Below are 123309 nucleotides of genomic sequence, written 5' to 3'. Positions count from 1 at the left end.
CTAATGCTGCGGCGGACGCTCTATCACGACGGGACGGTGATGCCGAGTTGTCAGCATTAAGTAAGGCGGAGTGGCTGGGCTTCGAGGGGATCGAGAGCGAGCAACGGAGTGACGAGTATCTCAAGGCCATCATCGAATCAATTCAGCGGCAGCCGGACAGTAGACCGGGTTTTCGGTTGGTGGGAACGAAATTATTCTTTCACGATCGCATCACGCTACCGGCAGCATCGCGATGGATTCCCGAACTTCTTCATGAGTTCCATGATACCCCGTCTGGGGGACACGCAGGAGTATTGCGAACATATCGACGGATCGCAACCAACGTTTATTGGAAAGGTATGTTCCGTACTGTTAAAGAATATGTTGCTAAATGTTTGATTTGTCAAAAGATGAAATACGAGGCAATGTCGCCAGCCGGGTTGCTACAGCCGTTGCCTATTCCGCAACAAATTTGGGAAGATATTTCTATGGATTTCATCACATGCTTGCCTAAGTCGAAAGGATTTTCTGTGATATTGGTGGTGGTTGATAGGTTATCTAAGTATGCTCATTTCTTACCATTAAAGCCTCCGATCACTGCTCGCTCGGTGGCGGAAATCTTCATGAAAGAAGTGGTCCACTTGCATGGAATTCCCAACTCCATTGTTAGCGATCGTGATTCCATGTTCATAAGTGTTTTTTGGAAAGAATTATTCGCGCAGTCCGGTACTCGCCTCAAGTTCTCTACAGCCTACCATCCTGAAACGGATGGTCAAACGGAGGTGACGAATCGGGTGTTGGAGACATACCTCCGTTGTTTCACTAGCGAGCAGCCCAAGCAATGGGTGAGATGGTTGGCATGGGCAGAATTTTGGTACAATACTTCATACCAAACCGCGGCGCGAATGACTCCCTTCGAGGTGGTATATGGTCGGCCGGCTCCAACTCTTCGCCGTTTTCTGCCCGGGGAGTGTAAAATGCCGGCAGTGGTTGAAACTTTGGCCAGCCGAGATGAAGTTTTGCAGCGACTTCGGGGAAATCTAATGCAAGCACAGCAGGAGATGAGCATTCAGGCCAACAAGCACCGTCGAGACGTAGAGTTTATGATTGGTGATAAGGTGTTTCTGAAGGTCCGACCGTTTCGGCGAGCCTCGTTGCGGGATGGTAAGGATCATAAGCTGTCGGCTAAGTTTTATGGGCCTTTCGAAATTCTTGCTCGGGTTGGGAGCAGAGCATACAAGCTGCGCCTTCCGGAAGGCAGCAAGGTACATCCGGTGTTTCATATCTCTCAACTAAAGAAGGTGGTGGGAAATCATGAAGTTACAACTGAATTTCCGGAATCTATAGAACTGCCGGTCTTGCCAATGCTCGAGCCAGAACAAATCTTGGCATTGCGGGTGATTCCAATGGGGGAACGTGAAGTTGAGCAACTATTGGTGAAATGGAAAGGTGAGGGTGAAGATGGGGCTACTTGGATCGACTTGCAACATTTTATGGGGCAATTTCCAGATTTTGACCTTGAGGACAAGGTCGATTCTAAGGGGGATGGAATTGATATGAAGCGAAAGGGTGACAACCAGGGAAAGCCCTTGATAGTGTATCAAAGGAGGAAGAAGCGTGAGGATCGGGATTGAGTCTACATTCGTGGGCTGTGTAATTAGTATAAATATTGTAAATAGTGTGTATTTTGTAAATAGGAGTGTGTATCTTGTAAATAGAATAAGGGGCGGTTATGATGCGCCTGTTGGGGGGGAAAGTCGGTTATTATGATTATTTCCCTATTAATAGTTTAGGAGATTATGATTGAAAAGGATATATATTGTATCAAGGAAAAGCCTGGGGCTTGGGCGGCACTGCCGATTGAATAAAGAATTTCTACAATTGTTTTCCTTTCAATTCTGTTTTTAACACATGAAGCTTTAAAACAGCTTTTGAAACTTCATGGACGTAGTGAGGAACAGTCTGATCTGACTTCTCAAAGGTGAAATCAACAAACTTACTGTTCTTGTGATAGGCTAGAAGACCTATGAACTTTGCTACTTGCTCTTCGACACTAACATATTTCATATCTGTCAAACCCCCTCTATGTTTTAGCAACTGACATAGTCTTCCAAATGTATTGCGGTCCATTGGAAGGTTTAGCATGCAGTTGATGTCAGTTACGCCTACTAATCTGTTTGCGTGCCTTACTTGATTGGGGATCCTATCTAGCATTGTGTATGGTCGCATGCATTCACTACACTTTTGCTTCTCTCTAGCAGCATAGGAACCACAAACAGGCGGCATCTTTCCAATTCCGAAACTGTTAGCTATAGACTGCACAAAAGAATACTATCCTTCAAAAGCCAACGTCTGCAATCATCAATTATATTTGCAATAGCAGACTAAAAGTCCTACAATCTAAGTTATCTAACACAATCCTGTTCCACAAAAACGAACGATATTGATGTACGAAATCATATGATTATACAATCCTGCTCAAGTGGTCAATAATTTTGCCATTTCATTGTTCATAGTGCACACTTGAAGCACATCAAAAGCTGAATCATTCACATAACGCAACCATCATTTTTACTATTAGAAATAACCTAAACATTTAACAGCTCCACAACCACATCCAAGCACTGAGTTCGTGTGAGGATAAAACTTATATGATGCCGTACCTCGAATAACTGATATTGTTAACTCAAAAAGCGCCCAAGCTGCAAAATATGAAGGTTTAAGTTACAAATTTCTGAAAAAACATTAACAATGTAATTCAAAACAAACAACACAGGCATATAAACTATTATCAGAAAACACTCTTCTACGACACAGGTTTCGTGATTAAACAATTCAAAAAATTATCTGTGTTGTGTGCAAATGAAAAGAAAATTCTAGTTGAGCTGTAATTTCAACTCACAGTAACGCAACAATTGCAACCGTGAAACTGAGTTCATTAACAAGACATTGATCTCAATTTTGGGATTATGATAGATTCATAGATGGATAAAAGTTACAAAATTAAACCCAAACTACAGCCCTAATTTCAGCCAAAAAAAGGAAATCAGCATTGTAAGTTGTTACTGACCTAATTCACGGCGAAGGATTTACAGAGCAGATATTAAAATCGAGCAAGTTTTGGTAGTGGATTCTTACCTTAGTGGAGAAGATGGTGGGGGATTTTGGAGGGAATGTTTTGCATTTATGGGGGAAAGCTTTTAGGTATATACATTTAATTATATCAGTGAAAAAGCTTTGCATTTTGGTCCATCTATTTTGGATTTCTTGGAATTAGATCACTGTAGTTTCGATATTTTCAATTTCTGGATCTAAATTTTGAAGTATAAGAATGCAAATAGATTTACTTAGTAGTATAAGAATGTAAATAAAAATGAACTTGAGATTTATAATTATCGAGATGATTTTTAATAAATAAAGTGCATAATAGACACTCCCTCCGTCCCAAGTTACTTGAGTCGTATTCCATTTTGAGTTATCCCAAGTTACTTGAGTCATTTATCTTTTTAGCTAAAACAAAACATCTAATCACACTTACTTTATTCTTTCTTTTACTTTACCATCTCTCATCTCTCTTACTTTATTCTCTCTTCTACTTTATTTAACTCACTAAACACAACTTTCTTAAATCTCGTGCCGAAAAGAAACACCTCAGGTGTCACCAAAATGAAATACTCCCTCTACAGCTCTACCCCATGAGAAAATGCTCCCTATTTACCATTGTAATTCATAGACTTTCTTTTTCGACTCGTTAAGTGATCAATATCTTCTTTTAGCAAAAAGCAAACTGTTTACTCTCTCACACTTTATTATCTCTTTATCTTTTTACTTAATTTTCTCTTTTACATTATACTATCTTCAATGAACTTAATAGATATCATTTCTTTAAATCCGTATCAAAAAGAAATTGATCATTTGAAATAAGAGGGAGTTGCATTATTTACAAAATTTTCAATAGTCACATTCATGTAAAACACCATGTTTAATTCTTCCTTTCTTTTTCTTTTTATAGAACAACATCAACAAAAGAGTTTGTCTTCTATATGGATGAGATAATTGATAAAAAAAATAAAATTAAAACTTCATAATATAATATTTTATTTTCTAAACATACTAATTTTGATCAAATTTTGTAATTTAAATAACTATTGTCCCTGAACAACTTATGGGAGTATATACATGAATTTAACAATAATAGTTGCTACACGTGGAGAAACCAATGAGGCATAGAACGGTCGTTGTGAGCTTAGGCTGTGAAACTAATGTTATCGTTGTGTGGGCTCGGGCAATTTTTATCTCTTTTTGCCTCACAAAGCACTTGTAGTTTTTGATATCTACATTCGTTTTTTTATAACAGTTATACATGTGAGCTTGTATTATATACCTAACTACTTTTGTAAAAAAAGAAAAAAATAGCTTTGCTAGTGAATAATACGAGTTTTAATAAAAAAAATGATAAATTAGGTGAAATATATATAAAAAAAAAAGATTGAAGTATAAGATGAGACACATCCCATAAGAAAAAGAAATTTACAATAAATTTATATTGACTAATTTTGGTGACAAATCAAAATGAATAAATATTAATTATTTTTCGTAGACGAAGATATTTTTTTTTCTAGAAATTAATATAGTATTATCAGAGATTAATAATTTGGATGCATGGTGATATGCACCGTAATTGTCATGTATTATTAAATTTTATGAATTCCACGTAAGGGTGTGTTATTTTGTTAACTACAGGTCAATGATAGACATTAAATCTTCAAGGGCCAAGATCATTCAGTTTCAAGTATTAGCTTCAAGTATCAATACAATGAACAAAAATGTCAATCAACAACAAATTAGTTATAACAACCTTTTAAAAAATATTTCTAAAATTTAAATACATATAACCATCTCAATTTAAGTAATTTTTCACCAAATTAAAGATAATTTTATAAGGATTATAACAAGATCACACTTGCATATGTTACGATGTCAAAATTTGAAAAATATTCTTAAATTTTCGTATTTTTCAAGAAGTAGTTTAATATCAATATAGCTATCATAGCATGTCAACATAATAAGTAAAAAAATGTCAATTCGATATTGTGTTGACATATTCAAGGCATCGTGTTAGTATAATTATTACACTATATATTGATAGTTTGATCCAAAACCCTAAATTTTGTAATTCTTCTTATCGTTTTAAATTTAAATTATAATAAAATAAAATTATAGTACATGACAAATTATAGACCACTAAATCTCTAATTAGTTGTATTTAGCAATTCAGAGAGAGTTAGTGATTGATCACACCTCTTCTACATATATTATTAATAAGTTACTACTATTTATTGTTTACTTTTTATTCTCTATTAAAACTCAAAAACATAATATGGAATAATTCTTTCATATTAATTCTAAATTTAATAGTTTGGTGGCTAATCTTCATTATAGATTAGTTTAGTTAACCTACATTTTTTATTATTTAGTAACATATTTTATTTATATGTAACACCCCGACTTTTTCTACCCTTTTTATTGTGTTATTGAAAGGACCGTCGTTTGTGCACTTTAAAAGTTTTCGACCTTGTTTCTTTTGTCGAGAGAAGAATTTTACTCTTTGAGCCAAACAATTTTTCTTTCTTAGCTAAATTTGAAACCCAGTTGTTATGAGCCCAAACCACATTTTATTTCTTTCTTTAGAGCCCAATTTTGGAGAAGCCCAATCAAAATTTTAAATACATGAGATTTTCTTCCACTCAAATCTGATACAAAGAAATTTGCCACGATCAGCACCACCTGAAAAATAGGAACAAGAACAATTAGGGTTTCATCTATATATCACACGTCTCAATCTCTCATAAAGCTGAGATAGAAATAGGGAAAGAACCGTGAGTTATAGAGTTTACATTGATGGAACAAAACGAATTGATAGAGAGATGAGTGATGGTGATCGAAAGAGGAAAGGAGGTGGAGGCATGTGACGCGTTGAGAGTTCTTTCTATGAAATCGGAGACATGAGAGTGAAGAGGGGATGACGAGAGATAGATGGAGGAGTGACAGCGGCGGTGCGATGCTGATCAGGACAGCGATGGCACTGCTCGTCTGCTCGACGAATCCCGAACAGCTGTAGCAGCGACGGATCAACGGCGACAACCGAACAGCGACGGACAGCAGTCGTGTGCCACCGTTCAGCGACGAGCTTGGAGGCAGCGGCGACAGAGAGACCGGGATGGACGGCGGTAGGTTGCAGCGCTGGCTGGACTCGGAGCAGCAACTGTTTGGTAGTTCCGGGCAGTTTCGGAACAAGGAGATGGCAGCAACGGTGTTTCTGACGCCGGTGATAGCATTGCCGACAGTCAACGAAAGAGAGAGAAGAGGAGACGGCGGCTGATGCAACCACACGAGCAGCAGCGCGTCGTAATAACAGACAACAACGACGCCTTGGGGAAGTTAGTATCAGCGGCACTGCGTTTTGACGAAGGAAGATAGACGGGGAAGTTGGGCAGCGGTGCTGTTTTTCAGGGCTGCCGAACAGAGAAAAAGGAGGAGCCCTGTGACCTTTGCGACGTTGAGAAGCCCGAGAGAGAGATGGGAACAGAGAAGCAACGACGAGCCCTCAATTTGGGGTACGAACAACAACCGCGGGAGAGAAAGATGCAGTGCTGATTTGATTATGAATTTAGAGAAAAAAGAGGATGTGAGGCAGCGACAGAACGGGATCCACTCCGTGCTGAACCGATGTGGAGCTGTGATGGAGGAAGGGTGAATCAGCGAGCAGCAGCAACAGCTCCTGCTGCGTCGTGGCATTGGCAGCGGTGGTGTTGTATTTTGCCGGCGACAACCAGCGAGAGAGAGAGAGAGAGAGAGAGATAGATAGAGAGGAAGAGGGAAAAGATGAGTGACAGTGCTGCCGCCGACGGAGGCGGCGCTGCAAAATCCGCCTGCCGGCAAGAGACAGAGGTGGCGGCGGCACAAATTGTGTGAGAGTATCCGTGTGATGGAGAAAGAAAGATAGAGGATGCCATGGAATGAGCCTATGGAAATAAAGGAGCTATTTTGGACAGACTAATCAAACAAATTATTGGGCTGATTAAAGATGCTTCACCAGACGAGGTTTTTCATATACACGTTTCGGGAATGGAACGAAAAGATGAGTTAAGGCTTTAAATAATTGAGGTGGACTTTCGAACTAAAGTGTTTTCAAGAGCTTTCAACTTAATATATCGGTTCGAGCATCATGTTATGTGTGGTTGATTTATTATATTTATTCCAATGATGAGGCGAGATATGTGATCAAAGTGAAAGTGTTGTTGCGCATGTTATGTGGTGTTATGTGTTGAATTATTGAGTGATATTATAAATTGCTTGGCTTTGTTGATGTGAGGTGAATTGATGCTCGACCTTGATAGAAAGTGATTTGTGTTTCAAATACTTTTTTGAGGAAAATAAAGTTTGCAAAAGGAATGTCATGCCATGTTTTTGTTTTGAGAAATGTTTATCTGTTTGTTTAGCAAGGGAGTTGTCCCTACTAGACCTATTGAAATCGAATTCGGGTCTGACTAAGGAGTGAGTCCTTACTCAGGCTAGTGTACACCAATGGGGATCGTGACCCGTCTTTTGGGTCGGCCGGTCTAGTGATCGAGTTTGCGGCCACATTCTCGTTTCACATTATGTTGTTGATGTTGATGATTGCTTAGTGGTGAGTGAGTCCCTACTATGAGTTTAATCGAATTCGGGTCCTAGCAAGGGTGCGTCCCTACTCGGACTAGTGTACACGATGAGGATCGTGAGTCATCGAACGGGTTGGCCGGTTTTCGTGCTCGTGGAAAGTGGCCCCTTACACGGCACCCTAAAGAACACTTATGGCTGTTTCTTAAATAACTCAAGGAAAAAAATGGTTGTGTTTTGAAACGATGAGGAAAAGGACTTGAGGATGAGATGAAAGTTTGTGTTTGAGATATTTTTAGTGTCTCGGGCATTTTCGAATTTTAAACCCCGAGGTTACTCAACGGCGGCACGACATGACTGTTTTTTAAAATGTTTTGGCATTTGTTCACTGAGTACATCAAGTACTCAACCCTGCATGTGTTTTCCTTATGCGCAGGTTGAGCGTGACGGGTGCAGTGGGTGTTGAGCAAGATCATTGAAGAAATTTAAATGTTTAGAATATGTCATGTCTTCACACGTGGCACATTCCTTCTCTCAAATGCTTCCACTGAGTAGTTGTCCTTCTTTTGAGTTCTTGTATCGCTGATATAATATTCATTTTTGAGTTGTTGATTGTTGAGATACTCTGATTTTATTCGAGAATGTCTATCAAATGTCTAGAATATGTTGTGTCTTCATACATAGCATTATTCTACTCTCGAAATGCTTCCGCTAAATATTGTTTCTTTTGAGTTCGTGTATTGTTGAGATATTTTCAGTTGGAGTTGGTGATTGTTGAAATGATACTCTGATTTTATTTGAGTTATTCCCATTTGTTTCGAGCTATGGTCGAGTTGTGTTGTTTTCCCCTTTCTTCCCCGCTTCTTTAATCATCTCCTAGTCGCGATCAACCATGTTTTTTATTTTTAGAAAATGTGGGCGTGACATTATATCCGAAGCCCGTGGACCGTGGTTAAGAGCTGGCCCGAGATAAAAACTTTGATTTTGCAGATAAATTTTTTGGTCAACATGATAAATTTTCTGCATCAATCGTGGGATATAGCTAACCTATTCCTTTTGAAACTCTATGAAACATCCGTAAAAATAAAATTGATATTTTTCTAAAATCTATCCAACATCATAGTAGATTATTTATCACATGTAATTAAGAATATTTATACAGCTAATAATTTTATTTAATATAATTTCACCAACTTACCAAATGGTACAGCTAATAATTTTATTTAATATAATTTCACCAACTTACCAAATGGTGCCTTAATGTGAAGGTGAGTCGATGTAGGGGTAGAGGAGGTGTTGAGGTGTATTTAAAAAAATAAAATCAATAAATAATAACTTTATTAAAAAAATATTCTATCTATCCCATAGATATAGGTTGAATTTCTTTTTTTGCCCATCCCTATAAAAAGTTCATATTTATTTATAGAAATCTTTTCTCCTCCTGTTTTACTTTATTATTTATGGGTCTAATCATTCAATACCCTATTTCTAACTCTTTAATCTCACACATTTTTTCATGTTGTCGAGAAGTTGTTATGATTTCATCATGATGTTATCATTCTTGCGTTGTGATTTATTTTTAAAATATCTAATTAATTATCAATTAACTGATAATCAACTTTTATTTTGCAGAATTTCACTTCAATTCTAGATAATAATTGTTTGCCATAAATTCATATAATAATAACTTCACAAACAAAATTAATTTTCAACAGACCTTCTTGCTATTTCAAATGTTGCCAAGAAGTTGTTATTCATTTCATGAGGAATAGGGATGTCAATCTAATAATCCGAAACCCAAGGATCGGTCTGAATAACCTGATAAAATTATAGGATTATGGCTATATTTTTGCAACCCGAATATAAAACGTACTTTATGGGCCAGCTTGAATGGGTTGGCGGGTTAGGCGGGGCAGCCCAACAGGTTGCACTTTCTAATTAAAATAATACTCCCTCCATTTCATAGTAGTCGAGGCATTTCTTTCCAGCACGGAAATTAAGAAAGACTATGTTCAGTGAGTTGAGTAAAAGAAGAATAAAGTAGTAAATGAAAAAGGTGGAGAGATGAAGGGAGAATAAAGTAAGAGAGATGTGAAATAAGTGAGAATATTTTACTAAAAAGGAAAATGACTCAACTACTCTGGAACGTACCGAAATTGCAAAATGACTCTACTACTAAGCACTTCATTCTTTGCAAATTTATGATTATATTTTTTAGAATACATTAGTTCTAAAATTATTCATTTCCAAAAGAGATTATATTTAAAATATTATTATTATTTAAAAAATATATTTTATTATTATTTTTTACTCTCTCCATCTCATGCTATTCACTCTTTTTTGGGATAGTTCACTATTTGCATTATTTCTATTTTAAGTCAATATTATCGTATTTAATTAAAATATTTGAGTTAATTAAGTGTCCATTATTACACTTAAATTATTAATTTAATTACACTAATTACTCAATTATTAATTTACAATTTAAAAAGAAAAATGTATGAGTAGTATGGGATGTACGAAGTACAATAATTGTGTTATTATTATAGTAATAATTACTCCATTTGTTCCAATAAAAATGAATATTTTCCTTTTTGGCTTGCCCAATTAAAAATGAAACATTTCCTAAAATATAAATATCATTATCTCTGCTTTTTTTCTCTCTCTTGCTTTATTATCTCATTATTAACTCACAAAACAACACTACATAAAATGTGCTGAAAAACAAACGCATCATATTTAATGGGACGGTTGTTTACGAAATAAAGAAAATTAAGTAATACAATTACTTTAATATGTGGGTAGTGAAAACGAATTCTAAGTTTTATTTTAAACAACAATTGAAACTAAGCATCGCTGAATTTTTTTGCCTTAATTAGCCCGAAACCCGAAGGGTTAGGGTTAGGGTTAGGGTCGGAAAATGATAACTACTGACCCAACAATCCGGGCGTGTTGGCTCGATTGACATCCCAATGAGGACTTTATCATTCTTGCTCTAGGATTTATTTTAAGAGTGTCTAATTAGTTAACAGTTAACTGATAATCGACATGTATTTCGCAAAACATGAACATTTCAAATTGAGATGATAATTGTTCGATATAACATATTGAAATTGTATTCACTTCACTTCGCTAATACTCTCTCTATAATTCTATTTTCCATGGAATATGGTAAGGATTTATACGTGTTGATTTTGGATTTATAGGAGGTTGTAATTTTTAAAAGCAACAAAATACTAATTACATTCTTAATTAGGATTCTCAGCCAATTTTCTGGTGCTTAAAATATTAGTTTTATTAATCTTTTGAAAATATATAAACTTAATCATTTCGCTGATATTTTTATTTTTGACATTCTTTTATAATTTTACACATGTATATATTTTAGTTTGAAATAAATAAATGTGGTATTTCAGACAAAATTTTAGTTTTATTTTATCATATCAAAATTTAAACTATATATATTTATATCATCTAATGTTATATATGTATAGTAGTATAATATTTAAGTTATATAAAATCTAAAACTGTATAAAAGAGTAGTAATCTTTTGGAGACTACAATTATCTCTAAAGAAGGTATAAGATTATTTTATTATATTAAGAGCTTTATGGGGGATGAGAGGGAAATGTGAATACATGGAATGGTCAAATTTATTCTCGAAGGCTGAAAGGAGTAAAATTAAAAAGAAATTATTTATAAAATGAAAAAAATATCTCAAATAAATTAAAATATTCATCCAAAATTCTCTAAAACTATAATTTATTTGATAGTATTAATAACATATACTGTAGTAGGGTCGCGTTAAAATGTTAGTATGTATTTTGATGTAAAATTAATATAATAAAAATATAAAAAAACTAAACTAAAGTATTATTAAAATTAATAATAAAATTAAAAAAAACAAAACTAAAGTATTATTAGTTGAATAACAGTAGAAAGTGATGCATACATGGTTTAATTAGCTTTGATATATTTTTCTTCTATAAATTAAGATTTCATAAATTCTTTAAATGATTTTGCTATTTATTTGTTTTTTTAATAATTAGAATAAGTAGATGGAAAGTTGTTGACGGATTTTGATATTCTTTGGTTCTACCAATTAAAGTTTTCTTTCAATTTATTTTCTTTCTAGTTTATTTTTAAAATTAAATATCTTTGATCAGCAATATTGTTTTTGAGTTTATCTCTTGAGCTCTCTTACTAATTTTCAGTCCATTGATGGAAAGTTGTGATATTGATGGAAAGTTGTGATATTTATTCGACTTAGTAAACAAACTTTTACAAGCGCTTTCAATGGCGGACGCAAGATTTTTATGATGGAGGTTCCAAACTAGTGTTCCTAGTACTGTAGTATTTTTTAGGGCTGATAATTAAGAGAATAAGTTATAAAAGTTAGAGGTATGTGTAAAGTGATTGTTGAAAGTTGATAGATGCAATGTCAGTCTAAAAAAACAACCAACTTAATATGTTGAAAAAGAAAGTTTTAAAAAAAACATAAATTATTGAAGAAAAGAAAGATTTAAACTGAATTCTTAATATTAGCAATATAACAAGTAGAATAAAAAAGTGATATATATAGAAACACATAAAATATAAAATAGAAAATCAATGTAAAATGAAAGAAAATATAGTAATTGTTCTTATAGTGAGAATCTAACTCTAAAATGTTTAATAAAAAAAAGACTTTGTAAGAATCAAACTCAAGTCCATATAAATAAGAAAAAAATAAAGATATTTAAAGATATAAGCAGAATCACTAAAAACGGAGTGAATAAAATCTTAATCAAAGAGTTTAGTGGAAAGCAAATAAAATGCCCCAGCTGGGAATCGAACTCTCACCACTCTCCGCTCGTAGGCAGAGGAAGAAGCCAACTGCACTAGATATTTGTTAAAAGGGGTAATACATACATACTACTCCCCTCCGTCTGCCATTAAGAGTCTCATTTCTCGGCGGCACGGGTTTTAAGAAATGTTAAGAAAAGTGGGTGGAAAAAAGTTAATGGAGTAGGAGGTCTGATACGATGTTGATCGTATCGAGACAAGGATCGACGGCGAGGGAGCTCGGCGATCAAATTCAGGCTGCACGCGGAGGTCTCATCCGTCGGACAGTTCGTCAGTTTTTTTGAGAGCAAATTAAAGAGAAAGCAAATTTGGGAAATATCTTATCATTCATCCATAAAATGTCTTGACAAGTTCCCTTTTATATCTAGGACCCTAGGGCGGTTCAACCTACCTATCTCTCGGGAAAGAATCACAAAGAAAACACGAGATAGAGCTTATAAGAACGCTCGACTCTTTATTCATATTACATTATATTAAAAAGCAAAAAAAACACTAAACATCTAACGAGGAACTTAGTCTTGGAAACGGCTTGGCTTCTTCCGTATGCGTCGAGCTCTTGAATCGTCTGTGTTGTGTCCTTCAACCACTTGAGTTGGGTGATCCTCTGGCAGTGTTCCTTGACAAGCTAGGTCTGTGGTGTTCTCCTCATTTGACGTATGGTGTGGCTCCTCGGCAAAGTTCTTATCAACTCCCCCCCGGTTAGATAAATCATTGTCCTCAAGGAAAAGAGAAGGAGAGCGACGAATCAAGAAGGAGATCAGCACCCAAGTTGGGGGATCATCGTCTGCTGCAGACCATTGAACCAAACCCTGCTGCACAACCTTCCCATTTTGCATGATAGTTCGACGGTCCAGCAATTTGGTGGGTGCGACGACAGGACGAGACATATAGAATTCCTCTGGAAGGGAAGCTGGTACCTGTTCGTGCGATCCCGACACAAATTGGTGAAGCAAACTAACGTGAAACACGTTATGAATACGACATTGAGGAGATAAATCGAGACGATAAGCCACCGTACCAATTCTCTCCGTAACTGCAAACGGTCCATAGAAACACCTTGCTAACTTCGCAGATTGAGGACGTGCGACAGAATGTTGGCGATACTGTTGAAGTTTGAGAAGAACCAAATCACCGACTTTGAATTGGACATCTCTGCGGTGCTTATTGGTTGTGCCCCTCATATGTTGCTGTGCACGCTCCAAGTTGGCCCTCAATGTTGCAGTGCACGCTCCAAGTTGGCCCTCAATGTCACCAGTAAGTCCCCCCTCTGCCGGATCAGATCCGCAACAACTGGGGGTGTGGACAGAGATGGTGGTGCAGCGACCAATAATGGCGGCTCACGACCGTAGAGGGTGTGGAAGGGCGAGGTCCCAAGACCGACGTGATGGAAGCAATTAAGAGCAAGCTCCGCCCACGGCAAAAAATTAGCCCACTTCGATGGTTTATCTGTTGTAAAAGCACGCAAATATTGCTCTAGGCCACGGTTTCGGACCTCTGCCTGAGCGTCTGATTGTGGATGATAGGTTGTAGTGAAATGAAGTTTCATTCCACTTAAACGCAGCATATGCTCCCATGTTTTGCTTAGAAAAATGGAGTCTCTATCTGACACGAGGGTCTTGGGAAACCCATGGTGCTTGACTACCGTATCAATGAATAGACGGGCCACCCTCAAGGCATCAAACTTGGCCGGTAACGGAGCAACATATGCATATTTTGACAGACGATCAACGGTAACCGTGATGACAGTGTAACCTCGAGAAGGAGGTAGGCCGGTGATAAAATCCATGGAAACATCCTCCCATACTTGAGTCGGGATGGGCAAAGGTTGTAAAATACTAGCCGGTTTCTGAGTGGAGTATTTAGTAGTTTGACAGTCGACACAAGAGGCAACAAATTGTTGAACTTCCTTCCGCACATTAGGCCAATAAAAGCCTGCAGCTAATCGTCTGAAGGTACGCTCCACGCCTGGATGGCCGGCTGCCGGAGTGCTGTGATGTTCAAATAACAGTCGAGCTTTTGATGGAGACGCAGGATCAACATACACACGTCTTTTAAAATAGAGCAGTCCATCACAAAAGGATATATGTGGAGGAGCTGTGTCGTCCAAGACGGACTGCTGAAGCGCGCGCAATGTGTCAGACGCGGCTGTTTCAGTGCGGAGAACAACCCATAATTCAGGCAACGGTTGTGCAACCAAGGAGAGCAGTTCGGTGACTTGATCAGCGTTGAAATCACGTCTGGAAAGAGCGTCAGCCACTCGATTAGAAGTACCCGTCTTATACTCGATTCGAAACATATAGCCCATAAGTTTTCGAACATATAAGTGTTGATCCGGTGTTTGAATGACTTGTTGCAGCAAATCCTTTAGACTTTTCTAATCGGTGCGAATTACAAATTCTCTTCCCAACAAATACTGACAGCATTTTTGCTCGGCCTCTACAATAGCGTAAAGCTCCTTGTGATATGTGGAGGCAATCCATCGACGGGGACCAAGTTTCTTGCTGAAAAAAGACAAAGGATGGCCACCTTGTAATAATACCGCACCAATACCAAAATCCGACGCATCCGTATCTACATAAAAAACTCGATCAAAATTAGGCAGATGAAGTACAGGAGCTGAAGTCATGGCTGCCTTGAGATCAAAAAAGCTGTCATCCGCTGCACTGGTCCAATGGAAGGAATCCTTCTTCAATAAATCAGTTAAAGGACCGGCAATCATAGAGTAATGTGCAACGAAACAGCGGTAATATCCTGTCAGACCCAAAAATCCCCGCAATTGTTTAATTGTGGTAGGTTTCGGCCAAGACGTCATAGCATCTATATTAGCCGAATCTACCATAAGGCATCCGTCAGTGATCAAGTGACCCAAATAATCAACTGTAGTGCTGCAGAAAACACACTTAGACAACTTGATAAAGAACTGATTATCGGCCAATGTAGACAAAACCTCGGACAAATGAGCACAATGAGTTTCCAAAGTGGGACTATACACCAAGATATCATCGAAGAACACAATTACCGATTTGCGTAACAACGGGCGAAAAATTGAGTTCATGGCGCATTCGTTAGACCAAAAGGCATCACGAGGAACTCGAAATGACCATCATGAGTTCGAAAAGCCGTCTTGAAGATGTCATCTTTATGCATGCGAATCTGATGGTAGCCTGAACGGAGGTCCAATTTTGTGAAGAATTTAGCAGATCCCAACTCATCAAATAATTCATCGGGTGTTGGGATTGGGAAGTGGTCCGGAACTGTGGACCGACTCAGAGCTGTGTAGTCGATGCAAAATCTGAAGGAGTCGTCTTTCTTCCTACCCAATAAGACCGGCGAAGAGAAATGGCTCTGGCTTGGTTGTATGATTCCTTGTTCGAGCATTACACCCACTTGCTTCTCGATTTCCTATTTCTGAAAATAAGGATATCGATATGGTCGAACATTAACTGGTTTGGAGTCCGGCAGTAAATGTATACGGTGATCAAACTGCCTACTCGGAGGCATGCCTTCCGGAAGGTGAAAGATCTCTGAAAAACTGGACAGCAGTTGCAGAATGGATGGTGGTAAATCTGGTGGAAATTCAGTTAGTTTTTGTTGCTGATCTTGGCTGGACTCGGCTGGAATCCCAATAACTTCAAAAAGATTCACTTGATCTTGGCGTTCCATGAGCGTAGTTAATGCTCCACTGGAAATCCGACGTGGGAAGGCTGATATACCACGGAGAACGACAAGTGATTCATTCTGACGAAATTCCATAGTACGAGCCAAATAATCGTGGGTGACTCGACCCAACGACTCTAACCACTCTATTCCCAAAATAATGTCCGGACCATGGAACGGCAATAGGTGTAAATCAATGGAGAATAAATTACCTTGCAGATCGAGCGACGTCTACTTGCTGACATGAGAACAAAGTAAGGCTTTACCATTACCAACATAAACACAAAAAGGATGTATATTAGTAAGAGGGAGACTTAGCTTTTCAGCGATGCGAGGATGAATAAAGTCGTGGGAACTGCCGGTGTCCACAAGAACAGTGAGTTCCATGTGGCTGATGTAACCGCACATATGAATTGATTTGGAGTGTTTTCATCCGTCGACGGTATTCAAGTGTGATAGATCAGTCGTGATGACATTTTCCTCCATCAAATCGGAGTTTGGTTCTTCTTCATCAAGGTCATCGGCATCCACGCCCATGTAAGCTAGAAAATTAGGCTTACAAACATGCCCTGGGGCCCACTTGTCTTCACAATACCAGCATAAACCATGACGGGAGCGATCAGATTTTTCTGAAGCTGACAGACGCACGACAGGCAGTTTGCCCAGCTCGTGTCGGTGTGAACGGTCCCCCGAAGTTCGTGGATTGGCGGAGGAAGTTGTCGCGGATTGAAGTGGTGTGGGTAAAGGAGTATATGGATTACGTGACTCCCTTTGGATCCATGGTTTCCTCACATAGTTGGAAGTTGATTGTGAGTGATCCGGTCGGCAGGCTGCCAATTCTTTGGCAAAGGCAAACGCAGCAGCAAGTGTAGAAGGGCGATGTAACTTGACCTCCCGTTGCAATGGTTGTTTAAGACCAGCGATATAAATGGGAAGAAGAATATAATCCGGAATGCCGGAGAGCTTGTTCTGCAATGTCTCAAACTCAAGCTGATAATCCGACACCGTGCCGGTTTGACACAATTTGGCGATTAAGCCAATGTAAATTTCATTATAGTCCGGATCGAAACGATAACGAATGTCGGATAGAAAGTCTTGCCAAGTAACAAAATCATTATTAGAGCAATAATGTTTTATCCATTCGGAGGCCGACGGGTCGAATAATGGGACGACATAGTGAAGCCTGTTTGCATCCGGCATCATCATATGATTGAAATAATATTGGATTTTGAAAATCCAATTGGCTGTGTCAGTACCATCAAAATGGGGAGGATCCAGACGAACACCTCTGTGTTGATCATGACTACCGCGAGGCTGTTGATCTGCCGAGGGGTACCAACAGGAAGTAGGTCGAGGCCTGACAATTGGAGATGAAAACGGGCAGTCGAAGGTCGGTATTGGGCCGTACTGTGAATGAACCTGATTAGGTGGTGGCATGTGTAGATGATAAGGTCGAGCATGAGCATATGGATCAGAGCCGTACATTGGTGGTACGAATCCGGTATATGGAGGTCGAGAAGATGCAGTAACTTCTTGGTAGTAGGAAAGAGGAGTTATGAACGGTTGTGGAGGAAATTGGTGCTCACTAACTGTTGTATTGAGCGGTTGCTGAATCGGTTGAGGGTGGAGAACCGTTGCGGAGAGTGGAACTGCATATGGTGGATCAGGATCGGGCTGGGGAGGAACACGGTGGTCTATTGTCCGGTGTTCAGATGCAGCCAATCGTGACTCCAATTTTGCAAACGAGGACATAATCCACTCCCACTGACCGATGGGAATGACCCCCGAGGCAGGAACGACCACCGTCAACATGTTTGGATCAGGCCGTACATCATCATTTTGCTGCAACCCGAGCTATTCCCGGCTGGGAATGATAGGTATGTCGTTGGGATTGGTAGCCATGAGAACGTCAATGAAGGCACCAGATGATACGATGTTGATCGTATCGAGACAAGGATCGGCGGCGAGGGAGCTCGGCGATCAAATTCAGGCTGCACGCGGAGATCTCCTCTGTCGGACAGTTCGTCAATTTTTTTGAGAGAAAATTAAAGAAAAAGCAAATTTGGGAAACATCTTATCATTCATCCATAAAATGTCTTGACAAGTTCCCTTTTTATATCTAGGACCCTAGGGCGTTTCAACCTACCTATCTCTCGGGAAAGAACCACAAGAAAACCCGAGATAGAGCTTATAAGAACGCTCGACTCTTTATTCATATTACATTATATTAAAGAGCAAAAGAAAACCCTAAACATCTAACGAGGAACTTAGTCTTGGAAACGGCTTGGCTTCTTCCGTATGCGTCGAGCTCTTGAATCGTCTGTGTTTTGTCCTTCAACCACTTGAGTTGGCTGATCCTCTGGCAGTGTTCCTTGACAAGCTAGGTCCGTGGTGTTCTCGTCATTCGACGTATGGTGTGGCTCCTCGGCAAAGTTCTTATCTGGGTCCCACTTGTATATATTAGTTTTAAATGAAATGTGAGTGGAATGAGTTAGTGGAAGGTGAGACCCTATTACCATTTATGGTAAAAGTGAACATGGACTCCTATTCGCGGACGGAGTAAAATGGCAAAACGAGACTTCTATTCGCGGACGGAAGGAGTAATACGTAAAATTTCTAGGGGTTCCATGGGTCCCCCATGGCTCTTAGTAGGTCCGCCACTGATCGTTGTGACGTCAATTATTTCATCCACGACTTATCAAACGGTCCATTTATCTATTTGCGGCATCAGTCATCCATCTCTCCATATCAGTCTTCCATCGCATTTGAAGTTGATCTATCGTCTAATTTCAAATCAAGAATAAGGATTATATCATTTGGCCAAATGACAAATCAACTTGAAACATGACAGAGAACTTAATATGAATAGATGAATGCACTACACCACAAACTGGATGGATGAACCGTTCGATGAGTCGTGGATGGAATAAATGACACCACAAATAAGTGTGAAAATTTGTTTTTAAGTCGGAAGTATACTATGAATTGAAAATTTGGAAAAAAACTCAAGAAAGATAAAACTCACAAAAATAGTATTGATCAAATGTACTGAATTTCATCCATCATAATGAAACCTTTACATAGTAACATAAGTACTACTACTAATGAGCTACTGCGTACCCTGATTGAACCCCCTCACATGATGTCGGGCCGGAGTGTGGGGTCCGCCAAGGCGACGAAATCGCCTTTTGCTGCAATAAGTACTACTACTAATTATTTTCTTCGTCCCACAATAGGAGTCACATTTGATGTAAACATGAGTTTTAAGAAATATAAAGAATAGTGTGTTGGAAAAGTTAGTAGAATATGATATCCACTTTTTTATATTAATTTTATAATAGAATGTGAGTTAAGTGAGTTAGTGGAATGTGAGACCTACTTACCATTTATGGTAAAAGTTAAATGTGACTCTTATTGTGGAACAAACCGAAATGAAAAAAAATGAGACTCTCTTATTATGGCACGAAGGGAGTATAAGACATAAGAAAATAAACAGGAAAAATAAATAAAAACAAATTCTAATTAGTAATGAAAAAAATATCATAGTCAATTAATATTGGTCAAAAAATTTTCATCAATTTATTATAACGTATTAAGAAAATAATTAAATATCAAAACAACTTGGAATTCTAATTTAGAAAAGAAAAATAATTCAAAATAATTAATGTGCAACCATATATGTATCAGAAAAAGAAAAAAAAGTAAGGGACAATATGAATAAAAATGATGGTCCGTTTCGTATTACCAAAAAAAAAAATAATAAAGGAAAAAAATGAACAAAATTGACGAGTAATAATAGCTTAATAATTTAGTAAAATTCCATAATTTAATAGATTTTCATAATTTTACAAATCTTACAGCTATGTCTCGGTTGTCAATATAATTCCAGAAGTTATGTCCAGAAGGATATAAATAACTGTCCATTTATGAGGAGTTTATCATTCTTGGTTCATTCTTAATTAGGCTCTCCACCAATTATTAGAGTTTGATGAGTCATTTATCTCTATCTATTATTTTTATAAACGACTCATTTATTAAGAATTATTTATATGTATATACATGAATTTTCACCATTTCAATTTTTTACTTAAATAATTTTGGGAGGGAAATCAAAATTGATATGACACCCAAAATTTTAGCTACATTTTATTCATTTTGGGATATTGAATTCATTATCAAAAAATTCTAAATTATTAATTTTCTTATCATAATAGGAAATTTTGTTAAAGCATATTTTTGGGATGTTGTACACATAATTCATACATATATGAATATAAAACTATAAAATCCACTCAAATAAGATAGACATAACTCAATTAATTAGACAGTTATCCTTTAACCAATAAGATATGGTTAAATTACCATAAAAAACTAATAATGATTATCTGATGTAATCCTCTCGACATAAGTCACTTATATCCATACACATGAGAAATAAATAAAGATACTAGAATCAAAAATTAAATTAAATAAGAACAGGTAATTCTAGGAATAAAAACAATAATGAATTAGTAAATTTAATATTTATACAGAAAAGAAAAGCGAGAGAGAGAATGAAATTTGGGAGAAAATATTCAATCCGATCTAATACCGTTTTGACGTCCGCCATAAAAACACAACACACAACTCTCTGTCTTTCTCTCTCATCTCTGTTGCATCTTTCCTTTCTCCCTCTAAAACTTCACTCAATAAAACTGTGTATTTCAATTTGATTTGAAGGAGACATTTTTGGTATACACTTAAACATATCTATCTGTGTAATTGATTCTGTGTATTCGGAAGATAATTAAATTCATTTATTTTAATTAAGTGACTCTTCAAAACAGTAAAAAATCAGTGAGAGTAGCTTAATCTGAATTCCGTGGATTTGAGTGACGCCAGCCTTGAAATCCTCCATTTTCGTATTGAAATCCTACTTCGGTAAGTATCTGCTTCATTTCCATGCTTGTTTTCTCAATTTGAATTTTTGATTGTTTTGCTTAAGTAATTAGTGATTAGTTGCCTGTTTTGCATGCTCAATCAGAGTAATGCGTTGGATCGAGTGCTTTTTTATCTTCTGAGTAGATTTTTAGGGTTTGATCAGCTATGTCCTTTCCCCTTCATTTAGTGATTTTTCGCTGTCATTTATCGTTTGCTAGATTTAATCAGTAGCAGCACCAACCTTTTTCCTATTGTTTAGTTCCTCAATATGTTCCTTTCACTGATATTTTTTATTTTTTTGAATTCATATGATATGATAATCAGATTTGTGGCTATTTTGGGGATGCGGATGAGTAACCTGACTTGAATTGACTGCAATTTTCAGGGTTTCATATGACTGGAAGAAAAGGTTATGACTTCAATAGAAGAGGAGTGTACTTAGAATGTCCGGCGACAAAGTTAGCCTTTCCTAATTTATAGATTTCTTTCAGCTTGAATTCTGCGTAAACACAATAAAAAGTCTTCATGCATGAGGCTTATCCCCATTCTTTTGTTGGTTCTTCCTTATTGTAGATCAGTGGGCTGGCTTGCTAGCGTTACTCGGTTGTATGACTAGATAGATAGCAAATTGTGTCGTTGCCATGCTTTCCTGCTGTGAAGGCTATTGATGTTATTGAGGTGGCGTAATTCTGATAGTAATATCTAGAGTCTTGTAATTTGAAGTGTGTTGATTTCAGCGAAAAATGGTGCCGCAGGGCCCTCCAGCCCCACTTGGTGGAGGCCAGCCAGTTCCGCCTTCTTTACTTAGAGCAAATTCGGGACTTTTGGGCAATCAGGGGGGTGGCAGTGGCGTGCCTTCTCAAAATGCATTTCCATCTATGGTGTCTCCCCGAAATCAGTTTAATAGCATGAACGTGATTGGGAATGCTCCCAATGTATCTTTGCACCGTCAGTCATTTGGAAATGGGGACCTGCGTTCTGCTCCTGGCAGCTCCCAGAGAGGGCTTATGGATGGTGCGGCAGAGTCTGATCCACTTTCTGGCATTGGAAATGGGATGGGATATAACCAGCCTTCCTCATCTTATATGTCTTCACCTATGACATCGAACCTAAATTCATCTGGTCAAGTTCAAGGCCAGCAGCAGTTCTCAAATAATTCAAGCGGCCAAATGCTGACAGACCAGCAACATGATGCTCAGAATTTTCAACACAATCAGCAGCAGATGCAGCAGTTTTCAGCTCAGAGCAATACCCAACAACAGCCACAGCAGCAGCAATATCAGGGAATGCGAGCTGGATTAGGAGGCGTGGGGCATCTTAAGCTGGAGCCGCAAGTAAGTAATGAGCAAGCACCACAGCAGCTGCAAGCTTTGCGTAACCTTGGTCCTGTGAGATTGGAATCTTTGCAACTACAAAATATGAGAGGCTTGGGTCCTGTCAAGATGGAACCTCAACAGTCCGACTCATCTCTGTTTATGCATCAGCAACAACAGCATCTCCTCATGTCAAGACAGTCCTATCAGGCAGCTGCGGCTGCACAGATTTTGCATCAGCAGAGGCTTTTACAAATTCAGCAACAGCAACTATTAACATCCATGCCTCAACAAAGATCCCAGCTACTATCTCAGTTTCAAAACCAGAATTTGCCTATTAGGTCTCCTTTAAAACCCAGCTATGAGCCTGGAAGGTGTGCCCAAAGGCTAACTGATTACATGTACCAGCAACAACATAGACCTGAAGTAAGACAATGCCACCGAATTAGTTTATTTGTCAAGAAAAAAGACTATCTAGTGTTTTAGGTTAATTTGACAGAAGAGACTTGCATAACTTGTTTTGTAGGATAACGGTATTGAGTTCTGGAGGAAATTCGTAGGTGAATTTTTTGTGCCTAATGCCAAGAAAAAATGGTGTGTCTCGATGTATGGAAGTGGTCGTCAAGGAGTTTTCCCCCAGGTCTGTTAGATTTCATTATGAATAATGAATTGACTTCCATCAAGATTTCTCCTTTACATTTTATTCCTTTTTGGCAGTATAATAAGTGTTGCAGATTTTCCATTTTTTTTATAACTTAATACTAGAATTTAGTTATTCATCTTACAAAATACCCCTCTGTTTGTATGTCTGGTTGACTGCACCCCAGGACCAAAAGTTCAAATCTTTTGATTTGCATTGATTTCCAGCACTCTTTTATTTTTTATGCACTGAAGTCGTAGTATTCTGTGTATCATTGATTATAAAATTTTTTGAAAAATCATCTAATGATTATATTGCTTGTGCCAAAACAGTATGTGTTCAACTCAGCTCTTAAAAGTGATAGAAGCAAAAAGTATTGTATCCTTATCTAATATTGAGATTTGTTGTTCATGTACTTCATCTTTAACCAATGTTTGCAATTTAACCATTGCGCAGGATGTTTGGCATTGTGAAATCTGCAACCGCAAGCCTGGCCGTGGATTTGGTCTGTTTTCTTTAATGTTAGAGAATATTATGTTATGGTTTCATACTGTCTCTACAGTTTTTTGCTTGGTTGCTCTTTAATCGGTCATGATGATTTCATGGATACCAGCTTAAGGCTCCTTTGACTTCTTTAGAATGTCTACTACCCCTATCCCCACCTCCCAGGCTCATGGAAAACTAGAGCAGAAATATCTGCAATTGGAAAATTGTTGTAATGTAATGTAATGTAAATAGATTAACACTATATCTGCCATTTGACATTGTTTTCTAACATCTGTTAGAGGCAACTGCTGAGGTGCTACCCAGACTCTTCAAAATAAAATATGAAAGTGGTACTTTAGAAGAACTGCTCTATGTTGACATGCCCCAGGAGTATCAGAATTCATCTGGCCAAATTGTTCTGGATTATGCAAAAGCAACACAGGAAAGCGTCTTTGAGCAACTTCGTGTTGTTCGGGACGGTCAGCTTCGAATTATTTTCTCTCCCAACCTTAAGGTTACTCTATGGAAGAATAACTACTGTCCTTGTTGTTTTACCTTGATCTTGCTATTTATTGACTCTCGCTGTTCTCTTAACTAAATGGCAGATATGCTCGTGGGAATTTTGTGCTCGACGTCATGAAGAGCTTATTCCTAGAAGATTGTTGATTCCCCAGGTTACTATATTAAAATTCATATAAGAACAAATTTTCTCCATTATGATTGCAAGTTCATACTGAACTAGTTTGGTCGAGGCTGGATTCTTCATCTATCTGTCTTTTTGATTAGCCAATGGTGCTAAAGCAGTCCCTCCATCTCTTACTGTACGCATTTACTAGGTTGATATTGGACTGCAGGTTGGTCAACTTGGTGCAGCTGCCCAAAAATGCCAGGCTGCTACCTCAACTGCATCTCCCAGTGCATCTGTTTCTGAGATACAAAATAACTGCAATATGTGAGTGTATAAAATCTCCTACATAAGTGTTGAATGATATGCATGCATGTATTAGCCGCAGCATCCCACATTTAGTCAATGTGTTCTTTTTTTATGATCGGGTGGAACTTGGAAGTAGGTGCTATTTCTATTTTTTAGTTTTTTTTTCTGCTGCATTGTATAACATAAATGGCTCTACGCTGAAAGTCTTAGTCTCAATACTGAAAATCATTTTACAAAAGCTTTCTGTTCTTTAATTTGAGGGAATAGTCCATCACATGTCAAATGCATTACAGCTAGACTGTTTAGGTCACTGGTTTGTGGTATGGCTGACATGATATTCTTATTGAGACTCATGTTAAATTGAAATAAAAATTGCATTTAACTGGTTCTGTAACTTCTGCAGATCTTCATTGCTTTTCTGATTTTAATTTTGGTTCAAGAAAAAATTCTATACTGATTCATTTAGAAGGCTTCCTGCTATTGTGTTTGTATATGTGTTGTGTTCTTTTTGCAGCTGATGTTTTTTTCACATAGAATCTTCTTCTGTTTGGCGTCCTGGAATTTTCATATGCATATGTTGCACATTGAGGAAACTGTCTGTCTAGAAAAAGCAATGCCATTATATTTGATACTGCTATTTATTTGTTTCTCCACTTTGCATTCCAGGTTTGTTGCGTCAGCTCGTCAGCTTGCTAAAGCATTGGAAGTTCCATTAGTAAACGATTTAGGATATACCAAGAGATATGTGCGGTGCCTGCAGGTAATGTCGTTTCCTCTTTCATTAATTGTATTGCTGTACCTGATTGAAAATTGTGATTGGATTTTGAAGCACTCAGTGAGATGATTATAAGGTAGATTTATGGGCAAAACAGGTTCCTACTTAGTTTGAAGTATAATGATAAGAAGCAATGGTTATCAGTGATTCAAGGTGCTAGATATAAGGCACAAGCGAAAACAATTGCCTTGCAAATGCAAACTCCTGGCTCAGAAAGTAAAATGAAAAATGTTAACAGTATTAATTTGTTAGCAAGTCTACTTATAGTATTATAGTAAATGTGCCTACTAAAAATCCATAATAAGAATGGGTACACATTAGAACTATAACTTCATTTTCTACATTAATTTGCAGTTTGGTGAAGGTAAAATAAATGTTGCGCATCTTTGATGCATGAAAGTGTATGAATTATAGCATTAATCCGTTGATTTGAAAGGAATACGGAAAATTCTGTTGATTCAACGGAATGCACGGAATGCCAGAAACATGTTTATATAAAGTGAAATTCCTTTGATTCAAGATGAATACTGAAAGAACACTATGAACACTAATTTTTTATTCCTAAAGAAGAATACGAATAGGCGAACAAGTAGAACTCATTCTCTCATACTTCATTAATATTTCCACCGTTCAAATTTGAAGTCCGAAAAGCCATATATATAGGCGGCTAATGAAACCAAAATAGAAGATCTTCTCTTAGTTGTAATAAAGTGTTATTAAAAATCTGCCATGGTGCCATTGCATGGCGGGTTTCCGAAAAAACGTCATTGCCACGAGTCGCCACGGAACAATTTATGGCTACTGCCATTTGCCGCCATGAGTGAGGCCATGGCCTTTATGGCATCCATTTTGATTGGGCTGCCCCCAAAGTCTAAACCTCAGCCCAATTAACCAAATACCCCGGCCCACTTGTTTTTAACCCTAAACCCGGCCCAATTAATAAAAAAACTCACAATTAACTCAAAACCTAGGGCTTTTTTTAGAATCAGTTTTCCCTCTAAAGAAAAACTTACCTGTGCTGCGCCACCCCACTACCCTAGTCCCGTCACTGCCCCCCGCCACCTCTGCCCAGATTTTTAATTAGGATGCATAATTTTATCATACTGATTTTTAGTTAAAGTGCAGATTTATATTTTGATTGTTGAAGTAAGACTTCTTATTGTAGGCATATTATACAATTGCTTATGGCTATGCTTTATTTATTGTTTTAATACTACTTGATATATAACATTTTTTTATTATTTTCTAATTTTTTGAATTTATATACTCCCTCCCTCCGTCCCAGGAAGACGTATTCCTTTTTGGAACGTTCCAACCTAACTGGGACGTTTCCTTTTTTTGGCAACAATCAACTCACTCATCTCTCATACTTCGTCCTCTTATCTCTCCTACTTTATCCTCTCTCTTACTGTATTCTCTCTTTCTCTTTCTTACTTTATCTTCTCTCTTTCTCTTATTGGTTTATCTCTTTCTCTTTCTTATTTTACTATTAATAATTTAATTCACTAAACACCACTAAAAATTCTTGTGCCAAAATAGAAACGTCTCGCTTAGACGGGGGGAGTACTACATACATATATTACTAATATTTTATTAATTTATTTATTAACCGCCATATCGATATGCCATATCCCTAGGGCGGTTATTGGGCTCACCGCCTTAAGCCGCCATACGCCATCCATAACATTAAGTTGGAAAATAATGCAGAAACAATAAATCCTAAATTAAACAAAACACGTGTTACACGTCTATAAAGGACAAGAATACAATGATGATAAATTAACTAATTAGTTATCTCATCACCTTTATCCCCTGATTGAGTAGGATTTTGCGATTCGCCCTCGAAAGACATAGAAGATTCAAAGTGGACTCCACTTTATGACTTCCATTGTTAGTGTGTGTGGACTAAAATAGTAGTATGTGATGATGAACATTGTCACCAGTACACTTGGGAGAGAAACAAGTGTGCCATCATAGTAGATGGGCCGTCATCAAATATTGGAGGATACATATAGTCCTCAACTTTATCAAACCGAACATTATCTTTGTCCAAAGTTACAAAATGATTCCCCATCTTGACTATGTCCTTGTCCGAATAATCCCAACAAATGTACTGAATCGTAATGCAACGTTCTAGGTTGCTGTGACAGAGGCCTAGGAGTAGCTGATGCTTTACCTGAAAAACAACAAACCATTGACTCATTGAGATAGGATTCGTAGGAAATTGACTTGATGCAGGGGATCTTTGTGAGTGATTTCCGCAGGCTGTTTTAGGGGAGCCATCGCATAGGAGGATTATAGCAAGACTTAGGATAAATATGGAATTAACTGATTAATGACCTTGACTCCTTCAATCTTCATTTAAGGGAAGTATAGATATAGAGACCAACATCCAAACTCTTTTGGCTGCTTCCTAAGTGTCCGACAATGCATTGTCTCAGCTATGGTTTATTTTCTTTACTCACATGCATGGACGGCGTTTGGTTTATATTTTGCTGATAGAATCACATTTGATTGGTGCTAAGTAACATCATTTTCTTCACTATTTGGCCCTTTAATGATCTTTTGGCTTATGCTTATGTTACTTACGAAATTGCAGATATCAGAAGTGGTGAATAGCATGAAAGATCTTATTGATTATGGCCGCCAAAATGGAACAGGTCCTATGGGTAAGCTTGAATCTTAAAAAATACTCCCTCCGTCCCTCTCAAGATGGCCACATTCTTGAGTGACACGAGATTTTAGGAAGAGTTGTTAGGTGGAATAAAGTAGAGAGGAAAAATGTAGTTGAATATTTTAATGAGGAGAGAGGATGTTATTTTCAAAATTGGAAAGTGGTCATCTTGATTGGGACAAACAAAAAAGGAAAGGTGGCCATCTTGAATGGGACGGAGGGAGTAATATGATAGTGAATCTGTAACAATCTGTATTTGAGTCAATAGACGAGGCTAGATTTCTCTCCGTGCTATTTCTGATTCTTTTTCCTCATCTTTAGTTTTTACTAGTTAACGCTATGAAGCCTTCCATCTCTTCACGATTCTTAACGTGCCTTATTATTTCATTCAGTTTTGAACTTTCGTGCAACTAATCTGTCTCAGGAGTTTTTTTCTAATATTTCTCAGTTTCACAACTAATTTTTGTGATTATTTATGAGCAATTTTTTTTATGTTCTCCAGAGAGCTTGACCAAATTTCCTCAAATAACAAAACCTGGGTTTCAAGGGCAACCTCAGCGAAATGATGGCCAGCAGCAGCAGCAGAAAACGATGGGCCAAATTGCAAGCAATCCTGCACAGGCTACTGTTATGCAACTTGCTGCTGCTAGTAATGGCATGCAGGGTGTGAGCAACACTACAAACACAGGGCCCACAACTTCATCTACTAGCAACATTGCCATGCTGCTCCACCAGAATTCTATCAACTCCCGACATCAAAACCCTATTTCAAATGCAAACAGTCCATACGGAGGAGGTAACAATGTCCAGATGCTATCCCCTGGCTCTTCAAGCGCTATGCCGCAAACTCTGTCTGCTCCTTCCCCTTTCCAATCCCCCGCGCCATCATCTTCTAATAACCCACAACCATCTCCATATGGTGGTTTATCAGGAGCTCCTGCAAACTCCTTAAATCCACCAAATGTTTCGATGCAACAACCTTCTATATCTGGCGATGCAGATGTGCATGATTCACAAAGCTCAGTACAGAAAATTATACATGACATGATGATTTCTTCACAGCTTGGAGGGGCCGGCATGATGGGCACTGGGGCAATGAGCGCTGACATAAAAAATGTTAATGGAATGCTGTCGGCAAACAACACTGCTGCTATGAATGGAATCAATAGTTTGGGAGGTCATGGAGTAGCAAATGGCAACCCATTGAATAGTGGTTTGGGATTTGGAAACCTCAGCAATGGACACAGCCAATCCACCCCAGCAAATGGGGTCCTATCAGCAGTTGGCAATAACGCCCTGTCTATGAACGGGAGAGCAGGTTTGGCAATGGCACGGGAGCAGAGCTTGAGCCAACAACAGGATTTAGGCAGCCAACTGCATGATGGTATGGGGACAGTCAATGGGTTCAACGATATTCAGTTCGACTGGAAATCATCTCCCTGATGGCTTTGTCATTCATCTGGTAATAGCTGTTTGTGCAGCTTAATATCAGAAGTTGCCGTTAGTGTTTGAGAAACAAGTAAAGATGATTGGTCGTACTGATTTAAGAGAGAGGAACACGAGCCAGTGTTTCTTTATGAGAAAGATTCAGTACTAGTATTATTTACAACATCAGCCTATCTACATGGAAGGAACACTGAGCTGAGACTCATAGCAGCTATCCTCTCAGCTCTTTGTGCTGTGCTGCGGCTTGTCGACCTACTCTTGGTTGCGAGTGTATATAGTTTGGATTTCCATTTAATCAAAGAAGGTTATTGTAGAATTTTTCATTACAGTTTTTACGGCACATTTTTCTCTACTGTTCTTTTATTTTACTAGTTGCATAAAATGGCATGTTGTAGGTTATTTGAGTTGTAAGTTGTTAGGCAACACCCACCTCCTACCCCCACCTCAAAAAGTGAGTAAAAACACGATCACTTGTATAGGGGCAAAGTTTTGGTGGGTGGTGCCTACGTTATTCTTCACTTTATTGGCTGCTCATTATTTTAACGTTTCGAATTTTGCTGGTATTTTGGTTCTTGCACTTTTGCACCTAGTTTAATTGATAGAGTATTAATTGATAGGTGGCAGAATGGTTTTCACACACACACTACACCACACGATACAAACAACACACACACACACACACACACACACAATATGCACATGACATACTCATTGAATACACACTACACACTGTGTAGACTTATACACACTCTACATATAGTGGCGGACCTACATGGGTGATGAGGGCGACTGCCCCCCAATAATTTTAACGTTTATGTATATATACTATTATATGGTACCTGCTATAAAGTTATGTAATCTAGTATCAATGCAAGTGGTCGTGGAATTGGTCTTAGAAACCTTTTATTCTATAGCGGCTTGAGTTTGAATCCTTACGCTGCAAGGCCAACGCTACATAACTGCACACAATACACACACTCAATGAATAGAGATACTATATGCACACTCACTACACATAATGTGTAGTGCACTGTGTGTCTGCACACAGTGTGTAGTGTGTGTACAATGTATGTATTTGTGTCATGCGTAGAGATACCCAATGTTTACAGACGGTTAACCGTGTAATCGTAATCGGCGGTTATGGTTCCAAACCGGAACCGTGAAATTTAAATGGAACCGAAGCTGCCACTTTTGGAACCGTGGGCTGGTTCAAGTTCCAAAATTCCAGAACCTAAATCGTGTCGGAACCGCCGGTTCCGGACGATTCCCAACCGGAACCGCAAAAAACCGCCAAAAAACTGTAAAATCGAACTGAAACCGCAAAAAATCATCTAAATCCAGCAGTTCGGAACCGAAACTCGAATAACAGCCGGTTCGGAATCGAAACCGGAGGTTTTCAAACTGGAACCACAACCGCAAAATATACTCAAGGTTCAGTTCTGATTCGAGATTTTCTGGAACCAAAACCGGTGGTTCCGAACCATAACCGACCGGAACCTTGGGCATGTCTACTCATGGGTATGTAATGTTTGAAAGGTATATAATTTTGTAAATGTTTGAAATTCTAGTAATTGTCTACTTTGGATATAAAATTCAAGTTGTAGATTGAGAGATTTGGAATAGTAAATATTTTATGTGATACCAAAACATTGAACCACACCCTCAATTCCACTACACAGCAGCCTTATACAAATCAGCAACTTCTTTTTCCATGTGTGATACAAAGTGAACAAAATCATCTACTCATGACAAACGCAGTTCAAACAACAAAATACATCCCAAGTCAGAATGAGTAGTCCTTGAGATCAGCTTTGGAGTCGATGATTTCCATGTCACCCATGCATTCTTCAGCACTAAGGGGAGGGAGCTGCCTCGTCTTTCGTCTCATGTTGTGCTTGTGCCATTCACTCTTAAAGTGCTCTCGATACTCCTTTGCATCACCAACAAAAGCATTGCAGGTGTTGCATTTTTGCTGTTTTACCTCTCCCTGGGAACTCCCCTCTTTCGAGGAAATTGTTTGCTTCTCAAGTTTTTCATTCAGTTGAACAACAGGGGCCTTAGAGACGACCTGCACACTTGATGATTCCTCCTCAAGATCATCATAGTGATCCACATGTGTATCACTATCCAAGTGCACATTCACTGCAAGAATGTCCAATCTTCCCTGCAGACTCCTCACTAAAGCATCACAATCACGGAAAAAACCTGGTTCCAGTTCACAAATCTGCCACCGACAAAAAATATAGTTAGTTGACCATGTCAAACAAAGAGCACAAAAATATTACCAATTCACATTCATGTGCTACCATAAGCTATCTAGAATTTTGAATATTCCATAATCGAGTTTTCAATTACATTCTTTTTGGCATTATGCTGAGAATCACAATTCACACATTGTTCCTAAATCCTAGTTAACACTACACATTTTCAAAGTATAAAGTATGTGCTTAGTGTATATGCATAAACATAGGTAACTAAAAATAACTTCAATTCTGAACTCTCAAGGTAGATAGAAGACAGTTTCTTAAAGAATTCTGTACTTATCGTATTCAGCAGAAAAGAACATTAAGAAATTATTTTTCAAATCCAATGAGCCATAAAAAAAGTGGTTGTAGGTTAAGATATCGAACTTACAACAGCCAGCTGACTTCCTGATTCGTCTCTTGAAACAATGGTAGCATTCCAACCATTGATCTTTTCCAAAAGTGATGGCATGTTCTTTTCTGGTACAGTTAATCGCAGTCTCATGGGTGATCGTTTGATTGGATACAGCTTTTGGAGCTCGCGTATGACTTCTAATGCCTGTAAAACAGTTGGAACTTATTACCAATATGACAACCAGGTAAAGAAAAAACGGAAGAGAGTCAAGAGACCATCACACAACAAAAAGGAAATAAAAATAAAGATAATAACTGGTCAGGGGGGAGTCAATCACACATTCTTGTGAAATACACGATCAACGGCAAAGTGAACAAAGAAAGAGATTTAAGGGGCTATTGAGTACAGTAGAATTCAAGGATATGCAAGTGTGTCACAAAATTACAATAAACTTTATAGCACCTGTTTCTTTGAGCTGCTATTTGGTTCCACGGCAAAATGTATGTCATGCATTAGACGCTCAATCATGCTTATGGTATAAGGTCGTTTAGTTTCAGGGTTATAAGTCTTCTGCATAACTATAGTTGCAATATCCCTAAATTGACTGGATAATTGGGACTCCCTCTCCTTCCCTGCAACTTGCAGCTCTCCTTTCTCTAAAATCTGCAGTAGGAAAGGATTACTCAATACTCATTCACGACATGCATCACAACTTGTGCAGCAATGTATCAATAAAAACCAAGTGTCCCTTCAACAACTAAAAGCAGAACTCAGACGGATTCCAGAATTGCAATATCTAAAAGAGTGCAACATTCCACTATTGCGTTCTCCATGACCGTTTTTATTCATGGATTCACAATGAGGTGAATACCCTTCTTTGCTATAGTTTGCAGTTTTACTTACTAGAAATTAGTAAGAGATATCTTGCTTATCAGTTTACGTCATAAACGCTAGATCAACTAATAGATGTTCACTGTCTCATCCTCACCTATGAACCTTACTCTAAACACCTAATGCCTTCCAATTCCCACATTACAACTGTGCCATAGTAGCCAAACATTTGCCAGACTTGAAGGCATGAAAGCAATTCCTATCAAAAAACGCCTATATGCACAAGCAGAACATACTAACCTCCAAACAAACTTTAGTTTGATCATCTGTCCCGAATGCTTGGACTAAATCTTTCGACTTAGCTAGAACACCTTTCGAAACATTCGAATACACGGTATGTGACTGCAACACTTCATCCAAGTCTTTCTCTCTACGTTTAACATCTCACAAGTAAGTATCAGCATTCAAACTAGAAACATCAACAAGCTATAATTCGAAATCCTTAAAACAGCATCAAAAAGTTTCTCATCACTTCCATCTCCTTGTAACTTTTCACCACTAACACCAAAAGTAGGTTACGAATTTACGATCATACACAATTCACTATTACCAGTCCAAATAGGCACAATTATAGACCAATTCCATAGCCTAAAATTCACGATCAACAAAAATTAGCATAAAAACAAACAAATATACACAAAAATTTATACGCACACGCGTGAGCGCCAAGAGAGGACTTTGTTCTTATAGCAAGCGATTTCGAAGCGGTTTCCATGTTTTTTGAGACGCACCACCGCGACGTTCGTCAGCCTCTTCTGCCCTACAGGCTGCACGAGTGTTTTCGACATCTCTACTCCTCCGATTGAAAGCGGCGCCGGTGAATTACGGTGGCTGCCTTCGGCGTTCTAGAATCCTCGATGAAGGAAATGGAAATCAATGGAAGAGCTGGGCTGAATTTAATGGGCTCCAATTTCAGCACTTTTACAATTGGGCTATATTGCAAACTTTAGGGCTATATTGCGGCCCAATTAAGGCTAAGGTGCATTGTAGGGTGATGTTTGGTTTGATAGATAAAATAGTATCAAGATATAATCTATGAATAGGATTGAGTTATGAGATTATATTAGCTGGAGGGGGTTGACTATGACTAATTATCACATGATTATTTATCTAGGATTGACTTGTACTCCCTCCGTTCTATAGTAGTGGAAGCATTTCTTTTCGGCATACAATTTAAGAAAAATTGTGTTAAGTGAGTTAAGTAAAGAAAGAATAAAGTAGAAAATGAAAAACGTAGAAAGATGAAGAGAGGATAAAGTACTCCGTCCCGCTTTAGGGACTCTTAAAGCGGGACGGAAGGAGTAGTAAGTTAGAGTAAAGTAAGTGAGAAGAAATGTTTTCACTTTTACTAAAAAAGGAAAATGACTTCACTTCTAGGAAGTGAAATGAAGGGAGAATAAAGTAAAAGAAAAAAAATAGATTATTTTTTGAAAACAAAGAAATAACTCAGTTATAAAAGAACAATCTAAAATGGAATACGACTCATCTACAAAAAGACTGAGAGAGTATTAATTACTTTGTGGTAGGCAGAAGTCGCAATACGTCGGCATAAGTGTGGTCCAAAAATGTTTATCACAAGCCTGAGTTCAAATCAAATAATATTTTTTTAGAGAACAAATCAAATAATATTGATATAACTAGACACTAGTTAATTAGTTAAACATGTTTTGGGTAGCAGTAACTTATTTAAAATAATTTGTGCAGTATATAGTTGATAAAAACGTTAATGGCGACTACTTTTGGTGATGGATTTCATTTCCAGAAACTTATTTCTTCAACATTTTATTATATACTCTCTCCGTCCCGGTTAAGATGACACATTTATTAGTCGACACGAGATTTTAGGAGTTATTGATTAATGTATTTAATTGGAGAGAGAAAAGTTGGGTGTAAGTATTAAAATAGAGAGAGAAAGAAAGATGAATATTTTAATAGGAGTGAGAAAAAGTGGTTGATTATATTAATTGGAGAGAGAGAGTTTTCAAAAAAGAAAATGTATCATCTTAGTTGGGACAAACTAAAAAAGAAAATGTGTAATCTTCAATTTTCTTAGCTACATTTAAAGTTGAATAAAAACGGAGTCTATCTTCAATTTTCTTAGCTACATTTAATCTATTCGATTTCAACCACACAATATTCAATCATTGTAATCAATAGTATTTCTCCATCTTTATAAAAATAAGAGAGCATATAAAATATCCATCCATAACTCAAAATTCCCAAGCTTAAAAAGAAGATGATGAACCCAATAATAATCACTCCTCTCCTAACACTTGCTTGCCTTGTCACCGCCGGCAAAGCGAAGTGGCTGAAAACCTTATTCCGGCCAAATAAAGCAACCACGAAGCTCCATTTCTACGTCCACGACCTCCGCGCAGGCCCAAATGCAACCTTGTTCACCGTCGCCACCGCCTCCATCACGGCCACGTCCCCCACGGCCTTCGGCCGGATCAACGTCTTCGACGACAAGGTCACGGTGGGGCCGGAATTCGGGTCCGAAGAGGTGGGAAGAGCGCAAGGAACCACCACATCCATGGACCTAAATGTCTCGGCATCCTCCATGAATCTCAACTTCTTCTTGACCTCGGGAGAGTTCAAGGGGAGCACCGTCGTCGTCGTCGGCCGGAACCAGTTTACCGACGCGGAGAAGGAGCTGGCGGTGGTCGGAGGCACCGGGGCATTTCGGAATGCTCGTGGCTATGCGATTACAAGTGCCTATTCAAGTGATCCGGTGGAGAACTCTAGTGTGATCGTGATACAAAGAGATTCTGTATCGGAACGCCGGCGACGGGAGAGACCGAGGAGGGAGGTTCGTTCGCAGAGTCTTCTCCGTCGAACAGCCGCCAACGCCTAGGGTTTTCTCACGTGGAAGATGATAACTTGTGAGGAAAGAAAGATACGATAAAATAAGGAAAAATTCTGGTATATTGATTGATAATCTTTCAATGCACAGAATCCCTATTTATAATTCTACGGACCCTAGGTTTGGTTCGACTCGATCATTCCGGGAAAGAACCAACAAGAAAACCCGAAACGGAGCTTATAATATGCTCGACCCAAAAAAGTTCTAATTTAAATAATCCAATGAAAACAATAAAAATAACAAAAAAGCCCAAAGCACTAAACTAGCGTGAAACATAATTCTTGAACCATTCTGGCCTCTTTGACTGCCTTGAACTCCTCCTTGGTTCCTCCCTCGTACTTCCTTCATCCTCGCTGCTATCATCTGACGCTTCCTCTGGCGGCTCCGGAGACGCCGCGGAGTGCTCTCGTGTGATATCCATATCAACCCCCCCGGGATAAGATGCTCCTTGCCCACAAGGAGTGATGGGAAATGGCGAGCGATAACTTCTCGCGGCTCCCATGTCGCCACCGAGCCCTCATCGTCTGACCATTTAACCAAAATCTGGTCCACCGGGCTGCCATCCTTCAAAGCCATACGGCTCTCCAGAACCTCCACTGGGCAGACCACAGATCGACCCCCCACAAACTCACGTGGCAGAGTGGCAGCCACCTCCTGCGAACTCCCTTCAACAAAAGGGCGAAGTAAACTAACATGGAACACATCATGAATCCTCGCTCCCGGGGGTAACTGCAGACGATAGGCGACCTGACCAATCCGTTCGATGACGACGAATGGCCCATAGTATCGACAACTGAGTTTAGCGGATAGAGGTTTTGCTACAGAGTGTTGTCTGTATTGCTGCAACTTAAGAAGAACCTTATCACCAATATCAAACTGCACGTCACGCCTATGTTTATTCGTTGTATCGCGCATCCGTTGATGAGCCCGCGCCAAACTCTTCCTTAAATCCACCAACAGCGCCGAACGCTGGGCAATCAGCTCTGCCACTGCCGGTTCCTCACGAATCCGTCCTGCTGATGGCTGTACCGCGACGAGAGCTGGGGGTTCACGCCCGTAGAGCGCCCGAAACGGAGAAGTGCCAATGCTCTCGTTGTGGAAACAATTAAGTGCCAATTCCGCCCAAGGGAGGAAATTCGCCCACTTCGACGGGCGATCCGCGGCAAAGGCGCGTAAATACTGCTCCAAACCCCTGTTTCTTACCTCCGTTTGACCATCGGACTGAGGATGATACGCGGTCGAAAAGTGAAGCTTCGTACCACTGAGGCGGAGCATATCCTTCCAAACGGCTCCCAAAAAAATAGGATCACGATCCGACATTAGCGTTTTAGGAAACCCATGATGTTTGACCACCGTCTCCACAAATAAACGGGCAATTCGCAGGGCATCAAATCGGGCTGGCAGCGGAGCGAAATGAGCATATTTTGAGAGGCGATCGACCACCACCATTATAGTAGTATACCCTTTCGAAAGAGGTAACCCCACTATGAAATCCATCGAGACGTCCTCCCAGACCTGTGTCGGGATAGGTAACGGCTGCAGGAGCCCGGCCGGTTTTTGCGTAGAATACTTCGTCGTCTGGCAGGTAATACAAGATGCTACAAAGGCCTTCACATCGCGCCTCATATGCGGCCAATGGAAAAAAGCGTTTAAGCGGCGAAGCGTTCTCTCGAACCCCGGATGACCAGCCTGCGGTGTACTATGATGTTCATACAGTAATGCCTCGCGCAGAGGAGAATCCTTGCTTACCACAATCCTATGTCCCCAATATATTAGGCCATCAGTCATAGAGTACTTGGGGTGCTCAGTCCCATCCTCAATCTCCTTGCGTAAGAGGCACAATTCCGACACCACTGCAGTCTCCTCTTTCAATAAATTCATAATATCCGGAATCGGTTGGGCGAAAGCAGTCAACAACGCAGCATCAACGACCACCTCCTCGTCCCTACGCGACAGCGCGTCAGCCACCCGGTTGGCCGTCCCGGGTTTGTATTCGATCGAGAACTTATATCCCATCAATTTTCGGACGTAGAGGTGTTGTTCCGGAGTTTGAATGACCTGTTGCAGTAGCTCCCGCAAGCTTTTTTGATCACTCCGGATGACGAATTCACGACCCAATAAATATTGTCGCCATTTCTGAACCGCCTCAACGATAGCATAAAGTTCCTTGTGATAAGTAGAGGCACTTCGACGTCGGGGTCCTAACTTCTTGCTAAAAAATGCCAAGGGGTGGCCATCTTGCATGAGGACGGCTCCAACACCAAAATCAGACGCATCCGTCTCCAAATAAAATGTCTTGGAAAAATCCGGCAGGCGGAGAACCGGCGCCGCAGTCATGGCATGTTTCAAGTCCTCAAAACTCTTACTCGCCGCCGTGGACCAATCAAAAGAGTCCTTCTTAGGTAGATCAGTGAGGGGTGCTGCAATTATCGCATAGTGGGCGATAAAGCGGCGGTAATAACCTGTGAGGCCCAGAAATCCTCGGAGCTGTTTCACGGTCGCCGGAGTGGGCCACGCAAGCATTGCCTCAATCTTAGCGGGGTCGGCCATTAGTCGGCCCTCGGTGATCAAGTGCCCCAAATAATCAATCGTCGTGCTGCAGAAGGAGCACTTTGATAACTTCACGAAGAAACAGTGTAACTCCAAAATCGACAAGACTTGGCCGAGATGATCTCCGTGGGATTCCAAGGTCGGGCTATAAACCAAAATATCATCAAAGAAAACAATCACCGACTTCCGCAAGAGGGGCTGGAAAATACAATTCATAGCCGATTGAAATGTTGACGGGGCATTAGTCAGACCAAACGGCATAACCAGAAACTCAAAGTGTCCATCATGTGTGCGGAATGCTGTCTTGTACGTGTCAGAATCGTGCATCCGAATTTGATGGTATCCCGAACGGAGATCTAATTTCGTGAAGAAACGAGCCTCGCCCAACTCATCAAATAGCTCGTCCGCCGTCGGAATTGGAAAATGGTCCGGAACTGTGGCTTTGTTCAATGCTCTATAGTCGATGCAAAATCGAAAAGTGTCGTCCTTCTTGCGCACCAATAAGACTGGTGAGGAAAACGGGCTCTGACTGCGTTGAATGACGCCCTGCTCAAGCATCTCCTTAACCTGTCTCTCGATCTCATTCTTCTGAAAGTATGGGTATCGATAAGGCCGCACGTTCACTGGTTTCGAGTTAGGAAGGAGGTGAATCCGATGATCAAACTGGCGGACCGGGGGAAGGCCCTTGGGCACCTGAAAGACCGCCGTGTGCTTGGCCAGGATGATACTGATGGCTGGCGGCAGGTCAGCGGGGAACTCAACAGCAGCAGTCGGCGAGTCCTCAGCCGGAGTCGGGTCCATCGCGATCAACTCATATAGCTCGAAGAGTGAGGCGTGTGATACCAAAGAAGCAAAACAAGTCAGTGAAACCTGTGAGGGTGGCCGATTAGCACCAGATAGAACAATCAGCTTATCATCACGGACAAACTCCATGGACTTCGTGATGAAATCGGTGGTAACCCGACCCAAGGATTCTAACCACTCCATCCCCAGAATGACATCGGGGCCATGCACCGGCAGGACGTGTAAGTCAATCGAGAACGGCGTGTCTTGCAACAACAGGCGGATTGCCTTACACATGTGAGAGCATACCAAAGATTCCCCATTACCAACGTAGACTCGGAACGGTCTCACGGCGGTCAGTGGGAGGCGAAGCCTCTCGGCGATCCGGGGATGTAGGAAATCGTGAGAGCTTCCTGTATCCACCAAAACTGACACGCGCTCGGATCCGATCGCACCTGAAAGCGTTAGCGACTTGGACTGACGATGACCCCCAATAGTTAACAAATGGGACAAATCTGCCGTATTTATCTCGTCTGGTGGGGGGTCCTCTGGATAATCAGTCGGGTCGTCTTCATCATCCGGCACGCCCATGTATGCAAGGAATCTGTGTTTGCAGACATGCCCCACTGCCCATTTCTCGGGACAGAAGAAACAGAGGCCCTGCCTCCGACGTTCGGCCTTATCAGCAGCCGAGAGACGTATGATAGGTGTGGTCGTGGAGTCCTGTTGACGCGGGACTGGCAGGGCTGGCTTAGGTACCGGTGCCGGCGATGCCTGGCTAATCGAACCAGTTGGGCTCGAAAAAACGGGCGGTCTACTGTCCCGTGGCTGCCACTGGCGGCGGAAATAAGTGGATTGAGGCTGTGCCCAATCTGGTCTGCAGGCCGCTAACTGAGATGCAAGAGCGAAGGCCGCGGCCAAGGAAGCCGGGCGATGAAGGAGGACCTCGTCCTGGATTGGTTGTTTCAAACCCGCGACATACAAATCGAGTAGGACTTGATCAGGGATGCCAACGACCTTAGTCTGTAATTTTTCGAAGGCTAATTGATAATCAGAGACTGAGCCCGTCTGCTGCAGCTTCTTGAGGAGGCCAACATGACTCACGTAGCATTGTGGGTCAAAACGCCGTCGCACATCATCCAAGAATTCGTACCACGTCACAAATTCGTGGCTCGCACAATAGTTCCAGATCCAATCAGCCACAATTGGCTCGAAAAGCATTACTACATAGTGTAAACGCTGTGCCTCGGGCGTACCGACGTGGTCGAAATAAAATTGCACTCCTCGAATCCAATTATTGACCTCTGTGCCGTCAAACCTCGGTGGATCCATCTTGAATTTAGGCTGCTTATGATCTGAAGGAAATACTCCCGAAGAGATAATCTGTTTAGGTGGGCCCCAGCAAGAGGATGTGTTCACAATAGGGAGTTGGGTCAATGGAACCCGGTCCAATCGGCCCTGAACTGGGATGTTCCGCTGCCATGGCTGCGCAGAAGCATGTGGGAGTCGGGTAGCCGTCGGTAATGGACCGTTCGCTTTCCCAAACCCAAAGTAAGGTAAGGAGGTCGGTTGGGTCGACCCCAAAGTCTGCAAAAATCCCGCAGAGAAAGGCGGTATAGGATGGCTCATGGTGTGGACGGTTGATAACGAACCCAGAGAGTAAGTAAACATCGGCATGGGAATCGAAGGCTGCGTCGAGTATGGAGTGGAGAAAGGAGGCGCCGGAGGTGGTCGGGCTAGGGTTTGCGCGTCGCTGTGCCGAAATTCGGCTCCGTCCATTCGCGTCGTCAACTCGCCAATCATAGCAGTGAGTTGCACCAACTGAGAAGACAGCGCTGCCATCGTAAGGTCTGGACTCGCCCCTGATGAGGGCGGAGGGAGAGTAACGCCAATCGGTTCGGTCTGTCCAACGCTGGAATTGCTTGTCGTCATAGTTGATGGAGTAACGTCGGGAGGTAGAGAACCAGTGAAAGCACCAGATGATACAAAGAGATTCTGTATCGGAACGCCGGCGACGGGAGAGACCGAGGAGGGAGGTTCGTTCGCAGAGTCTTCTCCGTCGAACAGCCGCCAACGCCTAGGGTTTTCTCACGTGGAAGATGATAACTTGTGAGGAAAGAAAGATACGATAAAATAAGGAAAAATTCTGGTATATTGATTGATAATCTTTCAATGCACAGAATCCCTATTTATAATTCTACGGACCCTAGGTTTGGTTCGACTCGATCATTCCGGGAAAGAACCAACAAGAAAATCCGAAACGGAGCTTATAATATGCTCGACCCAAAAAAGTTCTAATTTAAATAATCCAATGAAAACAATAAAAATAACAAAAAAGCCCAAAGCACTAAACTAACGTGAAACATAATTCTTGAACCATTCTGGCCTCTTTGACTGCCTTGAACTCCTCCTTGGTTCCTCCCTCGTACTTCCTTCATCCTCGCTGCTATCATCCGACGCTTCCTCTGGCGGCTCCGGAGACGCCGCGGAGTGCTCTCGTGTGATATCCGTATCAGATCGAGTATACGATTTGTGTCTCGAGTGATTAGAATATGACGGTTTGGTTTGCAAGATTATATCCAATATTAAATATATAGTGTGTTTGTTTCATGAAATAATTAGTTATAGACAACTATTTGGTGGTTTTCGGTTTACTAGATAAAATTTGGTTTTTGTTTTGGTGAGTATTTCGTGAAATTTCATAGTCATGAACTCTTGCATATTACTCCCTCTGTCCCATAATAAATGTCACATTTTCCTTTTTAGTTTGTCCTACAAAAGATGTCACATTTCTATTTTTAGAAAAAGTTCGCTCTCACATTAATATAAAAATTATATTTTCTCTCTCCATTTAACACATAAAACAAAACCTCCTAAAATCCCATGGCATCCAACAAGTGATCTTTTGTGGGACGGAGGAAGTACAATTTTTAAAAGTTGTGTTTGCACGGTTCACGAACGCAAATATATCTCCAAATTGCAATATAAGATTTGTAGTTGATTTTTGTTTGAAGTTCTTACCTACAACTGGGGGCACATTGGCCTAATGGAAAATATGGCAGGACAATAAAAGTGTTGGAGACGATGAGCAGATAAGATGAATGCTATTGGAGATAGATGGAGACGGAGGCCGTTGGACGGGGGCAAAGCTGCATGAGCATATGCGATTCTGGATTTCATTTCTTATTGAATTTTTAATTTCTTGATTACATTCTAATCGACAACTGTATTTTTTAATTTTTTAGTTGTTGCTGTTAATCGATTCTCAATGAATGAATTATTGAATATTAATTGATTAGTAATTAAAGAGATTAATGGGTTGTGTAATTAATTCAAACAGAAATATTATATTTAATTTTGAATGTTATTAAATATAATATACAAGACAATATAGGAAGCTATTTTTTATTTTTCAACATTACCAAAAATGAACATAAAGATTAACTAATGTAATTGGTTTGCATTGTGATCTATAAACTCTATATAATTTTGTTTGTGTTATAGAATATGGATGAAGAAGCGTTGCATGTACATGGAAGATTAGTGTGGAGATGCATCACACCAAAGCAAGAAGTGCAAGATCCAAAAGGTAGTTAGAAACGGCCCCTAGCCGTTAGTGGTTATTGAGCTCTCTGTTGTAACTGCTCTTCAAGAAGTGAAGTCTCGATCACTTCATTAGAAAAATACATGATGTAGAGTTGTAATCAGTGTGAATCACATCCTTGAAGCAATAAAGAAATCTCTTTTTCTCTCCAACACAATAGCTCTACATTCTCTCTAGTTCTTGTTTCTTTCTCGATCAAACTCTTTAGTTCTTCAATTGGCGCCGTCTGTGGGAACTCCGAGAGGTTGTTGATCGATCAAAGCTCGTAACAATGGCAGCAAGGCTCGAAGCAGAGAAGTTCTCGGGCAAAAATGACTATGGCCTATGGAAGCTCAAGATGCGAGCGGTTTTTGTTCAACAAGGGTTATCGGCTGCTCTGACTTCGGGTGAAGCAGATGGGAAAGCCAAGGGTCCGATGATGGATGATAAAGCCCAGGCCAAGTTTGATGAAATGCAAATGAAGGCACATAGTGCTGTTATTTTATGCTTAGGAGACAAGGTGCTTAGGGAGGTTCAAGGAGAGACAACTGCCGCTGGAATTTTAAAGAAACTGGATGAAGTGTATTTGGCGAAATCTCTCGCAAATCGCTTGTACATGAAGAGAAGGCTTTACTCTTATAGCTTCTCTGATGATAAGTCAATTGTCGAGCAGCTTGAAGATTTCTGCAAAGCTGTAGATGACTTGGAGGCAGTTGATGTGCAGATGAAGGATGAGGATAAAGCGATTCTGGTCTTGAATGCTTTGCCAACTTCCTATGATCAGTTAAGAGATGCGATTCTTTATGGTAGAGACACTGCAATCACCTATAATGAAGTCTATTCTGCTCTTATGGCCAAGGAACTGCAGAATAGTGGCTCAAGAAAGGCAGAGTCTCAGGCTGAATCTCTCAATATCAAGAAATGGAATAAGAAGAAGCTCCCAAAGAAGTTCGAGGAAGCCAAGTCTCAAGCCTCTGGATCAAAAGAAACGAGGTCTTGTCATTGGTGCAAAAAGCCTGGACACTTGAAGAAAGATTGTTTTGGCTGGAAAAGGAAAATGGCTGAAGAATCTAAGCCTAATTCGAATCTTGTCAGCAGTGAGGGTGAGGAGCCTGCTGAGGTTCTTAATGTTGATGAAAGGGTTGAGCATGGGTCATGGATAATGGACTCCGGGTGCTCATTTCATATTTGTCCAAATTTGGACTGGTTCTCTGAGATAAAAGAGTGTGATGGATCTGTACTACTGGGCAACAACAAATCTTGCAGCATCAGAGGGATTGGGAGCATAAAATTGAGGCTCAGTGATGGGTCTATTAAAGTCCTTACTGATGTCAGGCATATCCCTGAAGTCAAAAGAAATCTTGTATCACTTGGAACACTTGAAAGAAAGGGATTTAGCTTTCTTTCTGAGGGTGGAGAAATGAGAGTATGCAAGGGACAACAAATCAAGATGGTTGCTCATAGAAAAGGCAGTCTGTACTACTTGGATGCTGCTGTGGTTATTGGAGAATCCCATGCTGTAGTTAATGAGGATCTCAATGCTTGGCATCTTAAGTTGGGACATCCAGCTGAAGGCACCTTGAAGGAGATGATAAAGAAAGGATCAATAAAGGCAAGTAGTCAAGACAAAATGATGCAGTGTGAAGATTGTTTGCTTGGTAAATCAAAGAAACTTCCATATCCAGTAGGTGTTCATACATCTACCAGTCCCTTAGATTATGTGCATTCGGATCTTTGGGGCCCATCTCCTGTCAAGAGCCTTGGTGGGGGAAGGTATTACATGTCCATCATAGATGACTTCACAAGAAAAGTGTGGATATTCATCTTAAAAGAAAAATCAGATGCTTATGGAACTTTCAGAGATTGGTGCACACAGATGCAGGCTGAAAAGGGTTCATATCCCAAGGTGTTGAGGACTGACAACGGATTGGAGTTCTTGTCCAAGGATTTTGATGCTTTTTGCAGAGAAAAAGGTATAAGAAGGCACAAGACAGTGCCAGCCAACCCACAACAAAATGGGGTGGCTGAGAGACTCAACCGCACTCTTCTTGAGAGAGTAAGATGCATTCTATCTTCATCAGGTGTTGGGAAGGAATTTTGGGCTGAAGCCGTGTCTACAGCTGCATATCTTATCAACAAGTGTCCCTCTACAGCAATAAAGGGGTCTATCCCGGATGAAATGTGGTATGGATCAAAATCAGATTATTCAAGGCTAAGACCTTTTGGGTGTAAGGCATTTGCTCATTTGAAGCAAGGAAAGCTAAATGCTAGGGCCTTGAAATGTATTATGCTAGGCTATCCAAAGGGTGTGAAGGGGTATAGGCTATGGTGTATTGAGCTTCAAAACCACAAGATAGTCATTAGCAGGGATGTAGTCTTTATTGAAGATGATATGCCATTTCTAAAGAGGGAAATTCCAGACAGGCCCCAAGAGATTACAGCAGATTCTGATATTACTTCTGATGATATGAGTCTTGAAGATAAGGAAGCAGGTGGAGCTTCTGAGAATCTGAGCAGTGGAGTTGATGATCAACCAGAAGCCACACCTGAGTATCAGATTGCAAGAGATAGGCCCAGGAGAAACACTAAGGCACCAGCTAGGTTTGCTGATTATGAGATGATCTATTATGCACTGAGTATAGCAGAACAGCTGGAGAATGCAGAGCCTAATACTTATCTTGAAGCTATGAGTGGACCAGAAAAGAATCAGTGGATACAAGCAATGAAGGAGGAAGTTGAATCTCTGATCAATAACAAAACATGGGTGTTGGTTGACAAGGCTGAATATAGGAAAGTTATTGGTTGCAAGTGGGTGTTTAAGAAGAAAATTGAGGCCACTGATGCAGAGAAAGTCAGATTTAAGGCTAGGCTCGTTGCAAAGGGATTCAATCAAGAAGAGGGAGTAGATTTTAATGAGGTCTACTCACCTGTTGTGAAGCACAATTCCATTAGAGTGCTCATGGCAGTGGCTGCAAAGAAAGATTGGGATCTGGAACAATTGGATGTGAAAACGGCCTTTTTGAACGGGGAACTTGAGGAGACAATTTACATGGATCAGCCTCTGGGATTTGAGGTACCTGGATCAGAGGAGAAAGTTTGTTTGCTCAAGAAAAGCTTATATGGTCTGAAACAGAGCAGCCGACAGTGGTATCTCAAGTTTGGAGAGAGTTTGGCTGATCTTGGCTTCAGTAGATCAATGTATGACAGCTGTGTGTTCATCAAAAGGCAGAAGAACAAGACACCTATCTACCTACTTCTCTATGTAGATGATATGCTCATATCCGGAGCAGATTCAATGGAGATCAAAAAGGTTAAGAAGCAGCTGATGAAAGCATTTGAAATGAAAGATCTTGGTAATGCAAGAAGAATACTAGGCATGGATATAGTCAGAATAAGAAGTGAGAAGAAGCTGTGGCTATTCCAGTCTGAGTATGTCCAGAAAATCCTGAAGAAATTCAGGGTTGACAACATGAGGAGTACTTCAACTCCAGTACCTATGCACCTTAAGCTGTCAAATGAGCAGTCAGCAAAAACAGATGAGGAAAGAAAGGAAATGGATGCCATCCCATATTCTAATATCATTGGAAGTTTAATGTATCTCATGATATGCACAAGGCCTGATATGGCTTATGCTATAAGTGTAACAAGTCGACACATGGCAGCTTATGGCAAACAACACTGGAGTGCTCTAAAATGGTCTCTGAGATATCTGGGAGGTGCTGGCAATCTGGGGATTTTGTTTACAGATCAAGGTGGAGCTCAGGAGGAGGAGGCATTGCAAGGCTACTATGACTCAGATTATGCCGCGAGTATTGACACTAGAAGATCGCAAACCGGCTATATATTCACTTTGTTTGGAGCTGCTATATGTTGGAAGTCAAGTCTACAGAATGTAGTTGCTCTATCTACCACTGAAGCTGAGTATATAGCTATGACTTCAGCTGTAAAGGAAGGCAAATGGCTGCTTGGACTCGTTGGTGAATTCGGTTTGAAGCAAACTGGAGTTACTATACACTGTGACAATAATGGGGCATTGTGCTTAGCCAAACATCAGATGTTCCATGAGCGTAGTAAACACATCGATGTCAGGCTGCATTTTATACGTGATGAAGTGGAAAGTGGGAGAGTGAGGCTGTTGAAAATTGACACAGCTCACAATCCCGCAGACATGTTGACAAAGCCCCTAAGTAAGGAGAAGTTTAGGTACTGTTGCAGATTGGTGAATATGCATCAGATTGTGTTTTGAGCATTGCTTCACCATCCAGGTGGAGATTGTTATAGAATATGGATGAAGAAGCGTTGCATGTACATGGAAGATTAGTGTGGAGATGCATCACACCAAAGCAAGAAGTGCAAGATCCAAAAGGTAGTTAGAAACGACCCCTAGCCGTTAGTGGTTATTGAGCTCTCTGTTGTAACTGCTCTTCAAGAAGTGAAGTCTCGATCACTTTATTAGAAAAATACATGATGTAGAGTTGTAATCAGTGTGAATCACATCCTTGAAGCAATAAAGAAATCTCTTTTTCTCTCCAACACAATAGCTCTACATTCTCTCTAGTTCTGGTTTCTTTCTCGATCAAACTCTTTAGTTCTTCAGTTTGTATTTATAAATTCTATATTATCTTTTATCATTTGTTTTAATTGTTTACTTAATTGACATTTTTACTTTTGTGTAAAGAAAATTCAAGTATTGCACATGGGTGATACTAGTCTGAGTATAATATAGGAGTATACAAGATATAACATCAAATTACAATGAAATTAAGTACATCATTTACAATGGACAGACTAAGATTCCTTTTGCAATGTATTCATTCGATTCAACCACACATTCTTCAATCATTAATATCCAAAGTAATTTCTCCAACTTGATACAAATAAGTGAGCTCTACTATAGTAGTATACTATATTCTACACATGCCATCTATATAATTATAAACCATTTCATTAGTAAGTCAAAAAATTCCGATCCTTAAAAGGAAAAAAGATGATGAACCAAATTATCACTCTTTTCCTAACACTAGCTTGCCTTTCCACCGCCGCCGCCTCAACCGGAGCCGGCATATCTATGGACCTAAAGGTCTCGGCATCCTCCATGAATCTTAACTTCTTCTTGACCTCGGGAGTGTTCAAGGGGAGCACCGTCACCGTCGTTGCCCGGAACCAGTTTTTGTTGGCGGAGAGGGAGCTTTCGGTGGTCGGAGGCACCGGGGCCTTTCGAAATGCTCGTGGCTATGCGATTACAAGCAGCTATTTTAATGATCCGGTGGAGAACTATAGTGTGATCGAGTATACGATTTATGTGACAACTCCTAGGAGATGTTCCTATGTCTCGAGTGATTAATGTGTAATGTGTGTATGATGTTTTATTTTATTACTATCATGTGTTGTGTGTGGTGATTGTGTGAATAAAGAACGTGTATATATCGTTCTATAATAGTAAGATGTTTATTTTAATAGTGAAACAATAGTCCGGACCTTGACGTAGAATAGTGTACCAAAATTCCTATACTTAAAAGTGGACATTTCCAAAGAAGGAAAATGTTTTATGAATAGTCATGTACTTTGTTCATTGTTAATACTAATACTAGTATTCCCTCCATTCCAACTAAATTGAGTCAAAAACTTTTAGGCATGTAGATTGAGAAATTATGTTGAAAAGTAGAAGATATGAAAAAAAGATAAAGACATAGTAACGTATGTGATCGAATAATTGATTAGATGTTCTGTTTTTTGCCAAAAAAATGAAATGAACCAACTTAGTTAGGACATTTCAAAAAGGAATACGACTCAACTTAATTGGGACAGATGAAGTACTATTTTCAGTTATTTTGGTTTCAATACTTTTATATTTTTCTTAATATTCTTTTTCATTTTTAAAATATGACTTTAAAATCCAATTAATTTTAAAAATTCAAAATTAATATTTAACCAAGCAAATTTGATTAACACTCTTTCCGTCCATAAGAGTATGCACTTTTGGTTAGACACAAATTTTAATGCACAATTGATCAAGTAAAAGAGAGATAAAAAGAAAAAGTATTGATGTATTGCATTAATGGAGAATGAGTCTTACTTAATTAGATAGAACAATTTTTAAAATTAGAAAGTGCATACTTTTATTGGACGTACTAAAAATGAAAGATTGTGTACTCATATGGGACAAAATGGGACAAAGGAAGTAGGAACATATGTAACCATAAGTATATAAAAATGACAATAACATAATCATATATTTCAATCTAACCAGACATTTGCAATCAAAATATATGTACAAAACTGTGAAACATTCTTTAATTCTATAAGATACATAAGATTTATTTTTATGAATAAAATTACACTATTATTGATTATCATAAAGGATTAATTTTGTAACTTTGAACAAGTGGTGGTTAGTTAGTTTTGGAGTGTGTACCTCATGATAATATTAACCAATATAATGTCCCTCCTTTTAAACATATTTATAAAATTAATTTGATTCAAATTCATATTTTGGAAAGAATCTTTTGAAAAGAAAATAATAAAAATAAAAAGCAAAAAAATTGACTGAAATCTAATTAAAAAATTAGGGCAAATGTAAGGCTTACTGAAATCTAATTAAAAAATTAGGGCAAATGTAAGGCTTACTATCAATCAACATTCACTTATCTCTTCCTCGTACCGATACAACATGAATTCCACAGACGATGAACTCCAGAAGCAAAATGAGGGAAACACCGAAGCCAGTGGCATTGCGAAATCCTTCTTTGATATCTATGGCCCAGAGGTTTTACTTTTCTCAAATTCCCAGTTATTTTAGCTCAATTGAAATCGTTCAAGATTATATGTAAATCTTATTTTGCCGCCTTAGAATTTCGTTGAAATTGTTTCAAGATTGCCTTTTTTTTTGGGTATTCTATATGTTTGCATACACTTTGATTAGTGAGTGATTGGGCATCACAGGGAGCTATATTTTGGGGGAAATTTTGTTAAATATGTAAGCAAAGTAAACGAGAAGGGTTTCTAGAAAAAATTAAAGACATGGTTTCTTGAGCTAATTATAGGTTTGTTAAAAGCTGGTTCTTTTAATTTGAAAGGAAATACATTGTGAAATTCTGTTTTAATTTGTTGGGTGCGCTTGTGTTTGCATTTTGTCTATTGAATGCTCTGTTAAAATGTAGAGAGCTGCTTTGATTTTCGTTAATATTGTGTAGGTCTAAGCTCATGGTTTCCTTTTTAGTTGTGCAGGCAAGAGCAGACGTCGAATTTAAGGAGACTAAAGCTACCTCAGCCTTGAATTTCCAGGTGTGGTCTGATGTCTGAAGCTTATATAGCTTATATAGATTGTTCCCCGTAGCTCTTCTTTTAAAGTGGCGTTAGTCATTCGTTGCCGTTTCTTGTTGTAGGATGTCCAAGGACTTGCCACCTGGGTGCTTGCTGAGGGCTTCATGCCATCGTGGGTTTTTATTAAAGTAAAGATCTCAATTGCTTCTCAGTTCTGGATATGTCAGTGCAAATATCATTTCGTTGTCAGTTTACATCTTCTGATTGTTATTTGCAGAACAAGCCCTTAATTCCCAAAGTCGTCATGCTTTATATCCCCGGACTTGATGCAGCACTGTATTTGTCACAGTCCAAACTTTTAAAAAGTCTTAAAGAATGTTGTGGAATTCCTAGACCAGTTTTAGCTCTAAGGTAGTTACTAATTAGTACACATATCTTGAATTGAGATTCTTTACTTCTATTTCTAATATTTCCCTTTTGCTATGTGTTAGCTGTGTATCAGATGGAATGCAGACTATAGATGCTCTACTTACATGCAAAGTTAAAAGAAAAAGGGAGGAGAACGAACAGATTGAAAAGAAAGCTGCACGGATATCTTCTCAAGGTTTGTGTTTCTTCGGATACTTCATATTCTGGAAATTCCATCTGAACTTTTTGAAGCATGCGCTTCCTGCCATATCCATTGGGACTTAACTAATGTGTGCAAGAAAAGTAAATAAAGTAATGATATGAGAAAAGGAGAGGTTCACATCTGGTTTTAGCATTATACAACATGGTTCTAGCTGCCATGCCCCTGCTGGATTTATTATGGTTCCACCTAATTCATGCTTTTAGCAGGAAATCGGGACTCTTCAGGTGATGCATCTCCTGTTGATTTAAAAGGAAACTTGCCGTTCCCAGTTACTTACTACACACTTACACCTAAGCAATTGGAAGATAATGGATATTGTTTCAAAGATCCAGGTGATGCTATATATCCTCTAAAAGGAGCTTTATAAATATCTTACTTTGTTTAAAATACGCATTGTAATAGTTTTTTAAAACCTTTGGCTCTTGCAGACTTTCTTTCAACACTTCCTGCTCCTTCTGGAACTCCATTGCATGGGATTTTGGCACTTGACTGTGAAATGGTACGATAGCGGATGTTAGTTCTGATATTAAATTTGACCAGAGGGCTTAAATAGAAAAAAATAACTCCAATTTAGATTTGGTGCTTAAGAGCAGAAAACAATAGAACTCTTTCCATTATTTGAATTGTTCCCTTGTTCTTCCTTTAACTACCTGAAAGAGGATGTGGGGATTACAATCCCTTCGTAACAACTCATCCTCTTTGTAATAAAATTTTCTGTTTCATATCAATTGGAAACGGAAATGATATAATATCATCCCTCTGTATAGGGAAAATAGAGACCAAGTTCCGTACTTGCTTGGCAGATCGGCTTTCAGTGGTTCTACTGCTTGATTGTTTCATCTTTATCAATGATTTTTATTCTTTCCATCAGAGTATTAGAGTATTAATTAATAAAATAGTGTCGGGGCTGGGTCAAGATTGAGGTCATATTCCTGAAACCGCACTTTATATTCCTGTCTTGACTTTGAAGAAGTGCACTTTTGGAAGTCATTTAGTGTTATCTATAATTATTTTTGTTCACCAATTTGTTTTGCCAGTGCATTACAAGAAAAGGTTTTGAGCTTACAAGAATTACGCTGGTTGGTACAACTGGGCAGGTAGGATTCATTTTAGTGCACAAAAAAGGTGCATGCATTTTCTGTGATGGTTGTAAACTATAGTTTATGAATTTATACTGGTACACGATTGCCTAATTTTATTATACATGCAGATATTGTTGGATAAGCTTGTTAAACCAGCAAATCCTATTACTGATTACAACACAAGGTACATGGTTTTTTGAACTATTCTGAGAAACTGCATCTTATGTGTGTCATCTAATGAGGTTTGAACTATGGTGGTGGAATATTTTCAGAAATCATGAGTCAGAACCAAATAAATGGCTGAATCCTGATTTAACTTAATTGGGACCTGTGAACATTAAGAACTCTAGCTTTTGGCAGGGTTGAATCAAGCATATTAAGACTTTGAGGTTTTATGCAATTGCAGGTATAGTGGAATCACTCACGAGATGCTGGAAAGCGTTACTACAACACTTGAAGATGTTCAGGTCTATTTTGACCTTCTGGCTTTTCTTATTGTAATACGTTGAATTATCGCCTCATCTAAATGCATGAGATATTAGATAGTTTTTGAATATTTGAACAAGTTCAAAATCCTATCTTAGACGTGGCACCTGCTTTTGATAAAAGACTGGCATTAAATTTTGAGGCCACCATCTTTTATTTCTGCTTGCCTATCTAATACTATGCCTAAGACCACCTCATCTGGCTATTAGAGAGGGATATTATGTAGCTTTCAATGAACTCCGCTGCTTTATCCCGATGACCTCCTTTCCAGCTTCCTAGATTTATTATGTTAATTATATTTATGTGTTTTAACAGCTGCTTATTTCTTCAGGAAGATTTTCTGGGACTTGTTTACAAGGAGACTATCCTTGTTGGGCATTCACTGGAAAATGATTTGTTAGCTTTGAAGATCAAACATGATTTGGTGATTGATACCGCAATTTTGTATAGACACCCTAGAGGTCAGTCTTATAAAACAGCTTTGCGCGTGTTAACAAGAAAGTTCCTTTCCATAGTGATACAAGATTCAGGAAATGGACATGATAGCGTTGAAGATGCTAGAGCTACAATGGAGCTTGCATTATTAAAAATTAAACATGGTATGTAATTTATCCGCGTTTTAGATAGGAGTATATGCTAAATCATGCTAATGCATTTTTAATTATTTAACTTTTTTAGAAGCTCATGGTTGCATTATAGCTGTCAGCTTAACAAATTATCAGTTTTTAGGAACAATTATTTTTACAATCGAACTATATCTGGTCCGACGAGTCCTGTTTGATCATGATTTGAAGTGCGTTTATACGTAATGGCATATTGATGTCTTCGATCATTCTGAATAATATTTTTTCTTTGACGTTATTCATTTGAGTATTCTTGTTTATGTTTGAATGATATATTTACTCTTATCTTATTCTTTGGTTGTTCCACTGGTATCAGGTCCCGGTTTTGGCTTGCCCCCGGCGCTTATGCGGAAGAAACTCCTGACCGTATTAAGTGACTCTGGCAAAACATCTTCTTTGATTGATAACGTATCTATAGTGAAGCGATACGCCTCTGAATCATCTCATTCAATTCCTGTATCTAGTGACGACGAAGCTCTTATGAAAGCCAGAAAAGAGGTATTCATACTTCTTTTCTTCTTTTTGGATTAGTCTTTATTCCTCTTTATCTCATGGTTTTTTTTAAATGCTCAGGTAAAAAGCGACCGGGTGCAGTTCATCTGGACACAGTTCTCGGAGTTGTATTCTCATTTCAAGAAACAAGCAGACGACGACGAGAGCCTAAATACAAAGATAGCAGAGATGATCTCCTTGCTTACATGTAGTAAGAAGCCTTCCAGTAGAAAGAGAAGCGCGTACAAGGCCACTTCGGAGCTGGAGGATATTCTTAGTCGAATAAACAGCAGAGTGAAAAGCATATATTCCTCTCTACCTGACAACGCCATGCTCGTTATCTGTACAGGCCACGGAGACACTGCAACAGTACAGAAGTAAGATCCATTGTTGGTTTACAGTGTTTAAATGTTAGAGGCTTGTCGAGTTAGCTAACCTCATGCTTTGTTGTGAAGATTACGGAATATCCTCTCGGAGCGAAAAGAAACCGTGCATTGCCGAGAGAAGATGGTGAAAGTACTGGAGGAGTTGCAGGCTCAAGCTGAAGTAGGCTTGTGTTTTCTTGGCATCAAACACTGATAACATCTCTCTCTCTCTGTTGTAGTAATTATTGATTTTTTGTTGAGAAAAGATAGATTAATCCAAAATTTTAATATATCTTCAAATTTTGTTACAAATCTGGTTTCATGTTGTGGTCTGTGTTACACTATCTATCATTATATTGTTGTAAACTAATAATCACAATTATATGCAATCATCATTCATCCAATAACACAAAAAATGAAAAAGGAGAAAAATGGAAACGATTGATATATTTTTCTCATTTCCAACATAGCTAATGAGATTGAATTTTTTATTATATGAAAGAAAAAAAAATATATCTCCTTAACTTGATAGCTGATAGGCCATGGTTTACACAATTGGGTTTCAGCCCATAACACTTCACAGGGTCCAGTTAGATAAATGGTCTAAAGCCCACAATATTTAGGTACGTAGATATATTGGTTAAAATTGAGAGTCCAATTCAATAATAAAAATACTTGTAGCTAAATATATAAATATGAAAAAGTATATTGGTACGCTTTGAAGAATAACTTTGTTGGTAGGTAAGATTATTTAAAAGATTATTAATCAAATGACCCTTACAAGAATGGCGGCGTAATAGAATTAACCAACTTTGATTTGGTAGCCAAAATCATGATTGTTGATAAATCATATTTTCTTTTTCCATTTTGCAATTTTACTGTTAGCATAATACTAATTAAATACGTGATTCATGATGATTTTAATTTAACTAAATGTCGCGTTTATTTAAAGTTCGTGTACGTAATTCTGGGTAAGTTGTCGGTTAGTTTTTGCTGTTTGTATTTTTTTCAATATTTGGCTATCGAACCACAAATTCAGACTTAGGTGCATATGTGTTCTCTCATAAAAAAAATTATTCATAAATTTTCCCTCCATCCAGAATTCAACACGACGAGCACAAACTGTGCTCACCAAGAATCCCCGCTGTTGTATAGGGCTATGATTTATTCATTCAAGTATATTTCAATGGCAGAAGATACACGCCTAATATAGGCAGCAAGATTATATACATATGGAATTATTTTGGTATGATTTACCCTAGCTATAAATCAGGAAAGGATCATTCTACATTAATTCCACAATCTTCGTATAATCTTCGTATAATCCTCGCATGATCTTCGCTGATTTCTAACACTCCCCCTCAAGTTGAACAATAGGATCTCCTATTTTCAACTTGCCCAATACTTCTCTGAAGCTCCTTGCATCCACTGCCTTTGTAAGAATATCTGCTAGGTGATCTCTCGAGCGAACAAATGGAAGATCTATCACTTTTGCCTCTATATTCTCCTTGATGAAGTGACGGTCTACCTCAACATGTTTCGTCCGATCATGTTGTACTGGATTTTCAGATATGCTGATTGCTGCTTTGTTGTCACAGAAAAGTCTACACGACTCGTTTGGCGTCAAGCCAAGTTCTGTCATTAGCTTCTTTATCCATAGGATTTCTGTCAGCCCACTTCTGATCCCACGGAACTCTGCTTCTGCACTTGACAAGGCCACCACCTTTTGCTTCTTGCTTCGCCATGTCACAAGATTACCTCCCACAAATGTAAAGTACCCTGCGGTAAATCTCCGGTCATTTGGATTCCCTGCCCAATCTGCATCGGTGAATCCATGCACTGCTAAGTTCCCATGGTTCTCGAACAATATCCCATGTCCTGGAGTTCCCTTCAAGTAGCGCACAATCCTTAATGCCGCTTCCCAATGGTCAGCTTGAGGTTTATGCATGAATTGACTCACTATTCCCACAGCATATGCAATATCCGGCCTTGTGTGAGAAAGATAGATAAGCTTACCTACCAGACGTTGATATCTTGTTTGGTGCGTAAGCTCTGCCCCTTCAGTCAGTCGGAGACCATGGTTCTGCATCATCGGTGTTTCTGCGGGCTTGCAATCTAGCATTCCTATTTCTGTTAGGAGATCTAGAACGTACTTCCGTTGGCTTATGAATATTCCCTTCTTGGATCGCATCACCTCAATACCCAGGAAATATTTCAAGAGACCCAGATCTTTCATTTCAAACTCCGCAAATAAGTTCTTCCTTAGCTGTCTTATTTCTTCTTCATCATCTCCAGTCAGGATCATGTCATCTACGTAGATGATCAGGCATGTGATTTTCTCATCTTTCTTTTTTAGGAATAGAGTATGATCTGAGTTACTCTGTTTGTATCCGTATTTCTTCATTACTTCAGTAAATCTTCCAAACCATGCCCTTGGTGACTGCTTCAACCCATAAAGGGTCTTCTTAAGTTTACACACTTCTCCCGTCTTGAATTCTCCCTCAAAGCCTAGTGGAGCTTCCATATAGACTGGTTTAGTCAATTCACCATGTAGGAAGGCGTTGGTTACATCAAACTGGTGTAGTGGCCAGTCTTTTGTTGCAGCAATAGAAAACAGTACACGAATGGTGTTCATCTTGGCCACCGGTGAGAAGGTCTCTGCATAATCAACTCCATAGGTTTGAGTATAGCCTTTCGCCACTAGCCTTGCTTTGTAGCGTTCAATAGACCCGTCTGGTTTCCTCTTGATTGTGAACACCCATCGACATCCCACTAGTCTAGACCCTTCTGGTCTCGCGCATACTTCCCACGTTTTGCTCTTCATCAGTGCATTCATTTCTACAAGCATTGCTTCTCTCCAATGTGGAATCTGCATTGCTTCCTCGGCTGACCTGGGAATCTCTTCTTCCTTATACAGGGCCGTCATAAACGCCCCTGCCATTTCTGTCAGATTTGCTTTAGCCAGATTTGCCACAGAATATCTACTTTTCCTCGAGATCCGTTCTGGACTGTATCGCTTGGGTGGGACACCCCTTGTGCTTCGATACGGGAGTGTATACTGTCCGGTATCTCCATCGATCACAGCATTTTCTACATCTTCGGTTAGTTCTGCAGCTGAGTCATTAGGAATATTTCTACTATTGCCTTCAGTTTCAGAGATTACCTCGGATATCATTGGAGGAGGACTGTTGGGTCGCGGTAATTGAGGAGGCTCTACAGCCGACGAGACAGGCTCGGCGGTAGTGCTAGCCGTCTCGAGTGGTTCCGCAACAGAGTCACTTGGTGATGGCACAAACCAGTTTAGGGGTCCACTTGTCCTATCAACATTAGTCTTACTACTCTCCCCCTGACCACTAAGACTGGTGTAATAGTATTCTCACTCCAAAAAATTACAGTTCATGGTTGTGATTATCTTTCTAGACGAAGGATCAAAGCACCTATAACCCTTTTGGTTGATCCCATACCCCAAAAAAATACATTTTATGGCGCAAGCGGAAAACTTTGTTCTCTCGTGTTTGGGAACATGGACATACACGGAGCATCCGAAAATCTTAGGGGTACGGTAAGGGGTTCAGGCACATCGCCTAGGGAAGATAAAAGTTGTAATGGGGTCTTCATTTTCAAAATTTTTGTAGGGAGACGATTCACCAAATAAACAGACGTGGCAACTGCCTCAGGCCAAAGAAATTTTGGAACATTGGAATCAAAAAACAGTGCACGAGTTATTTCCATAATTATTCTATTTTTCCTCTCGGCTACTCCATTTTGTTCGGGGGTATATGGGCATGAGGTTTGGTGAACTAACCCGTTTTCCGTGAAAAAATTTGCCATTTCGTTATTGACGAACTCCCTCCCATTATCAGATCTAAGGACTTTAATGGTTGTCTGAAATTGAATTTGGATTAGTTTGTAAAAAAGGACAAATTTATCATAAACCTCGGATTTATTCTTTAAAAAATATACCCAAGTCATCCTTGAACAATCATCCACGAAAATAAAAAAATATCGAAAACTATGATCACCAATAACGGGCGCAGGGCCCCAAACGTCAGCATGCACTAAAGAAAACAAATTCTTGACACGAGTTTCAGAAGACTTAAACGACTGTCTGTGGTTTTTCGCCAAAACACAAGACTCACACTCAAAATCCTTGAGATGGGAAAAACTAGGAAAAAGCAATTTAAAATAACCAAGAGATGGATGACCTGACGTCTGTGCCACAACCAAGCATCTCGAGTCGCAGATCCGTGAGCCAGCATTGCGGCACTGCCTTGGTGAGCCATCTCATCAACATAGTAAAGGCCTTGACGCTCAGTGCCACGCCCAATTATCCTCCTCGTCCTGATATCCTGTAATACACAGAAATTAGGGTGCATAAGCAATGTACAATTTAATTCCTTCGTCACGTGGCTAATAGACATCAACTTGTGAGACAAGTTGGGAACATATAGGCAATTCGACAGTCTTAATGTTGGTGAAATCTCAATTGTCCCACTCCCCTCTACCGAAGTTAATTCCCCATCTGCAGTCTGAATATGACTTTTCATAGAACCACAAAAATTAACAAAATCCTTCCTATCATGGGTCATCGTGTCAGTGGCCCCACAATCAAAAATCCACCGTTCATCTTTATCACCAATTTTATGTTTGACCGTACATGCAATGGGCAGATCGTGCAATATTTTAAAACTATTAGGACTGACTAAGGCATTATCACAAATTGGTGGGTCAGTTTTCGAATTATTCATAGTGTGGGGGGCAGTCTGCAAGGTATGGGGTCTCTTGTGTGATTTAACAAAATAATGGGGATTTTTAGGAAAGAAATAAGATGGGTAGGGCTTGTTCAACCCTAACCCATTACCTCCTTCCCCCAAAGCAGCCGCGCCGTTCTCCGACCCTCCGATGCGTCCGGCGAAAGCTGCCTGCCCCACCTCTTCTCCACGTCTGCCGCCGCCGCCGCCTGGAGTTCCATTCTCTGCACCACCTCGTCCTCGGACGGTACCCTCTGTTCCGCCATTTTCGTCAACTCCGATGGCCAATTTGGCCTTTCCCTTTTGATTCTCCTCCCACCAATCCGGGAAACCAACCAATTTGAAGCAAGTTTCCCGGGTATGTTTGTTCATACCGCAATTTGAGCACCATAGCTTGGTTTTGTCGGGTTTGGTTGCTCCGCGGCGGTTGTTGGTGGCGGCGTGGTGTGGTCCGAAACGGATTGGCGGCTGCTGGGGCTGCGGGGTCTGGAATCGGGTGTTTCGGGCTCCAAATCCGAGCCCTACCCGTTGCGGCGGTTGAATCAGGGTTCGCCGGCGGCATTATCTTGAGCTGTATGGCTTCCCTCTTCACCCAGCCATATGCGACATCTACTGGAGGGGCTGGGCTTTCTTTGAGGATGTCTCTTCTCGTCCCTTCGAATTGGGGGTTCAACCCCGCCAAGAACTTGTATAATCTTCTTTGATTTATGATATTTCGGTACTCACCAACTCCTTTGTCACAGCAGGTGATGGTCTTTGTCTGGCACCGATCGATTTCGATCCATACTCCATGTAGGGTTCTCCAATACGTCTCCAGATCCATGTCCCCTTGGACGATTCGGTTGGCCTTATCCTCCAGGTCGTAAATCATATATGAGTCCGACGTACTCTGGTACGTCACGGCTAAGCTGTCCCAGATGGCCTTCGCACTTTGGTGATGTGCGAAATCTCCGACGATTTCGATCTCCATATTGTCCACGATCCAGGAGAAGACCACTAAATCGGTCTCCTCCCACTCCAGATATTCTTTATCGGTTGGCTTTGGTGGTTCCGGCACTCCGGTGATATGCCGTAGTGCCCTCCTGCTCCCGATGGCTACTCGCATCAGTCGAGCCCATAGGGGATAATTTCTCCCATTTAGCTTGAATGCTACTACAACATTCTTGCTTGCTTTGAGTTTAATGTCGCCGTTTTTGACATCGTCTCCTTCTGCCATTTTCAGGTATATCGCCGGTTGTCCGCCTTCAGGTCGGGACATGTATCGGGCGATGATGAAACTATATTCTGAGCCCTCGTTTATTATGCTCTGAATGCTCTGATACCATGTTTTATATAGGGCTATGATTTATTCATTCAAGTATATTTCAATGGCAGAAGATGCACACCTAATATAGGCAGCAAGATTATGTACATATGGAATTATTTTGGTATGATTTACCCTAGCTATAAATCAGGAAAGGATCATTCTACATTAATTCCACAATCTTCGTATAATCTTAGTATAATCCTCGCATGATCTTCGCTGATTTCTAACACCCGCGAATCCATTCACGCCTTCATGACTGGATTTTGCGGGCACATATACATGTTTGTCATACAACAATCACTAGTGCCCACAAAATATAGTGAGCGATGTGTTTACGAGCAGCGCGATATATGGTTGCTAGTAAGGCTCGCTCGTTAATGATATTTAGCAAACATTTTTCACCATTTTTGTGCTCGCTAAACCCTTTTTTTTCATCATTAAAAACAAAAAGTGTGTCATCTTAAGTGAGACGGTGAGAGTATAATAATTTCGTACTAATATAAACCACCTGACCTACAATGATCGATGCATAAAAGAAATCAGAAATGTCATAAAAAACATCAGTTTTTGCTCAATCAAGAAACCTGAATCCATTATTAATTAATAATTACACAATAAGGTAGCTAAAGTGTCGCATCTTAAATCCAAATACTCCACCTTAAAAATGAGAACTAAAAGGTATGGCTAACCGAAAAGGAGTGGCAATCTATCGAAATGATAGATACAAAAATGCCAACTAACTATACTTAACATTTATTTCTTATTGATTAACTAAACGTAATATTAATCAAAATTAAATGGAGGTTGGTATTAACTGAATTTCAGCAAGAAAAGTTTGTCCATCCATTTAAACACATACATTCTATATGGGTTTCTTCTTTGAAAATTTCTTACTTTTTTATTATTTAGTTTATGCGGTGGATGACACGCCATCTTTATGTTCAAGTAATTCATTTATTTGGCAAAAAAAGGCTGCTAAGTAAGTGTTAATCATCAGCTAATCAATTTTTTAAAAAATGTTTGCTTTGACAAGTGGTAGAACATAGGTCACTAATTTTGCATGTAGTTATCTCTGCATAGAGGCGTCCCACTTTGGGTATAATTAAAACTGTGTTTGAGTAGTTATTATATCTACGAAATAAACAAATTTATCTCAACTTGAAAGAATTTTAGATACAAAAATTATCATCTTATACCAAATATACAAATCTTATGTACCAATATATTAAATTAAATTAAATTAAATTAAATGTATAAGTGAGGTATAAATAAAAGTAGAGGTGAATATGGTAGAGGGTTGGGTCAAAGTTTGTTTGTTGAGGTTTAAGTTATTAGCGTTCGTTGATGTGTTGCTAAAATGGATTTCTTGGAAAGATGAGATAAAATAATTGAGGTAAATTATTGTTTTCATTATAGAGACACTTTGAATCAAATGTTATCATATTTTACCTTTGCAAGTTAACTGATTTGTGTTTTATCAATTCACTGAAAGCTATTCCATATCTGTATATTTATTATTCTTCTCTTTTATCATTTTCTCAACCTTACCTGATTAGGTTACGTTTATCCTTTTTTTAATTGTCCAATTTCTAAGAAATTAAACTCTTTTATTTTTTTACTAACTGAGATCCCATTTTTTCATGCTTGTGGAATATGTTGCAGGGAGGAAATTACAGTCTCGTTAAGTTGCTATATTAATTTATTATTTTGCCTAACCATTTTCTAGTAGCTATGACAACCGAGGGAATTAAGTATATAACTATTTGGTACCCTAACAAATTTTAGGAACCCCCCCAAATAAAATAAATATATCAACAAAAAAGTCCAACTTAAAAGAATTTAGGCACCCAAACAAATTTTCAAGTTTACACATCATATATGCGCATATATATTACAAGGCGCATTATGGTCAATAAGTGAAATCATGTCAAAAATCAAAGCAAATCTCAGCCCTTAGATTGGATGGTTGTGATAATAATATCCGAGCTACATTATTGCACTAAAAACATTACATTATTAGCCGAGCTACATTATTAGACTACACAATCTACATTATTAGACTAAAACGCGCTACAATTATTAGACTACATAATCTACATTATTAGATGACACATGACATTAATCTAACGATTACATCACAAGATTAAATGATTGAGATTTGCTTTAATTCTTGATAGAATTTCACTTATTGATTTGATCACATCCCTATATATTACTCATATACGATAGTAACTACTCCCTCCGTCCCGCACTACTCGCACTTATTTCCTTTTTGGGCGTCCCAAGTTACTTGCACTCTTTCCATTTTTAGTAAAAAATTTCACCTACAGCCGTCATTTTTGACTTTCCTATACACTCATTCCTTAATCTCCGAGCCGAAAAGGAAATGAGCGAGTAGCCCGGGACGAAGGGAGTATTTAATATGATCAAATTAGATACGCACATGTAACAATTTAATATGATCAAATTAGATACATTCATCTAAAAACTCCTATATATATAAAATAATGCTGACGAGAACAATGCACACGACTAGTGTCACATAAAGTATGCAACGTACTATTATATTGATATAATGCACTCTTGAACACTTATCGAACTATATATCCAAGATGATCGAACTAAACATCTTATACTAATGAAAGTGAAAATTGCTTAAAATTTTTTGCCTTACATCATATTCATTAAAAAACATTCTTGCCCAGATTATGAATGTTCTAATCCAATACGACAAATTGGAATAAAACTGAGAGTGGTGATTAATAATTAAGTTGATGATTAGTACACTTGTTCCTGATTAGACAGAGCATGTTTACATATGATGGGAAATTAAGACACATTACCGCAGTTTGATTAAGGGTTAGACACTGATTTTGCACCAACTATTTTTGAGATGGCTTGTGTTCTTTGGTAAACTACGTTTGATGTGAATGGATAAACTATTTTTCAGACTTCCTTTGGAAAACCAAAGTGATTACTTTCGTGGGGTATGGAATAATCAGTCAGTTAAGAAATCAATTTTTTAAGTTTAATTGCTTTGTTTCTTTCTAAGTTCGCTTTTGACTTATCATCTGCATGGAAAGTACATCTATTTCAACTCTCAACCCACTATTTTCTAATCTTTTCTACTTATTTATATACGTATACATATGAATTAATAACTGATAAAACGGAAAATAAATAGAATTTAATTACTTAAAAAAGAATAACTATATTTAACTAATTAAACAAATAGGTGGCAAAGAAAAATGTTTTCCTTGATCTGTTATTTTATTATACTACTCCACACAACTATTAATTTATTTTAATTTGGAAGGCAGCAGAGAGTGCCAATTTCTCCGAATTAATTTTATTTTTTCCTCAATTTATTTACTTTTTTTCTGATCTAACTAATATAGTAATATATGTGGAAAACGTGGAAATCCTAATTAGTTTGGGAACGAATTTGTCTAACCATATACCTTTGAACAAGAAAATAAACTTCTGAAACTAATTTATGGTTTGTTACTAAAATTAAATTATTTATTACTAAATCCAAATAAGTGCATTTTGTGTAGGCATGTACAAAGCCTAAATAATTGTCTTGTTACAGACAATAGTTCAAATTCTATAATATTAAATTGTGAAGTGTATCTATAGATAAAAAAAATAGAGAGGCTACCAACCATTACAATATTTCAGCTACAAGCTTTTCAATCCTGCCTGTTTGAAACTTTATATAGCCTAAATTTTATTTTTTGACAGTCTTGTTTCTAGAAAAAAATCTTCAGTCTTCCTCGTTGGATGTTCTTTTCTTCTGATCAATCATTCTTTCTATGAGATTTTAATTAACTGTAGTCTGTATCTGATCAGTAATATTTCGACTGCTCTGATCATTTTGGTCTTTTCTTCTTCTCCATATAAGGTAATATAACTTCTTCTGTATGAATTATGTTTCATACTTTATTAATTGAAGTTAGTTTATCAGATTGTTTTTGGTTGCTACTGATGTAAGATATATAATTCATTAGTTTCCATGCAATATTCCATTGCTAATATTTTGAAATGAGTATGCCTAATTAATTACTATATCACCTTAATCATAAAAACATTTAGTCCTAATATTTTGCAATATAATACCCAGTTTTCTCCATAAATATTATTAATAGCACGATGTAATAGTAGTAGTAACAGTGTAATACTAATAACAGTAACAATGCTATTATTATTATTATTATTATTATTATTATTATTATTATTATTATTATTATTATTATTATTATTATTATTATTATTATTATTATTATTATTATTATATACTTTTATTATCTTACAAACACACGCCAAATGTATACCATAATGATGACCAAATTAGATGTACTAACGAAATATAAAATGCGATTATGAAGCAAGAAAGATATTTCAAGTGATTTGTGTCATGTATGTAATTGAAGTATATAATTTGATTCTGACAAGTACACCTAAGTAATAACCACAATTTTAATATTAAGGGCCATAATTAATCAGAAATTAAAATTGGTGGCTTTCTTTCTTTTCACTTTCCTACATGTTAAAGTCCATTTTGTGGTGCAAAGCCAATTATTTCATCAGTTGATATATATCTTCTTCTTTCCTACTTTCTCTAGATTTCCTTTTCTGATATTCTTTTGATAAACTAGATATATAGAGCTTAAATTTCCATGGATGAAACTAGATGTCGTGGCTCGACCGATGATCCAAGAACTTGCCCTCGAGGCCACTGGAGGCCTGCAGAAGACGAAAAACTCCGACAGCTCGTCGAAAAATATGGCCCTCAAAATTGGAATTCCATTGCTGAAAAACTCCAAGGAAGATCAGGTAATTAACCCTATATATATTAGTATATCTTTATATGGAAATAATTTCTTGTAAATTAAAATCAAGTTCATACAGGTTTTAAGTGCATAAAATTCATAATTATATGTTACTTGTTTTAAGTGCATAAAGTTCATAATTCATAAAATTCATAATTTGGTCCAAAACCCTAAAAATAACATTATATGAAATTTTTTTTAAAAAGCAAAATATTTTTTAATCTTTGATAAATATGATATGTAGGGAAGAGTTGCAGATTGAGATGGTTTAACCAACTTGATCCAAGAATAAATCGGCAGCCGTTCTCGGAGGAAGAGGAAGAAAGGCTCCTTGCAGCTCATAGAATACATGGAAACAAATGGGCTTTAATTTCAAGGCTTTTTCCTGGTAGAACTGATAATGCTGTCAAAAACCATTGGCATGTGATTATGGCAAGAAAGCAAAGAGAAAAATCCAAGCTTTCTGGCAAGATTATTAGAGCCCATAATCAAGATCATGATGCTAATCCTCCCACTAATTACCTTTTCCGGCAAAGGAATTCAAGGCTTGAAGAGGAGTATGGATCCAAAATCAGCTTTCAAAATGGTGGGATTAATTTCGAAGATTCGAAAAGCCAAAGCAAGGACAAAATCTACCCTTTGTGTTCCTTCTCTGGCTGGCCTAATAGTTTGCCACCTTATAACTCTTCTGATCCATGTGGAAGGAGAAAAAGAGGTTATAATCATCAAAGCAATTTCTCCGTATTTAGCCCCTATCCTGACTCAATTGAGGCCAGAATTGGTAAGACCGCGGTTTCAAACATCTTCAATTATTCGTCACGTGGTGGGGAGGGGTCGTACCAATTTGGCAAGACGCGGACGAGTGTAGATGGCTTGCTCGAGGAGAAATCCATCGAGAGGAAAGACGTCGCGTTCATAGATTTTCTTGGTGTGGGAATCTCTTCTTGATCGATATTTATGTTATGAGTTTGATTAGGGTTTGTTGGATCGAGGAATTTTATCTCGGCAAAATCGACATTCATTAGGGTTACATAATGTTGTGTGCTTTGCATGGATATGCATTTTGGTGTGGTGTATATTGTAAGATATAAGGTATAGGTGATGTATAAGTATAACTGACTATGATGAGTGGGTTAGGGTTGTAGACAAAATCTTGTTAAGTTCAGCAATGAATTTATTAGTGCAGTGATAATGGTAGGGTTTGAGTTATGTTAGTAGTTGCTACATATTTTGGATGTTAGATTGTATGACTACAAGCCTATGGGTCTATGGGGTTTTGTGTATTGTTTTCACTTGGTTTGAGTTTTAATTATATTTTGAAGGAATGAGGAAATTAGGTATAATATATATTGCTCTTAAAATATTTGTTGTATGCATTCTCTTGTCTTTGTCTCGTTTGAGTTCATCTCTTCGTGGCATCGATCAATATTTATGATGGATATTACATACAAATTATACAATTAATATTCATATGTAATATTGTTGAATGTTGAACCTAGCTAGTATCTAAAAATGTGTAATGATATGGCCTTAATTAAATACTATAATGTATTGATGTAAACATAATATTAAGTAAATGTAATAACTTGCATTATACACTAGACGGAAGGAATTAATTAATTGTAGAAACGGAATTAAAATCAGTGAAGTTTTTATTACAAAAATCACCAAGTTAAAAACGCATAATAATTTTGAATTATTTAGAAAAGAAACTTCCGTCACCTATTCAAATATTATTAATTAGTTCATATAATAGTCACACAATCAACTTTTCGTCCACTTTTTATAAATATGTTATTTTCGTCTAACTAATTAGTGATATATATTTTTCTCACGATTACATAATCAATAAATTTAAGATTTATGCTCGAATTAAATAATACCCGTGCATCTTTATGAAGCTTGGAAAAACATGATTTGTAGTCCTATTATCTAAAAGTATAGGGCTTGACGATTTAATCTGAATTGATAATCCAAGTAATTATTGGAGCTTAATCGCAAATTCTAATATGAAAGCCCATTTTCTTTAAGTGGCCTATTTTAATCAAGTTGGCCCGCTACTGGTAATGGGCCCAAAAGCTTTACGCTTAATCTTAAAACTAATCAAATTAAGGCCTATAATCCCTTGTATTTGATTCTACTAGTAGTAAAAGATTTCTAAACATAAGAGATCATGACAAACTAGAAATGGACAAGAGATCAAGGATAGAAACATCCACATTCGATTTTCCCTTTTCAAAAGTTGGGGCTGCTAGCTACAAAGAAAATTAAATTATTGGACTTACAAATCATCATCAGAATTGCCTCATCACTTATGATTATAATCTAATTAATTAGATGTTAATCATCTTATAAAATTAATTATAAGTGACTCAGGCTTAATAGATTAGTTACGCTAAAGTTTAATATATTCAATAACTTTGTAGAACCAATTAACGGCAAAGGCCATAGTTTATTTTTTGTCGAAGGAGAATGATACACGTCGTTAGCTACCTTGCACTTAAAGGCTGGAGTTTTTAAATTTAGTTGTAAAATAAATCGCCTGAGTGAATTTCAAACAATTTTTTTAATGACAATCCTAACAATATAATTGCGAATTAGCAAAATAGATTTATAGATATATGATTTGCAAATAATCTTATAGTCGAAGCCTCACAAATCCTACATAATTTACATTTTGTTTGCACATAAATTAAATGAGATTTATAGACAAACTTATTACTACAATTGTGTAATATTTCTCGTTTCTGTCCAATAAAATTAAATGAAAAGTCAGCTTGGAGCAGGTAGGAAACAAGACTATTGAATAGAGATTTCTTGCATAACACTTACTGCGAATTAAAGACTCGCAACCATTTCTTCTTCTATAAAAATCTCTCACGTTTCTTCACAAGATTAATTATTTGATAAGAGCTAACAACTCTCGAAAATTCATCAAGATATAATCAAGAGAAAATATTCCCATATTCCACGTAAGTATTCATAAAATTAGGCATCATAAAACATGTCTATATTCAAATCACTCATCACCTTCAAATTTCTCCCACCTCAATATTCTCAGCCCTCTGAAACTCGAAAATCGATATCGTTATCTTCTCCCTCTTCTTCATCTTCATGTTTTTGGGAACATAAAATTCGATCGAAACAATATTACGCAAGTCCAAGGTACGTGTTACATTGGATGATCAATATTTCCAAATTACAAATTCATATAATTTTCATCATTGTTAATAATTCATTGATGCAATCAATCAATTAATTTTCTTTAATTAATATATCTTCAGGAGATTTATTGTACGCAGCGTTGTTCAACCGGGAACTCCACCGCCCTCCAAGCCTCCTTTCAGTTTTATGTACGTACGTCGAATTTAATTTTTTTAATTAGCAAAATATAGTTAGTATATTATGATGTTTGTGGTTAAATAGTTCTATTATTGAAATAAATCGGTGCAGAAAATGGATTGTGGGAGTAGCTATAACAGTAGTTCTACCCTTCTTTAGTAGTAAATGGACATCGCTTCTCAAAATTAAAAGTAAGTCTATTTTCCATAATTTTTAATGATGAATTTATATAGATTATATGTATAGTGCATAATTCTAAATGTGGAAATTAATTTTTAGATGAAGTAGAGACGGCGGTGGAGATAGCCGAGGAAATAGTTGAGGCGGTGGAGAAGGCGTCAGAGGGGGTGGAGAAGGTGGCGGAGAAATTGGCGGAGGAACTTCCCGGGGGCGGAGGTCTAAAAAAAGCAGTGGATTTTGTTGAGCATGTGGCTGAAATAGCTAATAAGGATGCTCATAAACTTGGAGACTTGATAGATAAGGTAAACTAATTAATTAACTAGTTTTCTTTTTTTGTTAATTACACGGGCGGGCATAGTGACTATTCGCCACGCTGATTTGTTAACTAAATTTCGTTAATCAACATTTGTATAAACTTGGAAAGAAAAATAATTGGCGTCACGAAAAATTATAAGAACGAAGATTGAAAATAGCTATTTTCTTCATTTGGAAATTGAGTGTTTGATGGAAATGGGACACATAGCATATATAGTGTGTTTGAACTTTTGAAGGAGATAGAACACTACACATATAGAGCATTTAAACAAATAACTAGTGTCATTATATTTTAAATAGGCTTACTACGAACCATGTCAGTTTACTGATTTATTAATCTCAGTAAACATATTAGTTTGCATCTCAAAATATATCAATTCTCTTTAATATTAATATTAGTTTGTATATTTCAAAATTCATTTTTACCCATGAATCAAATTAAGGGAATCGATATTGAAGTCATGAAATTCGAAACCATCCATTTTACGATCTATTGGACCAGAATGGTTTTTAGTTCTCATATAAATGGTAGTCTTATTGGGTTAGATCCCTACTAACTATATATGTTAATCTATTTTGACATTTTGTTAATTAATTAATTTTATGCAGGTTCAAGAAGTAGAGGAAAAAGTAGAGGATTATGTGGAATGTGTCGTTGAGAGTGCCATCAACCATGATCATCACAAAGAAGATGATAAAGAAAATGGGGCACAAAATGAGGAAGAAGATAAAGCCAAAGAAGGAGGTGGTGGTGGTAATGACGACACAAGGATAAATTAATGTAATTACACATTTAATTAGTTATGTTGAAGTGTAGAGCAAAATTTATCTCAAGAAATAAAAGTGTACTAATACAAATGACATATTGTACTAGATTTCTTAATTTTTTTTTTCGATGTATATCAAACTTCAACTTGCTTATTGAATTGATAATTTATTGTGACTCAGTAACTTATAAGATCTGTTTGTCTTCTTGCCAGCATAATAGCACTATATATATATTGGTCCGAATCTTAATTAGTTAGTTACTTGTAAAATCAGATAAAACTGGAAAATGTAAATTAATTTCGTATTAAACTTTGAGTTTAAGTTCGTGTTAAATCTGATCCTAATCAGGAAATAAAATTAATAAAATTTCAACTAGTCGTGGATAAATTTCATTTGAACGTTAGCTAGCTTTGACCTAACTACCTCTAAATCGAACCATCATAATTAACACACATATATTATATAGGGAGTATGTAATATAGTTATAATATACTTATATATATTGTTTTTTTTTCTTACAAACATTGCCTTTGCATCATACCGACCTAGGGTTTAGGGATCTAGCTAGTATATGTAGCTTAATTATATACGGATTTATCAATTTGTACATGACTTATTTATATAATTATATCTACGCGCGGTTAATGGTCATTACTCATTATGCATATGGAGAAAATTAAATATTACCCCAATCCTATGTGTTTTTATGCCAAAATTAATTTTATTGACGACTTGTAATCTTTATTGACCATATTAATTCCTTGGTAATGACCATACTCGGATAGTATGAAGAAAAAGAATCCCTGAGAATGTGAGAAAGAAGAAAAGTGAAATGTTTTTGTCATTTAATTTTGTCAAAATTTATTTCTAAATGGAAAGTATTAATATATAATATAACTAGAAAATTTGAAAATAATAGTTGATGTATCAAGAAAAAAGAAAACAAAAATGAAGTTGAAGTGGCACGATAGGAATGGTGGAATCAAAAATAAAATATGAATGTAAGAATCAATAAATTTACCTTTTTATCAATAATTGCTAATTTATTACTACTCCACATCATAAAAAAACCCAACATAGAGAAAGATGAATTTAAATCTTACTTTCAACGTGCATAATAAAATAGAAGGAATGGCATATTCAAAGTTCAACTTTTTTATGAACTGCAAAAAATATTCACATTGGAAAATTCTTGTGCTCTTATTTTGTTATAGCTTTCTCCCTGTAAATCTGGGCCATATAGAAGTAGTACACACACTACACACACCCATCAATATCATCTTCTTCTTCTCCTATACAAAATCATAAAGTTCTTTTTTTACTCTAAAATCGAAGGAACACTTAAATAGTTTGCAAAAATCTAGGTCTGATGTTGATCAAGATCCCACAAGTTTGCGATTCATCTTTGGGTGGTTTCAATCATAAAAAAAATCATCGTCAGAAATCCAAATCTCTACTACAAAATTTCGATAAGAATAACATGGTTTTGATCTTCAATTCCAAAGATAAACATGGTTTCCAACCTCTAAGGAGCCATACAACATTTCTGCAAAGCTATAGCAAAAATACAAGGTATGTAAGTTCCAAAATTAATAGTTGTATAGTATAGTTAGTCGTACATATATATTAATTATAGTATCGATTTTGTCACATCGTTTGATTTGTTGATGGTTTCAGAAATTTTATCGTGCATAGTATGGAACCGGGAGCTCCGCCTCCCGGACCTCCTTCGAATATTTTGTAAGTCAAATTAATTTCATCTGTTGTTTGTTTAAGCTTATTTCTATGCTTTTTCAATTGTTATAATGTTTTTTGTGTGTAAAATTTTGGATAGAAGCTGGGCTGTGGGTGTGGCTGTAGCAATAGTGATACCTTTCATCAGCTACAAATGGGGTCCATTGCTTAAGAGTAAGGATTCGTTGCATTTTCTTAAAAATGTCATTAAATTCTCTTTTTAAGGAGTATTACATATAGGCAAATTACAAGAAAATTATGGAAGTTTATTAAAAATGTGTCTGAGTGATAATTGCAAATAATTCTTATGCTAATTTTTAAAGTTTTGGGATAAACTAGAATTTGACCTTATGATTTTTTGACAATTTCTTATATATGAGTACTTGGTTTAGTGCATAAGCCATAATGTAATTTTTTTTGTATATAGCCAATTATTGCATAATAAAATAGATAATACATGCCATTTTAATTTTTTTTTCGTATGTGTAGGCAAGGTTATGGCCGCTCTACAGAAGGCGGAAGAAAAGGCGGAGGCGGTGGAGGTGGCGCAGAAGGTAGAGAAGGTGGCGGAGGATATCGCCGACGATATTCCAAAGGATACAAAATTAAGGGAGGTTGTAGATTTTGTTGAAAAAATTGCTGAAAGGGCAGGAAATGATGCTGGAGCAATTGATGACTTCATTGATAAGGTTCTTTATTTTTAAATCACTATATGTTTCGTGTTAATTCTGCACTCAATTTAGTCAATGATTAACAAGCCACTAAGTTAGTCATTATAGATTAATTAAATTAAATAAAAAAAGGTTACAGAATGATAATTATCTAACAGTATAATTTTCAAGGATCTGAAAACGATAGTAATTCGTTTTCCACGAACAATTTTAATGTTATACTCTTTTTGATGTGGATGTTTAATTAGTAGTATTATAATTCATAAAGTAAACATGGAATGAAATTGGATGGTGTAAATGCAGGTTCAAGAAGAAGAAGAAAAGGCAGAAACCATTGCTAAATCTCTCAAGGAAGATTTCAAGAAGGATCCAGCTGAGGATTCGAAAGAGGAAAAACCATATGCTGAAAATTAAATTAGAAAAATTAAACAATAGTATTCGTACTTAATAATCACATTACTTTAATTTCGTTTCCAAAACATCCGAATTAGCTTTTGGTAGGCGAATTTATTTTGTAATTATGTGTTTTAGAGTTTTCGTAATTATTGTAACAATATTCGTTATACTATAGTATTATGTTGATCACAATATCTGGCTAAAATAATCTTAATGCTAGAAACTTGGGCTTAGTTCAAATTTCAAACTGATGGATTGGATAATAATAATAATAATAATAATAATAATAATAATAATAATAATAATAATAATAATAATAATAATAATAATAATAATAATAATAATCCCTATATCCATCATTTAAAGAGTTATTTTGATTCGATACGGATTTTATGAAAATGGCTTAACTTTGTGAAGAAAAGCAGATGGAGAAAGTAAGTGGAAATGTGAGGCACATTTTTATGTTAGTTTTAATAAATTATAAATGTAAAAGGTAATTAGTAGAATGTTGGGTCATATATCAAAAGTGGAAAAAATGATTGATTTTTTAAATCGTGGACAATTTTAAATGACAAAATAATTCTTTAAATGGTGGACAGAGAGTAATACTTAGTAAATTATGTAGTAATATGAATTAGTAGTATTGTTTTTAGATTTATGACTTTGGCGCAAGCTAACAACTTTTCAGTCCTTAATTAGGGGGTTGAAGTCAAGGTAAACGCGATGTAATTAAGTTCCTATCTAGTAATAAGTAAACAAAAAAATATTGAATACAGCTGTAAGATTTTAAATTATTTATCTTTTCTTTGAAAGAACGAAGGATAATTTGAGCACACACGTAGGATGCATACATTGTTTTAAATTATTTTTATATTGCAAAGTCTTATTTTTGCATATCGTGTTTTCAAAAAAAGTGATCTTTTGCACGTCGTTTGAGGTTCGAACAGAAAGTTGATTGAGGAGTTAAGCGTTTGAGGTGGACTTTCTTTTTAAATAAAGACTATGTCCTAAATATATTTTAATGTGAGAAGGTGGTGAAAATGTTTGTCTTGTCATGCTCTTGTGTTTTATTGGAACCTATCTGAAGTGACTTTGCCATGTATGTTTAATCGAATTCGGGTCCCAGTAGGGCCGCAAACCCTGCTCGGACTAGTGTACACCCCGTAGATCGTGCGACATCTCTTTCGAGTTGGCCAGTCTAGTGACTTGGCTCGTGGCCACGTTCTTTGTCATGTATGTTCAGATATGGTATGGTGATTGTGAATATGGATGGAAAATGGTTGTGCAACCGAACTTTACGTGAAATATATTTTTAGTGTACTTGGGTTTCGTTTAAAGTTAAAACCTCAAGTTCACTCAATTATGGGTTGACAAACTATATTTTGGCATGTGTCCACAGAGACACTGAGTGCATCAAGTACTTAGCCCTGAATATTATTTTTAAAATGTGCAGGTTGAGCAGTGACGGACGTGGTGGATGTTGAGCAGAGTCATTGAAGATTATGTCTTGTTTAGTATTCAGATGTGTCTGGTCTTCATACTCGACATTATTCCATATCTTAAACGCTTGCGCTAGAATTCTATATTGTTCTTTGGATTATTGATCTTTGGGTCTTTGTTCCTCGAAGTTAGTATTTGTGGAGACGGTACTCTGTCGTTTTCAAGTTTCGCAGTTATTCAATTGTTTTGGCCGTACATATTTTGTTCTTTCCCTTTCTTTTATCCTCCCATAGTCGCGATCAACCATGTATTTTATCCTTAGAAAATGCGGACGCGACAAAGTGGCATCAGAGTATCTAGGGATACGAATCTAGATCAAGATAGAAAGAAGACTCTTGGGTCCAGAGTGGAAGGACGTTGCTCTGATACCACTTTGTCATGTCGGCATTTTCTAAGAATAGAAAGCACGGTTGATCGTGACTATGAGATGATTAAAGAAGCGAGGAAGAACAAGACAGGCATGACCAAAAACAATGAATAACTGTGAAACTTGAAAACAACAAAGTACTGTCTCAACAAATACTAACTTCGAAGAATAAAGACCCAAAGATAAACAATCCAAAGAAAATATAGAATTCTAGCGGAAGCATTCAAGACATGGAATAATGCCGAGCATGAAGACACGACATATACAAATACCAAACAAAACATAATCTTCAATGACTGCTCAACATCCACCACGTCCGTCGCAACTCAATCTACACATTAAAAACAATGTGCAGGGCTGAGTACTTGATGCACTCAGTGAACACATGCCAAAATATAGTTTGTCAAGACATAATCGAGTGACCTTGGGGGTTTTAACTTTAAAGAAACCCAAGTACACTAAAATATTTCACGTAAAGTTCGGTTGCGCAACCATTTTCCATTCATATCCACCATCACCATATCTGAACATACATGACAAGGAACGTGGCCACGAACCAAGTCACTAGACCGGCCAACTCGTAGGAGATAGCGCATGATCTACGGGGTGTATTATACGAGTCTTCTATCATTATTAATTATTTTAGATATATTAGGGATTTGCATATCTTTTCATATATTTGTTTCTTGTTCATTAAGTTAGGGTAGTAGTTCTAGTATTATAAATAGAATAGATTGTTATCTTTTTAGTCAGTCAATCAATATATGGAATTATTTACTTGGCTCAATTAATTGTGCATCAAGAAACTATCATCAACGCTGCCGACGAGAACCTCTCTCGCGCCCAGCATCCCCCCTCGACCGACGTCATCGCCGACCCAAACCTCTTGGGCGCTCGACGACTACGGTCTCTGTTTCTTGATTGTGTGGAATTCGAACGTTAAGGAGGACGACCCTTAACAACTGGTGCTTTCATTGAGAGTCACCCTCCGCATCCATTCACCCTAATTAGAGGTCGATTTCTACGGTCTCTGTCACCATCATCACCATTGCCACCTCTTGCATCCGTAAAAGACTTTGAGATGCCAAATTTGGAAGACTCCTATACAACCAAGTTGTTTGATCGCATACATGCTGCGATTGACAAACTAGAGACCCGGTTGGACGCAGCCAATCGACCGTTGTTAAGGACCTACCTCCTTAACGTTCGAATTCCACACAATCAAGAAACAGAGACCGTAGTCGTCGAGCGCCCAAGAGGTTTGGGTCGGAGATGACGTCGGCCGAGGGGGGTGCTGGGCGCGAGAGAGGTTCTCGTCGGCAGCGTTGATGATAGTTTCTTGATGCACAATTAATTGAGCCAAGTAAATAATTTCATATATTGATTGACTGACTAAAAAAATAACAATCTATCCTATTTATAATACTAGAACTACTACCCTAACTTAATGAACAAGAAACAAATATACGAAAAGATATGCAAATCCCTAATATGTCTAAACTAATTAATAATGATAGAAGACTCGTATCAGTGTACACTAGTCCGGAGCAGGATTTGCGGCCATATTGGGACCCGAATTTGATTATACATGCGTGGCAAAACCACTTCGGATAGGAAACAATAAAACACAAAAGACAAATATTTCACCTCCTTTTCATATCAAAATATATTTAGGATATAGTCCTTATTTAAAAAGAAAATTCACCTCAAACGATTAACTCCTGACTCAACTTTCTGTTCTAACCTCAAGCGATGTGCAAAAGTTCATCATTTTTTAAATAACATGGTATGCAAAAAATTAGACTTTGTAATATAAAACTAATTAAAAAACAATGCATGCATCCTAAGTACGTGCGTGTACTTACAAAATTCCTGCATTATCATCTCGGGAAATAACAAAAAGTCAGTCTTACAAACAATTAGTTGCCAAAACTAGTTTTTGCTCCATATATCTCCAACTTTCATCTCTCTCGTAAATTTCAAAAAGAACAAAACAAAATTTACTCCCTGTTTTTTAAAAATAACAACTATTTCCATTTGAATCGTTTCTTAAAAATAGAAACTTTAGAACCTTTCTATTTTAGGACATGGACCTCACAATCTACTAACTCTATTTTGACTATTTTTTCTCTTCATCGCTCTCTTATTTTACTCAATTTTCTTTTACTCTCTCTTACTTTACCAATTGTTTTCACTTATTTTACCAACTGTGCACTAAAATCCGTGCTGTTTTAAATGTTTCTATTTTTAATAGAGAGGGATATTAAATTACTACAGCCACCTACACGTCTCTCTCAATTTTTATGTCATCATTCTCACCTGAACTCTTACACATCTCTCTCTGCCATCTCAAAACAGCAACTTTCTCTCTCTCTAAAACAGCAACGAAAGGCAACTACGAAAGCATTAAAGATTGAAACTTTGGGAGGGAGTATCATTCAACAAGTGTCAGCAAATTTCCAAATTAATTAGTTCCAGATTTGGCCAGTGAAGTAAAGTGAATGTATAAATATATGTCATGGAATTGAGGAAAAGAAAATACCTTTGGGAGGAAGAAAATTTGCACAAGCAGAAGGTATTGAAAAATCACAACTCTCTCGGTTCTCCTTCACACTGTGATATCAAGAAATTATGCTTTACAAACAATGTATGGAGATTTTTGTATACATGAAGTTGAGGAGAAAAAACTGATAAATATTGTTGGCGGATAGATATAACAAATTGGTAAAGATTGATTTGGTTGTTTCGGAGAGATTTTAGGGAGTGGAGATATTGATGAACAAATGTATGGAATGGAATTAGGAGGAAGATATGTTTTCCAAGAATTGACTGATAAAATAAGTGGTAAATAGAAATAAATTGCTAGAATAAGAATACATAAAGATGTTAGGCCCAAATATTAAAATTTATTCTTTTGCTTAAAAAAATAAGAACATTAATTAAATTGTGGTATTTGACTTTAGTACATTGGAGTTATTCCAAGTATTTGTAAACGAATGCCCAATTTTCCCAATCGACGAATCACATGTCACTCTCATCGACTATTTACACCACACGATTAACCAACAACAATTAAAACATTCATCATGTCATTCCCAGCTATATTTGAGCTACTTATTAAATCTTCCACAGCCAATTTTTTTCTATCATGCAATATACTTGACATGTCCGTGGAAAACAAAATAATAAGTTCAATTTGATTAAGGTGAATAAACATAATAATTTTAGTTAACAATACAAAAATTGTACAATAAGGAAAGAAAGAACAATAGAATCAATTTTTTTTAAAGGTAATAATAAACTAATTTATGTTTGTTTCTGGATTACAAGATAGCAAAACCGGGCGTAATACAACCCAAAAGAAGGAATACAGAAGAAAGAACTGAACTGAAATTACAACTTAAAAAAGAAACAACTAAACCAGTATGGTATGATAGCCGAGTCGAGGAGGCCTCTTCCCGCAAGACGAGATACGCCACGGTAGTGCTCTCGGTTTGGCGTGTCGTCCCCAAAGGTAAAACGGCTACGTCTCTTTTGATGCAGAGAGAGGGAGAGAGCTTATGCAGAGAATGCTTGTAAGTGTGTCCTAATGCAGTGGTATGGCTAGCCTATTTATAGGTCAAGCCACCATGCAGGGTCAACCAAGCCATGAAGGCTCATCATGGCAGATCCGTAACCGCCGACGGTTACGAGAGTGTGGCAGGAGTGTGCCATCCGTGTGTGGAGCGTGTGGATTTCTCACGTGGCAGCCGTGACTGTGCCTCGCTTGACGACGTGTCAAGCTACTTGGATTGCTGACTCGGCGGTGGTCCAAAAAGAATAGTTTGGCCCAAGCCCCAAGCCCAAAGACCACCCAAAGACCAATTGTCAAGATCCAAGTCCAAGTCCAAGTCCAAGTCCAAGATCAAGATCAAGATCGAGATCGGGATCGGGAACGGGCCCGGGCCCGAGGCCCGCGGCCGCGAGCACGAGCACGTGCACGTGCACGGGCACGGGCTCGGGCTCGGGCGGACGGCGGCGCGCGCGTGTGCGCGCATGTGGGATCTTTCACCCATCTTGGTCCACTATAATTATTAAGTAACATAAAGTCACTTAATTTAAACACATTAAAAGATGTGTTAATCCTCCAATGTGGGATAATTAACACTAGTTAATTATTCCCTAAGCTCCAACTCTAAGCTTTAATTAAAAGCTAATTATGCTCAACTTTAATCCACTATTTCTCACTCACCGGAAATTGGATTTGAGAAAGTGAATATACTACATTTATCTACGTAAAATGTAGATCGACGCTATGTCATTTAATTTCACAAAATTAAATGTCTCGTCACATTTATTATTTGGTCAAAATCCATTGACCGGACATATTTAATACCATGATTTCTACAATCCCCACATGAGTGGAAATAGCCGAATGCATATGCATGCAGACACAAGCTCAACCCTCGAGAGGTATATAAGCATAAGGATAGGTAGTTGTTGGCTTTGAACCTTCCATAGTCGACACCATCGGATACACAGGCGGCTTAGTAGCGCGATGCTTTGAACTAATCCCCCATAGCGTGCACCGAGACAATGGTGTTAACGCTTAAACACCTCAACCTCATCCGTTCTCACGTTTTGTGTCCATTGCGGTCTTGGACACCACTTTGGATTCATAAGCGCATTTTATGAAGCGACCACACTTCGCACTTACATAGGTGATTCTTAGTCAAGTACCTTGCCATACTTGGTCTCTTTGAGAAGTCCATCTCTTTGATATCTTTAAGAACCATTAAAAGTCATAGACTTAGCCTTTACCACTAGGCAAGTTCTCCAACACTCTATTGCTCTCTAGGGAATAGATATAGTTGAGTGTTTCTCATGAACTCTCATAGCTTAGTTGTCCCTTTGAACCAAGTTCTTGGGATCTCCAGTCATCATGGTTGGGTTACCACTATGATTATTCTTTAGTTTGTGGATTTTAAACCCATTCCCTCTAGCAACTTATTCATTTGATCACGGTTTAACCCTTTGGTTAGCGGATCCGCTAGATTATCTATTGACTTCACATAGTCAATTGTAATCACCCCTGTTGCGATCAAGTGTCTCACGGTGTTATGTCGTCGACGTATATGTCGAGACTTACCATTATAGAAGCCATTGTTTGCCCTTCCAATAGCTGCTTGGCTATCGCAGTGGATCAGCACTGATGACACTGGCTTAGACCAACATGGAATATCTTCAAGGAAGTTCTTAAGCCACTCGGCTTCCTCACCCGCCTTATCTAAGGCAATGAACTCCGATTCCATTGTTGATCGGGCTATACAAGTCTGTTTTGTGGATTTCCACGATACAACACCACCCCCAATAGTAAAGACGTATCCACTTGTTGAAAGTGAGTCTCTATTATCGGATATCCAATTGGCATCACAATACCCTTCAAGTACCGGGGGGTATCTCGAGAAGTGTAGCCCAAGATTTTGAGTATGTTTTAAATATCTCAAAACCCTCACAAGAGCTCTCCAACGCTCTTTGCTTGTATTACTCGTGTAACGACTCAGCTTGTTCACGGCACAAGCAATGTCAGGTCGAGTGCAATTAGTCAAGTACATAATGCATCCGATCACCCGTGCATACTCTTCTTGTGCAACGGGCTCGCCTTTGTTCTTGCTCAAGTGAACGTCGAGTTCAATTGGAGTCTTAACCGGCGCGCCATCATAGGCTTTGAATTTATTCAATATCTTCTCAACATAATGTGATTGTGTTAAGATGATTCCATCAGACTTTCTTAGAATCTTCTTTCCAAGAATTACATCGGCTAGACCCATGTCTTTCATGTCAAAGTTTCTCTTTAACATGGCCTTTGTATCGTTAATTACTTGAGTGTTACAACCCAAGATTAACATATCATCAACGTATAGACACACTATAACATGGCCGTTATTAGTGCTCTTGATGTAGACACATTTGTCACATTCGTTGATTTTAAACCCATTTGATAACATCACATTATCAAACTTCAAGTGCCACTGCAATGGCGCTTGTTTTAATCCATATAAGGACTTTACGAGCTTGCATACCTTTTTATCTTGTCCAGGTACTACAAACCCTTCGGGTTTTTTTTTTCTCAAATCACAAACCCTTCGGGTTGTTCCATATATATTTCATCTTCTAATTCACCATTTAGAAACGCGGTCTTTACATCCATTTGATGAATCTCAAGATTGTGCAATGCAGCAATAGCGAGAAGCACTCGGATAGATGTAATCCTTGTTACGGGTGAATAGGTATCGAAGAAGTCATGTCCTTCCTTTTGTTTAAAACCCTTTACTACTAATCGGGCTTTATACTTATCAACTGTTCCATCGGCCTTAAACTTTCTTTTAAGGACTCATTTGCATCCTAAAGGTTTAGCACCTTCGGGCAAATCAACCAACACCCACGTGTGGTTTAGCAAAATTGAATCAATTTCACTTTGAACAGCTTCTCTCCAATGTAACCCGTCTGGGCCATCGAATGCTACTTTTATAGATGTTGGTTCTTCGTCCAACATGAAAGCAATGTAGTCAGGACCAAAAGTTTTTGGTGTTCTGACTCTATTACCACGTCTTAGTACTGTATCTTTTGGATCGGGCCTTGCACGCTTGCGCGATTCAGGTTCCGCATCCGCTGATTTAGAACTAGTGGTTTCTTCTTCAATTCTTGTCTCAGAATTGGTTACGACTTTTTCTTTGTCTGTGCAAGGAAATGTATTTTCGAGAAATACGGCATTCCTTGACTCAATTGTTGTCCCCATTGTTATAGTCGATATTTCAGACTTGTGAACAACAAATCGATATGTACTACTGTTAAGTGCATATCCAATGAAGATGCAATCAACCGTCTTAGGTCCGATTGTAACTTCTTTGGGCGGAGGAACCATCACCTTTGCCAAACACCCCCACACTTTGAGGTATTTGTAGGATGGCTTCCTTCCCTTCCACAACTCATAAGGAGTAACATCTTTTCCTTTGAGAGAGATTTTATTCAAGATATAGTTGGCTGTCAAAACAGCTTCACCCCACATGTTATGTGGTAATCCTGAAGTTAGAAGCAGTGCAATCATCATCTCTTTTAGAGTTCGATTTTTGCGTTCTGCAACCCCATTAGATTGTGGTGAATATGGAGCAGTTGTTTGATGAATTATACCACTTGCGTTGCATAACTCCTCAAACGGGGCTACATATTTGCCTCCTCTATCGCTTCGAATCGATTTGATTTTACAACCAAGTTGATTCTCAACTTCGTTCTTATAATTTTTGAACGCTTCTATTGCTTTATCTTTACTTCTTAAAAGATAAATGTAGCAATACCTTGTGCAATCATCTATGAAAGTGACAAAGTACTTTTTACCACCTCTAGTTTGCACCATCTTTAAATCACATACGTCCGTGTGAATTAATTCAAGGGGTTTTGTGCTTCGTTCAACCAAGTGAAACGGCAACTTAGTCATTTTTGCTTCAAGACAAATTTCACATTTATCTTGGATATCCAATTCATTAGCCTTTAGTAAATCTAAATTTACTAATCTTTTAATGGCTTTTGAATTTACATGTCCCAATCTACAATGCCACAAATTTGAAGACTCGGTCAAATAAGAGGAAGTAGATGCTTTATTATTATTAGCCAATGGCTTTGGAGCACGTAGTGTTGCTACACTAAGCTTGAAAAGTCCGTCGGTTACATAACCTTTTCCGAGGGACTTCCCAAACTTATACAATGCAAACCTATCGGATTCAAATACAAGTTTAAAACCCTTATTCACTAGTATTGATCCTGAAACTAGGTTCTTCCGGATGTCCGGAACGTGCAGCGCATCCTTCAAGGTCATTGAGACGCCAGACGTCATCTTGAGGATTACATCACCAACTCCGAGGACTTCAGACGAGGCTTGATTCCCCATGTTTATATTTCTCCCTTCAACGTAGTTGTAGGTGGAGAACATACTCCTATCTGCGCAAACATGTGCAGTAGCGCCGGTATCAATATACCAGTCACCCTTGTTGTTGTTAACAAGGTTGACCTCTTCAGTGACCACAGCAATGAGGTCGTTTTCATCCCAGTACTTGAACTCCTTCTCAACGACGTGGGCAGCCGGCTTCTTCTTCTTGCTGCGGCAGTCTTTTGCAAAGTGGCCTTGTTGCCACATTTGTAGCAGTCGCCTTCAAACTTCTTTGAAGGCTGCTTTCCCTTCCCTTTGTCACTTGGACGGCTTGGGCGAGGGCGTTTGTTGGAGGGACCGCCCCGCTCCAACAGATTGGCTTTGGCTTCAAATGGGGTGAAGCCCTTAGCATTTTGATCACTTTTGCGCACATCGGCCTCAATGCGCAACTTCACGATCAAGTCTTCAAGGGTCATCTGCTTTCGTTTGTGCTTGAGATAACTCTTGAAGTCCTTCCAACTGGGAGGAAGTTTGTCAATGATCGTGCACCTTAGGAACTTATCGGGCAAGGTCATCCCTTCAGCCACTAATGAGTGGATGATCATTTGGAGCTCTTGGACTTGCTCCATGATGGGTCGAGAGTCGACCATCTTGTAGTCCATAAACTTGGACGCTACAACCTGTTCAGTCCCTGCAGCATTATCTATGCTATATTTCTTTTCTAGGCTTTCCCACATTTGTTTAGATGTGGTTACATTGGAGTATACATTGTACAAACTATCATCTAAAGCACTTAGAATGAAATTTTTACAAAGGTAATCTCCTTTCCTCCAAGCTTCATAATCTGCCATGACTTCGAGCCTAGTCTCTTGGTCGCTTGGTGCGGGCGGCTCGTTTTCAGTGAGAAAGTTGGCGACGCCTGAAGAGAGGATTTTTGCACGTGTGTCGTGTGCACGTGTTCCCCCTTTCAACAAGATTTATAATTTTCCCACTAATGCAACAAATATTACGAAGTATAAGCGGCAAGAGCGGGGTCGAACCACTGAGACTAGGGACCTACTCGAGATTGTTTCTACGACACATTCAGAAAAGTGATCGGCTGCTGCCACGCATTCATTAAGGGCTGAGTTTTAACTACTAGACCTAGGAATTTAAACCTAATCTATTCTATCTACTGGATCCAGAGAACTGAAGGTGCTTCAAATGTAATTGCAGTCATGATTTGAAACTGAAAATTAACTTTAGATCATTCACCAAATTTCCTAGGTCAAGCAAATAAATTTCCTAAAATAGCCAGACAACAGATTGTAAGAAAAACAGCAGAACATATTTCCCTAAACAGCCTGACAGAAACTGTAAAAGCAAAGAGCAAAAGCAAAACAGATCTGATTCTCTAACCAACTTCCCACTTCATCTTCTTCATGTAACTAAGCTAAAACAGAGTGAAAACAGAGCATTGAACACCATTGACGAAATAAAACAGAGCATGCTTCAAAACCTCTCGTAAACACGAAATTCAAGCTAGAACTAACAGATCTACTCTCCTGGGTCAAGCGGAAAGCAGAATAAACACAGATATACCTTGCATGCATCACCTAAACTAACAGATCTCAGAAATCGAGCACGAGAACAACTAGATCTCAACCTCTAAACTACTGGAAATCATTTAAACATCATGGATCTAAACATCTAAGCCATCAATTGCGAAAAGCATCCAAGAAACATAAGTAAAAACATCATCAACATGAAAGCAAACACCAAATCTTAATAAAACCAGAAATAAGTCGAGATCCAAAGGCGGAGTCGTCAATTCCTCCGATGAAACTCGAGATCTTACTACATCGTCTCAAAAACGGTAAAGAAAGCAAGGATCCAACGTCGGAGGCGTCAATTCCACCGTCGAAACCATTGAACTAAGCTAAGAAATCAGCAACCAAACTAAACTAAGCTAAGAGAGCAGTGGCGTTAAGCGCCTATGAGAGTTTCCTACCTAAACTACGAGAACGGTAGCGTTAAGCGCTACCGAGAGCTCCCTACCTAAACTACCATAGCGTTAAGCGCTCCTTTTCTTCATTCATGTTGGTCCCTTTATATAGGGAGGCTTCAAGCTCGAATCCCTAGGGTATGCTCTTCATGATTTGACGTTTGTACCCTTAAAATAGGATCTTTTAAATCTGCTCTGCTCCATTTTCCCTGCTCCTGGTAATTGTGTGCGTTCCTGGGTTCGGCAGATTTTTCACGCTCCTGGTCTCCTGATAATTCTCCTTGACCTAGCGGATTTTTGACACTTTTTACTCATTTTCTGCTCATTTTGCATCTACTCGGTCAATTTGCAGCATCTACTTGACCCAGCAAATATCTGCACACTTAAGCTCAAATTTGCGCATTATCTCCCCCAAAAAGCATGTAATATTACCAAAAAACAATGCATGAAACGAGTCTTATCAACGCCCAATGTTGTCAAGTAGAACAACATCTTTTGATACCACCTCTTGAAGTCTGATCCTCCAAACTTGGGTGGTTTCTCGGCAGGTGGCATCATTCTTGGTGCCAAAGGTGCCGCAGTTGGTCCTTGGAAGGAACCAATTCCGTTGCCCCCAAAGGAGCCAACAACATGGTTGGGCATAGGGCCCCCACCATTCATGTTAGGCATAGAGCCCGCCATGAACGTACTATCCCCGAGGGGACTAGCACTCGCATGAGACCCGAATGCCCCAGCATTCGTGTGAGGCCCGAAGGCCCCAACACTCGATCCATTAAAGAATCCGAAGGAACCACTAAAAGTGGAACCAACCGATCCACTCGAGGTGGATCCACCAGTGAGCCCAGGGGGTTTACGAACTCCCAAGGGGTTGTTGATGAAGAGGGATAGCGCCCGGGAGTGGGCATCATCGTCGGAATCGACGACGTATTGACAGGTCCAGTGGTCGCCATGGTGGAAGGAATGACGGCGGTGGTGGCGGCAACCGTGGTGTTAGATTCCGTCGACATCTCCAGCAAAGGGGTTTTAAGTTTCGAAATTATTAAGTTCAGTTTAAAAGGTCCAAATCCCTTCAAAGGCAAGGTATCTCGTCTTGCGATTGTTTGTTTCTGGATTACAAGATAGCAAAATCGGGCGTAATACAACCCAAAAGAAGGAATACAGAAGAAAGAACTGAACTGAAATTACAACTTAAAAAAGAAACAACTAAACCAGTATGGTATGATAGCCGAGTCGAGGAGGCCTCTTCCCGCAAGACGAGATACGCCCCGGTAGTGCTCTCGGTTTGGCATGTCGTCCCCAAAGGTAAAACGGCTACGTCTCTTTTGATGCAGCACCGCAATCAGCAGAGCTCCGGCGAACTGGATAGAGGAGAGGGCAGAGCTTCGACAGAAGGACAATGCAGAGAGAGGGAGAGAGCTTATGCAGAGAATGCTTGTATGTGTGTCCTAATGCAGTGGTATGGCTAGCCTATTTATAGGTCAAGCCACCATGCAGGGTCAACCAAGCCATGAAGGCTCATCATGGCAGATCCGTAACCGCCGACGGTTACGAGCGTGTGGCAGGAGTGTGCCATCCGTGTGTGGAGCGTGTGGATTTCTCACGTGGCAGCCGTGACTGTGTCTCGCTTGACGACGTGTCAAGCCACTTGGATTGCTGACTCGGCGGGATCGAGATCGAGATCGGGATCGGGATCGGGCCCGGGCCCGGGCCCGAGGCCCGCGGCCGCTACCGCGAGCACGGGCTCGGGCGGGCGGCGGCGGCGGCTCGCGCGTGTGGGCTCTTTCACCCATCTTGGTCCACTATAATTATTAAGTAACATAAAGTCACTTAATTTAAACACATTAAAAGATGTGTTAATCCTCCAATGTGGGATAATTAACACTAGTTAATTATTCCCTAAGCTCCAACTCCAAGCTTTAATTAAAAGCTAATTATGCCCAACTTTAATCCACTATTTCTCACTCACCGGAAATCGGATTTGAGAAAGTGAATATACTACATTTATCTACGTAAAATGTAGATCGACGCTATGTCATTTAATTTCACAAAATTAAATGTCTCGTCACATTTATTATTTGGTCAAAATCCATTGACCGGGCATATTTAATACCATGATTTCTACAATTGCAGAAATCCGAGCAAGAATCGAATACACAGGAATTCATAGTTAAAAGATGAACTACATGTAAACAGGACTATTATGTAGAAGCCTCCTTTCAGTATTTCATTTAATTTACGAGTTAATTTTTTTTTTGCATATCACTACTTACAAATTTAATACGCCCCCTATCCTGGAATTAGTCTTGATGATGAAAGACATGAATATTGCAACATTAATAAAATAGAGAGATGGACAGAAATAGTTGTTGAAGTATTATAAGCGAAAAAATGAAATCGTTTTATTAAAGAGACCAATTAATTTATCAAAAATAGATTGAAATCAATTTTGATAGACATATCAAAATGAAAAAAATATGACTATATTTCGTAGATGAAAAATATTAGTATTAGTTTGAAATCCAGACGTTATCTAATTATCCACAATCCATAAACAATCCTAATTCCTAAGTTGTCAAGACTGATCACAAATTAATCAAACATTTAATAGCTCATTAAACATGAACTAAGTAAGAAATAACACAAAAATTTGCAGAGATTCATGTCGATTCGCATTCTTGCTTATACCTCGATCTTCCATAATTTCGTTTGCTTGGTCTTCCAAGGCTCGTAAATATGATCAATGATGGTGGAGAGGATTGAATAATGTAAGGGAACGATAGGGTGATGATAGATGAAATGCTTGTGTCCTAAATTATTACTTAGTTTCTAAAATTTTGCAACACAAATAATTGCGTCTAGATTCTTGTGCTCTTAAAAAATTGTTACTACTTACTAAGTTTTTTTAATGATAGAAGTAAAAAAAGTGGTGTCTACTACTTAAATGAAGAGAAAATAAAATAGAAAAAAATAATAAATAAAAAAGTAAAGATAAAATAAAATAGGAGATTAAAATAAATGATTTTTGCTAAAAAAAAATAACTTATTTAATGGACGTCCCAAAAAGCTATACAATTAACTTGGGATAAAGTAACTAGATTGTAAGATTTGCCTTTATTGTCCAAAACGAGTAAAGAACATTTAGTTCTAGGAATTAATAAGAAGTAAACTTTATATTCACCTAATTAATAAGGATATTAATTTTACAATTATTTGTCCCTTTGGAGAGTTCTAGGAATTAAAAAGAATTGGGCTATAATTTGGGGTTAAGAAAGACAATCGTGTGCCTTGATTAAGACAAAAATAAACTGCATGGCTATTATTAGGGGTTGATGGCGCGTAGATAGAAATTTTAAAATTTATCTTTTATATTAATATAAAAAAAATTATCAATACAAGAATATAAAGAAAAACTAATCACAACACCACTAATCATTCAACTTTGTTTGTATACCTCAATAAAAAATCCTAATATTATGAATTTGATAAGGAGATTTTAAATCTCCTCTACTTGAGAAAACAATCTTTGGATTTTGAAATTTAGTAGTAATTATTTTTTCCCGCAGTTTGATTAATATATCTTATTATACGAATCGAATGTATAAATTTGCTGTCTTCGCCATTGATTTAACTGCACTTAAATAGTTTGAAAATTCCCGTGCATCCGGGATTCGAACTCTCAACCTACAGATGATCTTCGCGATCTAATGGTTAAAAATAATTCTCACATTCTCCCAACAAAATGATTCTTGTAGTATCATAATATTATTAGAAAGACTTGTAGTTGGAAATGACATGAAAGTAAACATTGCATAAAAAACTTATACTAGGACAGTCTAATTGAAATTCTACTATTTTGGAAGGGGGAATAGAGTCGCATGTATGTCCTGCGATATCTTCTTCGCGTCTTGGGCAACGCCAGCCAGCCCAGCGCTCGCAAATCCAGCACAGTAAAGCCCGTTTTCGCCCTTCCAGTGATTCGGAGGTTTCACCTTTGGCATTCCATTTTCTGCAAAAAGGCTATCACCATCTCCCTATACACAATTCAATATATGAGATATAATGAGGTTTAAAAATAGGGTTTAATTAATTTTTATTTTAATTTTTATTAGTATAATTTTTTGTACCTTTAGCCATTTCTTGACGGTGCTGTTGTAGCCGGTGGCGAACACGATGGCGTCGAAACTTTTTATGCGGCCGTTGCTGAACTCAACCTTGTTCCCTTCCACCATCTTCATAGCTGGGAGCACCTGCAAAAATTGTAGAAATTTTAAATAAATGTTTAATTAAATATGACTACTACGAAACCCTAGCTAGAAAATGGAGATTTTTATGAATAATATGGTTTCAGAAAAAAAAAATAGTTATTTAATTTTAAGAAAAATATGTAAAATGATATACAGTAGATGCTTAAAAGAAGCAATTTAAGTTTTTATCCCTAAGAGGGTAGTAATTATTAGATCTCTACATCAAAATAAGACTTATAAGAATCTTAAAAGGAATTGAGTGGATTCTCAATAAAAGCATATGTATAGCATATGCTGCCCTGGATTTAAACCTTTTGCCATTGATTAATTATTAACCACCTTAACTTAATGCAACATCTACAAAAAAATAATAAGAAGACAAAATTAAATTTAAATGCTCCATGCCTTATTTAGTTTAGGAAAGGTTCTATTTCTATGGGAATAAATTTTATTTTCAAAAAGCTACTGAGAGTGAGAGCAAAAATGTACTATCATTTTATGTGAGTGTGTGAAATATGTATATACTTGGATTTCTCCGGCTTTAATTTTACTGATGGTCCCGACATCGATGACGGGGGATCTTCCGGTCGACAGTTTCAGAGCAAACGGGCCCTCTTTGGGCTTTACGATGCCGTATTTAGTAAGTCTTCCGAGTCTCAAATCGCCTAGAATCATGACCAGATTATCCACCAAATACAACGGTAGATAGGCTAGTAATGTCATCCCCAATCTCACCATATTCTCAGTTAACACATGCACCTGCAATTGCAATAATAAATCAAATAATCATCTCCAAATCCAAACCCCTAAGTCAAGAAAACACCATTAGTTACTTGTAATTTGGGGTTAGAGTCATTAATGGATTTTACCATTTGTTTTTGTCTAAATTCCTATCAATTGACTGTTTAATAAGTTGTCACATTTTGGTACTAAAATTGACCTAAAATAAGTCAAATGATAAATTGGATTAGACTCATAATGAATTGAGTGGTTTTTATGTACTTAAATTCTAATCAATTGGTTGATTTAACGAGTTTGTCAAATTTTGCGAGTAAAAAAGGACAGAGAATCTCACTGGGCTCCGGATCACAATCGAGGTCCGGGCGCCCCAATTAGCCAGATCCAACGCGATCTCCATCCCGGAATTCCCGCTTCCCACCACCAACACCTCCTTCCCTTCGAACCGGCCCCCATTCTCGAACTTGCTCGAGTGGAGAACCTCCCCCTCGAACAAGCCCAGCCCCTCCACACGAGGGATGAAACCCTCGCTATTCTCCCCCGTGGCAACAACGAGAAACTCAGCCTCGTACCTCTCCGTGTCCCCTGAGACGAGGTTTTGGGCCACCACGGCCCACTTCCCGCTCCCGGCCTCCAGGGAGGCCGACACAGCGCTGCGACAGAACAACGGGCTGACATCGAATTTGTCCACGTAGTCATCGAGGTAGTTGATGAAGGCGTTTTTGGGGATGAAGGTGGGGGAGCCGGCGGGGAAGGGCAAGTGGGGGAGCTGGCAGAACTCCTTGGCGAGGTGGAGCTTGAGGCGGTCGTAGGCTCGCTTCCGCCACAGAGAGGCGGCGCAGTCCTCGCGCTCTAGCACAATGTTGGCTATGTTTTTGAGGTTTAAACATGCCGAAGTGGCTAGACCGGCGGGGCCTGCGCCGATGATGAGCACTGTGGCTTTTTGCTCCATCACTCTGATCTCAATCTCACACTCTCACTCTCTTGATTCTCTTGGTGGTGGTGGTGTTAGGTTGGGAGAAGGGGGTTGGATTTATAGGTGAGAAATCATGGTGTTATGTAGAAGTTAACAAAATTGATGTCGTGAATTGAGATAGAAGGATCGGTGAAAATTTAATTTTATTACCTACATTTTCTAGTAAAAAATGTATGTGAGTAAGTTTTAGTGCATAAGTGTATTAATGGAGAATTATTATTGATCCTTTTTTTTAAAATGAAGAAAATTGTTTAGTCTGACAAGAGAAAATGTACGGTCGCTTCGAAAAAGTTAGTGTACTAGATTCGGAAATCTGGAAAATTTTATTGGGGGTGTCTGAGATTCGGAATAAAGTTTGTGCGAAAAATGGATGTCGTTGCGGAGAACATTGAGATACAGAATTAGATTCGTTTTTTATTTTCGCATAGTTAGTTAGGAGTTATATGTGTATCGACAAGAAAAAATAAATTTATGTGTTCCTCTATTTCAGTGCATAATCCGTCTTCATGACTTTTAGTAATGACTAACGATTGAGTCGATATATAGAATCGAGCAAAAAATCTTTGGCGCTTTTGTGTTTTGAAGGTTTAGTAGTTAGTAGAGACAGAGAGAGAGAAAACATTCGAAAGGATAATGTACGGTCGATTCAAAAAATTTGAAATGCGTAACAAGATTCGGAAATAAGTTTATCTATATACCTACTAAGAAATTGGGATGCAAAAGGAGATACGATTATGTTTTTCACAATAATTAGGCTCCACGGTGCGCCAAAACCAAAAATAAAACAAAATAAAACACGTGACATCCTCTATTTCAGAGCATAATTTATCTCCTAGACTTTTAATCGTGACGTACTTTTTGATTCGATATACAGAATTGAGCGACCAAACTATGAGCGCTTTCGAGTTTGGAAGGTAGTTAGTTGAATTAGGGGGGGGGGGTAGAGAGAGAGAGAGAGAATTCGTGTGAAAAATGTACTTTCGCTCCGAAAAAATTGAAATGTGGATCGCGATTCGATAATTAATTTATATGTACGGCGGCTAAGAAATTTTATGCGAAAGAAGATACAATTATGTTTTCACAATAACTATAGGTTCCTCACGTATGTCAAATCAAGAAAAACAACGCTGCGTCCTCTGTTTCAGCATAATATGCTTTCGGATTTTTAATTGTGACGTAGATCAACGCAATGATTAGGCCGTTATGTTTCTATCGTGACTTAAATGGAATCGGTTTGATTGGTCGGTATCTTTTTATAGATACATAAAGCTTTTTTCGATTAATTCAAATCAAAGCAATTCAATGTCCAACTCGAGCCTGTACGACCGATCAATAAAATTACTCATCCACCAATAATAATTTCACTGTGACTTAGCTCAGGTTTTAATAAATGTAATTGAAGTGAGTGGAAATAGTTGGTGGAAGTTGGATCTCATTTTTATATCTATGTGAGTGAGATAAAGTTAGTAAAATATGGAGTCCATTCTCAAAAGTAATAAAATAAACAAATGAGACAATTATTCATGGACGGACGAAAATAGCAAATTGAGATGATTATTACTAATCATTAATTTGACAAATGGTTAAGTATACAATCAAATTATAAGAATTACGCTCTATTATTTAAAAAATGAGAAATACTAAATCGAATCTTCTTAGGGTGGAGAGCTTCTCAAATCTTCTATTCTACTATGTCGAATGTTCCAAGTTAATTAACAGATGGATTTAGGCGTCGCCCTATGTACACTCAAAGTTTAAGAGAATTAGCAAACGGGGGTTAAATTTATAAAAAAAATTATTAATTATTTACGAATTACTAAATTTTCTTTCATCTATTACCAACTAATCATTTTTCCCCATTTTCCACAGAAGTTAATCTATAATTATTTTTTCTCTTTCTTATATTATCATTTTATGCGGACAACAAACAGTAGGCAAACAGTCCACTGCCAAATCGGGCAAAAATTTCATCACCTGAAAGAATATTTTTGTCTAAATATAGACATCACCAAATACATGTTTCAGTTACAAGTATTTCACCTATAATTTTTATTTTTTATTGATTCAAAATGCAGAATCTTACTCTTTCTAGGTTTAGACATGCAGGAGTTAAGAAAGTAATTCGTAATTCGATTATTGAACTTGTAGAAAATCACGAGTTAAGAGAAGATATCAAAAAGAAAAGCGATGAGAGAAAAATTGAAACGATATATGTTGAAAAATAACAAATTATAATAGTGCAAGTTTTGTAAATTACTAATTACTATAAGATAATAAAATAAATTAGAATTAAGGAATTTTCATTAATTTATAAGACTAATTAAACGCTCTTTTATTATTTGAAAGCTTTCACCGATCCACCAACAAATAATTAATCTAAACATACACAAAAAGTTCGTAAATATATTTTAATAAACTAAAAACAGTTTATAGTATGTTAAACCAAATTGAGGTATATTTATGTTAATCAACTCATTTGAATCTTAATTTAAATTTTAGAAAATTGTCATGAAGAACTGCAGTTGTCCAAGTTATTGATTTCTAAAATTGGAAAAAGGAAATTAAGAAAATTCACCAACGCAAATTTAGAGTAATAGAAGGACTATATTAAAAACCCAAACTCTTTCTTTTTCCTTCCCCAGATATCACCTAAATTAATTTGATGAGAAGAATTCATATAAACTTTTTATCCATAAAGATGAAAAATGAGGAGGAGATTTGAGCAAAGTGTATAAATCCAAAATGAGAAGATGATGAGCACGAGATTTAGATGCAAAAAGTTAGAGGTTTCATTACATAAGGCTATATTTTTGTCAATAGTATTTATTGGTGTTTTCATTTTTATGGCGCATCCTTTGCGCTCTTATTGCTTTGTTGAACTCTTATACCACCTTGATAATTTAAGTATACTTTTACATAAAAGATGATAATAATAATAATAATAATAATAATAATAATAATAATAATAATAATAATAATAATAATAATTAGCACCCTATTTATATCAGTAATTTTCTTAATAATTATATACATATATGAGTATCGCCATTCTAGCACGTTAGTTATTTTCATCATATAATAAGTTCTATTTTCTTTGATTTGAATTGAAGGATAAAAGATTGAGATTTGGACTGTGGTTACTAACTTTTACTCAACGGGGATGTAAATATAACAGAGTAAATTTTAAATTAAGTCTCAAGAAAATGCAGTTTGTATCTTTAAAATTATTAAACTCAGAAAGACTATCACCATAAGGTATGATTAGTCTAATTTTATTAGGATTTTCTGAATTTAAACATTTATGGAATTTTTCTGAATTCTAGAGATCATGTTAAGGGATTTTTCTAATCGCTAAATATCTTTTATGTTGCAACGTATATTATGTTCATTTCTGTTGTTTAGACTTTGATATGTTGCCATTCGTGTGTAGAACGATGTTAGTATGAATGGAAATACAAAGTTTATAATAATAATAATAATTATAATAATAATAATAATAATAATTATAATAATAATAATAATAATAATAATAATAATAATAATAATAATAATAATAATAATAATAATAATATGCATTTTGGATTGGGCACGAGTTTTAATTCAAAATTGGTAAAGTAAGAGAAAGGTAGAGAGAAAAAGTAATTAAAGTATTATTAATGGAGAATAGGTCTCACCTTATTAGAGAAAAAACAGTTACCAAAATTGGGAAGTGCATATTCTTATGGGACGAACTAAAAATGAAAGAGTGCATATTCTTGTGGGACGGGGGGAGTAATAAATAGCAAGACTAAATCATAACAATTCAAACTTTATTCGTTCCATAAAAGAAAAAATCATTTCCATTTTGGTATGTCCCATACAAATAATTTATTTTTATTTTGAGTAATTTTATTCTCTTTTATAAGGTGGGGCCTCATTTTCTATTAACAATAATTTAATAACCTTTTTTTTATTCCTCTTTTACTTTATCAATCGTGCTTCATACACATTTATAGAATGGATGAAGTATAAAAAAAACGGAAGGTCATTATGAATTAGTTTTAGGTCATTTTACAAAATCTGAATTTGATGTCATTTTCAGTTCATTTTAGGCCATCCATTATTAAAATGACCTAAACATGTCCTCTGTATGATTTTATTCTGCGTTTTTGCATTAAGATCTAAGTTTGCATAAATCAAAACCTAAGTTAAATATTTGAATTAGTGACCTAATTATTATAGACACGCCATCTTTATTTATCGAGAATGAACAGTGTTTTTTTAACTGGGCATAACGGGCCGAGTTTTTTTACATGGGCTTTACTTTTAAGCTCTTCTTCAAATTTTAGAATTGATTGCTTATTGTTGTGATTTGCTTTCTAAAACAAATTTTCCATATGTCCCCTTTGTTTTTTCAATTTCCACCTAATTTTAAAATCAAATATCATCATCCGTTCTATTGAAATATAAAGACAATAACAACCAAATACAATCCAAAAATCATCATTTATATAGCCATTTAATCATTCATCATTTCTCACCATCTTCAGCCTTTCTTCATCCATCTCAATTGTAGGCCTCTCTGACTATGCATTCCTCTTCTGAGCAATCTCTCCAATGGCTGCTAATACTAAATAGATAAATAAAAATAAATAAGAATCTAAATAGCAAGTATAACATCGAAAACTAAAGAACGTAGGGGTGAGCAAAAAAACCGGAAACCGAATATCCGAACCGAACCAAACCGAAATTTTGAAATTCGGTTCGGTTTTTTCGGTTTTTCGGTTCGGTTCGATTTTAAAAATAAAAAAATTTCGATTTTTCGGTTCGGTTCGGGCGAAGAAAAAACCGAAAAACCGAATTATATATATATTCTATTAATTTAATATATTATATTATATATAATATATATATTCTTTTAATATATTCTACTATATAATATATATTATATGTATTATTAATTTTATATTATATATAAATATTTTATTAGTATATATAAAATAAAATACACAAATATAAATATATATTTATATTATATTTATTTTTTTTTCAGGTTTTTCGGTTTTTTTTTTCCGGTTTTTCGGCTTTGATCGGCTTTGTTCGGGTTTTTCGGTTTTTTAAGTTCGGTTTTCGGTTTTTCGGTTTTCAGGTTCGGTTCGGTTTGGATTTTGAACTAAATTCGGTTTTTCGGCTTTGGTTCGGTTTTGGCAAAAAACCGAACCGAAACCCGAGTGCACACCCCTAAAAGAACGTACCACGTTGAAATTCATTTTGTTGTTCTTCTTCCGACATGTCTTCTTTGTTTTTCGATTTCATGTTACTATTCTTCAACCAATCTCCCGCGCAAATCAAAGCCTCAACCATATTGCAAGTCAACGAGCTTCTATGTGCAGTGAGAACACAGCCTCCCGTGCTAAATGCATACTCAGAAGCAACACTGGAAACGGGAATTGCCAAAATATCCCTTGCCATCTTGCTCAAAACGTGGTAGTAAGGGTGCTCCGAACCACCACTTTAAGATGTCAAAGTTGTCGATCTCGTCCATCAACACCATGTGCCTTTTTGCTTTGAGATAAAGAGTGAGCTCATTCACATCGCTAGTTTCTTCGTCAACACTAGACTGCAAAGCCATAAAGCGAAGAGAGACTCGACCATTCGAGCACACACGAGGTACTACAGTAGATGTATCAACTAATCGAGGTAGTGTAGGAGTCACATCCTGCGCTCTGTAAAACTCAAACAGCTCATTCATTGAGTCCGTCACCTCTCTCACCATATCAGCCCCTCGTTCTTCTCCATAGATTGTTTTAAAGCACGTCTCAACGTGTCTCATCTTTTGTCTTGGATCAAGCGCGGCTGCAATGTACACAATTCTATTCAAATTCGGATTTAATTCAGTTTCCTCGCTCCAATATTTCCCAATCTTCGACCGCATCTTTCTAGCCATGGCACTTACTCCAGAATCATCGCTCATCTCCAACGTAGAGATGAGGTCAAAGAAATCACACATCTCTGCAAAGAATAAATGTGATGTGGGATATCTGGTGGCAGAAAAGACGCGAGTCAACGCGTAGAACTTCCTGAGGTATTCCATCATGTTCTTCACATTCGCCCAATCTTCTTTTTTAGGCGGTCCAATAGAAAGATCATTGTGTTTTCTCTGCTTCAAAACTTCCACAAAACAAGAATGCTGATTCTTAGAAAGCGTGAATGCTTCTTCGTAAGGTAGAGCCGACTCTAGCATCAAATAAGTAGAGTCCCAACGAGTCGGAACATGCAAGCACAACGGCTTTTTGCAATCAATCGTATACTTGTTCAACGTCTCCACGTGATACTTGACATGTTGAACTGCCTTCTCATTTTCGGGTGCAATATCCATAGTGCAAGAAAACAGATTAGTCAATCCCCACTCTTTCAGCGACATGACTATAGAATCGCCAATGGTACTTGCGTTATGACTTTCAACCTTGCAAAAACTGATAATCTTCTTGTGCAGTTTCCAGTCTTTCCCAATGCAATGCGCAGAAACACAAATGAAGTTAGTGTTGTTCAGTGCAGTCCAGCAGTGTGAGGCGATCGACACTATTCCCATGCCTTCTTCGTGGAAAATTCTAACACCCCGAAAAAAAAAGAGGAAAAAAAATCAAATTAATCAAATTAAATCTTTTTCTAGTTGACTTGGTCACCAATATGCTTTAATTCAAATTTTAAATAAAGATTCTGCATAGATTTTCCGCCTCCGTAATCTGCAAATAAAATACCAAACAAATCCAAATTAAACCAAAATAACGTAAGATAAAAAAAAGAAGAGGAATTCGAATCCCACTCTTATTTCCACGTTGAAACCGCCCCTCCTCACTCCCTAAATCTCTCCCATATCTATCAACCACCCCTCCCCATATTATTCACTTCACAATCAGTTTTTCTCTTATTCGTTCTCTGCAACAAGAACACAAGCTTTATTCTTTTCAACTTTAATTCAAGAAATCGAGAACTGAGAGATGAGGGGAGATATAGGAGACGGAGAGGAGAGAAATCAGAGAGCAGCATCAGCAACTAGGCGACGATAATTCTCAGCAGCGGAGGCGGAGAACGAGGCTGCTGGAGAGGACGGAGGCTGCCTGAACAGCGAGGAGCAGGGGCTGACCGCGACTTCGATGCGGTGACGGCGTCGGGTGCGAACGGCAGCGCTGCGTTCTGACCGAGGGAGCAGCGGCGCTGTCATCCGGTGTGTGAACAGCAGCAGCTGCTCAAAGCGGCGGCTGTGCGGCGATGGCGGCGGCTTCAGTCTTGCATCACGACCGAGCAGCAGCGGCGACGTGACCTCGGCTTTGGGCTGGATCACGCACAGCCACGGCGGGAGAAAAACAGCAACGCTGAGAGAGATGTGAGATTGTGCTCTGATTTGGGAATTTGATGTGATACCGGACATGAGACGACAGTGATGGCGAGATCTGCTGGACGCCGGAGACACGAAGATGAGGAGCTTGCTGTTTTCTTGAAGAGAGATGATATGCGGGCAACAGCTGCAGCATAGGGTGATGAAGATGCGGAGCTTGTTGTTTCTTGAAGAGAGAATTTGGTGACTTTTTTTTAGCGTGAAGAGAGAAGATGCGTCCGCCTCTTGAATAATCAAAATGGGTGTGACAAGTTTTGGGTCAATTAATTAATTTTAAGAGGCTTGGGCCTTGGTAAAGAATAAAGGGGCTGCCCAAATTGAATAACTAGAAAGTGGGCTAAGGAGAACACTCATGATGACGAAGGCTTTTTATGCACGCTTTTCGAGAACGGAATGAAACACAAGTTAAAGCTTTAAACGAACGAGGTGGGCTTTCAAACTAAAGTGTTTTCAAGAGCTTTCATTTTAATATATATTGGTTTGAGCATCATTTTATGTGACGAAATGCCTGAGATTACGATTATTACTTGATTATGTGATTTATGTGCTTAAAGTGAAAGTGATTGTCATGTGTTGCGTTGTATAGCTTTTTTTGAGTGGTTGTGAATTGCTCGACTTGTTGATGTGATGTGAGACGATGCTCGACCTATGCAGAAAAATGATTTATGTTTCAAATACGTTTTAGAGGAAAATAAAGTTTGCAAAGGGAATATCATGCCATGTTTTTATTTTGAGAAATGCCTATCTGTTTGTTTAGCAAGGGAGTTGTCCCTACTAGACCTATTGAAATCGAATTCGGGTCTGACTAGGGAGTGAGTCCCTACTCAGGCTAGTGTACACCAATGGGGATCGTGAGCCGTCTTTTGGGTCGGCTGGTCTAGTGATCGAGTTTGCGGCCACATTCTCGTTCACAGGATTTTGATGTTGTTGTTGAGGTTGAGGTTGTTGAGATTGATGTTGATGAGATTGATGTTGATGTTGATGATTGCTTAGTGGGGAGTGAGTCCCTACTATGAGTTTAATCGAATTCGGGTCCTAGCAAGGGTGGGTCCCTGCTTGGGCTAGAGTACACTATGAGGACTGTGAGTCATCGAACGGGTTGGCCGGTTTTCGTGCTCGTGAAAAGTGGCCCCCTTACACGGCACCCTAAAGAACAGATATGACAGTTTCTTAAGTAAATCAAGGGGAAATGATTGTGTTTTGAAATGATGAGGAAAAAGGATTTGAGGATGAGTTGAAAGTTTGTGTTTGAGATATTTTTAGTGTCACGGGCCTTTTCAAGTTAAAACCCCGAGGTCACTCAATTGTGGCATGATATAGCTATTGTTTTTAAAATTGTTTTGGCATTTGTCCACTGAGTGCATCAAGTACTCAGCCCTGCATATGTTTTCCTTATGTGCAGGTTGAGCGGTGACGAGCGCGGTGGGTGTTGAGCATAAAAGTGGAGAATGTCTATCAAATGTCTAGAATATGTTATGTCTTCATACATAATAGTATTTTACTCTCGAATGCTTCCGCTAAATACTGTTTCTTTTGAGTTCGTGTATTGTTGAGATATTTTCATTTGGAGTTGTTGATTGTTGAAATGATACTCTGATTTTATTCGGGCTATTCCCATTTGTTTCGAGCTATTGTCGATTTGTGTTGATTCCCCCCTTTCTTCCCCGCTTCTTTAACCCTCCCCTAGTCGCGATCAACCGTGTTTTCTATCCTTAGAAAATGCGGGCGTGACAAAAAATTTGCGCAAGCCTTGTTTGTGCTTATGAAACAACCTCACACAATCATTCCTTACATCATATCCTTCCGGAATATGGAATTGCGGACAAGCAAGTTGGATGAATCTGCAAAAATGTCGCATTCTACAAATGTGAAAGGGAGCTCTTGAAGGATGACCATCTCACATAACGCTGGTCTAATTGCCCTCTGATCAAACTTCCATTTAGTCAAAGATGTGTTGGCTTTTACCGTCTGGCTTCTACCGGCTTGCAATGCTACTTTCCTCTTCAAACATGAAGCATTATGCTTTCTTAAACCATTGGCGCCGCATCCACTTGAGTTTACTGAAATGAAGGTACCACAATGTTTGCACATTCCTTCAAGCTTCATAATAGGAGGATCCCCTTCTTCAACCCACACTCTGGTGTAATCATTCCAATATATAGATCCCGGAGATTCATCGGTCTTTCTTCTCTTTCGAACATGCTCACTTTGGTCTTTAACTTTGATGTCCCTAAGTATTCCAAAGGCCTCCAAATCATGACTATCTAAAGACATATTCATAGCTTGAGATGAATCCATCCTAATCAAAACAAATTCAAATCAAAACAACAAAATGAGAATTATATCAACTAAACAGCAATTGGGAACAGAGGACCACAATAAGTTTCAAGAATTAAGTAGATTAAATCACAAAATTCAGACTTCTGCATAACCCCAGCAAAGAAAACACAACCAGCATTCAGTATTTTCAAGAACAAAACATAAAAATTGAATCTTTTTCCATTCTAGTAACACAACCAAAATCCAAACCACATACCCAATTCATCCCAAATTAATGCATCACCCAAGAAAGAAAACATGATTGAGATGCAAAAAAACTTATACAAGGGTCTTGTCAAATTCTCCCATCAGTCTCAAAAATTTTATAATTAGCATTTTTCTTCACGAGAGGTTTAGTTTGTTCCTAATAATGTGTAAAATATTAAAGAAATTGCAGTAAAAGTTGTTATAATTGAAGAAATGGATTACCTGCTTTTTGACGGCGGTGGGATGAGAGTGAGGGTGGTGGAGGGGAAAGACTGCGGCGGTGTGGTTTTGGAACTGTTTTATATATATAAACATATAGTGGTTACTAAGTAGGTCAAACTGGGGCCCACGGTCAATGCCGGAAATCGGTTACCCGAAAACTCCGTAGACACCATGGATACCCGAAAATTTCAGCCTGTGTTGCAACTTCTACTCATTGTGTGTGTGTGTGTTTTTTGGCTCTCAAATAGTGAATATATCAGTGAATATGTCTCTTATATAGAACCTTATTGGTTAAAAATTAAATGTGTTTCTAAAAACAATTATAGTTATAAAAATCACGAAATTTAACAAAATTATAATCCCTCCGCCCATGAAATATTGTCCAAATTTGACTAAAAATTAGAAATTTCATACTTTTCAGAAACTGACTAAAAACGAAATAGTTCATACTTTCAAGGACGGATGGAGTATGATATTTAATAGGAAGACTATACTAGGCTATAGGTAATTTTTACTCGATACGAATAAACACAAAATTAAAGGATTTAGATCAAGATGTATGACCTTCTCAACTCGATAAGAACTACTCCTTCCGTTCCATTTTAGCAGTCTCAGTTACTTTTCTACACTCATTTTGTAAAAATAATAAGAAACAATTAAAGTGAAAAATGGTAAAGTAAGAGAGAATAATGTAGAAAAGACTCTCTACAATATTTTCTCTCTTACTTTACCATTTCTTCACTTTAACTATTTATTATCATTTTTATAAAACGAGTGCACAAAAGTAACCGAGACTGCTAAAGCGGAAATGAGAGAGTAAATAATTTCAGGATAAATTAAATTAGATTTAATTAAATTGATCCAATAATGATCCAACATGCACAACTTGCCGACCCCAAGGATAAAGAGTAGTACTACCTCCGTCCCACGATAAAAATCACATTTTGTTATTTCAATTCATTCCACATTAAGCGTCATATTTTATCATTTTAGTTTGTCCCGCAATAAGGGTCACATTTCACTTTTACCATAAATGATAAATAAGTTTCATATTCCATCAGCTTATTCCACTCACATTATATTATAAAATTAATATAAATAAATAGGATATATAAAATTAATATAAATAAATAGGATATATAGTCCACTAACTTATTCAACTAACTTTTTTTTATCTTATTCAACTAACTTTTATTTATATTTCTTAAAACTCATGTCCGAAACAATTGTGAGTAACAATTGTGTATTAGCGTAGCACGGAGGTAGTAGTATTTTGTAATTTTATGTCAGTATTTTGTAATTTTATGTCTACTCGGGTAAGATCCAAAATTCCAAATTATCAACCTCAAAACAAGTTTATTTAAAACCAAATCAAATAGTTCAGACATTCACATTTCTATTGTTATTATTCTAATAGGGCAAATATTCCCCTCGATGTTTATTGTTGCCCTTAATCAGTTAATGGATGTCGTAGAAATACCACACAAAGCAATACTTCATCTCGTAAATCACAGTATTTTTAAAACCATAAACCAACATAAAACCAATCCAGCCCTTCATAAGGATCAACAAATGCATAAAAAGTCCGGTTTCAAGATACACCTTTATTTACATACAACATATTCCGGTCCAACCTCGACTCAGTGTGCGAGATGAGGCATCGCATGTGGCGCCCGGTGCGCCTGCATGGAGGCGCAGGCGCAGTGGACAGATGTTAAGTTGAGGCAGCCGCTGATTATGAGGGAATGTCGGCCGGGGCATGTGTGCAAATCAGGGAAAGAGTCGCACAGTGCCTGTACCGCAGGGGGCGTGAGGGCCGTGCACTGGCTGATGTTGAGGTTCGTAAGCCCTTCCTCCTCGTACCTGCTCTTCATGGATGCCCAAACATCGTGCTTGTTCTTCACCCGGCTCTGTGCTAGAGAGTACATTGCCCTGTCCGTAATGTTCTGGCAGAAGTACAGCCCGAGCGACCTCAGGTGGAGGCAGTTGTTCGCCAATGCAACGACGCTATCGTCTGTTGCAATGTAAGTCAGTCAGGCCGAAAGAAAAAAAATCAGAAAATAGCAAATCTAACAGTCAGAGATAAAAGAACTTCGAAGACAGCAGCAGAAACTCATCAAGCAATTGATGCAATCTAAACGAGTTTAACCTCACAACATCAATTCGTGATCTTAACTAACGAATTTCAAGCGGTTGAAACAAGTGGCCTTCCCCAAATCAACCGTAGATAGTTAGCTACACTAAACAAAATTCATGCTAGAGATAATCTTTGTACCTCCCAACATTCGAAAAACAAGGAAACGAACCAGTACCTGTAATAAGAACGCATCCGCACAAGTCAAGAGCTCTAAGATTAGGGCAGCCATAAGCCAAACTCTTAACACCTTCATCACCAACCCGGTCGCACCATCCAAGATTCAACGACTGCATTTGATGGCAGTTGTACCCAATTGCCTGCACAAAGCATACAACAACATTTGATAGAGACCAGCTTATGTATTAAGAGACAGAAATTTAAACGAGCCAGCGATTTTCAGAACCTTCAACGCCCTATCCGTCGCGGTCCTAACACAACCACAAAGATTCAAGGTCTTCAGTTTCCTGCAACACCCGGTCAGATATCCAAGAGCAGTATCACTGAAGCCTGTACAGCCGCTGATATTCAGCTTCACGAGCTCGGGACAACCAACGGCCAGCGCGTACAACGAGCGATCAGTGAGCCTGAAGCTCTTGCTAAGATCCAACTCTTGAAGCTCATGACAGTGGGCTGCAATCGCCTCAACAGCGTCGTCATGGAGCTGTGGCGTGTCCTGCCTCAACCCGAGAGCCTGCAGTTTCGTAAACTTAGGGGCCAGAGATAGCACCAGATCATTCATGCTCCTCTTGCACCTGACCATATGCAAAATCAATAAGAAACTTCACACCATGATAACTCTCAAATCAAGAACTTAACTTTACCCTTTAAACCACACAGTAAATGGATTAAAACCCACAATTTCCATATGAGAAACTGGAATCTATGTGTGGTGTGTGTTTATAACAAGAACACATCACAAATTCAAACACATCAATAACAAGAAAATTCAATCAAACATTTAGTCTCTGTAAAACATAGAAATATCCCAAGAAATCAGCAAAACCATCAACTACTAATTCTCTCAAAATTCCCAAATCAATCAAAATTCATAGAAATAATATCCCAAGAATTCTCAAAATTCCCAAATCAATCAAAATTCTCAAATTTTCCAAAACAATTAGTCTATGTAAAGCATAGAAATATCCCAAGAATTCATCTCTACATAATCTCACATTAAAGATGGAAAATATCAGCGAAACCATCAACTACTCATTCTCTCAAAATTCCCCGAAACAGAACACAAAATTGAGAAAGGAGAGAGAATATATGCATATACCAAGAGAGGGAAAGGCGAGTGAGGCCCCAAGAAATGGCATCCCTCCATCCATGGCAAACCCCAGAAGCCACAATCACCGTCTGATCATCCACCAGTGACAAAATCCTGAGCAGCAGCTCCACCGGAACATCCTTCCACTCTGTTATGCTCATGCTCTCAGCAGCGCCGAAAACCATCAATTTCTCAAAGCTCGAATTCAAACCCTCGGTCTCTCTCATCACTCAATCTGCAACCGAGATAGTGAATCGGATAAACTCGAAACTTTTCTAAATTGAAATGAAAAAAATGAAAAAAAAAGTGTGATTGATTTCCAATGCCAGAAGCCAGTAAAAAGTACAACAGGTGTCAACGCAAACAAGTTCTCGATTGCAGAGCCAAATTCTAGAAAATTCTCTTTTTTTTAAAGTGAAAAATTTGATCTTTTCTTTTCTTGTTGTATTTTCTTGAGAAATTGTTGAAAGACCGTCTTTTTCTTTCTACTTTTTCCAGGAAAAAAAAGAAGCTTGATCATGATCGTAGAAGGAACGATCAGAGATTATTATCGGTATCAGAAATCAAAGGGGAATTGCAGAAGAAGATTAGTTTACCTCGGAAATTTGGATGATGTGAAAAGGAAAACTAATGAATTTGCTTTGTTAAAGCTGTGGTGTTTCAGTTTTTAGAGAGATGAATGCATCAACTGGAAGACAAAATAAGTCGATGAGTAATGGCCACGTGTCATATTAGCAGTAAGGCGTGTGATAATATAAATTGACTATAATTAATCCAAAATTTACTGCTACTTCTCTCCGTCCCCATTGAAGTTGTCTCCTTCTTTAGACGGTATTACTCGATATTATACTTCTTTATCACAGGTTAAAGATTGTCATATTTCTTTTTTTTTTTTAAGTTTTCTCTCACATTTAATGTATACTATTTTCTCTCTCAATCTAATACATAAAACATTATCTCCTAAAATCTCATATCATTCTTCAACTATGTCATTTATTATAAGACGGAGGGAGTACAAAATTATACTCCCTCCGTCCCGGGCTACTCGCTCATTTCCTTTTCGGCTCGGAGATTAAGGAATGAGTGTATAGGAAAGTAAAAAATGACGGCTGTAGGTGAATTTTTTTACTAAAAATGGAAAGAGTGCAAGTAACTTGGGACGCCCAAAAAGGAAATAAGTGCGAGTAGTGCGGGACGGAGGGAGTATGTCATCTTATTTTGTGTTTTAGATGGAAAGAATAAAGTAAAAGAGATAAAATAAAATAGAAATAAAATGATTTCTATTTTTAGTATGAATTATTTTAAATGAGACAAACTATAAAAGAAAATGAGTTATCTTTGATGAGACAGGGGAGTATTATATTTTCAGAAAAATTTAAAATATTCATTGTATTAGATTTGAATTTACATATTTTTTTTATATTCAATTCACTCGTATATTCCAGGTATGAGTTCTTTTTGTTGTTAGAATTTTTATTTTTCTTCAAAAATAGTACTCCTTTCATTCTAAGAAAGACTACTCTTTTATTTAGCTGCACGAGAATTTATGACACTTTATTTTGTGTGTCAAGTGGAAAGAGTAAAGTAAAAAGAATAAAATAGAGATAAAGGTGTTTCTATTTTTAGTAATGTGTATTTTTTGTGTGACAAATAAAAAAAAGAAAGTATGATACTTTAATAGCACGAAGGAGTATTGTGGAGACCCATATCACAATCAGATACTCTCTCCATCCCAACGAAGATGACTCATTCCTTGAGCGACGAGAGATTTTATGTAATTTTGTTTTGTGTGTTGAGTGAGGAGAGTAAAGTAAGTGAGAGAGAATAAAGTAGAAATAAAAGTGATTCCATTTTAAATAATGAGTTATCTTAGTTGGGATAAATTAAAAAGGAAAGAGAGTCATCTTCGATTCGATGAACATGGGGAGTAATATTTATCTTCAAAGTATATTCTGGAGTACTACCATCTAATTGGAATAAAAAAATTGTGGAGACAAACGGAATACTGTTTCCAATTTCGAAGCCATACATAAGTAGGGTCCATGTAAAATTTTCTTGATTTACTCACACCATTGATTAATTGAGTCAATTTTTTTATAAAGTTTTTTCTCTATTCTTTGTTCTTTTATATTTCTTTTACTTTATTTATTATATTTGTTTATATTTTTATTTCTCTATAAAAAAGAAGTGCCTTAATTAACTAGAAATTAAGGAAATATATCTACAAATTCATGTGACAGCGAATTTGAATTATGACCTAGTCTAGGAATATAGAAATTAATAAAATGAATTCAATAAAGAAATTGAAAAGGCGAATGATTGATGGCACCGTTCAAATTTAGGGCTGGTAATTTTTGACACGACACGAATCGGCACGAAAATAATGGATTTGAGTCAGAGCTTATTGGGTTCGTGTCCTTATCGGGTCGACCCGTTAAGGACACGAAAATTTCGTGTCGTGTTCGTGTCGTGTTCGTGTCGGGTTCGTGTTATCCGTTAACAATACGTGTTCGTGTCGTGTTCATGTTCGTGTTCTTGTTATCCGTTAACAAATAATATTTTAATATTATTAATTCTTATTATTTTCATTTTTAATAGGTTTAACCGTTATCAGGTCGTGTTGTTATCGAGTCGTTATCGTGTCATCTCGTGTACGTGTTGTTATCGTGTCGTGTTGACCCGAATTGGTTCGTGTCGTTAATGGGTTCGTGTCGTGTTCGTGTCTGAGGGTTTCGTGTCGTGTTCGTGTTCGTGTTTGAGGTTTTCTTAACGGGTCGTGTTCGTGTTTGTTGTTATCGTGTTCGTGTCGTTATCGTGTCGACACGATAACGACCCGACACGCACGATTTGCCACCCCTATTGAAATTAACAATTGCATCAAAACCAAATTGAGTGGCACAAAATCAAATTCCATCATGTTCCATCTTTATGTGCAAAAAAAGAAGCCGTGTGTGTGTCTTTTAAAGAAGTGCAATTTCTCTCTCTAAACTTTTTTGTGATAAAACTTGCATTCAAAAAAAAATAATGAACGACTAATAATTTTAATACTCCTTCCGTCCCACTCAAAATTTGACTGGCACCAGAATTTAGCGAGAGTAGTTAGGTAGCAATTAGTTTAATATTTTAATAAGAAGAGAGGAGAAATGAATTTATTTCCAAATATAGAAAATGAGTATTTTTAGTAGGACAAATAAAAAAGAAAGGTGAATATTTTAACTATGATGAGGTGTAATATACAAAACTAGTAAAATAAGAAAGATATGTAAAGAAAAAATAATTAAATTATTATTAGTAAAAATAAGGTTCAACTGATTAGAGAAAAAAAATAGATAAAGATAATGCACATTTTATGAATGTCCCACAACAGAAATAAAGACTGTTTTTTCTTTGAAAAATGTATGAGTATATATTTTCTCTAACAATAACCAATAATTTTAATATTTTATTTATTTCAGACTAAGTGAGATATTTTTATTGGCACATGAATGAAGGAAGCTGTGAGTTGTGAGAAATAAGAATAAATAAAGCATGAGAGAATAAGCTAAATATATGAAAAAAGTAAACTAAGAATATAAAATAAAATAATTGAATTTTGCTAAAAAAAAGGGACTCATTTGCAATCACACTACCGGTAATATTAATATGAGCTATCGAATTTCAAATCGATATTCCTCTCATATTCTAACTAGAGTTTGTTAATGTTTCATTTTCAATATATTTTTTTTATTTATTCTCACTTTTATAAAAACCAACGTCTTGTTCTTTAGTTCAATTTTGTGAGCATCATTTCGGAGTCACCAATACAATAAGACTTTATAACTAACTTTAACATTTGTATTTTATAATTCATGCCAATGATCGATTATGAGCATTTGGTCTCCATATTTATGGTACCTTTAAAAATAGTGTTTTTAAATAAATATAAACAATATTGTTGATAAAATTTTGAAAATAAAGTACAAATGAAAATGGAGTAAGAATAGTAAAATTAATTAATATAACTATTTATATAATGCACCCATCAACAATAAAAGCGTAAAAAAAGTATATATAAATTCTAATAAGGGTTGCATATTAACAAGGGCGACTTTCCACTATCGGTTTATATCCTATAGGATTGAGAATATTTTGGACCTCAAAGAATAAAATGAAGTTAAGGTATAATCACAATATTAAAGAGAAAGGAATATGAAGTTAAAGAAAAGACGCAATGAATATTAATTGTTATATATGTGTCGCCCAATTGCTACATTCTTACGACTATTAAAAACACCTAGACTTTTTTTTTTTGTTTATTAGATGTCTTGGAATATGATAATATCTGGGTGTATATATATATATTATCGTTTTGAACTAATTTTACTTGATCATATTTCATTGGCTTGATTAGAGAATCCTAGTAATGGAGATAAAAAAATATTAAATCTTATTATCGATATGAAAAATAAATATTCTTAAATAAGGTAAAGTATATTTAACGTTTTCAATAAGCTAGAATAATGAAAACATATATATGGATCAAATTCCATAAACTGAAATGCGATTAGTTGTCAAATTCTTAATTCACCTTTCATTGAAGAGCTTAATTAAATTGCAAGACTATTAATAAAGTCAAAACAACTTTATGAAGGAACGTGTCGAAGTAATGCGTGCATTTGTAAACTTTGTAGAGTTGAACGATTAATAAAGTTGAATTATTAAGTTTCTTCGGATTAATTAGAGTTTCTTCCTCACTTCAAGCAACTTACAATTTACATTTTCATAAACTCTTATCGATAATATTCGCCTGTATCAAATTAAATTAACTAAAATTTTCAATATTCTAGGATAAACTATAATTTGACATTCATTATAATTTTTTTTAAAAAATGTCTTTATGATATGCATGATTGATAAAGTATAGTAATATTTGATGTCTAAATTATTTTCGTTCAAGTATTTTATACGAACGGTCAAACCAAACAAAACAACAAGAAGAAGATATAATTCAAACTTATATAACCATTAATTAATGGAATCCCACATGAAGAAGAATATATATAAACTTGTGCAAATCCATTTTAGGCGTATAGATTTTACTAGACAAATCAAATTATTGAATTCAAACTTACATTTATTACATGATACTATAATTTTCATTTCGATAATATTTGAGATACATATTTAAGTTTTTAATTAACCAATCAAACGATCCATTTCCCATGATATTTTAGCCGACGACATTTCCTAATCAACTTTTCCTTTTCACTAGCTAGACATCAACATGTTTTTCCTCTCTAGGGATTTTGAATAAAATCTACTCCATATAGGAGTATTTGTTATAAACTATATTTGTATAGCTCTAAGTATTTATTTCATATAAAACTAGATCAGCTAGCATTATATTAATAGGACTTTTTTCAATCATAAAATTCTTGTGTTTGTCTCTTTCATTCCACTCCATATTAAGGAAGAGGAACATACAACATCTGAATGTAGGTGTGCTAGCGTCCAGGTGCATTTTTCATCCCAAACAAATGTGAACAATTTTTAATTGACTCATTTAGTCTTATAACTAATCATTGTTTTAATTACATATCCATAATCAAGATTCCAGGACTAGATTGGATTCTACTTTTCAGTTAATAAAATTGAAATTTATAACCAGAGACCAAATCTTAGTCATTATATCAAAAATAAAAAGATGAGATTAATAATACGGAGGTCATTTTCATGTGCCAGTTAGGACATTTTTAGATTGTTGTAGTTCATACAAGGATATGAACTCATATGAACTAAAACGATCTAACAAACGAAATTCCGTATTATGTACTAAATCGATATAAAAATGACCTTATAGGCATCTAAAAATAAATCCCTTTGTTCGATTATTTGGTTATGCATTAGAGCATCCACAGTGGGACAGATGTTCCGGCGGACTTCCCAAAAACACCTTCTGCCATGTCATAAGGACATCCCACTGCACAATGGCAGACATCCCCAAGGATATCCCGACGGACATCCACAATTATAAAAATTCACAAATTCACCAAATTAAACAATTTACGAAATTAAAATTTCGATATGAATACGGAGAAAATGCAACCACTTTATTTTAAAAAAATACATAATTATTTTAAAAAAATACATAGGTAAAAAAAATTAAAAATCCGGACGTCCGACATTGCTGATGCTCTTAGGATTTGGTTATTTTTTAAGACTATACTAAATTTATGATCCATTCGACAACTTTAAAAATAATTAATTAAACTAAAATATGATATGTGAAACTTAAAACTAAAATTTATATCAACTGACGAAATTCAAGAATTTAAGGTTTAAATCCCACAAAAAATCTTAATGGGATGGAAAATCGGCCAAAGTGCAGAACAACAGTCATGCATAATATTAGGCCATCTGCAACGCTGTATCTTATTTGTCCCTTAACCGTCTCTTAAATTACTATTCTTGGGCCCCACTGTACTTTTTTACTCCATCTCTTAACTAAGGGACAGAACCTGCAACCCTCCATCTCTTATCCGTCCCTTAACCGTCTCTTAAATTACTATTCATTCAATTTCATTTTTTATTTTTATTTCCAACAAATTCAATTAATAAAAACACACTTCATTAAATAAAATAAAATTACAACTTAAAATTTAAAAAAATAAAAAAACACATAATTAAAATCCTAAAAAAAATAAAAATTACATAATTTAAAATACAATTTTATAGAAAATAAAAAAAACTACTCCGTCGGCGAATCATCTCCCGAAGGCGGTGGAGGTGCATTGAAACCACCTGGAGGCGAAATACCAAGTTATCTTGCCATAAACTCAATTCCGGCAAGATAGGCTTGGTATTGGGAGGCGTCATGCAGGAAGTGTCTGCCATTGTGGCGGTCATGTACATGGACATTAGGGAGTTCGAGGGTGCCCTGAGCCCGCCTGGCTTGATTTGGCTTGGCCCATTCTCCCTCTAGCCGCCTTCGCCGCATTTCTCCCTTGCGGCCGACGGCGCCCATGGGAGGACCCCCGGCATCGTCTGCCGTGCCCTCAACCTCCTGCGAGGCAAACTCTTGTGCGGCGCTGCCCGAACCGCCCTCACTAGACGAGTATTGGCCACCCGCCGTGTGCTTCCTGCGCTTCGAGGTCGAGCCCGAGCTGGACCGGACACCGCCGGCCCACCTTTCCTCGTCTTTGATGACATCCCAAACATCGACATGTTTGAATTGTTTTCCTGTGTCGTCTCCCATGGCTTCACTTTGGTAATGAGCCGATTCACTCTTGTAGATGGCACATAATTTTTTGACCTCTCTGTCGACTCGGTCAAAGTGAGCGCGGAGCATCTTAAATGTGCTGCGGCGGGACCCCTTCGGCTTAATCTCGTGGTAGGACTCGGTGACCTTTTCCCAGAAGCACTTTCGGGATTGTTGATTCCCGACGATGAGATCGCACGAGACACTGATCCAGGCGTTGTACACAGCCAACGTTTCCTTGGGGCTGTACGGATGCCGGCCTAGATCCTTCTCCTCCTCATCCGCTTCCGCCTGGAGCTTCCACCGTCTCGGCCTCCTTCCGGAGTGGGTTCAACCGAATAATCCTCACGAATCTGGGATAATCCCTGCGAATACCTTGGGGCAGAGGGACGGGCGTATGCATCCACATCAAAATGGGGTGGTTGGTACCCCCGGCGTCGACGAACCGGAACCACCACCCAGGACATTGTACATGCCCCTCAGTTGCCGAATGCGTTGATGTCAAACCCGTCGGAACCGCCACCGCCAGAGTTTCCGTCGCCAGACATTTTGTGATGAGAGGTTAGATGAAAATTGGAGAGGAAATGGAGATGATTTGGGAAGAATAGATGTGTATTTGTGTGTGAAATGAGGATGACTTAGGAGTATTTATAGAGTAAAAAAATATAAAAAATAAAAAATAAATAACGGTAATATTAACGGTAATATTACCGTTTTTTTGATTTTTGATTTTTTTTTTAAAATTCAAATTTAAAAAAAATAATTTATTGCGTCAGCGTGACGATGCCCACTTGCGGGCCGGCGAGTGGACATCACGCATGGCGTCGGAGAGTGCCATGTCGCGCGGGCGGGTGGCGAGACGGCTCGCCATCCGTCTCGGCGGGCTGGGGACGAGACGGGACGCTGCAACGCGTCTCGCCGCCGTCTCGTCCTGGCGTGACATGTTACGAGCCACCCGCGTGACGCGTTGCGGGTGGCCTTGGGGAATTATTTAGTTTTATTGCAAATTTGCTGGGTGGAAAATAAAGATTGACTTATAAACAAGGCCAATAATTTTTTGAATTGAAAACTTTGTAATGTCTAAATGCATATTAATTGGGTCGGTCCATAGATTTAAGGCTCTGGGCCATTCTCTATATAGTTGGACAAATTGTACTTTTTCAGTCCTATAAAAGATGCCTAACACACAAAATGTCATATTTTCATTTTAGAAAAAATTCCCTCCCACAATAATATAAATATTAGTATATTTTTTATTTCCACCTAACACACAAAATAAAACCTTCTAAAATCTCGTATGATCCCACAAATATGACATCTTTTGTGGGACAGAGGGAGTACTACTTTTGTCAATTTACTCTCCTCGTCCCTGCTTAATGCAACAAATTTACAAATGTGACGTATACCCTATCACAGTTGTAAAATTTATGTATTTTATCATTATGTTTTTTAATTATATCAATTTCATCTTTCATTTTTAATTTAACAATTCTATCTCATTCTTTATATTTCCTATTTAAATATTTATTTTAAATTTAAAAACAAATTCGGATTATAAAATTGATATTATAAATTAAAAACATTAGGATAAAAACTGATAAAATTTGTAGATCGGAATAAATTCGGATTTATTCATATAATCATATTACCTTTTGTGGTTAAATGAATTAGACCTGATTTTTGAATTTCAAGTTTTGTAGTATTTTAAATTAAGTATTTTCTGTTTCAAGTTATTCGAATAATCGTAAAGCAAGTCTTTGACTTGTTCTTTCCAATTCCAATATCTTTCCAGAGTCAATAGAGTCAAGTCCATTGCTATTTTTAGGAGTGTTTTTAGCAGATTAGTTACTGATGCCAAACCCGTTTAGTGGATAGCTAGTATTTTTTCAGATCGAGTGATCACAAACCACATACCCAACTTCTACATTCGATCATCTCTCTGTCTTCATCTTTTCTCATTTTATTCTCCATTATTCAAAGCAAATTACAACTATAACCTCTTCTTCTTCAAGCAGATGTATTAGAGAAGAGAGCGAGAAATTTGAGAGTTTTATAATATTTTTTCACTTTTCTAGTTATCTCTCCATTTAATTATATAAGTACTACTATTATTTTTTAAATCTTGTACTCAAAATGACCAACAGAATTTAGGATAAACATATCACACATATTTGTGTGTTGCTAACTACTCCCTTCGTTCCACCTTAATAGATGCTTTCATTTTCTGCACTCGTTTTGGAAAAATAAAATTGGTCACTCGTTTCATTTTCATAGCTGAATTCATGATTATCATCACTTGAATACTTCTCTAACTTAGGGTTGGAACGGTACGGTATACCGCGCCGAAATGGCCATACCGCATACCGTACCGTACCGTGCGGTATGACCAAAAACCATACCTTTACCGTACCCCTTTTGTCGGTATACCGTACCGTGATTTCCAGTATATACCGCAATTGCGGTATACCGTGTTATTTGCGGTATATACCATTTATTATCTCTAGAGTGTCCACAATAACATGCACACTTTGGTGAACAAACCATTTTTTTTTGTCCACAACCAATTTTTTTTTGTCCACCGCTATAAAAAATTTGTCCACGACAATAGTGGACACGCCCTAGCCACAAATCATATTATTTTATTAATTATTTTTATATTTAATTCAATTGAAATTAAAATTATCGGACAAAAATAATTAGAAAAAATTATTTAATTTAATTAAAAAAAATAAACTAATGACCAAACTTGTTTGTTAACTTTTTAAATAGTACTACTAAATGGGTTATAAACCTAATCATTTTAATCGCAGTCGTTTGACCAAATTAATCGAAAATCATTTAAAAAGCCCAAAATGATCTAAACCTACTTATCATCTTCTTTCTCATTCTTCTCTCTTCTCAAAACACCAAAAAAAATTAAATCTTTCAAATCCGAAAATGCAAAAAAAAAACAAAAAAAAAAACATCCGGCCTCTGTGGTCAGCGCCGCGGGCTCGCTGCTCCCCGCCCCGTCCACGCCGACTACTCGGTTGTGGGCTGTCCGCCCCTTCTCTCCCCGGCGCATCCGTGGAGTCGGTGGCCGCCGGGGCTCCCTTATTGTGGACCCTCTTACTAGATACTATCAAATTATGACCATGGTCTAAACCCTATACTGGATACTATCAAATTAAATATGGATGCTTCTTTGGGAGGAGGTTACAGAGGGTTGTTCCATGGCAACTTGTGCATAGAAAAGAGAATATTGTTACAAATTTCATGTAAATAGGTATGTCAATGTAGCCCGTAACTTGTGGGCTGGCCCGAATAGCCCGCCAAATTTATAGGGTTAGGGCTGGAAATTTCTAGCCCGATAAAATCAAAACCCAATTAGCCCGCAACCGATTAACCCGCAACCCGTTAGGGCCAGACCCGAAAACCCGATAAAATTTCTATTATTCTATTTTTTTTACTCCTAATTTGACACTTCATTGATTAATTTTAACTATTATATATTGAATTTTTATTAATATAATAATTAATAAATAAATTAAAAACTTCAAATTCACTAAAAAATTATTTACATTTCTAAAACATACATTAAAATTCTACGAAATATCTCAAATATTAGTATTTGATCATGCTTATGATGGAGTTTAAGCATATATCTCAAATATATCATAATTAAATGTTTTACATTGTACGAGTATTAGTAATTTTAATAATTATTTAGTAATTTTAATAATTATTTATTGGATTGATCGCATGTTAATATTATCGATAGCAACCCGATTAATCCGCTGGGCTAGCCCGAAACCCGACCTTTAGGGTTAGGGTTAAACTTTTATAACCCGAAAGAAATCACAATCCGATTAGCCCGCACCCGATTGACCCGCAACCCGAGTAGGGTTGGCCCGAGACCCGACGGACCGGCCCGATTGACATCTCTACATGTAATATTTAGTTCCATAGGGGTGCATGTGTTAGAGACAATACCTAAATATAGGGTTTTTGATACGAGGTTACTCGTATTAGGGGTCGACAATGAGATATCAATGATAGGGGCAGTTTGTTTGCGGGAAAGATTCCCATTCGAGCAACCAGTTCCTCGCCAAACTTGGCTTCTTTTTTTGTTGAGGAGGGGGGGGATTATTTCTTGGGTCTAGGGTTCAGGGTAAAAGAAAATCATAAGGAAATTTTGATTCTAATTATTTGATTTCAACTTAAAAAATCCCTATTTTTATTTCTAAGGTCTCTAGGATTAGTTCAACCAGCGGCGGATGGAGGTGGGGTCGAGTGGGGTCGGCCGACCCCACCGCCATCCCTGGTGAACTGCCGGAATACTCCTCCCAACGGCCCCCGACCCCACGGCGTTCGGAACTCTGCCCCATGATTCATCTTCAAGCTGCGCGTAGCTTTTGCACCTTCATTGTTATTTCCTCTACTGCTAAATCTTTTATGTGTGGGTTCATTTATTTTAATTAAAACATGCAGGGAATACTTTCTTCATAAATAATTTATCTCTATTATAATGGTTAATACTTTCTTTACAAATTACAACTAAGATTGCTCGGTATCTAAATTAATTTTAATTCAAATTAAGGGTTTGAGGGGTAGAGCATAGGCTGTGCAAAAAAAAAAGATTCGGTGCATTATATTATAGGAGTATAGTTTATTGAACATCTTGTAGTCATGTTTTATTAATTAATTTACTTTATTATCGTAGTAACCGATAAATTTTAACCTAATTTTAATAGATATTCCCTCCGTCCGATAAAAATATGAATATTTGGAATAAAACAGAAATTAATGTACAATTGTTAAAATAAGAGAGAAATGGAAAGAAAAAGTAATTATAGTATTGTTAGTGAAGAATGTGGCTAATCTACTAGAAAAGGAAGTTACCAAATACTATAAAAGGAGATAATTTTATGTGACATTCCAAAATGAAAATGTATTTATTTTTATGGGACGGATGGAGTAATATCTATCTTTTACTTTTAATTATTGATTTTAGTTACCTTCTATTTTAGATTAATAGATACTCCATTCGTCCCACAATAAAAGTCATATTTTGTCATTTCGGTCCGTCCTATAATAAGAGTCACATTTCACTTTTATCATAAATGGTAAATAGGTCTCACATTCCACTAACTCACTTCACTCACATTTTATTATAAAAAATCAATATAAAAAAGTGGGCCTCATGTTCCACTCACTTTTTCTACCCACTATTCTTTGCATTTCTTAAAACGCATGTCCACATCAAATGTGACTCATATTATGGGACGGATAGAGTATTCATTTTTGAAAAAATCTCGAGTTTCCATCAACTCTTCTAATGTTAATGGCGAACAAAAACAACAGCAACTAGAAGATATTTTCGCAACTAATTTTGACAGTTTCATAATATCGTAGAAGTACATATAAAATAGAGATATTTCATTTATAATGTATCTTTATAAGTATATATATTAGTATATTTTATTATTTCTTTCGACCCCACGGCATTTTATTCTTGGATCCGCCATTGAGTTCAACTCTAGGAAATAACCAACAAAGAATCTATAATGGAGCTTGCAATTACGCACGCCTCAAATTACATTAGATATAAATTACTCAAAAAGAATTAAAACATAATTAACTTAAATAAAACGATCCATTTGCTATGATATAAGCGTAATCTGTTGTGGGCTTGACATTTTCTTAATCAAATTGTATAAAATAAATTGTTGAACAAATCACGAAATTTGATTATGGTCCATTCCACAATTTTAAAAATAATCAATTAAACTAAAATATGTGTGGAAATAAAAACTAATATTGATATCAATAGATGAAATTCACGAATTTAAGGTTTAAAACCCCGAGTGTCTAAAACCCACTAAAAATCTTAATGGGCCGGAAAATGGGGTAAAGTGCATAACAACATTAAAACATAATATTAGAGAAATATAGTTCTTGGGTTCGAGCCCACTGTAACACTAACCTTTGAAATTTAGGTAAAAAAATATATTCAGAAAATATTTCTCTTTATTGTATACCTTAAAGATTTGCAGAGTGGAAAACTAAGATTTACTTATAAACAATGCCATAAACTGATGAATTGAAAACTTTGTTAAGTCAAAGTGTATATCAATTGGGTTGGTCCATGAATTTAAAGCTCTGGGCCATTCTTTCTAGAGTCGACAAATTGTATTACTCCACTAGTTATATTGCTGTCAATTTCCTCTCCTCGTCTATATTTTAAATGTTGACTTTTCTTTAGTACAATACTAATGTGACATAAGAGTATTTCCTATCTCAATAATATATCAATTCAATTAAATAATTATTTCTAAAATTAAAAAAGTGCAGTATATACCTACTCCACCAATAAATGTCTTATTTTGTCATTTTCGTACGATTCACTAACAAATGTCTTATTTGTTTTTTAATATTACGTTTGGTAATGTACCGCACATTCGGCGAACTTTATCACACTCACATTTCATTATAAAATTAATACTCTCCATGTCTCAAGGTTGTTGAGTCGTATTCCTTTTAAGGTTATTATAAAATAGTTGAGTCAGTTCTCTTTTTGGCAAAAACATTATCTTCTTTCATACTCTACTTGTATAAACTAGTTTTAAACGTTATGTGAGTGGAATGTGGGCCTCTTTATCATTCATAGTAATTATGAAACGAGACTCCTATTTGTGGACAGACTAAAAATGGGACTCCTATTCGCGGACAAAGGAAGTACTCCCTCCGTCCCACAAAAGATGTCACACTTGTGGGACGCCACGGGATTTTATGGGGTTTTGTTTTGTGTGTGAAGTGAAAAGAGAAAATATAATTGTTATATTAATGTGAGAGAAAACTTTTTACCAAAAATGAAAATGTGACATCTTTAGTGGGATAAACTAAAAAGGAAATATAGGACGGAGGGAGTATATATTTTTTAAAACTTGTCTCATGTCAAATATGAACATGTAATCGTGGACAAAGGGAGTATTAAATTTCATATCTATGATTTATTCTTGAAAATTTTTTCTACTAATGGTTCAATCTTTAGATAATAAAAATTGATATACACTACCAAAAACTTGTAGTACTTATTTTTTAAGGACATAAAAATCGAGATGCAATTATTTGCGTTGAAATTTTTTTTTAAAACTAACAACGATTTAGGATGCAAAAGAAAACGATCCTAAATTAAGAACAAATTAACTTAATCTTTTGCTTTTTTTAGGATGCTTCCATTTGCGCCCTCTAATTTTAATCGGAACAGTAACAATAAAAATGTTTTTAAAGCGTTGGTGGTATATTTAGAAACAAAAATTAACATCATTAATTGTATTAAAAAATATTTTTAACGGTTTTTTAGTTGTAGTGATACATTAAAAAGATTAGGATAAAATTGATACAATTATATGTAGGTCAGAATAAATTCCGATTTATTCATACCATCGTACTTTTTTTTTTATGAAAAGTAATTAAGAAAGAGTACGGTAATAGAGGTAGACATAGAGATACAGATATACCAATGTTTTAGATACAAAGTAGTAGCAAGTGCTTAGTTGTGAGGCTCGGCGCCATAGCTGCAGCATCGGCACCCGTGTGGGTTGCGGCAGCGCTTCCGTCCTTTGCCTCCACGTCCGCCGTATCCGCCTCCACGGCCTCCGTATCCACCTCCACCTCCGTATCCGCCTCCACCGCCACCGTATCCGCCCCGGTTGTATCCGCCGCGCCCATCGGTTTCCTCCTCTGTTTTAAATTAAATCAACACTCAAAGTATAATACTCCTCGTCCACAAAAAATAGTCTCGTTATAATAACATTATAGTACATTATTTTATTCTTTTTACATTTTATTAATATCACACCTGCATCTATTTTTTATATAAAAAATGAGTACTTACAAATTAATTACAAAAAAATGTTCTCTATTTAATTAGTAGTTTTTAATTTGTAACACACACACACACTACAAATTACATATATATAGGAAAATATTGAAGAAATGGCTTACAAGGATCAACGGAAGCAAGCTCTCTAGCTGAAGCTACATCTGAAGAGATCAGAAGAGCCACAGCCAAGACAAGGCCGAGGAGAAGAAGCAGTTTGGAACTCATTTTTGCTACTCAAAATTATAGGATAAGATTTTGGTTTTTGATGAGAATGATGCTCTCACTCATTCTGTATTTATAGGCAAATCAAGTCACATAATGGGGTAAGCTTAATTATGAGTAGGCCCTTTGATAGTTAGCAATTCAATCCACATTTTGAATGAATCCATAAGTCTATAATTATCTTTGACAAAGCATTCCCTGCCACAAAATTAGTTCCTCTTTATAGATTTAAAAAATACATTTAATATCCTACAAAACAAGCCGTATTAAGATTATACTTGTAATTTTGAAGGCCACAAAAATCGAGACAACAATTACTTGTGTTGGAAATTTTTTTAAAATAACAACAATTTAGTACGCAAAAGAAAGTGTTCCTAAAGTAATTAAGGACAACTTAACTTCATCTTTTGCTTTTTTAGAACGCTTCTATTTGCGTCATCTAATTTTTAATTGGGCACCAACAATAAGGACGTCTTTAGAAGCATTGATGGTATATTTAGAAACACAAATAAGTGTCCCTAGTTTCATTAAAAAACGTCCTTAATGGATTTTTTATTGTAGTGTTATTTTGATAAAAGGTTGATTTCAATTTTAAAACTAGACTAAAATTTTAGGACCTAATCCAAAAAAAAAAATCCTAATCTCATGTGTTTATATCCACTTTTGAATGTTGCATGTAGTCTTGACCTCTATATCTTCATTCTAGTTCATAGTGAGGTGTTTATTTATTTCTAAGTTTGACAATAAATTTCTTCTGGATATCAGAATAATAAGTCAGTGATTTTTTTATATTGAAGACTCAACTTTCGTCTCATAAGTCATAGCTGCTATTACTCCACTGGGGTGAAGATGTTGGGGTCCATTGTTGTTTGTGGTCCTCAACCAATTAAAATATTTTTTTTATAGTGAGCAAAGGTTCAATTGAAGCAACAACAAGGCTCTACTACAAAACACAAAACACAAATAAGAGCTAAAGCAAAACAACACATTTAAATTGACATATTATAGTATGTGTAGTCATGAGTATGAGAGTGGACTGAAAATGCTACGTGATTAAGTGTGAGTGAATTTAATTTAACGGTGATCCCATTGTGTATAAGGATGAGAACCGTGTGTGGATTTCATGTCACATTATACTATTCCCTCCGTCTCCAAAGAATATGCACTTTGGGTTCGGCGCGAGTTTTAATGCAAAATTGGTAAAGTAGGAGCGATGTGGAGAGAAAAAGTAAATAAAGTATTGTTAGAGAGAAAAGAGTTCTACAATTAAAAAGTACTACATATTTTTGTAGGATAGACTAAAAAGGAAAGAATGCATATTCTTGTGGGACGGATGGAGTAATATAGTTTCCATAGGGGGTGCATGTGTGACACTGATACGAGTATTAGGATTAGTATTAATTAGTTTAGATATATTAGGATTTGCATATCTTTTCTTATATTTGTTTCTTGTTCCCTAAGCTAGTATTCTAGTATTATAAATAGGGCTAGGTTGTTATCGTTTTATTCAGTCAATCAATATATGAAATTATCATTCTTTTGGCTCAATTGAGTAGCAAACAAGAAACATCTCCTAAGGTTGCCGACGAGGCTGATCTCGCGCTCAACCGCCCCTTTTTGCCGTCCAAGTCACGACCCAACGTTGGGCGCTCGACAACGACGACATCTCGTTTCTTGATTTTGTGTGGAAATCGACGTTAAGGATTTAGGTCCTTAACAACTGGTGCTTTCATCCAGAGCTCATCCTCCGTCTTCGTTCATCCATAACCCAAATCTCAGCAATCAAAAAAAAAGAAGAAGATATATTCTTCACCAAAAAAAGGTACCACCGATCACCTCCCACTGCCGAGCTTCACCGCCGCCGTTATGCGGACTCACCAACAATATCAGCCCCCGCACCAGATACACCCTATTATTGCAAAACTCGATCGCCTATTGGACATGATGAAATATCGTCTGGACGCAGCAGAGCGGCGCATTGACAACCGCCGTCCGCCCACTCAGCCTGAGCCAAAACCACCCTACGTCTTACGCCGCTTGGATCCACCTGATCGTCGCCCACGGACGGGATACTCGCCCATCGGGTACCGCGATTGCGCGCAGGATGCGCGCCCTCGACGCCGCGGTGGCTATGCCGAGAGGGGCCACCTATTTGATCATGGGGATCAACAAATCCAATTAGGGTTCGATCGCCACCCGATTCACGCAATGCGGCCACACCGCCTGACGTGCTGGGACCCACCAACGCAGCAGCAGGACCACAGTTACCCATCCTTAGATCACCGGCCCCGACGCGCGGAGACGTGCTGGGACCGGCCTCACCATCGGGAGGAGGTGCGAGCACCGCGAGGCCATTCTGCCTGCCACCAGCCCCACTACTTGAGCCTTCCACCGCGGGACATGTACGGTCAGCCCGCGCGGGTGACCAATCAGACCCCGTACCAGCCTTTGCGCTCGCCTACCTGTTGGGACCAGTCTGGATTGCACAAGCAGCAGGGATACCCGACAGACGACGGCGAAGATGAGCTTGGTGATTTTGAGGACTCTGTATTAGAGACAGCAACAAAGGAGACCAATGATAGTGATGCCGACAATTCGGATACAGAATCTGTATTAAATGTTGTCATTCGATTGTCTAGTGAGAATCATGGATCTAGGGAAGGTAGAGATGGCAGACCCGAAGACCAACGAGTTTCATCGTTAGACGATGCAGATGAGGACGCTTCCATTGAGGAAGGGCCAAAGGTCATCGCCTCATTCCCGGTTGTTCAATTGCAATCAAAATCTATTGTTGAGAATTGTTGGGGAAAGAAAGAAGATGGTGCTTACACAGGTTCCCGCATAATTGTTGGTGTCTATGTGGATGTCAGTGTCAGTGATGTTACAAGCATGAAGCCTCGATTACCATCGCTCGACGCCGATGCAAGGTTAATTCCTCTGCGAAATAACACGCCGTGTTTGAGCATTCATGAATGTGTGGCAGAACTTTCCATTGTAGCGTTGAATTTGGACGACCACATTAGTCTACATTTATAGATTTTTTATGGAGGTGATAAAGGGAGACATTCAGCGGTTCGATACACGTTTGATCCAGGAGGAGACGCCTCGCCAAGCTTTTGCTTTCAACTCTTGTCCTTGGTTCGTGGTTCCCACCTTGAGGACAAAGTGGATTTTAACCGTGGGGGAGTTGATACGAGTATTAGGATTAGTATTAATTAGTTTAGATATATTAGGATTTGCATATCTTTTCTTATATTTGTTTCTTGTTCCCTAAGCTAGTATTCTAGTATTATAAATAGGGCTAGGTTGTTATCGTTTTATTCAGTCAATCAATATATGAAATTATCATTCTTTTGGCTCAATTGAGTAGCAAACAAGAAACATCTCCTAAGGTTGCCGACGAGGCTGATCTCGCGCTCAACCGCCCCTTTTTGCCGTCCAAGTCACGACCCAACGTTGGGCGCTCGACAACGACGACATCTCGTTTCTTGATTTTGTGTGGAAATCGACGTTAAGGATTTAGGTCCTTAACAGACACTATCTTTACCGCATGTTGTATGATTGATTATGTATTTTTTTATTTTCCTCTGTCACATTTATTTTAAATGATATTTTTATTTAAATTCATTGTTTGATTGGTTGTTTCATAGCACATGTGGCATGTGTGTGAACAGAGGAATTTTGCAAGACAAATCAAAATTGTTGTATTAGCCTGTTTATGAACTGTGGACTTTTGCAAATCGCAACAAAGTTTATTAATGCCTTTAGAGAAGTGGGATCCCATATAGTGAAAACAAATTTAATTCCAATTGGATTCAATGTATCCACGTACCACATTTTTTACTGAGACATTTTTCTATGTCCCCCAAATTTGAGGAACCCCAAAATTTTAAAATACGTGTACAGGTTATTAATATTAACTCTATAAGCTATTAATATTAAATCTATCTCAAAAAAATGAATTATTACTCTTTACTATTGTAAATAGAGGGAACTACATAAACCATCCCTGACGTTTCCATTTGTTTCACTCCAGGCACCTGACGTTTAAAAATATCGTCACAAGTCTCTGGCGTTTAACATAATCACATATCATATATTTGTAGCCATTTTTCAGACCATAATACCCTGATGGGGTACGAACTAAACCCTAATGGCAAGCCCAATAACAGTGACGGCCCATCAGCCCAGAGCCCAAGAAAGAGTATCTGTTCGGCACCAAAGAGTTCGGCACGACCAAAGAGTTCGGACTCAGCCTACAGCTCGGTAAAAGCCGACCAGTCAAGCTCTCCTCTCAGATCGGCAAGAGTTGATCGGTAAAGTCCAGCAGTTCGGTCTCAGCATTCGACCGAACTAGGAGTTAGTGGACTCATGAAAGGCCTCCACGACCTCCACTATACCCACGATCTATTTAGTGGTATGAAGCAGTTATTGAGCAGTTATTGCTCACCCACGATCTTGTTAGTGGGGCTGCAAACCACGATCTTAGTTCAATGTATAAATAGAACTTAGATCAGATAGAAAAGGGTTAAGCTCTCTAGAGATAAAATCATATAGCAAGTCTGTGTTGTAAGCTGTAATCCCAGATCAAGCAATACAATCTTGCCCTCCCTTCTTCCCGTGGACGTAGATTTACCTCAGTAAATCGAACCACGTAAATTCACCGTGTCGTAATTTATTTTTACGAGCATTCATCATCATCAATAATTCGCGGATTCATCACTGGCGCCGTCTGTGGGAAACAGAGAACAAAATTTGTGATAAAGCGAATTTTTGATCCATTTTTTCCACCCAAAAAAATGCATACCAGATCGCAGAATACCCGTATTCCAGCCCGTGAGAACCAGGAGGAAGCCAATCCATCCCATAGGTCGGGAAAACAGCCTAGGGATAAATCCACTACCAGTT

At 37.5% G+C, this 123309-nt stretch overlaps 10 protein-coding genes and 1 long non-coding RNA gene across 17 annotated transcripts; 6 read left to right on the top strand and 5 right to left on the bottom strand.

Annotated features, from left to right (window-relative positions):
• The first annotated feature begins 20732 nt into the window (after positions 1–20732).
• On the top strand, positions 20733–29891 carry LOC121779497 (transcriptional corepressor SEUSS-like). 5 transcript variants are annotated; one of them, XM_042176826.1, is made up of 12 exons: positions 20768–21060; positions 21446–21518; positions 21634–21738; positions 21816–22799; positions 22900–23013; positions 23470–23518; positions 23799–24013; positions 24105–24173; positions 24354–24451; positions 25100–25193; positions 27808–27877; positions 28385–29891. In XM_042176826.1, the coding sequence occupies exons 4-12, from the start codon at positions 21939–21941 to the stop codon at positions 29323–29325; spliced, it is 2511 nt and encodes an 836-aa protein (XP_042032760.1). In that variant the 5' UTR covers positions 20768–21060; positions 21446–21518; positions 21634–21738; positions 21816–21938; the 3' UTR covers positions 29326–29891. The 5 variants fall into 5 exon arrangements, with proteins under 5 accessions (XP_042032758.1, XP_042032760.1, XP_042032757.1 ...); XM_042176824.1 differs by having other exon boundaries at positions 20733–20871; positions 20967–21060; positions 21446–22799; XM_042176823.1 differs by having other exon boundaries at positions 21634–22799.
• Positions 29892–30941: 1050 nt separating this feature from the next.
• LOC121780062 (ribosome maturation protein SBDS-like) lies at positions 30942–33695 on the bottom strand. Its single transcript, XM_042177587.1, has 5 exons — positions 33472–33695; positions 33058–33187; positions 32389–32589; positions 31963–32130; positions 30942–31552 (listed from the first exon to the last, which is right to left on the bottom strand). Exons 1-5 carry the CDS (start codon positions 33603–33605, stop codon positions 31112–31114), a joined length of 1074 nt encoding a protein of 357 aa, XP_042033521.1. The 5' UTR covers positions 33606–33695; the 3' UTR covers positions 30942–31111.
• Positions 33696–34946: 1251 nt separating this feature from the next.
• LOC121778801 (dirigent protein 11-like) lies at positions 34947–35742 on the top strand. Its single transcript, XM_042176204.1, has one exon. It carries the CDS (start codon positions 35054–35056, stop codon positions 35669–35671), a length of 618 nt encoding a protein of 205 aa, XP_042032138.1. The 5' UTR covers positions 34947–35053; the 3' UTR covers positions 35672–35742.
• A 13469-nt stretch (positions 35743–49211) lies between these two features.
• Positions 49212–53850, top strand: LOC121780009 (small RNA degrading nuclease 5-like). Of its 3 annotated transcripts, none has more exons than XM_042177524.1 (14): positions 49212–49362; positions 49824–49880; positions 49982–50047; positions 50137–50270; positions 50351–50463; positions 50697–50822; positions 50919–50989; positions 51528–51587; positions 51701–51756; positions 51979–52039; positions 52390–52657; positions 52998–53179; positions 53255–53550; positions 53629–53850. In XM_042177524.1, exons 1-14 carry the CDS (start codon positions 49267–49269, stop codon positions 53750–53752), a joined length of 1710 nt encoding a protein of 569 aa, XP_042033458.1. In that variant the 5' UTR covers positions 49212–49266; the 3' UTR covers positions 53753–53850. The 3 variants fall into 3 exon arrangements, with proteins under 3 accessions (XP_042033458.1, XP_042033457.1, XP_042033459.1); XM_042177523.1 differs by having other exon boundaries at positions 50694–50822; XM_042177525.1 differs by having other exon boundaries at positions 49240–49362; positions 49816–49880; positions 50694–50822.
• Positions 53851–63336: 9486 nt separating this feature from the next.
• LOC121778618 (transcription factor MYB117-like) lies at positions 63337–65770 on the top strand. The gene is made up of 3 exons (XM_042176004.1): positions 63337–63499; positions 64254–64431; positions 64672–65770. Exons 2-3 carry the CDS (start codon positions 64275–64277, stop codon positions 65373–65375), a joined length of 861 nt encoding a protein of 286 aa, XP_042031938.1. The 5' UTR covers positions 63337–63499; positions 64254–64274; the 3' UTR covers positions 65376–65770.
• Positions 65771–67306: 1536 nt separating this feature from the next.
• Positions 67307–69184, top strand: LOC121779461. Its single transcript, XM_042176788.1, has 5 exons — positions 67307–67592; positions 67712–67780; positions 67881–67960; positions 68049–68251; positions 68874–69184. The coding sequence occupies exons 1-5, from the start codon at positions 67432–67434 to the stop codon at positions 69042–69044; spliced, it is 684 nt and encodes a 227-aa protein (XP_042032722.1). The 5' UTR covers positions 67307–67431; the 3' UTR covers positions 69045–69184.
• Positions 69185–70269: 1085 nt separating this feature from the next.
• LOC121779475 lies at positions 70270–71907 on the top strand. Its single transcript, XM_042176805.1, has 5 exons — positions 70270–70604; positions 70710–70772; positions 70870–70940; positions 71256–71455; positions 71741–71907. The coding sequence occupies exons 1-5, from the start codon at positions 70402–70404 to the stop codon at positions 71849–71851; spliced, it is 648 nt and encodes a 215-aa protein (XP_042032739.1). The 5' UTR covers positions 70270–70401; the 3' UTR covers positions 71852–71907.
• Positions 71908–87435: 15528 nt separating this feature from the next.
• On the bottom strand, positions 87436–89521 carry LOC121780163 (probable indole-3-pyruvate monooxygenase YUCCA11). The gene is made up of 4 exons (XM_042177679.1): positions 88907–89521; positions 88357–88590; positions 87712–87834; positions 87436–87618 (listed from the first exon to the last, which is right to left on the bottom strand). Exons 1-4 carry the CDS (start codon positions 89519–89521, stop codon positions 87436–87438), a joined length of 1155 nt encoding a protein of 384 aa, XP_042033613.1.
• Positions 89522–94949: 5428 nt separating this feature from the next.
• Positions 94950–96116, bottom strand: LOC121780162 (zinc finger BED domain-containing protein RICESLEEPER 3-like). The gene has a single exon (XM_042177678.1). It carries the CDS (start codon positions 96114–96116, stop codon positions 94950–94952), a length of 1167 nt encoding a protein of 388 aa, XP_042033612.1.
• A 5032-nt stretch (positions 96117–101148) lies between these two features.
• Positions 101149–103810, bottom strand: LOC121780139 (F-box protein SKP2A-like). Its single transcript, XM_042177661.1, has 5 exons — positions 103672–103810; positions 103085–103310; positions 102212–102560; positions 101984–102125; positions 101149–101685 (listed from the first exon to the last, which is right to left on the bottom strand). The coding sequence occupies exons 2-5, from the start codon at positions 103300–103302 to the stop codon at positions 101312–101314; spliced, it is 1083 nt and encodes a 360-aa protein (XP_042033595.1). The 5' UTR covers positions 103303–103310; positions 103672–103810; the 3' UTR covers positions 101149–101311.
• A 13896-nt stretch (positions 103811–117706) lies between these two features.
• Positions 117707–118484, bottom strand: LOC121779578. Its single transcript, XR_006045852.1, has 2 exons — positions 118302–118484; positions 117707–118037 (listed from the first exon to the last, which is right to left on the bottom strand). It is a non-coding gene; the product is annotated as an uncharacterized LOC121779578 (long non-coding RNA).
• Positions 118485–123309: the final 4825 nt, after the last annotated feature.

The sequence above is a fragment of the Salvia splendens genome, chromosome 19 (assembly GCF_004379255.2).
Source record: "Salvia splendens isolate huo1 chromosome 19, SspV2, whole genome shotgun sequence".
Lineage (NCBI taxonomy): Eukaryota > Viridiplantae > Streptophyta > Magnoliopsida > Lamiales > Lamiaceae > Salvia > Salvia splendens.
The sequence above is the reverse complement of the archived record's forward strand: the minus strand, read 5'-3'. Positions and strand labels throughout refer to the sequence as shown.

Excerpts from the sequence above, each read along its gene's own strand:
- LOC121779497 (XM_042176824.1), top strand. The coding sequence starts at position 21,804 with ATGGTGCCGCAGGGCCCTCCAGCCCCACTTGGTGGAGGCCAGCCAGTT. Across the intron at positions 23,014-23,469 it reads GTCAAGGAGTTTTCCCCCAG|GATGTTTGGCATTGTGAAAT; the intron begins GTCTGTTAGATT and ends ACCATTGCGCAG. Across the intron at positions 27,878-28,384 it reads AAATGGAACAGGTCCTATGG|AGAGCTTGACCAAATTTCCT; the intron begins GTAAGCTTGAAT and ends TATGTTCTCCAG.
- LOC121780062 (XM_042177587.1), bottom strand. The coding sequence starts at position 33,605 with ATGTCGAAAACACTCGTGCAGCCTGTAGGGCAGAAGAGGCTGACGAAC. Across the intron at positions 33,188-33,471 it reads CTCTCTTGGCGCTCACGCGT|AGAGAAAGACTTGGATGAAG; the intron begins GTGCGTATAAAT and ends TGTTAAACGTAG. Across the intron at positions 31,553-31,962 it reads CAGGAAGTCAGCTGGCTGTT|ATTTGTGAACTGGAACCAGG; the intron begins GTAAGTTCGATA and ends TGTCGGTGGCAG.
- LOC121778801 (XM_042176204.1), top strand. The coding sequence starts at position 35,054 with ATGATGAACCCAATAATAATCACTCCTCTCCTAACACTTGCTTGCCTT.
- LOC121780009 (XM_042177523.1), top strand. The coding sequence starts at position 49,267 with ATGAATTCCACAGACGATGAACTCCAGAAGCAAAATGAGGGAAACACC. Across the intron at positions 49,881-49,981 it reads CCTCAGCCTTGAATTTCCAG|GATGTCCAAGGACTTGCCAC; the intron begins GTGTGGTCTGAT and ends TTCTTGTTGTAG. Across the intron at positions 50,823-50,918 it reads ATATTGTTTCAAAGATCCAG|ACTTTCTTTCAACACTTCCT; the intron begins GTGATGCTATAT and ends TGGCTCTTGCAG.
- LOC121778618 (XM_042176004.1), top strand. The coding sequence starts at position 64,275 with ATGGATGAAACTAGATGTCGTGGCTCGACCGATGATCCAAGAACTTGC. Across the intron at positions 64,432-64,671 it reads AAAACTCCAAGGAAGATCAG|GGAAGAGTTGCAGATTGAGA; the intron begins GTAATTAACCCT and ends TATGATATGTAG.
- LOC121779461 (XM_042176788.1), top strand. The coding sequence starts at position 67,432 with ATGTCTATATTCAAATCACTCATCACCTTCAAATTTCTCCCACCTCAA. Across the intron at positions 67,961-68,048 it reads ATCGCTTCTCAAAATTAAAA|ATGAAGTAGAGACGGCGGTG; the intron begins GTAAGTCTATTT and ends ATTAATTTTTAG. Across the intron at positions 68,252-68,873 it reads TTGGAGACTTGATAGATAAG|GTTCAAGAAGTAGAGGAAAA; the intron begins GTAAACTAATTA and ends AATTTTATGCAG.
- LOC121779475 (XM_042176805.1), top strand. The coding sequence starts at position 70,402 with ATGTTGATCAAGATCCCACAAGTTTGCGATTCATCTTTGGGTGGTTTC. Across the intron at positions 70,773-70,869 it reads GGACCTCCTTCGAATATTTT|CTGGGCTGTGGGTGTGGCTG; the intron begins GTAAGTCAAATT and ends TTTGGATAGAAG. Across the intron at positions 70,941-71,255 it reads ATGGGGTCCATTGCTTAAGA|GCAAGGTTATGGCCGCTCTA; the intron begins GTAAGGATTCGT and ends TCGTATGTGTAG.
- LOC121780163 (XM_042177679.1), bottom strand. The coding sequence starts at position 89,521 with ATGGAGCAAAAAGCCACAGTGCTCATCATCGGCGCAGGCCCCGCCGGT. Across the intron at positions 88,591-88,906 it reads CGATTGTGATCCGGAGCCCA|GTGCATGTGTTAACTGAGAA; the intron begins GTGAGATTCTCT and ends TTGCAATTGCAG. Across the intron at positions 87,619-87,711 it reads CCGTCAAGAAATGGCTAAAG|GGAGATGGTGATAGCCTTTT; the intron begins GTACAAAAAATT and ends AATTGTGTATAG.
- LOC121780162 (XM_042177678.1), bottom strand. The coding sequence starts at position 96,116 with ATGGGAATAGTGTCGATCGCCTCACACTGCTGGACTGCACTGAACAAC.
- LOC121780139 (XM_042177661.1), bottom strand. The coding sequence starts at position 103,302 with ATGAGAGAGACCGAGGGTTTGAATTCGAGCTTTGAGAAATTGATGGTT. Across the intron at positions 102,561-103,084 it reads ACTCGCCTTTCCCTCTCTTG|GTGCAAGAGGAGCATGAATG; the intron begins GTATATGCATAT and ends GCATATGGTCAG. Across the intron at positions 101,686-101,983 it reads CGGATGCGTTCTTATTACAG|ACGATAGCGTCGTTGCATTG; the intron begins GTACTGGTTCGT and ends ACATTGCAACAG.